General features: G+C 41.7%; 2 protein-coding genes and 1 long non-coding RNA gene across 4 annotated transcripts in view; 1 reads left to right on the plus strand and 2 right to left on the minus strand.

Moving 5' to 3' along the window:
* Nucleotides 1-29,003: 29,003 nt before the first annotated feature.
* Nucleotides 29,004-121,180, plus strand: SH2D4A (SH2 domain containing 4A). 2 transcript variants are annotated; one of them, XM_060181628.1, is made up of 10 exons: nucleotides 29,004-29,709; nucleotides 36,360-36,759; nucleotides 51,088-51,247; nucleotides 53,908-54,064; nucleotides 74,985-75,065; nucleotides 77,931-78,042; nucleotides 86,375-86,585; nucleotides 94,048-94,178; nucleotides 118,780-119,000; nucleotides 120,578-121,180. In XM_060181628.1, exons 2-10 carry the CDS (start codon nucleotides 36,579-36,581, stop codon nucleotides 120,668-120,670), a joined length of 1,347 nt encoding a protein of 448 aa, XP_060037611.1. In that variant the 5' UTR covers nucleotides 29,004-29,709; nucleotides 36,360-36,578; the 3' UTR covers nucleotides 120,671-121,180. The 2 variants fall into 2 exon arrangements, with proteins under 2 accessions (XP_060037611.1, XP_060037616.1); XM_060181633.1 differs by lacking the exon at nucleotides 29,004-29,709 and adding an exon at nucleotides 29,731-29,903.
* Nucleotides 79,701-79,997, minus strand: LOC132535553 (uncharacterized). Its single transcript, XR_009547335.1, has 2 exons — nucleotides 79,914-79,997; nucleotides 79,701-79,845 (listed from the first exon to the last, which is right to left on the minus strand). It is a non-coding gene; the product is annotated as an uncharacterized LOC132535553 (long non-coding RNA).
* A 5,112-nt stretch (nucleotides 121,181-126,292) lies between the features above and the next one.
* CSGALNACT1 (chondroitin sulfate N-acetylgalactosaminyltransferase 1) overlaps nucleotides 126,293-143,601 on the minus strand; it is a 108,582-nt gene continuing 91,273 nt past the window's right edge. The window contains exons 8-9 of the mRNA XM_060171495.1: nucleotides 134,218-134,299; nucleotides 126,293-128,238 (exon numbers count right to left, since the gene is read on the minus strand). Coding sequence (XP_060027478.1) covers nucleotides 127,949-128,238; nucleotides 134,218-134,299 — 372 coding nt within the window. The 3' untranslated portion in view covers nucleotides 126,293-127,948. The remainder of the gene's footprint in view (nucleotides 128,239-134,217; nucleotides 134,300-143,601) is intronic.

Consider the following 143,601-nt stretch of genomic DNA (forward strand, 5'->3'; position numbering starts at 1 on the left):
TATTGTTATCATCACATTATTTGATAATTGGGTTAACTTTGAAAAGTCCCTTTGTTAGACATACAATCAATTTTCCCCCTCTCATATTAGTGATTTATATGACTACAATTTAATAGGTGTGTACATAAACACCATTCCCATCACCAAAAGATTGTGTCCCATCCCACCCACCCACCCCCATCTCCACCCCCAACCCCACCCCCATCCCCACCTCCAACCCCCTGCCGGCCCAGGCATATCCACTCCTCCTCACCACAGGTTTTTACTTTGGTGCCCTACTTTCAATTTAGTCAGATCCTGCTTTTAGTTTCCCTTTCTGATATAGAGACAAAGAGGCCAAAGATTCATTCGGTGCATTGAGGCATGCCATAGGAACACCTTGCTTTTTGGGAAGGCAATCCCTCTTCTACCAAGTGCACAGTTTCGGGAGGGACGCACTTGCAGTGGTGAGGGAGGAAGGGGACACCCGCCTACACAGCCAGATCAGCTGAATCAACCCTGGCGATCAATGGGGTGACATGTTGCAGCCAGATCACTCTCATATCCAAACCTTTCATTTTAAAATGTCTAAAGGAAATATATTCTGCACTCTGTATTATCTACTCTATACTCCCTTCCCAATGACTCACCTATCTTTTAATTTAGCATCTGATCTTTTAAGCTCTCACTGGCTCTATTTTCAGCTTAATGATTGCAACATTGGATATTTGGCATTCCCCTGACAGTTTTCTTCCTTATTCTGCATTCCAACCTTGGACATGTGCTGATTATCTGTGAGTCTATGGGCCAGTTTTATAGCTGCTGCTGCTTCTTCTTTTATTATTATTTTTTAATTTTTTACGGTTTTTATTCTTTTAAATTTAATTTAATTTATACATATATTTTTTACATTTTTTATTGGGGGATTAATGTGTTTTTTAAGATTTTATTTATTTATTAATGAGAAAGAGAAGGAAAGAAAGAACCTGACATCTCTCTGGTACATGTGTTGCGGGGGATTGAACTCAGGATCTCATACTTGACAGTCTAGTGCCTTAGCCACAGCGCCAATTCCTGGACCACAGGGATTAATGTTTTGCATTCGACAGTAAATACAATAATTTGTATATGCATAACATTTCTCAGTTTTCAACATAACAATACAACCCCCACTAGGTCCTCTGCCATCCTTTTTGGACCTGTACTCTACCCCCCCAACCCACCCACTCCAGAGTCTTTTACTTTGATGCAATAGAGCAATCCAGTTCAGGTTCGACTTATGTTTTCTCTTCTGATCTTGTTTTTCAACTTCTGCTGAGAGTGAGATCATCCCATATTCATCCCTCTGTTTCTGACTTACTTCACTTAACATGATTTCTTCAAGCTCCATCCAACTTGGCCTGAAAACAGTGAAGTCAACATTTTTAATAGCTGGGTAGTATTCCATTGTGTATATAGACCACAACTTGCTCAGCCACTCATCTGTTCTTGGGACACCTGGGTTGCTTCCAGGTTTTGGCTATTACAAATTGTGCTGCTAAGAACATATGTGTACACAAATCTTTTTGGATGGGTGTGTTGGCTTCCTTAGGATATATCCCCAGGAGAGGAATTGCAGGATCATAGCATAGATCTATTTCTAGGCTTCTGAGTTCTCCAGACTGCTATCCACAGAGATTGGACCAACTTACATTCCCACCAGCAGTGCAGGAGGGTTCTTTTGACCCCACAACCTCTCCAGCATTTGTTGCTGCTACCCTTTCTGATCTATGACATTCACACAGGAGTGAAGTGATATCTCATTGTTTGCATTTCTCAAACAATCAAAGACTTGGAGCATTTTTTCATGTGTTTCTTGTTTCATGTGTTTCTCATTTCTTGGCCTTTGGTATCTCTCCTGTAGTGAGTATTCTGTCCATGCCCTCACCACATTTTTGGATGGAGTTATTTGTTTTCTTGCTGTTGAGTTTGGCAAGCTCTTTATATATTTTGGTTATTTAACTCTTGTCTGATGTATGGCATGTAAAAATCTTCTCCCATTCTGTGAAGGGTCTATTTGATTGGGTATTGGTTTATTCTGCAATATAGAAGCTTTTTAATTTGATGTAGCCCCATAGATTTATACTTGTCTTAGTCTTCTTTGTAATTGGATTCATTTCATTGAAGATGTCTTTAAAATGTACGCGGAAAAGAGTTCTGCCAATATTTTTCTCTAAGTATCTGATAGTTTCTGGTCTAACTTTCAAGTCCTTGATCTACTTGGAATTTACATTTGTGTTTGGTGAAATATAGTGGCTCAGTTTCATTCTTCTGCATGTTTCAACCCATTTTTTCCAACACCATTTGTTGAAGAGACTATGCTTTCCCTATTTAATAGTCTGGGCACGTCTGTCAACGATTAGATGTCCATAGGTGTGGGGGCTTACTTCTGGGCTCTCAATTCTATTCCACTGGTCAGTGTGTCTATTCATGTTCCAGTACCAAGCGGTTTTGATGATAATGGCCCTATAATGTAATTTGAGATCTGGGAGTGTGATGCCTCCAGTTCTGTTCTTTCTTCTCAATATTGTTTTGGCAATTCTAGGTCTTTTCTGGTTCCAGATAAACATTTGTAGAATTTGTTCTATTCTCCTAAAAAATGTGATTGGGATCTTGATGGGAATAGCATTAAATTTGTAGATGGCTCTGGTTAGTATATTCATTTTGATGATGTTAACTCTTCTAGCCCATGAACATGGAATATCTTTCCACTTCTTTGTGTCTTTTTCAATTTCCTTGAGTAGTGACTCATAATTTCCAATATACCAGTCTTTCACTTCTTTGGTTAGGTTTATTCCTAGATATTTTATTGTTTTTGTTGCTGTAGTAAAAGGAATTGATTTCTGGATTTCAACTTCTTCTAACTTAATGTTTGCATAGAGGAATGCCACTGACTTTTGAATGTTAATTTTGTAGCCTGACACCTTACTGTATTGGCTGTAGATTTCCAAAAGATTCTTGCTGGATTCCTTAGGTTTTTCTATGTTTACTATCATGTCATCTGCAAATAGGGAGAGTTTGACTGCTTCTTTTCCAATCTGTATCCCTTTAATTCCTTGCTCCTGCCTGATTGCTATGGCAAGAACTTCCAACACTATGTTGAATAGTAATGGTGATAGTGGGCAGCCCTGTCTAGTACCTGATCTGAGGGGAAATGCTTCCAGTTTTTCACCATTGAGTATGATGTTGCCTGTAGGTTTGCTATATATAGACTCCACTATCTTGAGGAATTTTCCATCTATTCCCATTTTTTGTAGTGTTTTGATCATAAAGGGATGTTGTATTTTGTCAAAGACTTTCTCTGCATCTATTGAGATGACCATGTGGTTTTTGGTCTTGCTTTTATTGATATGGTGGATCCCGTTGATTCATTTACGTATATTAAACCAACCTTGCATGCCTGTGATAAACCCCACTTGGTCATGATGAGCAATCTTTTTAATATACTGCTATATCTGGTTGGATAGAGTTTTATTCCATATTTTAGCATCTATGTTCATCAGAGATATTGGTGTGTAGTTTTTTTTTGGTTGTATCCCTGTCTGCTTTTGGTATCAGAGTGAGCTTGGCTTCATAGAAGCTGGAAGGAGTATTCCAGTGTCTTCAATCTTCTGAAAGATTTTTGAAAGCAGAGGTATTAACTCTTCCATGACAGTTTTGTAAAACTCATTTGTGAAACCATCTAGTCCAGGAATTTTATTCTTGGGAAAATTTTTAATAACTGTTTCAATTTCATTAGCTGGGATGGGTCTGTTCGTATTATCTAGTTCTTCTTCATTTAATTTTGAAAGTTCTTAGGTACCTAAGAAATCATCCATTTCTTCTAGGTTCTTTAGCTTGGAGGCATATAGTTGTTATATATAGGTACCTCACATGATATATTGAATTTCTGCAGCGTCTGTTGTGACATCTCCTCTTTCGTTTACAATCCGATTTATTTGGATCTTCTCCCTTTTTTGTTTTTTGAGTCTGGCTAAAGGTTTGTAGATTTTGTTCACTCTTTCAAAGAGCCAACATTTACTTTCGTTGATCTTTTGTATGGTTTTCTTATTTTCAATGTTACTTATTTCTGCCCTAACTTTATTTATTTATGTCCTTCTGGCTGATATAGGGTTCCTTTGTTCTTCTTCTAGGTCTTTAAGATGTGCAATCAGGTTGTTTATTTGTGATATTTCTTGTTTCCTAGTGTGTGCCTGGATGGCTATGAACTTCCCTCTCACTACTGCCTTAGCTGTGTCCCAGCTGTGTCCCAGCTGTGTCTTCATTTTCATTGAACTCTTGAAATATTTTGATATTGCTTCCTTTATTTCCATTTGACCCAGTAGTTGTTAAGTAGTGTACTGTTGAGCTTCCACATTTGGGACTATTACTAATCTTATGTTTATTGTTAAATGTTAGTTTAATTCCACTGTGGTCTGAGAAGATGCTTGGGTTGATTTCAATGCTCTTGAATTTGCTAATGATGTCTTTGTGGCCTAACATATGATTTATCCTTGATAATGACCCATGTGGACTTGAGTAAAATGTGTATTCCAGTTTCTTGGGTGAATGACTCTGAATATGTCTAATAGTTTTAGTTTATCTATCTCCTCATTTAGCTCCTTCATGCCTTTATTGATTTTCTGCCTGGATGATCTGTCAAGTTGAGAGAGTGGGGTGTTGAAGTCTCCTACTATTACTATGTTGCAGTTAATATACTGTTGTAGCTCTTTCAGTAGATGTTTAATGTATTTATATGGCTTCTCATTGGGTACATAGATGTTAATAATTGTGAAGTCCTCTTGATTGGCCGATCCTCTAGGTATTAAGCAATGTTCATCCCTATCTTTTAAAATTTTATTTATTTTAAAGTCTATCGTGTCAGGTATGAGAATAGCTCTTCTTGCCCCTTTGTGTGCGCCATTGGCTTATATGATAGTTTTCCATCCTTTCACTTTGAGTCTGTGTTTGTCTTGTTGAGGTAGATGGGTTTCCTGTAGACAGCATATTGTTGGGTTGTGCTTTCTGATCCGTATTAAGAACAACTTCAGTGGAGGGCAGGGTTGGGGACATTGAAGAGAGGATCTGAATCTGATAGCAATAGGCTGAGGGGCAAATAATTGAGAAGTAAAAAAAAAAGATAGATAAATTATCATTTAAAATGGTTAGCCGGAGAAGCAAAAGAAAGTGAACTGGGGGAGACAAAGAAGGAAATTTTAAGATGAGACAGAGGATAGTTATCAAAATAGAAAAAAAAAACTCATACTATTCAAAGGAGATGATATAGTAAAGAGAGGACATAGAAGAGAAGGAAATGGAATTAAGTCTAGTAATAGAGTATGATTTTCAGTACTAGAAAGTTCTGTGACTGAAAGAAAATATGAATAGTTATAGACATGGATATTTAGGTAGAGGGGTGAGAAGACAAAATAGATTATAAGGAATATTTATGGTGTCTGTAGTTGTCAAGTATTTATTTTTTAAATTTTATTAGTGATTTAATAATGGTTTACAATAATGTAAAATTACAGGGGGTATAGTTACACACCATAGCCACCACCAAAATTCCCTGCCAATCCCCCACTCTTCAATGACAACTACCATAGTTCTCAGAAAGTCTTAGAAACACTTTGGCTACTTTTGTTGTTTTTTGTTGTTTTGTTGTTGTTGGTGGTGGTGGTGGTAGCAGTTGGGGGTGCAAGTCCAGGAGTTTCTGTTTTCTATGATCCACAAATATCTTTTGAACATGACTTGCTCAATGTTTGGAGAATTTCTCACACAGTGCATCCTGACTCAGTAAGAGAGAAACCAGAATTCATTCTCCTGGTGTGACTGCTAGTAAGGTATAGGTATGTGATCCAGCATCCACCAGTCAGAGAAATGCTTCTGCATAAGTAGCTGACTTGGAAGGGAGCAATACAAGGAGGTAGCTACATGGAGTTTGTCAATATAGAGTTTGTCATTATAGAGTTTGACAAAATGAAATAGATAAGTGTTTTCCTTTTCAAATCGAATATAAATGCAACTTCTGACTTCTACTTCTGAGCATCATTGGTGCAAAGTAAGGTTTGGCTTCCAGCAGTCTTGTTTACTGCAACAGTCCCCACTACATCAGCCATGGCCATGTAGTTTCTGAAGAGGTTCCCTGGCCCTCCTCGAAACCTTCTCAACTATAAAATCAGCTTTAGCGATCAACCAGGTTAGATGGTTGTCTGTAACAAAGAAACTTGATGTTTAAAAACACTAGCTTTCTCAAGAGAGGAGGCAAGGTCAACTTCTGAAATTGAGAGACAGTTGGCTTGAAGAATGTAATAATGCTTTATGATAGTTTATATGAATACTCAAAGAAAATGAGCTATTACAAACAGAAGAATTGATTAGCAGCCTAAGGGTCCAGCTGAGGTTGGGGTCATGCCTTGGAGTAGCCCTTATTTTTCTGATTGTGTGATATTGTTTCTCCAGAAGAACAGGGTAGAAAATAAAGTAGTTGAAAGTGGTAAGTAATCAAACAAGGAAGACTGTGTTGGAGAGAGAAGAAGGAAAGGGCAGTAAGTGACAAGACAATATTAGGGGGTTGACAGAATAAAGAATCAAAAAATACTTTAAGTTAAAAGAATGAGAGTGTGAAACCACTATTAAAGCTCCAGTTAAAATAAATTAAGATGGGGACAGAGCCAAGATGGCAGACTGAGAAGTAGCTTCTGGTCTAAGTTCAGACAACTGCTGGAAACGGTAGGATTTTTTGCCTTCAGCAGGACAGTGAATTCGGGGTCCTAACTGTGACACGAAGTGGGTGAATATAGCCCAGTTTGGGTTAGAATATAGAGGAAAAAAGAAAGGAAAAAAAATTTTTTATTATTCCTGAAGCGCACCCCTGCCCCCCCATAACCAGACCCTGGTGCCAGAGATCTGCCCCAGCAGGCTTCCCTGCTGAGCTTATTTCTTTACCAAGATTCCTGGCTCAACAGGGGTTCCATTCCAAGTCTATTCCTTTCTGAAACCCTTGGCCCTCTTTCTTTCTAAATGGCCAGTTGGATTTACAAAAGGGAAAGACTGCCCTGAGGTGGTTTTTTTTGTTTGTTTGTTTGTTTGTTTGTTTTACTTTCTTAACAATCAGCTGCCTCTGCTCAGGAGGCTTGAGGCAATCTTGGACAGGGCTTTTTTTACCCTGCTATATTTTATTATTAATATTATATAAAGGTGTATCTCTTTCCCCCCTCCTTTAGGTTGACCATAATTAACTCTTAGTGTATTTTCCATTGCTAGAGGACCAGGCGTCTTATCCATTGTGAGAGGAAATTGTTTCACTACTCCTACCTCATCTACCCACTCTCCCCTTCTCCCTACTCCTAGCTAATTAAAAAATAAAATAAAATTAATTAATTAATTAATTTAAAAAACTTTTCCTTTCACTGCTCCTATATTACAGTTCTTTTTCTTATCTTTTTTTTTCTTTTCTTTCTCTTGTTTTTCTTCCTTTTTTTTCCTTGTCTTCCTTTCTTCCTTCCTCCTTCTTTGGCTTTCTGAATTTACTGGTACTCATTTGTGAATTATTTGGGGGAAGAAATCTGACTCAGAGTGGACTCTCTGTGTGTATCTCTACTCTACTTCCCTTTCTCCTCTTGCTACTCCTAGAATATACAATATAGTAGATTTGCATAATTGTCTATTCTTGGTATCCCTTTTTCCTGTCTCTTTCTTCTTCACTTGGACTTGGTTGCTATTTTTTCATAGACTAGAGACATTATTTGGCTAACTGGTAGTGGTTAAACTGCTTCAATCATTGCTTCAGTTGCTATTGTAATTTCAGGGGTTGGTGATTGCATTTGTCATAAAAGTATTTAGTACAGTGTTGCTTGTACTCAAAACACAACAACTGAGGAACAACAGAACATAAAAATAAGGAACACATTAATAAAAAAAAATGGGTAGATCAGGAGCAAATAAAACTGCTACTACAATGAATGAAGACAAGAGCCCAGAAGAAACTACAAATCAGCCAGAAGTAACCATAGATAAGAAAAGTATGCAAGCAAAAATAAACTTATTAATGACAGAAATGAAAACAACTTTGGAGGAAAGGAGTGGAAGTATTAGGGAAACAACAGTTGAGACTGCCCAAGGAAAATACTGATTATCTTGAGGCAATTAGAGAACTGAAAGCTGAAATAGCTTAACTGAGGAAAGAAGCTGAGGGAAGGGAAAGCAGACTAACAGAAGCAGAAAACAAAATTAGTCAGACAGAGGATGAGTTAGAGAAAACTAAGAAAGAGGTGAAAGAGCTCAAAAAGAGATTGAGAGACACTGAAAACAACAATAAAGACATATGGGATGATCTCAAAAGAAGTAACATTCATATAATTGGCCTGAAAGAGGAAGAAAGAGAGGAAGGGGAAGGAAAAATTCTAGAGAAAATTATAGAAGAAAACTTCTCAAACCTGGATAACAGAAAGGACATTAAGATTCAAGAGGCCCAAAGAGTTCCAAACAGAATCAACCCAGACCTGAAGACACCAAGACACATAATAGTCACAATGAGAAGAAGTAAGGATAAAGAAAGGATCCTAAAGGCTGCAAGAGAAAAACAAAAAAGTCACATACAGGGGAAAACCCATAAGACTATCAGCAGACTTCTCCACTCAAACTCTAAAAGCCACAAGAGAATGGCAAGATACCTATTGAACCCTGAATGAAAAAGAGTTTCAACCAAGGATAATATATCCTGCTAGACTTTCATTCAAACTAGATGGAGGGATCAAAACCTTCTTAGACAAACAACAGTTAAAGGAAGCAACCATCACCAAACCAGCCCTGAAAGAGGTTCTATAAGACCTCTTATAAACAAGAACTTCACTATAATACTTGCCATATATCAGAGAATGTTGTATGCTTTACATTGGTTTGTTCTAGCTCTCCCCCACCAAGAGAATTGGATCAGTTCTGTTAGTTTCGCAGGCCTGCTTGGCCCCGCCCCTAGGAACCCCGACAGAGTTCCAGAGTTCGAGAGTAAGAGAGAGTGCTTGCGCCGCCACAGAGACAGCAGAGTTCTGTTTGGTGATTAGTTTGGTTTAGTTTATGAATCGTTGTTCCTGAATAAAGAAATACAGCTTCCCTGCCCAGCCGTTGTCTCCGTGTCTCTGTTATCCGCCCGTGAAGCTAGCCTGGCCAGCTAGAGCCGACGAATTTTAACAAGAAGAGAAAATAAAAACTCGTTGAACAATGGCACTATAATACATTAAATCCATAATATCAATAAATGTCAATGGCTTAAACTCACCCATCAAAAGGCACAGAGTGGGGGATGGATCAGAAAACATAACCCAACCATATGCTGCTTACAAGAATCCCATCTGACACAAGATAAACACAGACTTAAAGTGAAAGGATGAAAAACTATCATACAGGCTAATGGATCACAAAAAAAAAGCTGGAACAGCCATTCTCATCTCTAACACAATAGATTTTAAATTAAATAAAGTACTAAAAGATAGGCAAGGATATTACATAATGATTAGAGGATCAGTCAGCCAAGAAGACAACAATTATTAACATCTATGCACCCAATAAGGGACCATCTAAATACATCAAGCACCTACTGAAAGAACTTCAAAAATACATCAATAGTAATACAATAATAGTGGGAGATTTTAACACCCCACTCTCACACATAGACAGACCAACAAAGCAGAGAATCACCAAAGAAACAAGAGAATTAAATGAAGAACCAACTAGACCTCCTGGACATCTTCAGAGCCCTTCACCCCGCAAAACTGGAATACACATTCTTCTCAAATCCACACAACACATACTCAAGAATAGACCACATGTTAGGCCACAAAGACAGCATCAATAAATTCAAGAGCACTGAAATCATCCCAAGTATCTTCTCAGACCACAGTGAAGTAAAACTAACATTTAACAACAAACAGAAAATTATTGAAAGACACAGAATTTGGAAACTAAACAACATACTCCTTAAGAACCACTGGGTCAGAGAGTCACTCAAGCAAGAAATTCAAATGTTCCTGGAAACAAATAAAAATGAAGACACAACCTATCAAAATATTTGGGACACAGCTAAACAGTATTGAGAGGTAAACTCATAGCCATACAATCACATATTAAACAACAAGAAAAAGCTCAAATAAACGACCTTACTGCACACCTCAAGGACTTAGAGGAAGAGGAACAAAGGAACCCTAAAGCAACCAGAAGGACAGAAATCACTAAAATTAGAGCAGAAATAAACAACATCAAAAATAAGAGAACCATACAGAAGATCAATGAAGCCAAATGTTGGTTCTTTGAAAGATTAAACAAAATTGACAAACACCTAGCCAGACTCACTAAACAAAAAAGGGAGAAGACTAAAATTCATAGAATTGTAAACGATAGAGGAAATATCACAACTGACACTACAGAAATCCAGAAAATCATGTGAAACTTCTATAAAGAATTATACACCACCAAGCTAGAAAATCTGGAAGAAATGGAAGAATTCCTAGAAGCATATGCCCTTCCAAAACTGAACCATGAAGAACTACAAAACCTAAATGTACCAATAACAGACAAAGAAATCAAAACTGTTATTAAGAATCTCCCCAACAACAAAAGTCCTGGACCAGATGGCTTCACAAATGAATTCTACAAAACCTTCAGGAAACGGTTAGTACCTATACTTCTAAATCTTTTCCATAAGATTGAAGAAACAGGAACACTCCCTTCCACCTTCTATGAAGCCAACATCACCCTGATACCAAAAGCAGATAGGGACACAACAAAAAAGGAAAACTACAGACCAATATCTCTGATGAACATAGATGCCAAAATATTAAACAAGATCTTGGCCAACTGGATACAACAGCATATCAAAAAGATTGTTCATCACGACCAAGCGGGATTTATCCCAGGAATGCAAGATTGGTTCAACATACATAAGTCAATCAATGTCATTCACCACATCAATAAAAGCAAAGCCAAAAACCAGATGATTATCTCAATAGATGCAGAGAAAACCTTTGCCAAAATCCAACACCCATTCATGCTCAAATCCCTACAAAAAAATGGGAATAGATGGGAAATTCCTCAAGATAGTGGAATCCATATATAGCAAAGCTACAGCCAACATCATACTCAATGGACAGAAGTGAAAGCATGCCCCCTCAGATCGGGGACTAGACAGGGCTGTCCACTGTCACCATTACTCTTCAACATAGTATTGGAAGTTCTTGCCATAGAAATCAGGCAAAAGAAAGGAATCAAAGGAATACAGATTGGAAGGGAAGAAGTCAAGCTCTCACTATTTGCAGATGATATGATAGTATACATAGAAAAACCTAAAAAATCCAGCAGAAAACTACTGAAAGTTATTAGGCAACATAGCAAGGTATCAGGCTACAAAATCAATGTACAAAAATCAGTAGCATTTCTTTATGCAAACACTAAATCTGAAGAAGAAGACATCCAGAAATCACTCCCATTCATTGTTGCAGCAAAATCAATACCTAGGAGTAAAGCTGACCAAAAGAAGTAAAAGATTTGTATACTGAAAACCATGAGTCACTATTCAAGGAAATAGAAAATGATACCAAGAAATGGAAAGACATCCCATGCTCATGGATTGGAAGAATAAATATCATCAAAATGAATATTCTCCCAGAGCAATATACAAATTTAATGCGATACCCATCAAAGTTCCACCAAACTTAAATAAGAGAATAGAACAAAAACTACAATCAACCAGAAAACACCTAGAATTGCCAAAACCATCTTGAGGAAAAGAAACAGAAATGGAGGCATCACACTCCCAGACCTCAAACTTTATTATAAAGCCATCATAATCAAAATAGCATGGTACTAGAACAAAAATCGGCATACAGACCAGTGGAACAGAATTGAAAGCCCAGAAATAAATCCCCACACCTATGGACATCTAATCTTTGATAAGGGGGCCCAAAATATTAAATGGAAGAAGGAGGCTCTCTTCAATAAATGGTGCTGGGTTGTAACATGCAGAAGAATGAAACTGAACCACTTTATCTCACCAGAAACAAAAATCAACTCCAAATGGATTAAAGACCTGGATGTTAGACCAGAAACAATCCAATAGTTAGAGGAAAACATTGGTAAAACACTTTCCCACCTAAACCTCAGGGACATCTTTGATGAAACAAACCCAATTGCAAGGAAGAATACAGCAGAAACAAACAAATGGGACTATATCAAATTGAAAAGCTTCTGCACAGCCAAAAAAACTATCACACAAACAAAGAGACCCCTCACTGAATGGGAAAAGATCTTCACATGCCATACATCAGACAAGAGACTAATCACCAAAATATACAAAGAGCTCAGCAAACTTAGCACCAAAAAAGCAAATGACCCCATCCATAAGTAGGCAGAGGATATGAACAGAACATTCACTCCAGAGGACATCCAAAAGGCTATCAAACATATGAAAAACTGCTCCAGGTCGCTGATTGTCAGAGAAATGTAAATAAAGACAACATTGAGATACCACCTCACCCCTGTGAGAATGGCATACATCAAAAAGGACAGCAGCAACAAATGCTGGAGAAGCTGTGGGGACAGAGGATTCCTTTTGCACTGCTGGTGGGAATGTAAATTGGTTCATCCTCTGTGGAGAGCTGTCTGGAGAACTCTCACAAAGCTAGACATGGACCTTCCATATGACCCAGTAATTCCTCTCCTGGAGATATACCCCAAGGACTCCATAACACCCAACCAAAAAGATGTGTGTACTCCTATGTTCATAGCAGCACAATTCATAACCTGGAAGCAACCCAGGTGCCCAACCTGATGATGAGTGGCTGAGAAAGCTGTGGTATATATACACAATGGAATACTATACAGCTACTAAGAATAATGAACTCAACTTCTCTGACCTATCTTGGTCAGAGCTAGAAGGAATTATGTTAAGTGAGCTAAGTCAGAAAGATAAAGATAAGTATGGGATGATCCCACTCATCAACAGAAGTTGAGAAAGAAGATCAGAAAGGGAAACTAAAAGCAGGATCTGACTAAATTGAAAGTAGGGCACCAAAGTAAAAACCCTGTGGTGAGGGGGAGTGGACATGCGGCTTCCTGGGCCAGCAGGGGGGTGGGGGTGGGGGTGGGTGGGTGGTATGGGACATAATCTTTTGGTGATGGAAATGGTGTTTATGTACACACCTATTAAACTGTAATCATATAAATCACTAATTAATATGAGAGGGGGGAAAACTGATTGTATGTCTAACAAAGGGACTTTTCAAAGTTAACCCAATTACCAAATAATGTGATGATAACAGTAACTATCCATTGTCATCTCGAACCCTAAGACAGCAGGACCCTCACATTTCCACTATAGAGCCTAAACTTCCCCCAGTCCTGGGACCCTAGGGTAGGGCCCACTTTCCCTTATGCTTCTCCCAATTCTTATCAAATAATATTGCATCCGCTGATTGCAACCTAATCAACACAACAAGTGCCACCCCAGCATGCTTCACTTCACACTGTGTCCAGAGACTTCAGGTGTGGAACAACAACCCTTCAGCTTCATCACTCGGGTGAGACCTTTCCTTTCATAGTATTCTCTAATTCCATTCCAGGTGGTTCACTTCCTAACAAAGTCCCAAAAACTAGATATAGACCAGGTTCCAGCATATGTTCACACGTATCCATAAACTAGGGCAAATATATACCTGAAAGCAGTAGTACACTAGAGTTTGCAGTGAGTACCCACCAACACTTCATCTCCACTATTCCAACCTTTGGGTCCATGATTCTTCAACAATTTGTTTGGCTTTGTATGTTAACTCTCTTTTCAGCCACCAGGTTCCAGATGCCATCAGGATGCCGGCCAGGCTTCCCTGAACTGAAGACCCCACTAATGCGTCCTGAAGCTCTGCTTCCCCAGAGACTCACCCTACTAGGGAAAGAGAGAGGCAGACTGGGAGTATGGATTGGCCAGTCAAAGCCCATGTTCAGCGGGGAAGCAATTATAGAAGCCAGACCTCCCACCTTCTGCAACCCACAAGGACCCTGGGTCCATGCTCCCAGAGGGATAGAGAATGGGAAATCTATTGGGGAGGGGATGGGATATGGAGATTGGGTGGTGGAATTATATGGAGTTGTACCCTCCATCCTATGATTTTGCTAATGTCCTTTCTTAAATAAATTTTTAAAAATAAAATAAAATAATTAAGGTTTATTTAAGACAATAAAATGGGATAGCAAAAAAAAAAAAGCAGGTAAAGAGCAAAAGAATTCATGAGAAAGATGAGAGAATAGTAGGTTATGATCAGAAATTTCAATGTTCAAATATGAGATTTTAGTGGCAGAAAGGTATAGATCATGGACATAGCCAATGAAATAAAGAATATGTCTGCAATTAAAGAACCCCCGGAATATGTGAGCTATTCTGTAGACTGGTCCATCCAGCTATATCGATGATGAAATTTCCTAGGAGGATGTCAGCAACTGGAGTGGTGAGGAAGACTTTGTTTTTGAGTTTTTGGACATGAAAGTCTATGAAAGTAGGGTAGTACTTGGTAACTGAGTAGGTCACAGTGGTGAAAATGGTGAAAGACTATGTAGACTAGTACAATAATCTGAAACCATGGAATGAGCTTTAATATAATAAAAGTAATAGATTAGAAATAGCAGTGGTAGGAGAAAATTCTTGTGAAGAAGATACAGTCAGAATTAAGGGTTATGAAACCCAGTGAAACAGACAATAAGGAAATAGACTGGGAGAGAGTGGAGGTGATAGATAGTAAGGTTCTGGTAGTCCCTGATTTGGGATATAGTGATTACTAGGGAAAGAAACAAGATGTCCACAAAGCAGTAAATGTTGATAATCACAGACAACCCATGTCTTAATTCTGTCCAAATTATTTCTAGTACCAGAACTAAGCAGCACCTGAGACAGTGAGACCCCTTCAAATGTCTGATGCACCTGAGTCTTCTATTGTTCAAGATAATCATTCCTAGTTTCTTTAACTATAACTATCCTTCAGTTTACTTATTTATTCTTTTCTTCAGAAAAAAGGAAAAAAAGAAAAGAGAAGTGGAGGAGGGAAGGTTGGAAGGAAAGTTCCTATAGGAATCTATAAACCTAGGTGGTGTAATTTGTGTGTTGTCTCGCTATTCTATATCGGATGTCTACAGAAACAAGCTATTCCAGGATATTCAGAAATAATTCCTACCCAAGCTTGAACATGCTGTTTATTTTCTCAAGAGTTCTGTACTGTAAAGTGTGAAGGGTTATTATAGTAATGGTTCTCAGTAAGACACACCTCCAAGTGTCTGTGTCATTGTATAATCCCTCATGTCTTGACTCTATCAGTATATGTGTTACAACATGCTGGGACTTGTCACCTTGGAATGCTATCGCAGCCGTGGTAACCAGCCTGGAATTTTTGAGAAAGACTACCTGCGTGAAGAGTTCCAGCCACCCAAACTACCCCAGGTTCAAGCTGACTCACAAAAAAGTCTGAGCAAAACCAGTAGAATCTTCACCCAGTTAATCCACAGGCCCAAGAGAAATAGTACAGTACTATTATTTAAAGTCATGAGTTGTTTTTCTTATTTTGGGAGGGGGGATGCTTATTATGAAGCAAAAGATACTCAGGACCAGAGCGATAGCTCACCAAGTAGGGCACGTGTGTTAGGACATGACCCAGGTACAAGTTACAGCACTTGCTGGAGATGACGTGGCATCAGGGAGAGCGCTGGTCTCTCCTCTCTCATTCTCTCTTTTCCTTTCCTTGCTCCTACCTGGATGAAAAAAAAAATTTAGAAGTGAAAGTGTACATGACTGAATCCCTGGCTCCATAAGAAAAGAAAAAAAATCTATAAACAAAAAACATCAATCCTATACAAGCTGAAAAGATCAGACCAGAGTACTGCAGTGGGTTAAGCACACATGGAGCAAAGCGTAGGGACTGGTATAAGGATCCTGGTTTGAGCCCCCAGTTCCCCACATGCGGGACTGGGGGGGTTGCAGGTGTCTTTAAAAATAGAAACAGAGAGAGATACCATAGCACTGAAGCTTCACCGTTGTGAAATCTGGTCTCAAACCCGGTTGTGCGCATGGCAAAGTAGTGCACTATCCCAGTGAGCTACTTCATTGGCCCTCTGATAGGTTTTGAACAGGAATAAAAGGAAACCAAAAAGTGAAATTTTTTAATTTTAGTTCAAACGTCCTAGTAGTGGCTACCTCTATTTTGTATATTTGTTTGCCCTACCAACAAAACATTTCATTATAAAAATAGATGCTGCCTAAGGAATACTATGCAAAAATGAATAAAACAAAATTCCACACCAACTACAATACTCATTTGCGAACAAGGTGAAAATTTAAAAAATAAATGCTCTGTCATGAGCATTTTCAGATAGTGCTAAGAACTGCATCAAGATAGTGCTATTTTGCTTTGATTTGTGTACTCAGAAACTCCTCTTTGCACAGTCAGATTTTCATTAGGCACGATGGAGCTATCAAATAAATTACACAAGAACTAATATATGAACAAATAACCTATGCGGAGAACCAAGAGTAACAAGACTGTTAACTAGTAATCCCAGGTGGTATATTACTCGGGTTGCAAGACCAATTGTGCCAATAATTGTCCTGAGCCAGAGTTCTAGGGCTGCTATGCCTAAAAACAATAGCTACTCAAATGCATGGGCATGCACATCTTAGGGATAAATGACTTACTTCAGTGCATGTAATGAATAATAATTTGTCAAATAATAAAATTTCAAAGGAAAATAAAAATGGGACACAGAAAAATAGCATGGTTTTCGTGAGATATCCTCTCATTTCAAGTGGAAGAGCTTCTAATTACAGAACATTCAAGTTACAGGAATCAATCTTGAGGTTCAGATGACTCCACAAAATACACTCATAGTTTCCTAGGCTACAAAGCTACTTAAAGTTAATATCCAAAATTGAACAGAATTGACTGAGTGGCAGAGGCAGTGGAGTGCAAAGAGAGTTTGACTGAATGTTAGAAGTGCTGAGTTCTAGTCAGGGTCCTACTGCTACCAAGTGCCACACTTACTATTCAAACTACCATATCAACTAGGCATGCCACTGGATTGTCCTGTGGGATATGTCACAATATCTTGTCAATTAAGATCGAAAGTGTTATTTCACCAAACCTGTCAGGGCTGGATGAAATCATAGCTTCAAAGTATTCTGCATAGCTGATCTTCATAAACTCATGATGCTAATTTATTGCATCCTTAGAGGCCTAGAAACTATTCTCTTCTGACCACTGTCATCTTTTTTAGTGACATATGTTACTTCTTTGGAGTCTAACTAGAAAATTATATATATAAACTAGGAGTGCATTCTTTCATTCTCTGGAACTTAATTGGATGTTTTATCCAACTACTTTCAGAGGTTTGCTCACCAGGTAGCAAAACTAATATTAAAATTCATGTTCTAAAGCTCACTAGTGACAGGAAATACCTTTTCTTTAATTTTCAGGCTCTGAAAGTTATTTCTGGGTTCTCTTCCAATTCTAAACACACACACACACACATTCTCATTCTTTCTCTCCCCCCCCCTCTCTCTCTCACACACACACACACACACACACACACACACCTCTTGTGTAAGCCATTCCATACAAGTAAGGAGTTGGGATGTGAGGTTATGTGGAAAAGTACTAGTGGAAAAATCAAGTTCATTTTTTAAAAGTCAGTTGAGCAAAAAAAAAAAAAAAAAAAAAAAGGATTCTTTTTTCAAATTGTATATATTCTTATTATTTTTCAGGTGTTGGCTCCCCTGTTCTTTCTCTTTTCCCTGTTTTTCTCTTTATGCATTCTTCTTTGGTCAGAATTTGTCCTAAGGAAACATTCAAAACTGGTTGCAACCTCAGTTTTGTTTCTCAGAGACAGACAGGAAGGTCGGTGTGTGGCCTGCATCTTTGACAATATTTCTAGTTCTGCTGTGAGTCCAGCACCATGAGTAAACTTGAGCAGAGCCCTGCACATCCCACAGCTGATACTGAAGTAGTAGTAGCTCCCAAAGCAGCTCCTGTCCGCCTATTCATCTTCTGATAGAGGCGCTCTTTGTTAGGAGAGAAACACGGGCAAGTAGTGGCACTAATCCTGCTTTCTCCTAAATTTAGTACAGTAAATGAGCTAGCTAATTTAATGGAGCATAATCGTTCTGTCAAGATTGTGTGGATATGCCACTATATAGTTCTGTGATAAGTAGTTTTCCTTTCTCCCACTTTTTTTTTTCTTCAGATGCAAAACGAAGTACAGATAATTTAATCTAACTTCCTTCTAGCCCTTAACATGGTCTGACTTAATATTTACTTTTTAATATTACTTTTTAAAGGACTTACTTTTATTAATTTTATATAAAATAGAGAGATTTTCACAAAGGAGATAGAAAGAGAATTCAGAGCACTATTTACCATGCTATGAATCGACCTAGGAGCCTGTAATCTATCAACTGAGCTATTTCCTACTGTAATGATGTAGTGTTCAGAAGTGTATCCATTTGAGCACAAGTTGACCCTATACAAGAACCCAGGTTTAAGCCCCTGCTTACCATCTACAGGAGAGAATTTTCGTGAGTAGTGAAGCAGGTCTGCAGGTGGTTATATTTCTCTCTTATCTACCTCCCTCTCCCCTCTCAACTTCTCTCTGATCTATCAAAATAAAATAGAAGTAAAGGAAGAGAGAGAGAGAGATGTCTGCCAGGAACAGTTCTGGCATCAAGCCCCAGCAATAACCCTGGGGGTGGGGGAAGATGTGCTGTTCAGCTTGGACTGGGCATGGTGTATTGAAGGAAAGAAAAAGGACCTGGGGAAGAAGGAAGTAGAAGGTGCTGAAGACAACATTGGGGTCCTGGTGCATGATGATGACCTAAGCAGTGGGTGAGAGTGGTTCTGTAGAGAACTTTCACGGGGTGATGAGAAATTGTACCCATGTGTCAATGACTGCACATCATCCCCCCCACCAATAAAAATGATAAAAAGTTGTATTTATCAGTATTAATAGGTTATGCAAACGTGGCTTCATATATTCTATATAGATGCAGAGTCCTTCTTACAAAGGGAATGAATACACCTTCCTTTATTCCTTCCTTCCTCTCTTTGGATAGCATGATCTATCATTTATGGTCCATAACCTCCTACTATACTTAATGCTGTCTAAACTTTCTTGTCATTAAAATACTTACAAACCAATACTCTTGTCTCAAACTTGTAACAGTGGTACTTACTGGTGAGACTGTAAGCTGGCTCTTATTCACACAGACACTTACAGGAAGAGGCAAAGTGTTTTACTTTACCCAAGGGTACAGTGAACTTCAATTTGCAATTGGAGAAGTTTTCAACAAACAGTATACACCTAAGAGAAATGGTTGGGAGAGGAGGGCAGGAGTTCTAGAAGGCAGGACTACACTTACTCCTAGAAAAGACAAGGAAATCACCATAACATCTGGAGCCCTGGAATGTGGGTGGGGAAGACCTGGGGACAGAGAGGGAAGTGCTTTCCTCAACTAGGCCAAAGTTGAACATCAGAGTTTCATAACCAGGAAATAGTGGCGGGGGGTGGGGGGGGGGGGAAGAAAAGCAGAAGTTTAGATATATTGAACAGCCAGAATGAACCATGCCTTTCATTAAATTCTCACTTATTAAATAACAAACTGGACAAGGTTGTGGGTGGGCTAGGCAAAATACCTCACTTACTGTGGTGCTAAGTGAGCAACACAAGTTTGAAACCATCACCACCACCACCACCCCACCACCGTACTGAAGGACAGCACTGAGGTCTCTTTCACTCTCGCTCTGCCTTCTCAGTCTCTATAAAAACTGAACAACAACGAAAAATAATGTAAGAAAAGAAAAAGGACACACTTGTGGGCCTTTCCTTAAAGCCCAGAAGAAAAAAAAAAAATGAACATCTAGCTTCATGTTTGTTTTTGTAAAGCTGAGAGGCTGCCTTTGCCTCTCTTTCAAAACATCTTGTGACAAATTAACTTTTCGTGGTTTTGTTTTTGTTTTTACTAAAGAACTGCTCAGCTGTGGTTTATGATAATGTTGGAGACTGAGACTGGGATATCACATCCAAAAGTCTTCTTATATAACCATTATGCTATCTCCTCCATTCCCTTAGTCATGTATTATAATGTCCTGAGGTATCTGAAGAAAAAAAAAATGGTAATATCTGTGTTTGATCTCATTCCAGTCAAATAAGAACTCCTTTGGGGAGGACACAAAGAACAAATATGAAATCTCCAGAGGTCATTTTGTTTTTTGTTAATTTATGCAGCACTTGGGTTTAGCACATGCATAATTTCACAGCTCCCAGGTTGCCTTTCTTGTTTTTTTCTAATTTGGGAAGAGACAACATAGCCCCAGAATTTCCACCCAGTATCATGACCCTCTAATGTGCTGCGAAGGTTCAAAGCCAGTCCATGAGCAATGAATGACAAGACATATACTCTACCAAGTGAGCTATCTTCCAGTCCCGCCTTTGTTAATTTTAATATGTGTTTGAGCACTATTTCTATATTCACTGGAGCCTTTGTGAAACTGAAGTGAATTTGAGCACTTTCCATAGATAACCCATAAGAGAGAAATTAGGAACCTGATTCTGAATCTAGTCCAAGGAACAGATTAGCATCAGGAGACTTACCCAAAAATGCCAAGGATGATCCAGGAGATGTCAGAGCACTAACAAGATCTTGTTCCTCTCAATTTTTGACCTGTACAAGCTCTTCACAGGTGTCCCATGACCCTTAGGATATAAAGTATTGAATTCTACCCACTAGTCAGCATTACAGTAACAGAAAACATAATTTTTTTTTTGAGGGAGTAATTCTATATCTGACATTCAGAGGAGAAACATGAAAAAATATATATAGGCTGCTACCCCAATAGGGAAAGACAGAAGCAGGCTGGGGATATGGATCGACCTGCCAATGTCCATGTTCAGCAGAGAAGCAATTACAGAAGCCCAAACTCCCACCTTCTGCGCCCCTGAAATAGCGTTGACCCATTTTCCTAGTGGGGGAGAAGAGATAGGCAGCTCTGAAGTCCAACTCCATAAGGAACCAGAGAGAGTAGAGGGACATTTAAATGTAGCAATAGGTATATGTGTGACTTGGAAAGGAAGAGAAGATGGGGCCTATAATAAAAGGCCAAATATATACAAATTTAGACCGACAGCTGTAGAAATAATAGTTGACCCATATTTGCAACCTTGGGAGAACTGCTGTACTTTACAATGGAGGGACCAGGGATCCAGAATTCTGGTGGTGGGTACCTGTTATTTTGAAATTTTGTAAACCAATATTAAATAACTAATAAAAAAATCTAAAAAAAAAGATTATGGGACATATACTCAATAAAGTATTATATAGCAATAAGAAGGGATGATGTTATGTCCTTTGGGATAAAGTATATGGAATTGAAGAATATTATGCCCAGTGAAGCATTAAAGAGATGAAAGACAACTACAGAATGACTTCACTCAGATGTCAAATACAGACAATCAAATATACAAATGTGAAAAAAAAAATGTCAACCTATTTTGAAAACTGTGGAAGAACTATAGTGGTTATCTGTGGGGGTGGGGGTGAAGACACAGACCTTTGGTAACAGGAGTGGTGAAAAAACATATTATAATAATAAGTTATAGTCTCTGATGCACACATAACACCATGCACAAAGACCCAGGTTCAAGCCCCTGAGCTCCACTTGCATGAGGAAAGGCTTCTTCATGATTGGTGGAACAGTGCTACAGGTCTATCTCTGTCTCCCCTTCCTTCTTAATTTTCACTGTTTCTATCCAAAGTAAAAAATAAATAAATAGAATAAAAGCAATAAAAGGAATAAAAAGAAAATTCAAAAATATACGTATATATAGAATGTTCTAAAATGAATGGAAAGACCAATAATTTATCTTAATATTTATGAAGATAACAAATAAAAGCTCAGCAAAGGAGGTGGTAGACTTCAGGACTTGTATGCCTGAGGTCTAGGATTTAGTCCCCAGTACTGCATCTTCCAGATCCACACCTGAACTCTCCTCTCTCTGCCTCCTCCACTCCCTTTCCTTTCATGAAACACATACAGTTTTATTTAAAGTAAAAAGTATTTTAAAAGTACTTTATTTAAAAGTAAAACCCATAGTCATAAAAAGAATGAAAATATTTGAAAATCAAATGTAACTGCTGTCAGAAAGCAAACACTTAAAATTTAAATCAGTGCATTCTGTGTGACTGATGAGTTGATGGAAAGTTATGTGAAGATTTGATCACACTTTATTATAGTTTAAATATTCTTGTCATTTTTTCTTTCACAGTTCCTTCTTTTTTTTTTCCTCCAGGGTTATTGCTGGGCTCGGTGCCTGCACCATGAATCCACCGCTCCTGGAGGCCATTTTTCCCCCTTTTTGTTGCCCTAGTTGTTGCAGCCTCGTTGCGGTTATTATTGCATTGTTGACGTTGCTTTGTTGTTGGATAGGACAGAGAGAAATGGAGAGAGAAGGGGAAGACAGAGAGAGAGGGGAGAGAAAGATAGACACCTGCAGATCTGCTTCACCGCCCGTGAAGCGACTCCCCTGCAGGTGGGGAGCCGGGGGCTCGAACCAGGATCCTTACACCGGTCCCTGGGCTTTGTGCCATGTGCGCCACTGCCCGACTCCCTTTCACAGTTACTTCTTCATTCACTTTGAGGTAAAAGTCTAATTTCTTTAAGAGTTTAAAATAAAACAGGGGTTCTGATGCTACCAGTAAACTATGACAGGAAAATATTATCGGCTCATATTTCATTTCCTTTTACAAAGGAAAAAATTAAAGGTAATTTTCATTTTTTGGTAGAACTTAAACAAATTGACCTATATTGTGGCCCAGAGTGTACAGCACAAGAGCAATGTGTAAGGTCCCAAATTTGAGCTCCAGCACCACATATAATGGAGTGAGGCTCTGGTTCTCTCCTGTAAACAAACAAACAGAAGTTTAAAGTAGCTCTCTCATTTTCTGGCAGCAATAGGGCTTCAAGCTGCATCATTCAGGGAACATTTCCACTTTGTAATCTCTGTTTCCCTCTCTCTCTCTCTTCTCTCTCTCTCTCTTCTCCCCCACAGTTGAAAGTACAGAGTTGCCATTTACTACCACAAGGGGCCAAAGAGGCAGAAATGACAACCCCCAAACAACAGGACTTCCTTGCCCACCCCCGCCCTCTCCCCTCCCCTCTCCTCCTTATTGCCCCCCCTGCCCTCTCCCCTCCTTCTCTCTCTCTCTCTCTCTCTCTCTCTCTCATTGCTAAGGGTTCAGAATTCCTAGGGAACATTTCCAGATAGAAAGTGGTAGGTACAGGGAAAGACACCACAGAACCGAAGCTTCTTCCAGTGATGGTGTACTGGAGTGTACTACTCTAGTGGTGTACCAGGAGCTCAAACCTGAGTAGCACACATGACAAAGCAGGCATCCTCCCCACCACCCCCCCCCCCCCCCGTAAGCTATCTTACCAGCCCCAGTAGCAGAGTTCTTATGGTCATAAAAGGCATGCTAGAAAACACTTCCATTAAAATAGAGGCAATTTGGGTGGAGGGAACAGGAGATAGCTCAAATGGTAGAGGGTACACTTCACCATGCGAAAGACCCAGGTTCAAGCCCCAGAGCACCACATGGAAGCACCTTGCAAAAGAAAATTTTATAAGTGACAGTTTTCTCTCTTCACCCTTTAACCCTCTCTATCTCTAATCTTCTAAAACACAAAACATTTACCAGAACCCTGTAGGCACAAAACCCCAGCAAAAACCCTGGCACTGGAAAAAAAATGTAGGCAATTTGTTTCATGATGTTTAATACAAATAAAAGACAAATACATTTTAAAAGAGTAAATAGTAAAAAGATACCCAACTTTTCTCTTGGAACATTGGCTTTGAATAGGCAGGACTCCCGCTGAATTAGTCCTGGTGCCACACACCATACAAGATGCTGGCTCACCTGTGAACAGCCAACAGCAGATGCTCATGCCTGCCCCCGCTGACATCACTTTCTATCAGCATGGGTCGACAGCCAACCTCCTCTACTGCTTTCTAGATCATAGGGTGAAGAAAGACTTTCTACAGAAAGCACTGGACCAATGAAAGAGAAAAGTAATAGAGGGCCTTATGAGAAAGTATCAGGGCCACTTGATTCTTTGAAGTTGCAAAAATATTCTCATTGTCTACTTTTGAAATTAAAAGGGAAATGTATGTATAGAAATGCATTTTGGGGCCAGGCAGTGGTGCATCTGGTTGAGTGCACACATTACAATGCACAAAAACCAGGGTTCAAGGCCCCGGTTCCCACTCACAGGGGGAAAGTTTCACAAGTGGTGAAGCAGCACTGCAGGTGTCTGTCTGTCTCTCCCTTTCTACCTGCACTTCCCCTCTCAGTTTCACTCTGTCCTACTTAAAAAAAAAATAAAAAGATTATGAAAATACATATTTATCCACTGCACCATTTCTTAGGCCTATGATCTGGTTCTGGATTCTACATGTTAAAAGAAATATTAGAAGATCAGAGGGATACAACAAAAGGGAGAGGGGAGGAGAGGAAACAAAGTGAAAAGGGTGGAAAATAAAAAGAGCAGCATTTTTTTTTTTTTTAGTGATTTAATAATGACCAACAAGATTGTGAGATAAGAAAGATACAATTCAGGGGAGCTGGGCGGTGGCACAGTGGGTTAAGCGCACACGGTGCAAAGCACAAGGACCAGCATAAGGAACCCAGTGTAAGCCCCCATCTCCCCACCTGCAGGGGGTTCGCTTCACAGGCAGTGAAAGCAGGTCTGCAGGTGTCTTATCTTTCTCTTCCCCTCTGTCTTCCCCTCCTCTCTCCATTTCTCTCTGTCTTATCCAACAACAACAGCAACAACAACAATAATAACGTCGAAAATAAACAAGGGCAACAAAAGGAAAAGATAAAAGATACAATTCCATGTATTTCCCACCAGTAGAGTTTCATATACCTCCTCTCCATTGGAAAGTTCCCTATTCTTTATCCCTCTGGGAGTATGGACCAAAGATTTCTATGGGGAGCAAAAGGTGGGATGACCCCATCCAAAACTGGAGAGAGGATATGAGCAGAATGTTCACTACAGAAGACATACAAAAGGCCAACAGACATATGGAAAATTGCTCCAAGTCACTGGTTGTCAGAGAAATGCAAATAAAGACAACAGTGAGACACCACCTCACCCCTGTGAGAATGTCATACATCAAAAAGAACAGCAGTAACAAATGCTGGAGAGGCTGTAGAATTCAAGGAACCCTCCTGCACTGCTGGTGGGAATGTAAATTGGTCCAACCTCTGTGAAGAGCAGTCTAGAGAACCCTCACAAGGCTATAAATGAACCTTCCTTATGGCCCAGTAATTCCTCTCCTAGGGATATAACTTAAGGAGTGAAGCACAGCATCCAAAAAGATATATGTACACCTATTTTAACAGCAGCTCAATTTGTAACAGCCAAAACCTGGGAATAACTCAGGTGTCCAACAATAGATGAGTGGCTGAGGAAGTTGTAGTATATATACACAATGGAATACTACTCAGCCAATAAGAATAATGAACCCACCTTCTCCAACCCATCTTGGATGGAGCTAGAAGGAATTATGCTCAGTGAGATAAAGATAAGTCAGAAAGAGAAAGACGAGTATGGGAGGATCCCACTCATAAACAGAAGTTGAGAAAGACAGAAAGGGAAACGCAAGGCAGAATTTGACTTAGTTTGGAGTAGTGCACCAAAGTAAAAAACGAAACAAAACAACAACAACAACAACAAAAACCCTTGGGGAAAGGGGAGAAGGGTTAGGGATGAGGGTAGGCTTTCAGCTCCATTGTAGGGTGGTGGGGTTAGAGACACAGACCTTTGGTGATGGGAATGGTGTTAATAAACACTCCTATTAGCTTATAGTCTTATAAATTGCTATTTAATTACATGAGAGGAGGAATAGATTAAATGTCTTGAGCTTTCTAATGCATAGGCTTCCTGAGAAGGGAGATTTTAAAAATAAAAAAAGAAGCACATGACGATGAGGACAGAACCATGCTAAGTGAATGATTAGACTGGTGAACTGTCTGTGCTCATTTGGACTGCTAATAGCCATTTAACTAGCATGCACTACATACCTACTGTATGCCTGGATGTTGGGTAAGATTCAAACTTGTGAGGCCAGGTTGTGGCGTACCTGGCTGAGTGCATTTGAGTCCCCAGTCCCCACCTGCAGGGGAAAAGCTTCACAAGTGTTGAAGCAGGGTTGCAGGTGTCTCTCAGTCTCTCTTCCACTCTATCCTCCCCTTCCCTCTTGATTTCTGGCTGTCTCTATCCAATAAATACATAAAGATAATTTAAAATTTTTTAAAAAGATTCAAACTTGCACAAGATTTGTCAGATTTTGCTATCAAGACATTTACAAGTTGAGAAAACATATACATCGTACTCAGCAGCACTGCTTTTCAAAAAGATGCACCGAGCTGGTTACCTGTTCTCTGCTATCCCTGACATCACCACTGGGCCTGGCACTTTGCCAGTGTTCTTTCAATGATTCCAAGATGTATTAAAAGATTAGCATGTGGTACAGATGCTATAAATCTAGAAAAAGAAGAGAATATTCCCACGTGGGGTGAAGACTGAAAGAAAAAGTTCCCTTAAGCTCTATTGACAGGAGGGGCTGGGTAGTGGCGTACCTGGTTGAGCGCACATTTGCAAGGACCTGGGTCTGCATGGGGCAAAGATTTGTGAGTAGTGAAGCAGTGTCACAGGTGTCTCTCTGTCTCTCTCCCTATCACCTCCTTGCCTCTCAATTTCTGGATGTTTTTATCCGATAAACAAACAAAAATAGTAAAAAATAGTAAAAAAGTTTAAAGAGCTATTAATAGGCAAGGATGTGGGATTACTTATTTATTTATAAAAGACAGACAGAGCTGAGCTCCAGTATATAGCAGTGCCAAGGATTGAACCTGAAGTCTCTGGAGCCTCAGGCAGACAAGGCTGGGGCTCTAACACTGAGAGATCTCTCCTGCTTGAGGTAGAATTTTTTAAGTCAAGCTTTGGGGCAGGACATTTTAGACAAAGACTTCAGTGTGAGCTACAGGGCCTGTGTAGATTAAGGGCCTAGCTCATGCCAGGTTTTCTGAATGCAGGGTTTGTATTAGGAAGATGATAAGGCTGAAGGAGATTAGCATGAGATTGTCCCTAGTCTTTGGAAGTTGGCAAGAGGTTTAGTCTTACTTTGGACAAGGAGGAGGAGGGATGGGCCTCAAAGAGAATTGAGCAATCAAATAAAAGGCCTGAGTTAATGTTTGCAAAGATGAATCTGATACATGCATTCGGAAGTCTGACCAGAAGGGTCTATTTAAATAAGCTATCCTGTACCTGGAACTCTTTGGTACATGAAAGCCAGCAAGGAAGCAGAACCAGTGAGGAGGTGCAATATTGCTCTGTAACAAATTTAAAAGGTTTACTACAATACAAATGTACTATCTCCAAACTCTAGGTGATGAGTTCCAGCGTGGCTTAAAGGAATGAATGCATGTGTTTGCACTGAATCTGTAGACAGCGTGTGTTGCTAACATCTGAAGGCTTGAACGGGGATAAAATATTTGTCTCCATACTCATTCCAGAGCTACTGGCTGGAGTCTTCAGCTCCTTACCACCCAGACCTCTCCTAACATAGCAGTTGACTTCCCTCAGAGTAAATAATTCAATAGATAAAGAACACAGGGGAGGAGTGGGGTTGTGGAGGAAAGGGTTGAAACAAACTAAAAGTGCTATGCCAAGCTGATCTCGGAATGGACGATACACTAAGAAATGGGTTAACTTGAAGTGTAGGTACTGCAGAAGGCAAGTAAAGTGATAACTTGAAAGGGCTGTGAGGTGGTGCACCTAGCTGAGCAAATGTTAGCAAGCTCAAGGAGATGGGGTCACACTCCTAGTTCCTACCTGCAGAAGGTACATTTCAGGACTGGTGAAGCAGTGCTGCTGGTGTCTCTCCCTCTCTATCTTCCCCTTCCATCTCAGTTTCTCTGTCTCTTCCTAATAGATGAATAAATAAAATAGTTTAAAAAGTAATAACTTGAAATGATAGCATTTGCCCTGAAGCAAGTGAGATTATGTATTTAAACACTTAGCACAAGGAGCTGTTCTAAACATTCCCTTATTTAACACTCACAACTTATGAGGTAGGCTCTGCTGCTAACTTCCCAGGGGAAAAGGAAAATACAATTAATTTTCAGCAAAGTGGAAGCTCTGTTTTAAGAAGGACTTGTGGAGGCCAGGTGTTGGTGCATAAGGTAGAGAACATATATTGTAATGAACAAGAACCCTGCTCCCCATTTTCCCCATTTGCAGAGGGGAAGTTTCATGAGTTGTGAAACAGTGCTGCAGGTGTCTCTTATTGTCCCTCTCCCCTCTCAATTTCTGTCTCCAATATATATTCTATCTTGTCAGGACATGGAAGGAGAGGTTGAGTGTGGATAAAAGTAGCTAGCTGAGTGTTAAATCAGTGTCCTAGGGAGCTTTACGCTGGCTGATAAACCCTCTTTTCATAGCTGAACTACCCAATCCAAGAAGTGTTAGGATTCATTTTGAGTAGTCTACAGGAGCCACTGGTGGTGAGATGACACTCCTATCTCAAGCAGGCCAGTCATTTAATAAGCATTGTGAAGCAAACTTGAACCAAAGAATTCTACCATGATGTCTAAAATGCCTCCTAAATACACAGCTCAGTCTCCAGAAAAATTCTGCCACAAGATTCTAAGTTGGAATCTCTTCTGCTTCTTTGGCCCCTACAATGTGGGTCTCACCCAAGCAGGCCGTTTTCCTCCCCAACACATACATTCTGAAGGCTCCTTTACAATGGAAAATGCCCTCCTACCTTACACTCTGCTTCTGAACTTTCCTCTGAGATTTCTGGTTCCTGTCCTCAACTAGCTCCTCCCTGCTACTCCAACCCAACCTGTTCTTGCTGCAATCCAATTACCTTTACCTTCTTGCCTTTCCTCCAGATGTCTTTCACTTTCTCTGTGCCTTTTAGTTTTCCATCTTTCCAGTCTTTCTCTTTAGCCTGCCCTTCAAAGCACATCTATACAGACAAGAGTTTGATGACCACCTTGAGGTCCACAGAAGTTTTTTTTTTTTTTTTGTAAGATCAGAAAACGCAGCAGCAGAAGGCTCCAGAGGTGAGCAGACTTGACCTGCAGGACCCAGTCAGTGTAACCGAGAAGGGCCTGGCCGCCGCAGCAGACTCCACCTTGCAAGAAACCCAGAGCTGGGGAGTTGGAGAGGGAACCGACATGCGAATATTAATAAGATGCAAGGGAGATGGCGGGACAAGCCTCACCCACCACGGTTGTAAGGCGAAGGCCCAGAGCAGCTGGGGCGGGCGGTGAGCATGGGGCCAGCAACTGGCCGATTCCCGGGCCGGGAGCCTGAGCTGGGGCGTCTCCAGACTCCCGGGCGGGGCGCGCCCCGTCAGTCACCCGGCATGTGGGCCGCGGGTGGGGCGGCGAGGGCGGTCGGGCGGGCCGGGCAAGGGGGGCTGTGTGCCAACAGCTCGGCCGGAGTGTTTGTCCAGCCAGCCAGCCGGTGCCGCTCACGGGTGCCTCTGCCTGTGCTTCCCTGACTCCTTCCTTCTCTCCCCCGACAGCTCCTGGCGGCCCCAGGGACTTGGTGGTCGGCGGGCCAGGTGAGCCCCGGGCAGCGCGCAGGCCAGCGCGGCGATGGGGACGAGGCGGGCTGGAGGGCGGAAGCGGGGGGCGGGGGCCGGGTCCTCCTGGGCGCGTCCTGCCCGCGGCCCCTCGGCGCCCTCGAGAGGCTCAGGTGCGCGCCCGGCAGGCCGGTGTCCGGTGTCCGGTGTCCGGTGTCTGGAGTCGCCGGCGGGTAAGTAGAGGCGTCCGGGAGCTGGGCGGGGGGTTACAATCGTGTTTTGGGGGTTCCCCGACCTGGAGGCCACGAGGCGGTTCCCGGGGGTGCGCGCGCGAAAGGCACGCAGGCTGCGCCGGGGCGCGGGGTAGGGTGCGAGACAGGGAACGGGTTTCCAGCGTCTGAGCCCTATAAAGGCCCCTCCACTTCTGGGGGTGGGGGGCGGGGGGAATAGAGCTCTCACCGCCTCTGAAACTGGCTCCCCTTGCATGCACGCACGTGGGCCAGGGTTTAGGGGACCCCCCCCAGTCGGCCCAGATCTTCTCGGAGAGTCCGGAAAATGGGTTCAGCTCGCAGCTGTTTACCCGCGCGCCCGCACCCGCGCGACATCAGGCTGCTGCCCCGAAGCTGCCCACCTGGTCTGGCCTCTGCTCAGCCCTGGGGCGAAAGCTTTTTTTTTTTTTTAACTTAGTGGACACTCCAGTCGCTCCTACCCTTGGGGTTCCTGCCGGAAAGGGGTGGGAGGAAGATACAATAAGAAATCATAACTTCTTACACCAAAGTAAAGGACTGAGGAAGAAGGAAAAGGAGTAGGCTGGAGGGGCGCCGGGACCCTGGTGCAAAGTGATGGAAGAGGACCTAGGTCTGGGGAAAGAGAGCCTTGCAGAAACTTGTCATGGGGAGGTGAGAGGTTGTACTTATGTGTCAACAGCTGTACTGTAACCTATTAGCATCCTCCACATAGAGACACAGAAAAAATGGGAAAAAATTAATGTTGAAAATGATAAGTAAAAGTGTAGTTTTCAAAAAAAGAAAGAACAAGAAGGCACAACTTGTGGAATTTCTGGGATTTTTCTTTCCCTCCACAAAGGTCGCTGTGAAGAAGCAAACAGGCTTTTATTTTAAATGCTTCTTTAATGGAAATGATGTGGGTGCAGTTACTTTTTATGTAAATAAGTAAATGGGAGACACATGTGAGAGGGGATTTTTAGGTAAATACTGTGTGCAATGGTTGCACATTTCTGAAGAATGCTATGTAAGTCATCAAGATAGCATGGCATTGTCATCTCTGATAATTCATTTTATACTTATGCATACCCCCTTCTGCAGATAGATTAATAAGGTAAAGTTAAATAAGTGAAAATCTGAGAATAGAAATGTTTTAAAAGAATCAGAAGTCAAACTACATTCTTGACATAAAATTCACTATATATGATTTAGTCTGCGTGCCAGGTTCTCTATGACTTTTTTGTTTGTCTTGTTTTCAGTAATGTTTTACAAAGCTGTTTATATCCAGCTTTTTGGGGAAGGAAGGCGGGTAGGATTCAGAGTCACCAAAAATAGAATTACTGTTTTGTAGAACAGGTGGAAGAAGTGAGTGTCAGGTCAGATCTCTTGAGTACTTTACAAAATGTCTGATTCTCTGGCCCATTTGAAATTTATTTTTGGAATAAATAGCAATGTAAGTTTGTTGCTTGTCATTTCTCTCTTTTAAAAAAGTTGTTCAAGAAGAAAACTGGACTAGCTGTGATTTTTTTTCTTATTTCAAACATTAATTTTCCGTTGATGTTTGCTGAACTCAGTGTTTCACAGGACAAAAATATTCCCACCTGAATTGGTATCAGCACTGACCAGTTAGGGAGTCAAAGCGGGAAAAAACCTGGTGCGTTAGTTTCCTCATTTCTCTTTCTTCTACCTTGGCTCCACATGTCTCTGTAAGTTCCCACTGCATAACATGGCATGCTCCTCAAATTACAAACATTCTCAACTCAGACCCGCATTTCACACATGGGAAACTTGAGTGCAGAGAGGTGAAGTGACAGCCCCAGTCACATAGCTCTGGAAAGGTAGAGCTGGGAAACCAGGATGGGGTTCCTACTGTGTTTTGAGTTTTCTGTCTGAAAGCATGGGGGAGGACAGAGTTAATTCCACACATGTGGAAATAGCCTTAGAAGAGCACGCAGACTATCCAACCACATAAGACCACATAAGACAGTTGGCAATTGTCTCCCCCTGTGTTGCATGAGCTCACAGGGAAGTCAATGCCTTTCCCTCAAGACCACTAGTTAGTTTTAATGCTGGAAAGCCACATTTGGTACAAAACAGAATAAAATTAAAACCATAAATGAGTTTTAGTGTCTCATAACAGAAGAGCTATGGAAGTCTTTACAGCAGCTGTGCCATTCATATGCCTCTTGAGGGCTTGTGTGAAACAGGGCAGGAGTTGCCCTGTGAGTAAAGTGGGCAAACAACATCCCTATCTGAGCTAGCATGACTGCTATCTCCTTGCTTCCTTCCCTTTTTTCTTTCTATCTATTTAATTATTACTATTTTTTAAAAATTTTGTCACCAGGGTTATCATTGGGGCTTGGTTCCTGCATGACAAATTCATGGCTGTTGGTGGCTATCCTCCCCCCTCTCAATTTGATAGGACAGTGAGAAGTTGAGAGGGAGGAGGAGATACTGAGGAAGAGAGAGAAAGAGCCACCTGCAACCCTGTTGCATTACTTGTAAAGCTTTCCCAATTCAGGTGGGGAGCAGAGATTTGAACCCAGGTCCTTGTGCATGGTAACATGCGCTCAATGCGCAATTGGGTGCACCACCATCTGACCCCAAGAGTGAGGTCTTTTCAGTGTCTGCCTCCCTTCTGTCTATGGACAGTCTATAGAATCTACTGGAGTAAAGCTTCTGCCCCCCAAGAGACTGGCACCCTGAGTTTAACTTTTCTATTGCTGCAAGAATTTGCTGGTCTCCACTGACATTTCATATGGAATACCACATTCTGATGATTCTGGACTCACAAAGAAGCTCTGTTGTTAGGAGCTAACCTGCCCAGCCCTCACACTTTCCATCTTCATCTGTGAACTGGGGTCCTGACACAATGAACTGTTAAGTTGTTTTGGATCTTGAATGTGTTACTGCATGTCAAAAGACTGGAGGCTGTGACTCTCAGAGTGAGTGTGAGATTTTGGGGGAAGGAATGTGGATTTTGGCACCCACATTGTTGCTATTGATGCGTGAAATAGTAAGGTCAGGATTTTTGTTTTTTCTCTTTCTAAAAATATGTTTTTTAAATTTATTTATTAGTTTCAGATAGAGACAGATGCATTGAAAGGGAAGGGAGAGATAGAGAAACACTGGCAGCACAGTTTCACCACTCTTGAGGCTTCCTTACTGCAGGTGGAGACTGAGGTTTTGAACCTATGCACTTGCACACTGTAATGAGTGTATTCAGCCAGATGTACCACCACCTGGCCCCATGTTCTCTTAATTAAGATAGAGATCAAGAGGTGGTGGGGGACAGAGTGTGGGATGGAGGAAGAGAGAGAGAGAAACCACAGTACTAAAGCACCCTTCAGTGTTATGAGGCCCAGATTCAAATCTGAGAGACTTATAAAGCAAAGTAGTACCCTGTTTAAAGAAACTGTTTTGCTGACCCATGCAGAAAATTTCCTACTATGTTTTATTCCCATGAATTCCACCACAGATTCACAGAATGTACCAACAGAAGGAAATTTCTGGGGATGCCAGAGGTCGGTCTCTCACTGTGACTTCTCCCCACTTCATCTCACTGTAGTCATGTGTATTAAAGAAATCAAATGCTTTTGTCTGCTTCTGTCATCTACACATAAGATTCAGCTTCTAAGCCTCTTCTATGTAGATTTCATTGACCCAAACACTCAAGAATCTGTTAAAATCCAAAAGTCAAGGAAACCTTTTAGGTTATTAATCCTGTGGTTATTAGAATCTGTGAGGGTTGTTTCAAACCCAAACTCATAGCTACAAAGAGAGGATGAGTGGGGTATGAGCTCATATCAGCCAGACACTGCTCTGTGCACTTTTACAATTTTCTGTTAATATTGTGTTCTCTTTGAGTCCCAGTATTTGAATGCTGCAGATTATAGGGTGTAGTTAGAAAGAGGAGCTATGTTCTCAATACAGGTCCCGCTACACAGTGAATGGTGAGTGAATCTAACTATGTGCTATGCCTGCCAATCACTCCCAGGTAACATGGTTATTAACCCTGTTTATCTCAAAAGACTGCTGTAAAGGGACAATCAGCTTGTAAAAAGGGAAGCTAAAGGAGACTGGGGAGCAGGAGGGACATCATCTAGCTGTAAGAAAGGCGAGAAAAAAGAACTAAAAAGAGCCAGAGTATGGTCAAGTGAGGAATCTGAAGTTTAAGAGCATTTGAGCTTGCAAGATATTTGAGCAGTCACAACCAGTTTATTGAGACATTGTGAGCACCAAATTTTTACTCGACTTCTTAGAACATAGGTAATCCTGAAAAAAATCATAGTAAGTAAATTATTTTTTTTGTATTCTGTTACTTTGACTTCTGGACAACACTGGTTTAGAGCATGCTGGTCTATTCATATGTGCCCTTTTTTATTTCAGTAAATGTAGTGAAAAAAATTGGAGGTTATCTATGCATGCATCATTATATCTATAAATAATTTTTTTCACCTTCTTTTTTCATTCTTATTGTCTAGAATAAGCAGTACATATAACACTAAGAATGTCTTTTATAGCCTATCAGATAATATTAATGTGGGTACCAACAAGTGATTCATTTTGTGAACAGATGATATAAATTTATAATATTAAATAAGTACAGTACAGTAAGGTAAACGCATTTCTTTCCTCTTACCATTTCATTTCATTTGCCGAGACCAGGCTTTGCACATGTGCAGTTTCACTTCTCCAGGCTGATTTTTCACTCAGATAGAGACAGAAGGAGAGGACAACGCCTTCCCTGTGGTGCTAGGCCAACACATAGTGATCATCTTAGTTGGTTAGCTATCTCTCCAGCCCTTCTCATCTAATTGTCTTCTTGTTGTTGCTGAGGCTTCACTGCCATGGGCATAAATTTCAGATATAGTGAGGCAAAGAGAGACAGAGGGAGAAAAGGAACAATACCACTGAAGTTTGCTGAAACACCATGGGTACTGGACTCTCAAACACGGGTTATGTACATGGCAAAGCAGGCACCCTCCCAGGTGAACTGTCTGGCCAGCCTTCCTCTTGTAGCATTTTCTTTTCTCTATGAATATAGTATACAATACATAGGACATACTAAATGTGTGATAATTAACTTTGTTACTCAGAAGTCTTATCACGAAGACTTTCACTAACAGCTATTAGTAGTTCCTCAACCCCTTAGCCCTTGAGCTGTTCAAGAGTTCAATGTATATTGATGATTTATTTATTTATTGCCACCAGGGTTATCGCTGGGGCTCGGTGCCAGCACTACAAATCCACCACTTCTGGCACCATTTTTTCCTTTTCTCTTTCTTTCTTTCTTTCTTTTTTAAATGGGACAGAGAGAAATTGACAGTAGGAGAGAAGATAGACACCTGCAGACCTGCTTCCCTGCTTGTGAAGCAGGGGCTTGAACTTGAGTCTTTGATCAAAGTCTTTTGATAACGTATGAGTTCAACCAGGTGCACCACTGCCCAGCCACTGAAAGAAAAAAAAAAGTAATGATTTTTATTATTTTTTGGAAAAACTTTTTTTCTAGAATGGAAATGTATGCATAATTTCTTTCTGATTACAAACATATGAAGGCTTGTAATAAAAAGCATCCAAGTAGGAATAAGAGATATGGAATGAACTGTCAGTGGAGTTTCCTCCCTAGTCTTCCCCCACCCCCACCGTCCCAGATAGAATCACATGAAATCTCTTGAATATTTGGGAATTCTGGCTGCTTTTTAAAAGAAGTCCTCCAACTAACTCTTTAATGAAGCAAGGATCCTTTGTAGTGAGCTACCTCTTCATTCCCTCAAGTTTGTCTAGTCTGTAAATTTAGATTTTATTAAGTTATCTGGAAGAGGTACACCTCACACCTGATGACCTTCCAGAATGTATGTGCACCTGCACTATTTGCTTGTTCTAATAGGCTGCCTGGAAATTGCACTGTCCTTTTATGAAGATGAAAGTACGTAACTGTGTGTTTATTTAGTGCTACTTTTAAGGGGAAATAAGGAAATGCATTGTGGTCTAGTTTGTATTTCTTCCTTGAGCATGACTCTCTAGTTCAGGGCTGGTAGCTGCACACTCTCAAAAATATTTTTTCTTTTGAAATAAGTAGCTTGGAAAGAGCCTTTTAATTTCTTCCCCCCCCCTTTTTTTTTTTTGTAATTCTTTCTCAACCGTGATTTGTTAGGCTCTGCGGTAATAATAGGTTTGTTTAGTTGGGAGGAGACCAAACCTCTGTTAAATTTTTTTGATTCCCTGAGAGTGACCTGTAAAATGTTAGAGTTTGCTTTGTCTTTTTGATAAAGTATCTTTGGAAATTGCAGGATAGAGGTTACACAAATTCTTAATAAAGCGTGTGTCGGCTTTTCTTCTTTCCCCCTGCAATGAAAACTGATACTGGATTTCCTTGAAGCTTTCTTCCTAAGTCTGTCCTTACCTGACATCCACACATTTTAATATTACCTGCTTTCTGACTGCTTTTTTTTTTTTTTGCAGGTTCACGAGCAACAGCATTTTGCATAGGTCTTTCCAAATTGGAAACCAACAGCCAGTTTGCTGAATTCTTGGTCCAGTTGTCCTGGATTGCTGCAAGTCTCTAGGAAGACCCGTGGGTGCATCCCATTGCCAGCCTGGTGGAGGGGGGGGGGCACACCTGGAAGCCATTTTCAAGAACTTTTGCAACAGGTGTAAAAGACTCCAGCCAGCCCTGTGAAGATGCTGAAACAGATACTGTCGGACATGTACATAGATCCTGATCTGCTGGCAGAGCTCAGTGAAGAGCAGAAACAGATCCTGTTCCTCAAGATGAGGGAGGAGCAGATCCGCCGATGGAAAGAAAGAGAAGCAGCAATGGAAAAAAAGGAGTCTCTGCCAATGAAACCCAGACCAAAGAAAGGTACACTTAACCTCTTCGGTTTTTTTTTTTTTTTTTTAACATTTTGCGATTGTCAGAAGCAGGTCAGGTGTGAATGAGAGTGTGATAGATAAATTCAGGTTTATTGAGAGTCTCATGTATACACACACACACACACACACACACACACACGTACTCACAGTAATTTCAGTGGAGTTGTGTAGCCATAAGTAGATCTCTTGCTTGTAACCAGACTAAACGTAAGCTGAAGTAAAAAGTCACCTGTGGAGATTGACTTTGATTTGAGGGTATTGTTACAGATGCCTAATATTTTGCTATTAGCATACAAAGTACCTGTATCAGTATCTTTATAATCACTATGTTTGCATTTCCTAAACTTTAGGAGAATTTTTTTAAGGAAACTCCCTCTTAAAATGCAAAACTTCCTGTTAGGAAGTAAAGGTCATAATGCTAGGGTTATTTCCTTGCCAGTTAATGTTTCTTCATCCACTTACTCCTGACCCAAGGAATCCTTGTAGTCTGAGAGGGCCATTTGAGATAATGGGGGTGGTAGGGGTGAGGAATTATGTGTACATACAACTCTAAGCATATACACAGAGACATATAGACACAGAAAAGCTCATTTTAACCACCTCCACTCTCCTTTCCCCACAAAATTCAGTCATGGATGAACACAGTTAAACACAGTTGTCAAGGTCACTTACTGAGGCATTAAAGCCCAGTTTCTCCTTGTTTTTTATAAGCCAGGAAAACTGATACTTGATAACACCGTTCACAGTTTTCAAAATTAAGGAACTGAATGTTCACAGGATGAAAACAATGTTCACAGGACCAAAAACCAAGTCAGTTTGGTGGCTTTTACCTTATAGTACCTTTTAGTAAAGTATTTTTTTCATTTACATTTATATAACATGAAAATAAATATGCGTATCTCATTGTTATTACCAATAACTGCTATTTATTTAATGCCTGCTTATTTGTTTTGTTTTGTTTTATTGCCAAGGTTAGGTGTCCCAGGATCATGCTGGTACTATGAATTCACCACTCCTGGTGGCCTTTTTTTTTCTAATTTTTTTTTATTAGGTAGAACAGAGAGAAATTGAGAGAGGACAAAGAGATAGAAAGGGAGAGAGAGATCAAGGAGAGAGAGAGAGGGGAAAAAGACAGACACCTGCAGATCTGATTCACTGCTCATGAAGTGGACCCTCTACAGGTGAGGGGAGTGGGGGCTGGGATCTGGATCCCTTGCACTTGGTAATATATGCACTTAACCAGGTGCACCACCTGGCCCCTTTAATATCTGTTTTGTAAAACACTCTGCAAAACACTTTTATGTATACGTCATCTTCACAAAACTTCTGCAATAATAGTATTCGCTTGTCTTGTTAGACAGATGGAGAGGTAGAACCAGAGGAGTTAGGTAGTACATACAAGACCATACCACCAGTAGATGCCCAGGATGTTTGTATTTCACAGTCCTCCCCACTACCCAAAAACAGAACATTTACTTGTACGACTAACAGGTTCAAACTGAAGCATGATCATTTTATCATTTTTATCCTTACATTCTTCAGTTAAAGTTTAACAGATATAACTGGACCTCCCTTGGTACCATGTCAATTGTAAGCATAACAAATTGATGTTGTTGCTGACTGGTGAAGCTAAAAACTTTTTTCTTTTGTTTGTTTGTTTGTTGCCATCAGTGTTGTCACTGGGCCTCAATGCCTGCACCATGCCACTATTCCTGGTGGCCATTTCTTCTCTTCCTTATTTTTGATAGAGCATGAGAGACAGAGAGGGAGAGAGAGACAGAGAGAAGGGAAGGCACTTGCAGCATTATTCACCACTCATGAAGTTTCCCTCCTGTAGGTGGGGATCAAGGGCTTGAATCCAGGCTTTGCCCAAGATAGTGTGCACATTCTAGTGGATCCACCACGGCCCAACCCCAAGCTGAAGCGTTCTTGATTCAACATCAATGGCCCAGACTTTTTTGCAGCACTTTGGGCTGCTTATATTTGATCTCCTTGCGATGATTTGACAGTAATTTAAGTTTCTTTGCTTAAGCTCTTCCTTTGCAATGTTTTTAATCTTAACTCTCAAGAAGCCTATATTCCTTTTTGTTTCTCTCTCTCTTTCTGTCTTTCTTTCTTTTTTCAAAACGATCGTGAAAGGAGCCCTCAGAGATACAGCTCACCCAGTAGTAGCATGTCCTTTGCCATGTCCACAACCCAGGCTTACCCTGGCAGCACATGGGAGGGCCTATAGCATCATATGAAGCTGCAGTTCCATGGCACCTCTCCCTCAGCCCCTCTGTCTCTGTATCTCTTTCTGTCTCTATTTAAATGGAAAAGTGGCCCGAGGTGAAATCACACCTGTGAGAAACCTTGGCATCACAAAAAAAGTAACTAAAAGAAAATGAGCCTAAAAAGATTGTTAAGGGAGCAGGGCATGCCCAGTTATGCACACATAGCATCATGTTCAAGGACCAGGGTTGAAGCTCCTGCTCCCCCTGCTCCCCGCCTACAGCAGGGATGCCTCATGAGAAGTGGGCAAGTAGGCCTCCCTACCTCCCCCTCTCCTCTTAGTTTCTCTCTATCCTATCAAATAAAATAGGAAGAAGGAAAAAAAAAAAAAAAAGGAAAGGAAAAGATGGCCTCCAGGAGCAGTGGATTTGTGTGAGGCGAACATGATAACCACTCCACTATGGAAACTAGGAGGGAGCAGTGGATTTGTAGATCAGGCACTGAGTCCCATCAGTTAGCCTGGAGGGAAAAAAAAAAAGGTTATAGGATAGTAGAAGTCCTGTCAGTTGATCATTCCATTACTATTTTTGAACCAATTCAGTTGTGCTGACTATAAAAGAGAAAAGGTTTGGCATTCTTCTACTTCCCCTAAGAAGACCACAAGTTTCTCTGTCTTTCACAGTGTGAGGCCTTGGAAGATGAAACCACCAGTAATAGAATGAAGTGCTGTGGAGCTTGGTGCTCCTTTAAGTCCTGTCTGTTCTATAGACTAAGTCCTTCACCAATGTCGACACCTTACCGTGTGGTTGTTCTGTGACTGTTTCTTTTTCATGTCTACCTGACCCTGAATATCTGTGTTTCCCAAAGGTACTGGATTATAACCTTGAAGTGGAAAAGAGGGGTTCATAAACTACTTTGAAAACTTACTGACGAGGCCAGGAGGTGTTGCACCTGGTTTAGTGCATGCATTACCAGGTGCAAGGATCTAGGTTCGAGCCTCTGCTCCCCACCTGCAGAGGGAGGGGATGCTTAATGAGCAGTGAAGCAGATCTGCAGGTGCCTGTCTTCTATCTATCTATCTATCTATCTATCTATCTATCTATCTGTCTGTCTATCTGTCTATCTCTCTTTTTCTCTCTCTCTTCCTTAAATTTCTCTGTCCTATCAGATAATATATATTAAAAAAAGAAAGTTTACAGAACGCTTGCTTGGCTCTATGAAAATCCACACAGACAATATTTTGTGTAGAGTTCCACATCGTTCACAGACTTCCTAAGGCCATTCCCAGGCCACTGGGTTTTTTTTTTTTTTTTTTATCTTAGATTAGGGCTAAGGACTCTGTATTATCTGTCTGGAGCATCTGTTATATGCCTTTTAGGTTTAAATGCCACCGTGATAACCAGTAACTCTCAAGTCAAAATTTTCAAGCCAGACTTCTAGGCTGCACTTCTTCCTCATCTAGCTAGTTAATATCTCCACTCCAGAAGAGTCATAAGCCTTGAGAGCTAGATACAAAACCCCATCTCTTTCACCACCCCCTAGGCTTGACCCTCTCATTACAAGTAACACTGTTTCTCCATGGGCACCAAGGTCAGAAACCTGGGAGCTGCCCTAGCTATTCCCTGGCCTCAGCATGCACCTGGATAATGAACCCTGCAAAACTCACTTCATCTGTCCCATTCCTTTGTTTTTTTTTTTTTCTTTTTAAGGTATATTTATTTATTTATTTATTTATTTGATAGGACAGAGAGAAATTGAGAGGGGAGTGGGATATAGAGAAAGGGTGAAACAGAGACACCTGCAACCCTGCTTCAACGCTCGTGAAGCAAGTGGGAACCAGGGTCTTGACCCTGGGTCCTTGCATACTTTAACGTGAGCACTTAACCAGGTGTGCCACCACCTCGCCACATCTGCTCCATTCCTAAGAACTCCCCCCCCAACAATGTACTACTCTGTGAAACTATGTTAGGCATGAGTATTGTGTTTATGTTATTTTATTAAATCACACAAGGATTTGACAAGGCAAATTTGCCCCCTTTATTGTTACAAATGAGGAAACTCACTGAGAAGATAATTTATGTGGATGAGTAGTGGAGTCAGAATTTGAACTCAGGTCCAAACTGATTCTAGGTCTGTTCTAAACCACTGGTCCTGTCTCCTGCCTTAGTATAGGTGTTGGCTCATTTAACCAGCCTGCCTTCCTCCATAAATAACACCTATATTCCCTTCTGCCTTTCTAAGCTGTGGATAAGCTAGCCTTCTCTCCTGATTCAAATACTCGTTCCCTGTCTAAATCAGCAGTCACTAATCCCTCCTGTCCTTTTCATGTCTAAAATAGACATTGAAAGTTATTAAACATTTTTTACTTTTTTATTGGTTAGTGGTTGACAGTTAAGCAGTTGTTTACACATGGATACAATATCTCATCTCCCCATGGTAGGTGTCTGAAGAACAGTCTCACCTACAACTTGGGTCCTTTTCCATCAACATGTGGCAGGACCCCAAGGTTCTCTTCACCTCCTCCCTCCCCTTCCTTTCCCAGAGTCCTTTGTTTTGGTGCAGTGTTATTAAAGTTTTAGAAGACAGACTTTGTATTTCATTGATGTCTGAAGCTTATCTTCTCCCAGTCTATTCTTCTTTGTAGGGGAGGAACGGATATGATGATGACAGGGACCCCATGCCCCAATTGACCCAGCAGAGTCTCTTATTTGTTGGTTGACATGGAATCCCTATTGCAGGCTTCTCTTTTCATTCTCAGATGTGTTTATTTCTTTCTTTTAAGCAAGTAGTTCCTTTTCATATTTAAAATATTTTATTTATTTCTTTATTTTAATGAGAGAGACTGAGAGTAAAAGAGACATACACAGAGAGAAAGACCAGAGCACTGCTCAGCTCTGGCTTACAGTGGGACTAGGGATTGAACCTGGGACCTCAGAGCTTCAGGTATGAAAGTCTTTTGAATAACCATTGTGTTGTCTCCCCAGCTTCTCAGAGGTGTTTCTGTTTGGATGATTATAAGGCTGCCGTAAACACAGGCTTTGCAGTTTTGAATTCTAGTTCCTGTTTCAGAAGTTCTGTGATCTTGGGCCAGTTACCCTCCTAGAGCTTCAATTTCCTCATCGTAATGTGGGTTAACCATAACATTGGGTGACATTCTACATATTTAGTGACATATATGGACATCAGTCAACAAGGATGTGATCGTAGTACCACCTTTGACTTCTGGATTAGTGATTGAAGTTTCCGAGAGAAAAGGTTAGTTGCAGGAGATGCTTTGAACAACTGAAATTCTAGGAAGTCTGGTATAATGGTAATTTAGCAAATCACATTGGTAGGTATTCTGTTCCTCATTACATTTATTTATTTATTTATTTATTTATTTATTTATTTATTTATTTATTTATTTATTTTACCGACAGAGTTATCACTGGGGCTTGGTGCCCACATGTCTCCGCCATTTCCAGTGACCATTTTTTTTAGATTTCTTTTTAATTTTTTTATTAGAGATTTAATGTTGGTTTACAGAATTGTAAAGTAATAGAGATATAATTCCACACAGTTCCCACCACCAGAGTTCTTGTCCCATCCCCTCCATTGGAAATTGTGGTGGTTCTACCAAAGTCACCATTATGGACTGATTATATGTATATATATTATATATATATTTCCCCCATGTACTCAATGGCCCTGCCTTCACTTCCTTTCTAATTCACCCCTACATCTATAACTACTTTAAAGTGTCCTCCTTTTTTTCCTGTTCTCTCTCAAATAACCCAAGCATTGCCAGGCTTCCTCTGGTGTTCTCCAGATTCACTTTCCATTCATTGATGCTATAAAAACAAAATTCCTGGTGACCAACACTTTGGGTCCTGGTGGAATGGGGGTACAGAGCCCTCTGGTTTATTTCCCTTATCATTTGTCCCTCTGGGAGTAGGGAGCCAAAATTTTTTAATTAATTTTTATTTATAAAATGAAAATATTGAAAGGACTATAGGATAAGAGGAGAACATTTCCACACAGTGCCCACCTCCAGAGCTCCATATCCAATCCCCTCCCTTGATAGATTCCCTATTCTTTATCCCTCTGGGAGTATGGACCCAGAATTATTGTGGGGTGCTGAAGGTGGTCTGGCTACTGTAATTGCTTCTCTGCTGAACATGGCTCATTTGTAGCACAGTAGTTGGGATACTGGTTTCTGTAATTGCTTCTCTGCTGGACATGGGTGATGGCAGGTTGATCCATACTCCCATCCTGTTTCTATCTTTCCCTAGTGGGGTAGGGCTCTGGAGAGGTCAGGTTCCAGGAGGCACTGGTGAGGTCATCTGCCCAGGGAAGTCAGGATGAAATCATAGTAGCATCTACAACTTGGTGGCTGGAATGCAGTAAGATGGAAACCAGGACAAAATATTTAATAAACAGGAACCATAATGTAGGAATAGAGCAGATGAAAGTAGGGAACTTAAGGTGGAAAGAATCTAGGAAGTCTATTTTAGGTATGTTCCCAGGAGCCTATGTCTCAGTAATCTTTGCTTAAGCTTACTTAAGAAATACTGGATGGACTAGAAATATTGTCTGGGAAGGTGGTGTCAAAGTTGAGAGTAGAACTAGGCAGCAGGATTAAGGCAGAGAGTTGCTTGCAAACTTGAAGAAAATATATGCATTCAATTAACCATTTACCACAACCATCTAACCCAAGGCCCATATCAATTCATATTTATCACTGGAGCCTGTACAACCTCCAAGTTCCTGTCAGACTGAGCTCACAGTCCATAGTCACTAGCTGGGAATATTCTAGGCTGCACTCACTTCAAAAACAGTCTTCCTTTGGTGGCAGAGTAGCATGACCCAGCCTCTCTTTGGAGAGTTGGGCAGTCTTGGGGACCCAGGTTATGGCAGACCTAGTTAGGTGCACACATAACAGTATGCAAAGATGCAGGTTCAAGCCCCTGGTCCCCACTTGCAGGGGAAAAGCTTCACAAGTGGTGAAGCAAGGATGCAGGCGATTCTCTGTCTCTTTCCCTATCTCCCCCTTCTTTCTCAAATTCTCTTTGTTTCTATCCAATAATAAATAAATAAATAAATAAATAGAAATATTTTTTAAAAAGAGAATAGGGCAGTTTCTACCATTGTTAATTCATATTAAGGGTATGTAGCCATTTTTTTCCTTTTTTTTTTTTTTTGATAACTGGTGAGAGGCAAAGAGAGGTAGAAAGGGAGAAAAAGAAAGAGATACAGTGCACTGCTCCACCATTCATAAAACATCCCCTTCCTGTAGACGATGACCAGGGGCATGAACCCCAACCTTGCACATGGTAATGCTGCGCTCTACTGGATATACATGCATATATATGCGTATATATGCGTTATAATCTGACCTTAGTAGGAGACCCTGTGTGTTGATCCTCTTTAGGCTTTTCTTTGCTCTGTTTTGGTCTTTTCTTTGTGGAAATAAAATATATAATCCTCTTCCTCTCCTCTCCCTCCTCTGGCCTTTCTCACACACATCTGTTACTATAGCTATGCTTCCAAGTTGGGTCAGTTGGCAGCACAGACTCAGCCCCCGGAGGGCCTTGCAAGTTTCGTGACCTGCCTTCATTCCTTTCTTTTTGCACTCCTGTGGGGCCTGCCTAATTGGGAAAGAATCAGACACCAAGATATAAGCAGTATCACATCACACTCTCTTACAAGAGGAGAATAAACCTGGTCATTTCCTTGCCAAGGACATACTCCACCTCATTTTTATGTGTTCTTTTACAACTCTGCTTAGGTAGTGGTTTTATATGGGGAATGAGGTGAGTATGAGTCCCTGTACGGCAGTTCTTTGTATAGTGCTGAACAGAAATGGTCCATATTCTAGAAGATGTGATTATAGAAGATCTTTTCAAAAATCCCTAAGATAGAAAACACAAATGAACCCTGCATGATTCAGGGACTGGGGGAAACTTGTAATTTAAAAGTGCTATAAAAAGGTCCCTCTCTCACTGTCCTCTTATTAAAGAGTGTGTATAATTTCAAGGTGAAGTAGACAGAAAATCCAGAGTGTCTGAATAGCATTAAATTACAAGATGCTGGCCTGCCCCATTAGGATTCTGTGAGTTTGCCTCTTGCCTTAATGAGATATGAAGGGGTCAGATATGTGGCTCTGTGCACATCAGTTTTCAATTCTCAAACAGACTGTAGGTCTTCTTGTCAACGGTGCCTGCTATTTCCATATATCCCTCTTGCATCATTCCTCTGACCTAGTTACTGAAATTCTTTCAACAGTCCAAGCGTAAAAACTGTCCACCTTTCCCCTGTGTAAAAGTCCCTTTCAACCCTCTCTGCTCCAAGCTGCCCTTTCTGCTCTAGTCTGTGGAACAGCACCTGCAACATAGCAGATGTGCAGCAGTGCTTTGTGACAAAATGACTGGATCCTCATTAGCTTTTCGTTAATGAGTTTTTCAGAACATCTTCTAACAGTCTCTACCCATCCATATTTTTTTTAAAACCAGACCACAGCTCACCTCTCACTTTCTCTGGTGCCAGAGACTGAACCTGGCACGTCAGAGCCTCAGGCATGAAAATGTTTCATATAGCCATTATGCTATCTCCCTTGCCTTCTACCAGTTCTTACCCATTATATCTTCCCTGCTTTTGTAACCTCCCCCACCCCTAGCCCCCATTCTCTCTAAAATTCTGTCTGAAATGAGAAGCTGCCATGATCTCACCTTCCTCATCCCCTTCCTGTTTGAGTAACCTGACCACTGGTCTCCCATTTTCTCACTCCAGTCTCTGTCTACTTGATTCAGCTGTTTAGGGGTCAGAATTCTTTTGTTTTCTATACCTTTGAGATAAGGATACTGTTTTTTACTCCCTTCTGCCTGCTGAATGATGCACCTGTGGCCCCAAGTTTATCTTCTTGCCTCATTCCACCTGAGCTCTATACCAGAAAATTCAGTGATGAAGGTAGTAATCCCTAAATCTACATGGTCATTCTTGACCTCACATCTGAAATCCAGGTCCATATTTCAGAGATCTACTGAACTTCTCCATGCAGATTTCTAGTAACATTAAAAATCACATATTTAGAACATCTTATTGTCTTACTCTTCAGACACAGCTTCTTGTCATCACTCTGCTTACCTCACTTTCCCCACCTTTTTTTCCTTTTTGTTGCCCTTGTTGTTTTTTATTATTGTTGTTGTTGTTGATGATGATGATGTTGTTAGATAGGACAGAGAGAAATGGAGAGAGGAGGAGACAAAGACACCTGCAGACCTGCTTCACCACCTGTGAAGCAATGCCCTACAGGTGGGGAGCCGGGGGCTTGAACTGGGATCCTTATGCTGGTCCTTGCGCTTTGCGCCACGTGCGCTTAACCCGCTGCACGACTGCCCAACTCCTTCATTGTGTCCTCTCAAACTTTACCCAGTCAGACCTGATGACCCTATGACTGCACTTCTTCCTTTTGCTTGCTCCATTCTCTCTCTTCTTCCTCAGTGAACACCGACCGCTTCCTACCATAGTATCCGTCTAGAAGCATCCCCCAGTCACTCCTGTGCTGGCAGCTTCTGAGCAAAGATGGTTATGAATGTTTTTGCTGGTCACACCATCAAGAACATAAAGCTAATGTGCTTTGAGCATTTGTGGTATAACAGGCCTGTGAAGTTTGACTTACTCTCTCTGTTTATCAGTAAAGAAACTTGGGCTCGAAAGGTGTAGAGATGTATGTATGATCATATATAGAGCTGGTACAAATAACACTTTCTGACTAACACTAGCTGAATTTTATTACAACAGAATCAAGGATTTTGAGGGGAGAGGTAGGAGTTGAGAGGGAGTTGTCTATCCAGTGCATTGTGCAGGAGGAATACATCCATTGGGGATAGGCGTGGTGTGCAGGCACCTACCATGGGGAAAAGGCAAACTATATAGATAGGGTAACAAACCTCTGGCTTTATTCAGTATAGAAGCTGAATTTTAAAACTTTATCCAGGTGTCTGGGACCTGTACATTGCAGCTGTCCACTGTCTTATGCTCAGCAACTTTTGTTTTTCACATTGTGTAGGCTTTCTTAATTTTGTTTTTTGCCTCCAAGGTTATTATTGCTGGGGCTCGGTGCCTGCACCAGGAACCCACTGCTCCTGGAAGCTACTTTCCCCCTTGTTGCCCTTGTTCTTGTGGTTATTATTGTTGTTGTTATTGATGTTGTTGTTGGATAGGACAGAGAGAAATGGAGACAGGAGGGGAAGACAGAGACGGGGAGAGAAAGACAGACACCTGCAGACCTGCTTCACCGCTTGTGAAGCGATTCTCCTGCAGGTGGGGAGACGGGGGCTTGATCAGGGATCCTTATGCCGGTCCTTGCATTTTGTGCCACGTGCGCTTAACCCGCTACGCCACCGTCCGCCTCCCCCCCCCCCCACAGCAACTTTTAAAGATCTTTTCTGGCTCTGACTGAGACTCTGATGTCTTGATTCATATAGACTTTCCTTAATGACCTTCTCTCATCTTTGATCCTGTTTTGTGTCTAGCACAGAATCCATCTCTGTTTTCTTTCTAGCTTTCATACCCATCCTTCTAAACCCATTACTGAGAACCCCCTTTTTCTCTGTCCTTCCAAGGCAACTTCTCCATCTTGTGAATCCTCACAGTGATTAAAAGCAGTTGTGGTTATGTTTGTCCCTCTGGCCTTCCAAACTGGGATGGTTCCTTCTTTTAAGCACTCCCATAGCACTTTTCTAAAATCCTCCTCCCACCCTACCAAGTTGTATTGCATTTATAATTAACTGTTCATTGACTGTCTCTTTCAACCAGAAGGTAAATTTCCTGCTGACAGGACTTTCGTGTCATGTTTACAAGTGCCTCTGTGTGTCTACCTCAGTTCTGGCCATGTCATGGATATACAATAAATATTTATTAAATAACTCACTTCCTGTCTTGCTATTTCTTTCAGATTCTAAGTGACTTACAGGGGGAATGACCACCTCTGTTTCATCCTGAACCCTCTGCAGTAGCTAACTGTACATTGTGCTCAAGAGTTAGAAAGTCAGGAAGTTTTTCTTTACAAATCACTTTATTGGGATGATAATGGTTTTATAAATAGTTTACATATAAACCCATAAATTTCTACCTGGACAAAGATAGGTCTTGCCACTTAGTTGTAATGCTTGGCTTTGCAATTCTTCAAATATCATAAAATGCAAGAGGTGGTACAGTGGATAACATGTTGCATGTATGAGAACTTGAGCTCTGTCCTTGGCATCGTATATGCTCTGGCTCTCTCATAAATAAATACATAAATAAATCTTCTAATATCATATATGTAAAACAAAAATGAAAGTTGTGTATTAATAAACTGTACTGGAGTGCTTCACACTTCACCTGGTGTGAAGCTAAGGGCTTGGAGCTACCACTCATTTCACTGGACTGACTTTGCCACCTGCTTGCTAATTTAGGGACTTTTGCAGAACTCTCTGAAGTTCCTCCAGTCTCTCTATTCCCAAGTCCACTTTAAGAGTTCTCTTTTGAGGTGAGGAGTGGTTTGTTACAGAGATGACTTTCAGTGCTACTCAGTAGGTTTTTTGTTGTTGTTGTTGATATTGCTTGTTTCTTTTTGTGTTTGTTTGTTTGGTATTTGACATTATGTATCTGAATCTCTTTTCTTCTTGCCCCAAAGTTACTATTTCTGATTTTCCTCCATGCCTTTCCCAGTTTCCAAATTCAGTTCCTCTCCATTGTGTCTCTTTTCTGCCTTTAGATTCTAAACACTCACCTCTATTTACAGATGATTCTGGGGTTTCTCTCATACCCCCTACTCCACCCCCCATAACAACACTTTCTTCCACTGAGCCATCACCACCTGAAGCCCATGGTACTATCTGGACACAGTTTCAGGGGACGTGTGTCATTCTGTAATGGCTTAGAGCTGCTGACTGTCCTCTTTGTCTCTCTGAGCACTCTGCCACCACCCTCCCAGTTGTCTTCCCTTGCTGTCAAATATATATATATATATACACACACATACACACTGGTAAAGAGTTATTACTTAGGTGAAGGCTGAGACATAGACATAGTGAAAAAATGTTACTGCTCACTCCAAGAATGTAATAAAGAGTGTAAATGAAGTATGACAACTTTCTAAAGTCAAGGAAACATTTGCATTTTATTGGACATAGGTGGGGCTAGCTGTACCCATCCTCAACAGGGATAATGAGTTGCTTTTCCCTTCTTACCTGGGGGCAATTCCTACTGCATTTCCACCTGTGAAAACACAGTGAGGCCAGCTTCTTTCCAAATAGTGTGGCTGACTCTTTCATTACAGAGTTTTTCTATCTAGAAATATTGTTTATTATAGAATATTATACATAGCACAGAAAGTCACCATGGCACTGAGAAGAATAGAGTCTGTCGAAGAGCAAATCTTACTCTGAGCAGCCTGCTTTTAGAATGTGTTTTGAGGCAACTGTAGGAAGTAGGTCAACAATGCACTGGGCAGAAAACACTGTACTTGGAAACCTTGTACTGAGTGTGTGAAAACAAAACAGTTCTGTGTGGCTTTCTAATCTCAAAGAGCAGCCTCGTCTGTGTTTCAGTCAGGTGCCCTATCCATACACTCAACACTGCTGGATAATTTGGGGTTCTCAGAACCCAGGGATTATGGCCAGAACCAATCATGGACTACAGTGGCTCTGGGGAGGTCAGCTTTAGAACCTTTCATTTTAGAGATTATAATTCTTGGCCTCTCCTAGGAATGTTCTACCTTCCCCAGGTTTCAGAGAACATGGCCTGTGTAACTGACCATATCTCAGGAGTATGGGAACTAAAATGTAATACAACCCTCAGACCAATTGTAAACAAAGGTCATTTAAGTCACTCATCAGATATCACACTACCAGAAGTATTTTCTTCTCACAAGCTGGTGTGAAGCTTGGAGCAGCCATATAAGTAAATAGGAGAGTGATGACAGCAGTTAACCTCTCTTAACTCCTGTTGTGTGGCAGGCACTGGGGGAGGTACCTGGCATGCCTTACTTGTCTATTCCCCTTCAGAATCCTGGTTAGTAGATATTAGTATTCCCATTTCATAGATGAACTGATTGAGGCTTACAGAGATTAGACAACTTTCTCAAGTCATACAGTTAATAAGTGGCAGGGCTAGGATTAGAACTCAGATCAGTATAACTGTTGGTAAATTGTGCAGATGTAACCACACTGAACACTGGCAGGGCCCACAAACCACCATATTTCCGTGCAAGTATTATTATTTACATACCAATCTTCTGCTTTGTCTTAGAAATGACTAAAGGTCTCCCCACCACATTATCCCCTCAGGGTATTGTTAATTAATCCCACCTGTTAAAACCATCACAACAGTTGCTAAGGATGCTTCCACCTTCCCAGCATGCCTTTTGCCTCTCTCCACCCCCTTTCCTAGCCATCTCCATTCCCAACTTGCCACTTCCAGTTTTACCCTGTAAAGCCACTTCTGTTTCTGGTTTCTCTCTCTTCCTCTTCTCTTTTCTCTCCCACGTCCTAACTTGGAGAAGGGCTGGCGTGCAGAGTGGGAGACAGCCATTGCAGTTTGGCATCACGTGGCCTAACCCGCTGTGCTCACGCCCGACTCTGGAGCCCCTCATTAATAAAGAATTGTATTACCACGCTGCCACGAGTTCCTGGTCTCCAGCCTGTGAAGCTAGCCCAGCATCTAACTCTAAAATTCATGCTCTTTACCCAGCAATGAAACCTAAAGATATAGTAAAAACAGGCACTGCTGGAGTAGCTGTCTAACTCTAAAGGCTCTTAAGATTTCAGCCATCCTGGTGTCTGATATTAATTCTGTTACCCTGAAGGATAATACCAAACAATGCATGTTTTCTTAACACCTAGACTTCTTCATTTGTGAAACAAGTGCACAAAAGTCTCCTTACCATATTAAAGAAAAATGGCTGCAGCCTCTATGTACAGCTACCCCTTCCTTTGCTGCCTGGTACATTGCTGTTCATCAGCCATTTGGAAACACATTATTTCATATGATATTTTCCCATAAGAGTCTAAATACATGAATGGCAGAGAAACATAATAACCCATGACCAAAGATATTTGTTCAAGTTTCCTTTTACTTGCAGAGAATGGAAAATCTGTTCACTGGAAATTGGGAGCTGATAAAGAAGTCTGGGTCTGGGTGATGGGTGAACACCACCTAGATAAGCCCTATGATGTGCTCTGTAACGAAATCCTTGCTGAGAGGGCTCAACTGACAACAGAAAAGGATGCAGAAGAGCTCAGGTATGGGATCTGCAAATCTCTGAGAGGCTGGCTGGACTTTACAAAACAATAAAAAGATACTTGTTGCTTTATAAAACAGTGGGAGGACACCTCTTACCCTCAGGATCAACTGGGATTTGAGGGTCACAAAAGTAATTCTAGGTCACTCGGGAAAGTTTATTAAGATTTTCGGGGATTATTTTCATTCCCATCATATTGTCAGATCATCTACCCCAGTTTCCCCCTATAATTACAATTTGGATGGGGTTTCCCCAGTGATCACTTGTTTTGCTGGAATTCTGCTAGGGCAGTACAGACCAACAGAGTTGAGCATCAGGAATATAAATGATGTGGGGTAGATAACATAATGGTTATGAAACAGACTCTGATGCCTGAGAGTCTAAGGACTTAGAGTCCTAAGTCCATGGTTCAATTCCCTGTACTACTATAAACTAGAGCTGAGCAGTGCTCTGGAAAAAAAAAACAAAAACAGAGGGGGATGAATGGGGGTAGGTAGCATAATGGTTATGCAAAAAGACTTTCATGCCTGAGTTTCCAAAGTCCCAAATTCAATCCCCCACACCACCATAAGCCAAACCTGAGTAGTGCTTTGGTAAAAAAAAGAGAGGTGGGGGGGGAGAAAAAGAAAAGGGAAAAAAAGGTAATATAAATGATAAATGCAGCAACTGGTCAAGCTCCAGAAAATTATTTAGGGTCAGGCAGCAGAGTATGCAGACCCTACTGTACCCACACTATGTGGGATGCTAGGAATTTAAATATGAGTATAAGATATCCAGCCTAAGGTCTGGAGTATGTGTCAACCTGCTAATGCCCATGTTCAGTGGAGAAACAATTACAGAAGCCAGACCTTCCACCTTCTGCATCCCATAATGACCCTGGATCCATACTCCCAGAGGGATAAAGAATAGGAAAGCTATCAGGGGAGAGGATTGGATACTGAGTTCCAGTTGTGGGAATTGTGTGGAAATGTCTTGCCAGTATTTACATTTTATAAGTAAAAAAATTTTTAAAAATGTAAATCAATATTAAATCACGAGTAAAATTTTAAAAAATTTTAAAAAAAGAATATCCAGACTAGGATAGCTCCCTGCACTAGAACTAGTTGGAATATATGCTATAATTAAGTTATGAGCAGATATTATCCTTTCCTTTCATTATGATCCATAGAAGTGAAATCTTGGATGAACCTTCAAAGATAGTTTTCTAACTGCAAGAGATTGAGAAGGAAATTGCAGGCAGAGGGCACCATCAGGACCCTTAGAGTTGAATATGTATGAGTCTTTGGGTAATTATGCATTCTTTTTAGTATTTGGGATATATATGGATATGGATAGAAGCTTAGCTGCCATCCTTCAGAACATCTCAAAGGATAGATTTCAGAATTTGGACTTTATTTTGGGGTTTTATTATTATTATTATTTATTTAAGAAAGGAGACATTAACAAAATCATAGGATGGGGGGTTACAACTCCACACAATTCCCGCCACCCAATCTCCATATCCCATCCCCTCCCCAATAGCTTTCCCATTATCTATCCCTCTGGGAGCATGGACACAGGGTCCTTGTGGGTTGCAGAAAGTGGGAGGTCTGGCTTCTATAATTGCTTTCCCGCTAAACATGGGCTTTGACTGGCCGATCCATACTCCCAGTCTGCCTCTCTCTTTCCCTAGTAGGGTGGGTCTCTGGGGAAGCGGAGCTCCAGGATGCATTGGTGGGGTCTTCAGTCCAGGGAAGCCTGGCCAGCATCCTGATGGCATCTGGAACCTGGTGATTGAAAAGAGAGTTAACATCCGAAGCCAAACAAATTGTTGAGCAATCATGGACCCAAAGCTTGGAATAGTGGAGATGAAGTATTGGGGGGTACTCACTGCAAACTCTAGTGTACTACTGTTTTCAGGTATTTATTTGCCCTGGTTTATGGATATGTGTGAACATATACTCTATCTCCTGGAACCTGGTCTATATCTAGGTTTTGGGACTTTGTTAGGAAGTGAACCACCTGGCATGGAATTAGAGAATACTATGAAAGGAAAGGTCTCACAGAATTTGGACTTTATTCTATGGACAGTGAGGAGATATCTGAATAAAGAAGTAGCACAATCAACTGGAGATTAAGAAAGGAAATTTGGGTGGCAGTAGTGAGGCATATGATGACTGCTCTCTGCTGGGTGTCCTCAGAAAAGCCTGTCATCCCTTAGACATTGACAGTTTTTGTAGAAATAGAGACATGTGAACCTGTATTCAGTCCCCATGGGTTGGCGATTCTGCCTATCAGTGCTTCTCATGTTAAAATTATAATGGTCATGTGAAAATTAAGGAATTACATATTACAGATTATAAGAAAACAATCAGCAGTTTAGCTTTTGCACTGAGTGGTGGGCAGATTTGGGTTGGAATCCAAGGCTGTGCCTTGGAGACATCATATAATTCTTTTGAGCCATTTTTAACAAAGCAAGGATAATAATGCCTTCTGCACAGAGTTGTTAGAGAACTAAGTTAATGTCTATAAAATACCTAGCAGAGGGCTTGGCATATTGTAAGTTCTCAGTAGTTCTCAATCTACTGCTGTTTTCCATATAATTTTAATGTAGACATCTACTTTAGAAAAGCTGTCCATGTTGGAGAATTTTTTTTTCCTTAATTCCTCATTTGTTTTCAGAAAAGCTCAGTCCAAAGAGTTCACCAACAGCTTGAAAGCATCACACTACTGTGATCCGCAGGCACCAGTTAACAGGGAGACCCAGGACATCTGTAAGAAAGCAGTGACTGAGGAAGAAGTGAGGCAGCCCTCCAGACCAGCACCTGCCCTGGATGAAGTGAGTTTTTCATACTTGTAAACATGTAGTATTTTATAACCGGGGTGAAGGGAGTGGTTGGTTACTCAGGCCACTGAGATGAATGGATCTTCAATTGTCTTTATTTTTTTAATTTTATTTATTTATTTATTTATCATTGGATAGAGACAGAGATAAATTAAGATGGGAAGATAGAAAAAAAGAGACAGAGAGACACCTGCAGCCCTGCCTCACCCTTCATGAAGCTTTTCTCCCTGCAGGTGGGGATCAGGGGCTTGAACCAGGGTCCTTGTGCACTGTGATGTGTCCACTTAACCAGGTATACTACCACCTGGTCCCTCTTCAATTTTTTTTCCTAGAAAAGATCATTCCTAACTTGAAGGCCCCACTGCTCATTTTATTTGAGGGTATTGGTCTTCCTGATACTTCACAAAAAATTGAAACATGACCTTTTTCATGGCGATGAACATGTGAGGAAAGAACTCTAGAGATAAAATTCTTCATTTGATGTACTTTCAGGGTCTATATTTTCTTAGTATAGGCATTCTATAACAGAGAGTGACAAAGTTTACCTGTGAGGAACCAGATAGTTAACACTTGATTCTTTGTGGACCATCCTATCACTCACTATATAAAAATGAATGGTTATGACCGCACTCAAATCAACTCTACTTAACAAGATAGGAAGAAGGCCATAGTTGGCCTATGGGTTTCAATTTTCCTAACCCAGACCATGATGTTGGCACATTTGTATCTTGGTTCTATTCTGTTGAGTCTGCCTGTTTTTGTTTGTTTGTTTTTGTTGTTGTTGTTGTTTCGTTTTTTGCTTCCAGGGTTATTGCTGGGGGCTCAGTGCCTGCACAATGAATACACTGCTCCTGGAGGCCATTTTTGCCATTTTTGTTGCCCTTGTTGTTGTTACTGTTTTTGTTGCTATTGTTACTGTGTTTGTTGTTGTTGGATAGGACAGAGAGAAATCAAGAGGAAAAGACAGACAGAGAGGGAGGAGAGATAGACAGACACCTGCAGACCTGCTGCACTGCTTGTGAAGCGACCACCCTGCAGGTGGGGAGCCTGGGGTTCAAACCATGAACCTTACAGCAGTCCTTTGCACTTAGTGCCATGTGCACTTAACCCACTGTGCTGTTGCCCAGCCCCTGTTTTTGTTTTCAGTAGCAGTGTCTCTTTGGCTTCATAAATTCTACCTACAATTATGGAATAGTTATTGCCCCAAAACAATAGAATGTTATATTGATTTTGAGTATAAAACTTTCTTATGCTTTAAGTGGCTTAAGAATCTCAAACACAATTTGTTGCTTGGTTTCTAGTTTGAAAGAACAATAAGATGTGTTATAAAGTATCTCCTTCTGCCAAGAATTCAATTACATTTAGAGTGAACTGGGGATGTGCAATGGTTTGACTTCTATTCAAGTCCCTAGCTCCTTGACATGGGTTTTGTGTGTTTTTTAATCTCTTTGAGACCCTCAACTGGAGATACAGGTATGTGTTCTGTCATATTTTATAGGCATAGTAGTACTCTGATAATTGACAGGGACTGAGGGGCTGTTGCATAGCAAAGTACACTGCTGAGTATCTCATCTAGTCCTCACAATAGTATTGTGAACTAGGGCTGTTGGTCTTAATCCATTTTATAGGTGAGGAAATGAAGGCTAGCTATGGTTATTCAACCTGCCCAAGGTCTATTAGTAGATGAAAGACTGACTCAGATGCAAACCTAGCACTGTGTTGGATCCTTTGATCACTTCTCAAGTATTGTATACAATTGCATTATTCATGAGGACTGTGAAGAAGTGCTATAAAGGTCTATGAATATGAGTCTTACAACATCAAATACAAAATTCCAGAAATTTGATTATGGTCTAGGTCAGCGCTGCCCTCTTCCCTCATGTCTGCACTGTATTACCTAGACATTCCAAGTCTGGCACTCAGCAAATTAATTAATACAAAACTTTCTCCAGATACATAGTTCCTTTTCTAATAATCTCAAAATGAAGAACAGCAACAATAAGTATAACCTTCAAGACCATCAAATATGCATGCTTGTCTTTGTACTTAAACTTTCTTAGAAGAATTTCTTTTTTTTTTTTTTCCTCCTCCAGGGTTATTGCTGGGCTCGGTGCCTGCACCATGGATCCACCGCTCCTGGAGGCCATTTTTTCCCCCTTTTGTTGCCCTTGTTGTAGCTTCGTTGTGGTTATTATTATTGCCCTTGTTGACGCAATTCGTTGTTGGATAGGACAGAGAGAAATGGAGAGAGGAGGGGAAGACAGAGAAGGGGAGAGAAAGATAGACACCTGCAGACCTGCTTCACCGCCTATGAAGCGACTTCCCTGCAGGTGGGGAGCCGGGGGCTCGAACCGGGATCCTTACGCCAGTCCCTGCGCTTTGTGCCACATGCGCTTAACCCACTGCGCCACCGCCCGACCCCCTATCTTAGAAGAATTTCAAAAGTAGAACCAAAATTTAAAATAGAAATTAAAGTAGGTATCATGATTATTATTACTTCACTATATTACAAATATTATAGTGAGAATGGCATATTCTGTTCCTTAGATGTCTGCTAAACTGTCAAATAGAGAGAGATTGGGGCCAGGGATTAAAGAAGCATAAAGTTACAAGGAGTGTGGCCACAATCAGTGAAATGTTTTGACATTTCTGTTTTTTATCTTTTCTTGCATCAGAGAAAATGCATCCAGAATCTTAAAAAATGTGGGGGGGGGAGGGAGAAGAGAGGAGCAGACCTCAAATTGAGTGATTTGCTCATTCATTTAAAAAGTGTTCACTATGTGCTAGGCATTGAGACTGTAATGTTGGAATGGAAGCGTAAGTCCCATTGCCATGAACTTATACTTGAGGAAGCAGAGAGAGACTTCACGTATCTTTCAGACTAAGTGCTATTGTGACTGTGCTTCCAACAGAGGTGGTGTATTGAAAGAATAGGGTGATTAGAAACTGTGTGGCTGCAGTGAATACAGGGGCCACAGAGAGCATATGAATGAGTGAAGTGGGGGCAAGTCCAGACAGCACAGGCTCTTGGGGTCAATATAAATGTTTTGATCGTGTCTTTCCAGAACCAACTGGAACCTTGTCAGTGATTTTTGAGCAGAAGGTTAACCTGATCATATTTATATCTTGAAAGGAACTGATCATTCTTGGATCCAAATTGGTGAAGAAGTGAGGTCTCTAGCACAACCCCAGTTTCTAAGCTTGGCTACTGTGAGAATGGTAGTGCCGTCAGCATCAACATGAGTGTCTGGAGACCGAGATGCTTTTAAAGGAGAACATGAGTTTAGTTTGAAAACGTCAAGGATTTCGAATGCTGTTTGATTTTATACATATAATAACAAAGCACATGCAATTTGACTTGGACCTCAAAAATCTTTTCATATGATTATTTCATGTCATGACCCTGCTGTGAAGTAAACATTTCAAGTATTACTTATTTTGTACAGATGAAAAAACAAAAAGAACTAATGTTCACAGAGCTTGAATGATTTGTTCCCAAATCAGTTAGTTGTTTGTGAATTTATCACCATCATCATCATCATCATCACCACCATTATTTTAGTTATTACCAAGGCTTCACCACTCCAGAGAAGCTTTCTCAGAGGCAGAGAAAAAGAGAAAGAGAAAGTGTGGAAGAGATGACAGCAAGGAAACTTTCTTTACTGCAGTGACTGCAGGCTTGGCATAAACCCAAGTTTTGCAAACAGAAAAGCAACTCACTGTCCAAGTGAGGTCTTTAACATCCTTGCTCCCAAATCAAAATGTTTTTGTTTTAAATTCTAACTCTCATAACTTTAATGTGTCAGAACCCATCACCCTCCCCAGACCTGCTTCTTTGGATGAGAACTCTGGTGAGAAACACATGTTAGAGATTTGGGGGTTCTCCAATATATGCTTCCAAAATGCAATTAAGGTTTGCACAGTGAAAGGTTTCCTTGTGTTGACTGTAAGTCATTTTAACTATGATATCTGAAAATCTGTTATCATACCTTTAAAATTTTATTATCTACAAAAGGTCTAAAATGTAATGTAAAATAATAGTCAGGCAGTTGTTTTTGAACTTAGTGATCATGATGATGAATAACCATAGAAGGACTTAAAATGTAATTGACCTTCTAGAACTATAAACAACATTCAAGAAAAAAAATCAACTGTAGACTTACTAAAGTAAAATGGCCATGTCAGATTTGTAAATTTTCATGTGAGAAAACCTACAGACCATCATCACTGTAAAGTATGCCCTATGTTCTACTATGTTTGTCCTGGCTTGAACCTGAAAGCACTCCTTAGTGGCCTGATTTAAAATCTCTCAAGGATGAGGGACACTAGATGAACGTTAGATTCAGTCCAATTTACTGGAGCATATTCAGCACTGTAGAAACTCACCAGTAGGAGTCAGTGCTACCATTTAAAAAATGACCTGTGATTATTTGTGCTGAGAATAGAATAGTCTGGCTGACTAGATTTCTGCAATTGTGTCAGCCAGTGTTTTGCTTGTATGCTTGTTTAAGTTTTGACCCTGTTCCAATGATCTTATGAAAGGATTGAAACATGTAGTCAGGGATCTCCTTACATCTCTATAGGGTTTGGGGTAAATACTGCAATTTCAATATCTTCTTCCTCAACTCAGTATATCTCAAATAAGAAGGAATCATTTGAAAAGAATGGTAAGGGTAGCTTCAAGGAAAAAAAATAGTTTACCTTAACAACACCAATAGTGGGGCCGGGTGATGGTGCAGCTGGTTACACATGTGGTACACACGTTACAGTATGCAAGGACCTGGGTTTAAGCTCCCAGTGCCCACCTGAAGGGTGGAAGCTTTGCAAGCCATGAAACAATGCTTCAGGTATCTTTCTTTTTCCCTCTACTCTCCCTTCCCTCTAAATTTCTCTCAGCCTCTCTCAAAAAGAAAGGAAGGCAAGAAGGAGAAATGGAAGGATAAGAGAGAGGAAGGAAGGAAGGAAGGAAGGAAGGAAGGAAGGAAGGAAGGAAGGAAGGAAGGAAGGAAGGAAGGAAGGAAATATATATAAGTAGGATATTCTTTAGTGAGACAGGTGGGTTAGCCTTGGTGCTGGTGATTAGATAATAGTTGTCAGAGTGAGGGATCTGACATTTTACATTATGTGCATTTCTGTAATTCACTAGTTTACCCTCCAAACCACCATAGGTGGTATGAAGTTGCCCAGTGGAAAAACCAAGGCCAGTGACTTGTGCAAAACTAATGAAGAGGTGGAGATGGTTCATTAGGAGACCCAGAATCCCCTAATTTAGGGCCAGCCATTGTCATTTCATCACTTTTTCCAGAGAAGGTTTTCACATGTGTCTTAATAGTCACACTGTTGGTCTATATCTTAAAAACTGGAAATTAGTGAGTCAGGCTGTAGTGCAGTGGGTTAAGCACACGGGGCATGAAGCACAAGGACAGGCGAAAGGATTGGGTTCGAGCCCCCGACTCCCTACCTACAGGGGAGTCGATTCACAAGTGGTGAAGCAGGTCTGTAGGTGTCTGTCTTTCCCTCCTCTCTTCATTTCTCTCTGTTCTATCTAACAATGATGACGACAACAACAATGAAGGGCAACAAAAGGGAAAATAAAAAAAAAAACAAAGAAACAACAACAAAAAAACCTGGGAATTAAAAACAGCTACTTTGGGATCAGGCAACAACTTACCCAGCAGAGCATGTGTGTTTGAGACCCTAGGTTTAAGCCCAGGACTTCACATGGAAGCACCATGTGCTTCACAAGGGGAATCTCCTGAGAGTCCGGCGGTAGCACAGCGGGTTAAATGCACGTGGTGCAAAGCGCAGGGACCAGTTAGGATCCCAGTTCAAGCCCCCAGCTCCCCACCTGTAGGGGCATCGCTTCACAGGTGGTGAAGCAGGTCTGCAGGTGTCTCTGTCTCTCTTCCTCTCCATCTCCCCTTCTCTCTCAATTTCTCTCTGTCTCTATCCAATAACAAATAAAAAAAAGGAGGGGGGACTCCATAATGGTAGGGTGGTGCTGTGGTGTCTCCCCCCCATCTCCTTTGTGTCTCTACTTTTTAAAAAAATTTAAAGAATAAAAAGATTGTCTTGGGGGGATTATGTAGCAACGGTATTCCACATGCATGAAGGCCTCAGTTTATTCCCCTGTACTGCAAAAAACTAAAGCTGCCTTATTAATCTCTTGGGTTTTTTTCTGTAAAAATTAGATGAGAGACTATATCCATTGTAGTCATGCTTGGAAAACTTCAAATCCCAGTACAAACCCAAGGGGTTGTCTTAACTAGAAACACTCACAGCTTGTCTCTTCTGCGTCCTGCACACATGGGTGACTTTACACTGCTGGGCACCTGTGCTGACTCAGTTCTTCCCTGAACAAAAATTTGCCAAGGGTTCAACTTATGGAAGCAGACTTTGTATGGAATCACAGAGGAAGAACATGGCAATGTCTGTGTCTCAGAAGTTTTAACACCACTGGAAAAAAGAGAAGCAACACTTAGAAAGCATTGAGTTAGATAGGACATAACCAAGTTCCAGGTGGGTTGTAGCTAATTGGTTTCCATGGTAACATGTGCACTTCATCTGATGAGTCCCCGCCCAGCCACCATATTTGAATTGTTTTATACCAAAAGAACAATATTTATTTTATAACTTCATCAATGGATGGTTTCATTCAAGGAGACCCTTTCTTGAACACTGACAATAGATATGTCCCAACTCTTCAACCTTAAAAGTCATATGAGGCAAGTCTGGGAATTTTGGCAAAAGTTGTTTAATCCCTGATTCAGTGTTTAGATAAAACACAAAATATTTTAATATGTTGATTTAAACTTTTCATTTTATCAAGTAGTAACACAAAGTAACCCTCCTGATCAAGTATTAGATGCCAGAAAACAGCAGTGCTGACAACTTTACAGTGGAATTCTAATGCTGGGAATGAAGTTTCTGTTCTAAAAGGCAACTCATGGATTTGGGGATGTCCCGTAAGAGAACAATCCTTTCTATATATGGTTTAAAATATTAATATTGTTTCTTTTCAAAAAAAGCTGAGAAAATGTGTAAATATGAACATACTTGACCAATATCATCTGATGGAAGCAGTGAAAAATGTTCCAAGAAATCTTTCAATTAGAAGATGCTATTTTTATCATGAGGGCCACCTTGGTTATTTTTATTTTTTCCAATGACAGTTGGAAACAAAAGGAGGAGGAGTGAACTGGAAAGCAGAAGAGAAGAATGAAACAATGCCTCCATTACATCTGAGAATATGGTTTCTGTTCTACAAAGCTATTGCCCTATATAAGATACTTGCCCTATTGTTATTTTTGGCAGTGATGATGGTGCCTAGGAAACTTTGAAATGATGCTCTGCTTAATATTTAGTGGGTGTTGTGGTTCACAGTGGACCACAGCTACACTCACTGTTACTGGTGTCTGTCACTGAATGGAAGGTGATGGTAAATATCAGGATTTAGCTGTCAACCAGCTAGGTTCTCAGATAGGAAGGTTGAGAAACAGACAGGCAAAGTCACATCTGATGGGGAATTCATGAAAGGTGTACTGTGTAGGCAGACTCTGTGTGAGCTATGTAAGCAACTTTCTCTAAAGAGTGAAGAACTGGGAAGAACTGGGAGTTCCCACAGCTGAGCAGGGACCCTTAGACGCCCCAAGTAGCCTTCCGACTCAGCCTGTTTATTCTTCTCCTTTAAGAGAATTAGGTGAGAAAAGAGCAGTTATAATGGGAGCGGGGTAGGGAGAATGGCAGGAGCACGACAATTTAAAGATCAGTTTCTTTATGTTTCTTTGCTTATGTGTAATCTTTAGGCTGGAAACTCATCAATTAGTTCAATGCCCTTGCCCTATGGGATACCTTGAAACAAACAAACAAACAACAATAACAAAAAGAATATCTACTCACTTTTAGATTTTTATCTCCAGAGAATTACTGGTTATTATTTTTTTTTACAGAAATGACCTTCAGATGGGATCACACTGCAAAACAGGAGATGAAAAGAATTAAAATACAAATATCGAGCATACCCACCCCCAAGACCTTAAGGCTAGCAGATTGAAATGCCTTGAGCAAGATTTTCCCCTTCTTGGCTTCTTTTCTCAAATGGAGTTAGAGATAAGATTGCTTGTCTCTCCACCTTTATTATGCTCCTGTGCCACCTGTGTGTATTACACACACACACACACACACACACACACTTCCCGCATGAGCCCAAGACTTTGATAACTGTCATTTGACTGTCATAAATGATGACAAAAATACATGCTAAAATGAATATTTTGCTAGTGGCATCAAAATTGCCATTCTAGCATTGAAAACAGGGAGAATCCAGGTAGATGTGTAAGTATTATTCTAAATGAGCGTTGTGTTCCCTTTGCTTTGTGTTCTCTCCATGGCAGAGAGCATTAGAGGAGCAACCTGTAAAGTGATTTCTGAGCATGGTGAATCACTTCCATTTAGATTTCCCTTCTCCCACAAATCCCTGCCAAGCCAACGGTAAGCTTGTTGTCTGCTCAGAAACATGCAGTCTCTGAAATGGGATTTGGGCTTGTTTGCTATGTAAAGCAGAGATTCAGAAACAAGATACTAGAGTAAGACCACCTCTTTGAAAGAATAGGCTGAATTTTTTGACATTGGCTCATCTTGAGGTGCTATTGTATAGCAACCAAAATTCAGGGTTTTTTTTTTTTTTTTGCTGCTTGGACTTTCCATAAAGGACAAAAAAAAAAAAAAAAAAAAAAAAAAAAAAACAGTATGAGAGAACAGCTCCTTAAAAGACTGAATTGCAGGTTAATACTAAAACTCAATGAGGAGGCTGAGTGGAAAGACCCACAGCCATTTCCCCACTCCAGAGTAGATGCCCTATGACTGATCTTGGCAGAACCATCTTGGTGTTGCCTGGATCTTGTCTACAAAGAGTCATATTCCCAACCCTTTCAAGAAAGTTGGTTTCACAGCTGCACTAAGGGGCACACTGTAAACACATTGGCAGTAATGTATTTTTGAAATGAAAGCTAGAATATTGTGGATTTAATTGGATGTGAATAAAAATGAAAAAGAAGAATCTCAAATCAGTACCTGCTTCTCTAGATGTATATTCTCTTCTGTTGCACATGAAGGAAACATTTCAAGATTGCTTATATCAATAGAATATTGGATATGCCAGGTAAAACAGAGCAATAATTATGCTCCATTTAATCATGGTAGAGTGTAGCCATAATAAGCAATATATGTATTTTCTTTTTTATATTTTTATATTACAGAATTACATGTCAACAGGGGTTTGAATCCACCCCATTCCTACCACCAGAGTTCTGAATGTTCCACCACAGTTCCCCGAAAGTTTTAGACATGAGCTAACCATCTTCTCTACAACTGTCTGTCCACATTTATACATAGTTGCTCCTTCTTTTTCTGATTCAATCCTCTCTTCCCCTATAAGCCACTCATGACATCATAACTACCTCCACATGTCCCTCTCCTTTTCCTTCTGTCTCTCTGGGTGCTGATGGATCTGGAGTCCAGAGTACTCTTATCTTCATCCTATCACTTCTCCCCCACTGGGAGAATGGAATAAGGTTGTTTATGGGGAGCAGAATTATCTATTTCTCATGCAATTAGTAGAATATCAAGGTAAATATAGAATAAAACTTATGTAACAATCACAGAATGTCAGAACTTTAAAAGCCATTTAAACAGCTCTGTTTTCAAAATCAATGTTAGACAGAGCTTAGTATAAAGTAAACAAGCAAAAGCACTCACATAAAAACAAAACAAAAACTACAAAAATAAACATATAAAACAAAAAGTTACAAGAACGCTCATAAAAGAAAATTACAATTCATATAAAAACTACAAGAAAAATTATATAAAACTATAAGAACATTCACATAAATGAAAGGAAAGTAAACTACTAAGGCAAAAGAAAATTCTAGTCTTGAGAGTTGTACATTGTGAAGTTAGTAACTTCTTTTTTTATTGCCACCACGGTTATTGCTGGGGCTCAGTGCCTACACAATGAATGCACTGCTCCCAACAGCCATTTTCTCCTTTTATTTTTATTTTTATTTTTTTGCCTCCAGGGTTATTGCTGGGGCTCCTGGGGCTCAGTGCCTGCACTATAAATCCACTGCTCCTGGCAGCCATCTTTTTTCCCATTGTTGCTGCTGCTCTTGTTGAATAGGACAAAGAGAAATTGAGAGAGGAGGAGAAGACAGGAGGGGGAAGAGAAGGATAAACACCTGAAGACCAGCTTCACTGCTTTATTAGATAGGACAGAGAGAAAGTGAGAGGGAAGGGGGAGATAGAGAGGGAGAGAGACAGACACCCCAGCCCCTACCTGAAGCTTCCTGCCTGCAGGTAGGGGCTGGGGACTCGAACCTGGGTCCTTGTGCATGGTAACATGTGCACTTAACAGGTCTGCCACCACCTAGTCCCAGTAACAATCTTATTTGTATAATCGTTAGTGATATTTGCAGTGATTCACATTAGCAATTCACTGGAACTAGTGTACAGGAGAGAAAAATGTGGCATCCTGTGTCAGGCGATAGGAAGTCTTTTGACCACTTAGAGTCAATCATTGAACCTCTCTGGGGCTCAGTTTCCTTATCTAAAAATAGGGATTATTTGTAAATTCCTAAGTGATGATACCTAGGAACATTTCACTATAAGGTGGCCCTGGGTGTTTTTCTTGGTTGTTTCTTTTTTTTTTTTTCCATTTTTAAAAATATTTCTTTTCTTATTTATTTATTTAAAAAAGGAGACATTAACAAAACTGTGAGATAGGAGGGGTACAACTCCACACAATTCCCACCACCAGATCTCTATATCCCATCCCCTCCCCTGATAGCTTTCCCATTCTCTATCCCTCTGGGAGCATGGACCCAGGGTCGTTGTGGGTTGCAGAAGGTAGAAGGTCTGGCTTCTGTAATTGCTTCCCCGCTGAACATGGGCATTGACTGGTCGGTCCATACTCCCAGTCTGATTGGGGATGGTCACCCACGAGACCTAACCAGTATTTAAAAACTTGGGTTTTTGCTCCTTACCTTACCCCCAAGTCTCTAGAAAGGGAAGAGGGACTGGATAACTGATTAATAACTGATCATATCTACATGAAGAAGCCTCCATAAGAATCTCAATAGGATGGATCAACTATACCAAGTAAAACAGAGCAATAATTGATAGAGTTTGGAGGGCTTCCTGCTTGGTAAATGCACCCTTGTCCTGGGAAGGCCCCAGTTCCACAGAGACAAAAGCTCTTGTTCTTGGGACTCTGCCAGATTTTACCTTGTGCCTCTCTTCATCTGGCTGTTCATCCACACCCTTTAGCATTTTTTCAAATCAACCAAATTTAAAGACATGTTTTGAATATTCTCTTAATATATTCTCATATCTTAGGTATCTGCTTGGTGAGTATGTAAGAGTGACCTTTCAAACTCTACACATGGGAAATGATTTGTTCTGACAACCTTGATTGGACTGCAAATATCTGTTTTCTGAGGATGGGGCTATATAGTTTAGCTTTTGGTACATGGCTTTGAGGCACTGTAGCGAGGAGATGTGTTAGATGTGGGCAAATGTTCATTCATTCTGACAAATGGATGTTCAAACTAGCTCAGATGTTAAAGATATGCCATAAAATTAAATATAATTAGAGTCTTCTGTACTTTAAGTTAGGATATCTAGTTGTCTCTATGCATAGATTTTGCTGGGAACAGTGTTTGAAAAAATGGAGAAAACATTCCCAGGGGTCTCCATTGCCTTAATTCATGTTTCAGTAAAGCCACTCTACGGGAAGCATGCACCATATTTTCAGCACTTAAAAGGATTGTTCCAATTTTTATCTTGTTAGTCTAGATTGCCTTGGGAAAAGATCTCTACTCTTTCCAGGCTATCATTCTTCATAACTTTATCAAGGTATGTCCCCATTATTCTGCTTCACTCATTATTTTAGAAACAAAACAACTGAATCCCATTGTGCTAAGTAGCTGATTATTTGAGTGACCTGGTTTTAAAAAGTGGGTGAGTTATAAACTACTGATATTCAGAGAATTTTAATTTAGTCTATATTAATCAATATTAAAACTAATCTTGTGACCTTTTAATGATTGGGAATGTGTTTTATGTATTTGCAGTGTCCTTATTGAGTCCCTACTAAGTGTCTGTCTCAATTATCTTTACTAAGGTTGCAGGTAGTATTTCTTTTTTTTTTTTTTTCCTCCTCCAGGGTTATTGCTGGGCTCAGTGCCTGCACCATGAATCCACCGCTCCTGGAGGCCATTTTTTCCCCCTTTTGTTGCCCTTGTTGGAGCTTCGTTGTGGTTATTATTATTGCCCTTGTTGACGCAATTCGTTGTTGGATAGGACAGAGAGAAATGGAGAGAGGAGGTGAAGACAGAGAAGGGGAAAGAAAGACAGACACCTGCAGACCTGCTTCACCGCCTGTGAAGCGACTCCCCTGCAGGTGGGGAGCCGGGGGCTTGAACCGGGATCCTTACGCTGGTCCCTGCGCTTTGTGCCACATGCGCTTAACCCACTGCGCCACCGCCCGACCCTCACAGGTAGTATTTCTTTCAGCTGATATGGTATTTGTCTTCATGGAGCTTGGGAACCTAAGGATGAATTATTGGGCATCTAGAGAAAAAAGTGTACAAATTACTAATTTCTTAATCTAATAGTTTGTTTTTGAAGCAAGCTCTTAATTTTAGCTCATAAATTTATTATACTCATCTTCCATATAAAAGTGGAGTGGTGATAATGTTCTTTTTTATTGGAACTCTTTGAGTAATTTGGAATTAAAGTCATCTGGCATATGTTTGATTGAATAGCTCTACTTTTAAAAATAGAATTATTTAAGTTTTTCTTTAAAAAAAATAAAAATTAAGAAAGATAGGGAACAAGAGAATGACTGTAGTATATGTGATCTGGAGATTGAACTTGGGACCTCATGTTTGCAAATCCAGCACTCTATCCACTGTACAACATACTAGACTGCTCAATTTCTGTTACTGAGTTCAAAGTCTTCTAACAGCTTTTCTTACAGCCATTCTCCTTTTTTTCCTTCATCATGACTATTATTCTTTATTTTTTTTCAATCCATATGAATAGCCTATTTCTAGATAATAAATATTGACTTCAGTTAGAGCCAGAATAAACTGCTTTGCAAACCAATCTTAAAAGTGAATATAACTATATTAGTCCTCATAGTCTCTAAGGAAGTAGCATTTATAACCCTGTGATATTGATGTTACTAGAAGCATTTTTTTTAGTCATCAAACTGCTTATTCAGTTTTGAATTACTATACTTTAAAATGTAATTTGTATTTACATAAAAACATTTAACATATACATATGTATTCCTTTTATCATGAGTTTCCCTCCACCATTGATCTCATCCCCCCGTACTCATAAGTCTGTACTGATTAGAGAAGACCATTCTGACTTGTTATCTATAGCAAGTTCACTAGTTTGTGATGGTATTTGTCTTCAGTTACTGTTGCTTTTCTAAGTCTTTAATGAATAATCCATGGTAGTGTTTTATTTTTTAAAAAAGCAAATATGAACAGCTGTAGAAGTTGCTGTAATGTTGTAAAGGGGAGGTGACTGCAGTATCTCCATTTATAACAGCAGCCCATGCTCTGCAGGGAATCCTGTGTAAGGAGTAAGCTATAGACATGGAAAGGACATTGGATTCAGTCCCTCTTATCTGCCCTTTTAACAGACAAAGGGATAATACTCTTACAGCTTTGCTTTGATACCCTTATGATGTTGATATGCAAGGCAAACAATGTTTTAGACATGGCAGGTTACCCTTGTTGTTGGATAGGACAGAGAGAAATCAAGAGAGAAGGGGAAGACAGAGAGGGGGAGAGAAAGATAGACACCTGCAGACCTGCTTCACCACCCGTGAAACATCCCCCGTGGAGGTGGGGAGCCGGGGGCTCAAACCGGAATCCTTGCACCAGGTTTTGCATGTGCACTTAACCCACTGTGCTCCCGCCCGGCCCCCTCTAACTATTCTTATAAAAGGAAATCTCTTTTGAATCAAACTATTCTCAGTCTATATACTGTGCTTGGTTTATTTTGTGGGTTTATATAACATTAAGTGTATCTGAGTAAATGTATTTCATGTAAGTACTTCATATTATTTTAACACTTTGGAATAAGCAAATCTTCACCTTGAAAACTAGAACTTTGATTATGTGATTCAGAATAGGTGTTGATAGTTTTCAAGTACACAGTCTACTTTAGACACATAGAAGTGTGTTAAAGAAAGTGTTGATATGTGGGGTGGTTGTTAAACTAATCAACTGTTTATGAAAAACCAATTTGTAAGCATTGATACATGAAAAAATCAAGCTCAATGCTTGAAAGGAAGGGTGTCAGTTCTGGCTGGGACCAGTAGATGGAGCTGGTGGTTATACTAGTCCCTCTGATCCCTGGCATTACTGTTACATGGTGCTGAGTTTTGAGTTATTTTCAGAATTACAGTAACCTTTACCACTAACTGATAAGTACACAAGCACTGAACATCTGGAAAATAGTAGTAAGAAAATAAATATGATGATGAAAAATATTAAGCTGATTGTTATGTAAAAGAAATGGGGAGAAAACAGTGATATAGCTCAGTTGAAGGTCTAACTGTAAGGGAAAATGAACTCAGATTTTGTGTTTAAAGTGGTATGCCTGTGTGGACGACAATAATTGTTAAGTGACAGAAGGAAAACTGTTTAACAAAGTAAACAACATTTTGAAATATAGGAAAGACCACTATCCTTTGAACTTTAGCTTGATACTAATTCAAGGAACAACCAAAAAATTTGCTCAAGAACTCAAGGCTGGGCATGGGGTACATAGCATAATGGTTATGTAAAGAGACTCTCATGCCTGAGGTTCAACCCCCTGCACCACCATAAACCAGAGCTGAGAAGTGCTTTGGGGAAAAAGAAAGAAAGGAAGAAAGAAGGGAGGGAGGGAGGGAGGAAGGAAGGAAGGAAGGTAGGAGAGAGAGAGAAAGAAAGAGAGAGTGACAGAAAGAGAGATAAAGAGAGAGGGAGGAAGGAAGGAAGGGAGAGAGAGAAGGAGAAAGGGAGGAAGAGAGAAGGAAAAGAAAAGAAAAAAAAACCACTCAAAGTCTGAGCATGTCAGAGGTTACTGATAAAACTTGGGTTCAAAGGGAATTGGGCGGTAGCGCAGCGGGTTAAGCACACGTGGCGCAAAGCGCAAGGACCGTATTAAGGATCCTGGTTCCCTGGTTCGGGCCCCCGGCTCCCCACCTGCAGGGGAGTCGCTTCACTGGCAGTGAAGCAGGTCTGCAGGTGTCTATCTTTCTCTGTCCCTCTCTGTCTTCCCCTCCTCTATCCATTTCTCTCTGTCCTATCTATCAACAACAATAATAACTACAACAACAATAAAAAGGGCAACAAAAGGGAAAATAAATATAAAAAGTTAAAGAAATGGGTGCAGAGTTCTGCTAGCTCATAGGTGCATGTCCTTCTGCAACACATGAATGGTGGGTGAGGTTGGGGTGCAGCTTATAAAGCTGCAGCATAATCTGTAATACCTGAGGAAGTGTCAGAGCAGGACATCCCTGTTTCCTAATTTTCAACATAGAAGAAGCTAATCCCGTTAGCAAAATGATGCTCCATAGCTCTCATATCACTGAAGGGAGAGTGTCAGGGTAGGGTAGAGGTGCACCTGGTTGAGTGCTCATGTTACAATGCATGAGGACCTGGGTTTGAGCCTCCAGTCCCCACCTTCAAGGGGAATATAAGTGGTGAAGCAGTGATGCAGGTGTCTCTCCGCTCTATTTCCCCCTTCCCTCTTGATTTCTAGCTGTCTCTATCCAATAAATGAAGATAATTATAAAAATTCATTAAAGGGTTAGGCAGTGGTGTACCTGGTTAAGCGCACACGCTGTAGTATGCAAGGACCCAGGTTCAAGCCCTGGTACCCACCTGCAAAGGGGAAGCTTTACGAGTGGTGAAGCAGGGCTGCAGGTGTCTCTCTGTCTCTTTCACTCTCTATCTCCCCTTTCCCTCCCAATTTCTCCTGTCTCTATCCAATAATAAATAAATAAACATTTTTAAGAGATTTGTTTTAAAAATCATTTTCTAAAAAGGGAAAGTGTGCCTATTATTACAGCTCACATTCCTAATTGTGGAAATGTATTCAAAGGGCAGAGGGTAGATAGCATAATGGTTATGCAAAGAAACTCTCGTGCCGGAGGCTTCAAAGTTCAGGTTCAGTCCCCTGTACTACCATCAGCCAGAGCTGAGCAGTGCTCTGTTTAGAAAGGAAGGAAGGAAGGAAGGAAGGTAGGAAGGAAGGAAGGATGGAGGGAGGGATGGAGGGAGGAAAAAAAAAGGAGAAATTTATTCAGAGACCAAAAGCCCAAGTCCTCCAAAGTCATGTTGCACGGCAGGCCAGCAAAATAACTTCAGTGTGTGGAATCTTTCTCTCTTTTTCTCCCTGTCTTAAAAAGTCAGCCCAGGGAGTCGGGTGATAGTGCAGGTGGTGCAAAGCGCAAGGACCCACGTAAAAATCATGATTCGAGTCCCCAGCTCCCCACCTCTAGGGGAGTCGCTTCACAGGCGGTGAAGCAGGTCTGCAGGTGTCTATCTTTCTCTCCCCCTCTGTCTTCCCCTCCTCTCGCCATTTCTCTCTGTCCTATCCAACAATGGCAACATCAATAACAATAACAGTAATATCTACAACAATAAAACAACAAGGGCAACAAAAGGAAATAAATAAGTAAATAAATCTTTTTTTTAAATCTTAAAAAAAAAAAAACTCAGCCGAAAGGAATGAATACCTGGAGACGACTGAAACAACAAACAGCAAAATAAACCAAAGTCATCTTGTACTTTTCAACAGACAGAATGACACAAAACCTTCTGGAACAGTTCTAACTTGTTTATAAAATGAAGGACTGGTTACTATACAGTTCTGCTTTCAATGTAAAGCAACTCTTTGTTCTTTTATAATATTAATCTAGGGGAAAAAATCATACAAAATATACTAATTAGAAACTTTGAGCCTCTTGGAATCATTACTTTGCTAATTATGGATCCATTACTTTGATAAATAATAAGCATAAACAACTTTTGGGGGACTGGGTGGTGGCTCTTCCAAGAGAGTGAACACATCCCCATGCACAAGCTCCTGGGTTCAAGTCCTTAGTCTCTACCTGCAGAGAAGAGCATTCATGAATGGTAGAGCAGTGCTACAAATGGCTCTCTTTCATTCTGTCCCTGTATTTCTCTCTATCTGTAACCTTTATCAAAAAGACAGAAAAGGGGATCAGGCCATGGCACATGGAGTTAAGTGCACATAATAGGAAGCTCAAGGACCCGCACAAGGATCCTGGTTAGAGCCCCAGGCTCCTGACCTGCAGGGAGGGGAGGGGTCGCTTCCTAAGTGGTGAAGCAAATCTACTGGTATCTATCTTTCCCTCTCTCTGTCTTCTTCTCCTCTCTCCATTTCTCTCTGTCCTATCCAATAAAAAATAAATTAATTAAAATCATAATAAAGGCCACCAGGAACAGTGCATTCGTAGTGCTGTCACGGATCCCCAGCTATAACCATGAGGCAAAAAAAAGACAGAAAAAGGAAAACAATGGCCATATGAAATCATATAGACATCAAGCTCCAGTGACAATCCTGGTGGAAAAAAAAAAAAGGAATAGTTTAACTTAAAATTAATGTTCTTTTTAAAAAAATTAATATTTATTTATTCCCTTTTGTTGCCCTTGTTTTTTTATTATTGTAGTTATTATTGATGTCATTATTGTTGGATAGGACAGAGAGAAATGGAGAGAGGAGGGGAAGACAGAGAGTGGGAGAGAAAGATAGACACTTGCAGATCTGCTTCACTGCAGGTGGGGAGCTGGGGGCTCTAACTGGGATCCTTATGCTGGTCCTTGCAAAAATTAATTTTCTTATCATTAAAATGTAGACAAAGTGAGAAAAGAATAAACTGGCACAAAGATATCTGTGTGATCTCTGTAATTGATGCAGTACTCCTTTGAGATTCAATTTCTTCATCTGAAAATTGGGCTTACTAGTGTCCATCTATCAGAGAGATTGTGAAGAATAAAAGGAATTTTTATTTTTTAATATCATCTTATTAGGGGTGGAATGGGTTACAGTACAGTTGTTGACACATGGGTATAATTTCTTATCTCCCCGTAATAGGTGTCTGCAAAATATTCTTACTCCCAACTTGGATCCTTTTCCACTGTCATGCATCAGGACTCCAAAGCCCCCCTCCTTCTCAAGTCCTGTGCTTTAGTACAACAGTAAAAGAATATTAACACAGTGTCTGGCCACAGTGAGCCTCAGCAACTAGTATCCACTAGCAGAGTGGTGAGGAAAGTCTCAACAGAGGGGTTAAAGTGTACCACCATGTGTCTTGGAGCTCAGCCTCCCCAAATCTCTGCCCCACTAGAAAAGAGAGAGACAAGCTGGGAGTATGGATAGACCTGCCAATGCCCATGTTCAGCAGGGAAGCAATTACAGAAGCCAGACCTTCCACCTTCTGCATCCCACAATGATCCTGGGCCCATACTCCCAGAGGGATAAAGAACAGGAAAGCTGTCAAGGGAGGGGAGTGGATATGAAGCTCTGGGGGTGGGCATTGTGTGGAGTTGTCCCTTCATAACCTATAGTTTTGTCAATATTTCCTTTTTATAAATAAAAACTTTAAGGGGCCAAGTAGTAGCACACCTGGTTGAGTGCATGTATTAAAATAAAAACTTTAAAAAAGTGTACCACCAAACATTGCTGTGGTCAGTTTTATCAACTTATACTGAAATTGTTATTTATTTTTACTTTCGATCAAGAGAGTCAGGGAGAGAATAAAAGAGACCAAAGCTTTGTTCTGTACTCAAACCTGGGTCACACGGATGCAAAGCAGCACATTATACTGAAATTCTGTCACAGACCTAAAAGGCAATGGTACAAAAGCAGTACAAGTTCACCTCCTGGGGGCTGGGTGGTGACACAGCCAGTTGAGTACACACAATACCATGCAGAGGGACCTGGGTTTAAGACCCAGATCTCCACCTGGAGTGTGTGTGTGTGGGGGGGGGGGGGGGGTAGTGCTTCTTGAGTGGTGAAACAAGTCTGCAAGCGTCTGTCTTTCTCTCTCTATCTCCCCCTCCCCTCTCAATTTTTCTCTGTCCTATCAAAAAATAAAGTAGGAAAAAAAAAGGCTACTAGGAGTGGTGGATTTGTAGTACTGGTACCCTGTTTCAGTGATAACCCTGGTGGCAATAAAAAGTTCACCTCTTTCCCTCTAACATCTAGGATAAGTATTCAGGTTCAAAAGGTCCCAAGCCACATATCAAAGCCTCAGGCTTTCGTAGTGTTTTCATGGTGCTGACTGCTAACACCATTCTAGTCTGAAGGAAGTGGGAAGTGAGCTGAAGGCAGGTATGCAGAGGGCCTTTGAGGTCTGAACTAATGTGGCAAATTCACTATCACATAACCTGTGTCAGAGATAACTTATATGCATGGGCACACAGAGACCACTGGGCAGATAGGAAATGCTATGCGGCTGGAAAACCACATGCTTACCTATTGTGAAAAAGGGGCCAAATCAGAGTAACTGTCCTGGTGTGTTACATGAATCGGTACTCTACCTGTCTCCACACTGAATCTTGATACCACCCAAGAGCTTTCTCAGTAAAAGCCCTTTGAATCTGTGTGGCTGTACAGGGCATCTGTCCTGGTCCCTGTTGGACTCAGGTAGGTAGGTACAAGGTGACTGGAGACTGTGTAACTGACCTCATTTTAAGAATCATCCAGGGTTGTCAAGCAGTAGCGCAGTGGGTTAAGTGCAAGGACCAGCGTAAGTGTCCTGGTTTGAGCCCCGGGCTCCCCCCCTGCAGGGGAGTCGCTTCACAAGCGGTAAAACAGGTCTGTTGGTGTCTATCTTTCTCTACTCCTCTGTCTTCCCCTCCTCTCTCAATTTCTCTCCGCCCTATTCAACAACAACAACAGCAATAACAACAACAGTGACAACAGCAACAACAACAACGATAAACAAGGGCAACAAAAGGGAAATATGGCCTCCAGGAGCAGTGGATTCTAGTGCAGGCACCGAGCCCCAGCAATAACCCTGGAGGCAAAAAAATTAATTAATTAAGTTTTTTAAAACATGAGAAATAAAAGCTGTTGGAAGCCATTATTAATAAAAAAAAAATCATCCAGTGGGGAGAGGCAGCTTGTTTACAGAGCAGTCCCAGAGGGGTTGGCACGTGTCAGGCAGAAATAAAGCAGGACTCAAACCAATGGACCTGGGAACTCCATTTCCTACCTGGGAAATTCATCTGGAGCATCAGAAGTCTAGATAGTGGGTTGGGTAAGATCAGGGAAAGGGGAGGGTGAGAGAAGTGTGGCCAGACTGGAAAGTGGGCAGTGTCCCAGACAGCAACCTGGCATTCCAGGTTTGCCTCCGTTCAAGAGGGGCTGGAAGGCTCTGACACCATTAAATGTCAGAGGTTAAAGTGTTTTTTTGGTCTCTCTAGTTGTCATGACCTAAAACAGGAAATAGGCTAGAGCAGGCTTTGAGAGGAAAAAGATTAAACTTGAGAGTAATAAGAGATGTCTAGAAGTCAGTTAAGGACTTCAGGCCAGCTAGGAGGAAGACACAGACCCACTTGGCAGGAGCAAACCACTAATTCTTGATTCCAGGGCAGGAATTCAATTCTAAGTCCTCCTGAGTGGGGAGAGTGAAGCTTCACATATCAGCTGCCTCAGTCAGAATTAGCTCAGGAATGAAGGTACTGGTGCTGGCAGGGCATGGAGTGAGCACAGCTGTGGGGAACACGGGGATGAGAAAAGCATGAACAGAGTTTGTTATGGAATTGCAGTACAGTTCTCAATGGTCTAAAATTGTGTCTCATTTAATTTTTAGTCACCTTCCAGTTCCTCAAGAAATATTCAACAAATGTTGGCAGATTCTATCAATCGCATGAAGGCATATGGATTCCACCAGGTAAAAGACTTACATTCCGTCTTCAGAGGACTAAATCTATAGCCATTTACACTAACATTTTACAAATTGGTCTGTCAGTCTCATGCATAAATGGAATTAAGCAGGAGGATGTAAAATTTGTTTTCAAAAGCTTGTGAACATAGCTATTCTTCTTGACCTATTTATCTGGAGCTGGAATAGTCTTGAGTATCATGGAAAGAATAGATACCAAGACACCTCTACTAAACACACCAAAGAGCCAAATCAGAGTCACTGTGCTCGACTGCTACAAACATGAAAGGAAGACTGATTACCAAGAATGATAGATGCACCATTGATCTTGCCAAGAATTGTGGGCTCAGATTAAGTTCCTGACATGTTCTTTATTTCGGTGAACCTGTCCTTTGTGCCACTGGTGTTTGTTCTGGCAGGAGTTCCTTTGGGCATTTAGATTTCTCACATCCATGTAGAGGTAAGATTCTCCCCCCACAGGTCAAGCCCACCTCTTCCATCCTTCTAGGTAGTTATCTTGTCCTACACAGCCCTCAATAAACGATGCTGGCACTTAGAAGCTGTAGTAGCATTTGACCCACACACAGCCAATGTAAAAAAAAAAAAAAAAAAAAAAAAGGTAGTAATAAGCTGTCAAAATGAGGTTGTGAAGGGAGGAATTCTTTTTTTATTATTGTTGTAGTTACTGTTGTTGTTGTTGATGTCTTCATTGTTGGATAGGACAGAGAGAAATGGAGAGAGGAGGGGGAGACAGAGAGAGGGAGAGAAAGATAGACACCTGCAGACCTGCTTCACCCCTTGTGAAGCGACTCCCCTGAAAGTGGGGAGCCGGAGCTTGAACTGGGATCCTTACCCCAGTTCTTGTGCTTTGCGCCACCTGGGCTTAAATGCTGCTCTGCTGCCTGACTCCCTAGGGAGGAATTCTTAAGGAAAGGCAGAACAAGATCTTAAGTTTCCCAGTTGCTTTCAGTAAAACACAGTGAACAAGATCCAATCATATCTGTTCTTATCCTCTAAAACTCATTTAATTATGTCTCCTTTCCCACTGTGTCCATATGTAATTACACTGCAGATCATAAAGAAATATGATTTACTAAATATAGCACACCCCAACATTTCAGGACCAACCAAGGACTATCTACAGTATCATTAATATTCCACTGTAAGTAGACTAACTTTATACACTTCCTGCTTATCCTAAGCAATGATGTCCATAAAAATAAGTACATATTATGTAGAAAATGAACAGACCCTAGTTTTAATGATAGCTTTTCTTCCCCTCCTTTTAGGACTTGTTTCCTTTCCATTAGGAATTAGAAAAGTTCCATTACAAATTGCTTGCGACACTTTTATGTATTTCAGGCTTGCAAATGGCTTCAGAAAAGAATGGAAAATTTATCGATCATTTCAAACACACACACAAAGCTGAGTTTTTGTTTTTATAATATTGGAAAACAATGGGAGATTAGCTTCAGGTAGGAAAATAATATAAGGAAAAAAAGAAAATAATAAATGGACAAAAATTTATTCACATCTGAAGGGGAGCAAACTAAAGAATGATCACTATAGTCTGCACAATTGTGATTTATGACTTCCCACAGTGAGTAACTGAAAGCAAGTTTACCAGCACCACGGTTTATATTTTATTTGTGGTAAAATAATTTAATAAGAGAGTCTTTATCTTTCTATAAGAAAACACAAAAAGAGAAAACCTGTTATTTTTCTGATAGAGAAGTCAAAGCACACTTTTCTGATCCTCATTTGTTTCATTACTTAGTAAACCACAGTTTTTATTTTGTCCTCCAAGCTATAAATTCAGTTTTCTTATATTACTCAGAAAGCTGTCCCAAATAATGTGCTTTCAGATCTTAGTCAACCCATATCTTTTCACTCATTAGTTAAAAACAAATTCACTTTAATATACTTAATGTCAAAGAAGTGAATGAACACTTTTAAATGTGTTAGATGGTAAATTTTATGTCATGTGAGTTTTGTCACATGAAAATTCTCTTTAAAAGGAAGGCTAGTGTCTCATACTTTTTCTTCTCAAAGACGATGCTTTAAATTTTTTGCTGCTATTTTTTCAAAACCAGAATAACTACTCCCTTGTGAACCACCTAAAATCATACCTAAGTGCCACATTTGCAAACAAGTGGTTGGAGGGCAAGTGGAGCTAGTGTTCAGATGCCCTAACTCTGTCCTGCTCTTTTGTGGAAACAGTGTTCACATTGTACTATAAAATAGTGTCGACATACTACTTTGGGGAATTCATTTTGTGGCAGATAAGTGCTGTCAGGAAAATGAGTACTTGAGCTCTTCTTGTATTTGAGTTTTTGAAAGTACACTTAAAATAATTGTTCAGCCCTCATTATAACCCTGTGAAATAGTTTTGGCTTTTGGATTTTCATATTGCTCAGGAAAACAGTCTGAGAGTTTCAGTAACAGACTGTCGAATTGTTCCTCTTGGTGGTGCTAAAGCCAGGGCAGGTATGTCAAAACCCAGGTAACACCTGCTTGCCTCTCCAGAGGCCAGAGGGATTTCAGTAGAAATCAGGTATACTTCCAGCAGTCCTTGAAGAAAACTGCAGAGCTGGAGAGAAAGAGAGACAGAGAGAGAGAGAGAGAGAGAGAGAGGTTTATCAGTACATTGCTCTGATTTATGGTGGTACTGGGGGATTGAACCTCAAACCTTGGAACCTAGGCACAAAAATCTTTTTGCATAACCATTATGCTATCTCCCCAGCCCTGCTTTAGTTTATTTTTATAAAGCTTCAACTAATGCAAGTGCAGGTACACAATATGTCAGTTCAGTAGCTATAGAATGTTTACCATACAAAGTCGATTTAGCATCTTGATTGTGTGTATTTTAAACAGAGGAAAGAATCAGTGAAGAAAACAGAAGATGAAGAATTAAAACAAGCAGATGAAGAGAGAACCAAGCAGATTTATAAGAGCTGGAAGGAAGATTCAGAGTGGCAGGCCTCCCGTGAGTACCATACCATTTTAGCACATTTTGCTCTTAGAGCAAGTTTTTCTTTATTATTATTAAATATTTTGTTTATTTATTTTCCTTTTTTGTTGCCCTTGTTTTTTATCATTGTTGTGGTTATTATTGTTGTCATTGATGTTTATGTTGCCAGACAGGACAGAGAAAAATGGAGAGAGGAGGGCAAGACAGAGAGGGGGAGAGATAGACACCTGCAGACCTGCTTCACCGCTTGTGGCATGACCCCTCTGCAGGTGGGAGCTGGGGGCTTGAACCAGGATCCTTACACCAGGATCCTTACACCGGTCCTTACATCACTTTTTAATTTAATTTAATTTAACTTAATTTAATTTAACTTTTGCCTGCAAGGTTATTGCTGGGGCTCAGTACCTGTACCATGAATCATTCCACTGCTCCTGGAGCCCATTTTTGATCCCCTTTGATTGCCCTTGTTGTTGTTGTAGCCTTGTTGTGGTTATTATTGTTGTTGTTGATGATGTCGTTAGTTGTTGGATAGGACAGAGAGAAATGGAGAGAGGAGGGGAAGGCAGAGAGGGGTAGAGAAGGATAGACACCTGCAGACCTGCTTCACCGCCTGTGAAGCGACTCCCCTGCAAGTTGGGAGCCGGGGGTTCGAACCGGGATCCTTCCACTAGTCCTTGGGCTTTGCTCCATGTGTTCTTAACCCGCTGCGCTACCGTCCGAGCCCCATCCTCAGATATTTCTATCACACTTACATTTGTCCTTTTGACAGAGTTTGCAGTTTCCCAGAGTTGCTGCTTTATTTCTAAACCTTTGCTATCCCTCATCTTTACATTGACATGAGGGTTAACCCTTCCTTCTAGACTAGAACTTTCGTTCTGCATGAATGTGTCCACCGCCTAAGCCTTCCACCTGAGCTTGGACTGCACTCAAAGTGTCTTTCAACCCTGTAGTTCTGAGGGAAGTTCTCTGTAGGGTCATGGTCCTTTCTTTATGCAGCGGGAATCACAAACTCCTGCTGTACTTTGATCTTTCTTCATTGATAGAAATTTCTCCCCATGTATGTACGTAAGTGACATTGTAATTACTGGCCTAATACCTTTCCATAGGCCGGAGATAGTTTATTATCAAGACAAGGGCAGTGACAAAAACACGAACCCCCTCAAAAAAAAAAAAATCAGTCCAGCCTAGGAGAGGAGTCCAGACACTTGTAACACTAGCCCACCACTCATGAAGCTTCCCCTTGGAGGTGGGCTCCGGGGGTGTGGTGAGCCCTGGTCCCGGCACGTGCTCATGTGTCTCTCTTCTGGGTTTGTTACCCCTGTACCCTACTAAGAGGTATTGAATATCCCAGAATTATGTAAACTCATGGAGGCCCACCCAGGCCATGGGAGACCTGAGAGTCAGGGTAGAAGTGCCCTGACTTTGGGGTAAGCTCAGCCTGGTACAAAGAAGAGGCCATGTCATCAGTGAGGGAGGCCAGTATGGCATGGCCACTGTGATGTGTGTGTGTGCAGTAGGCTCTGTGCCTCAAGACACTGTGAGCTCTGGCTGCCCCTCCCTTGAAAATGCAGGCTCGAGGTGGGGGCAGGAAGCCAGGTGGGCAGGGCTGGGCAGGGCCTGTGGCAGGGGTGACCCCCAGGGACGCAAATGAAAAGAAAGCACCAAAAGTAGACTAATGCATAATCACAATTTATTTCACATTCTGGGAGGCACCCTATGTGACAGCAGGGTCTTCAGCGGCAGACAGTTCAGAGGCAGCATTGTCCCTGGCCTCAGGAAGATGCAGGGAGCATCTATCTCTCAGCTCTCAGCCTCCACCTGCAGAGGAGAGAACAGGCCTGTGAGATCTGCATGTATGGCTGGCCTTCCCACCCCCACTAACTCACCAGGCCATCCGAGGGGCCCTGTTTCCTCTTGTCCTGAGCGGGTGGACACGTGTCCTGCAGCCCTTGTGGGGACCCAGACAGCAGCTGCAACAAAGCTGTTGGTATGCATGAGACCCCTTCTGTTTCATTTGGTTTAAATCCCCCCTGCTTAACACTATTCTATTTACATAACCACTGCATTCTATTTACATAACCACTGTTAACAAGCACCACCCTCCCTCCAGGGCATTGGTGGTTCAGTGATAGGATTCTCGCCTGCCCTGCCCCCTCCTTGTCACACCCTGATCCTCTCCTTGTCACACTCTGATTTTCACCAGTCACTTTTCTCTCCACCCTCTCTATGTCACATCCTGTTTCCACCCTACTTGGCAAGTATATATAAAGACAGCATTGTGAGTTTTACGGTACCTTGAGTTTAGCTTAGCTCGGCGTAGATTGCGCTGCATCCTGCATGAATAAAGAGATACTGCATACAACCCAGCCATGAGTCCCTGTTCATCTGTTTCCCCGCCCGTGAAGCCAGCCCGGTGAAAACAACATAACCTGTCGAAAACAACACAAAGCCGCAGGAGATGGTTCAGCAGCCTCCTGGCCGCCCCATGGTGGATGGGGATCCAGGTGGAGGAGGTGCTGCTGGCCTCTGAGCCCTGTCTGGAGGGGGGGGCAGCTCTCCTCCCTGGGTGCTGGGGCTGCTGCAGAGGAGGAGGAGGGGCCAGAGGCAGGGCAGCTGCTGTGTGGTGTGTTGGGAGGCACCGCTGGGGGGGGAGCAAGGCTGGGGGTGGACGCTGACGTAAAAACAGGGAGACTGGAGCACTTGGGGGGTTGGCCAGGCTCCCGGACCTTGTCTTGCTCCCAGGAGCCGGTGCCCAGGGCTGGTGGGGAAGACACACACTTCCTCATCTTCCTCCTGCTCCTGCTCGCCCTCTTCTTCATACTTGGCAGCTGGCTGGAAGGAATGGACTGGTCAGCTGGGGCTGGCTCATCGGAGGAGGTGGGTTCCCTGTAGGCTTCCATGGGTCCCATGCCCTGGGTCACCCATGGGTGGCTCAGGACCTGTGGCCACCCAATTCTCTCCTTGGGGTCAGAGTTCAGCATGCAGTGCAGAAGGTGTCGGAGCTCCTGCGAGAGCCGGGGCTTCCTTCTGAATAGAGTCCAGATGGGTCGTTCCTGTGGCAGGTGACCTGTCACCGTTTCATACAACACCACCCCCAGGCTCCAGATGTCCACCCCGGGGCCGTAGGTGCCCCCCATGCCTATCTCGGGCGCCATGTAGCCTAAGGTGCCCTGCAGGCTGTCCATGGACTGCTGGAGAAAATGGCCACTCAGGCCAAAGTCTGTGATCCTGACCCAGTCCAGGCTTTCCAGGAGAATATTCTCAGGTTTGAGGTCCCTGTGAGCGACTCTTTTGGTGTGGCAATATTCCATAGCCGAGGCCAACTGGCGGAACACCCTTCTGGCCTCCTCCTCCCTCATGGGGCCTTTCCGGAATAGATAGTCCCTCAGGTCTCCCCCCCTCACGTAGGGCATGACCAGCAGCAGTTGGAATGCCGTCTCTATGGTGCCGAGCAGGGGCATGACGTTGGGGTGGCTCAGACCTCGCATGACGTTGCACTCGTGATGCGCCATCTCCAGGCCTGTCTGCCCCAGCACCTTCGTCTTCTTGATCACAACTTTTTCTCCGCTGTGACGATGGCGGGCCAGCATGACGACAGAGAAGCTGCCGGCCCCAAGGGTGCTCAGGACACAGAAGTCATCCTTGGCCATTCCCTCTCCCAATGGAGAGGTCTTAGGCCGGGCCAGAAGACCTAGCTACACTCACTGTAGACTAACTAGGAACTCTAAACTAGGACTATCACTACCAGAAAACAACAACCAAGATCTTCTAACTTACCTTCTACTCTTACTGGCTCTACCAAAAACAGTGGTAGTCAAACTAGAATGCGCTAGGGCTATCTTATATAACTAAGGGGAGGGGGGCGAACAAGGGAAGGGGGAAATGGCAAAGAGCAGAGTAAAGGGCGCGGAGGTGGGGGGAGAAAGTAGAGTGTGGGGTAGGGGAGAGGAGTGGGGAAAGGGGTAGTGGGAGTGGGTATTAGGTAAAGTGCAGGGATGGAGAGAGGGGAATCAAAAGAGCGAACAGAGAGCGAGAGCGAGAACAAGTGTGTGCTGTGCGAGTGTGAGTGCAAGTGGTGGTGCGTAAGCTAGCTGGGGAGTCCGCCACAGGTCACTACCAAGAGCTTCCTGGGCATATGGACAGGAGACCCACCTCAGATGCGGCTTTTTATAGGTTTCTGGTTGGTCACAATGGCTCCCAAGAGGACACACCAGCAGGGCAGGGCAGTCATGGCCAGGAGGTCACAGCAGAAGGGTGGGTCAGTGATGGCCAGGGGTCACCGGAAGGTCAGCCACAGGTCTTTCCCTTCATGGTAGAAAACCTAATGCCTTTATTACCATAGGGGCCTGGGTGTGGTCCTTATATGACCCTAGGACCCAAAATCCTGTGTGTGTCTGGGCGTGACTAGAGATTATAGTAGTTACTGAATAAAATCTGTTGGACCTTTAGGACACTTTCCATATCCATTCGCACCATGTACGTTTAATCCACTGGGCTACTGCCTGACCCCTTAGAGCCAGTTTTTCATGTAATTTAAATGACTGGTATAGGAAACATTTAGTGTGGCTATTGAGAGATATCTTAAAACTAAATTATAACTCAGAGGCTTATGAGCCACTGTTGGACAGTGGACATTTTCTCAATTATTCTATGTCACCAAAATTAATATATATCTGTCTGATAAAATGGTACATGACTATGAAAAAATGATTTAGAAGAGTGTTTTATTCAGACACCAAGTTGCATATACTACTGTGATTTCATCCTGACTTCCCAAGTCAGAAGACTTCACCAGTGTGCCCATAAAAAGTGTCCAACCCCACAAGGGAAAGATAGAAATAGGCTAAGGGTATGGTTCAACCTGCCAATGACCATGTCCTGCGGAGAAGCAATTGCTGAATCCAGAACTACCACCTTCTGCACCCCTATAAAGAATTTTGGTCCATATTCCCAAAGGGGGACAAATGTTAGGAGAAGATCATCAGAGGTCTGAACTCTAATTTCATCGGCATCTGGAGAGAGAAAGACTTTAAAAAGAAGGACATTCAAGGAGTAGTAACTCTTTTTTAAATTTCTTTATTGGGGTATTACTGTTTTACATTCGACAGACAGTAAACACAATAGTTTGTACATGCATAACATTTCCCAGTTTTCCATATAACAATACAACCCCCACTAGGTCCTCTGCCATCCTTTTTGGATATATATTCTCCCCCTCACACCCCAGAGTCCTTTATATTGGTGCAATACTCCAATTCCAGTTCAGGTTCTACTTGTGTTTTCTCTTCTGATCTTATTTTTCGGCTTCTGCCTGAGAGTGATATCATCCCATATTCATCCTTCTGCTTCTGACTTATTTCACTTAACATGATTTCTTCAAGCTCCATCCAAGATCTGCTGAAAACAGCGAAGTCACCATTTTTTGTATCTGAGTAGTATTCCATTGTGTATATATACTACAACATGCTCAGTCACTCATCTGTTGTTGGACACCTGGGTTGCTTCCAGGTTTTGGCTATTACAAATTTTGCTGTTAAGAACATATGTGTACACAGATCTTTTTGGATGGTGTGTTGGGTTCCTTAGGATATATCCCCAGGAGAGGAATTGCATAGGATAGGTCCATTTGGATGGTGTGTTGGGTTCCTTAGGATATATCCCCAGGAGAGGATCATAGGATAGATCCATTTCTAGCAGAAGTAGTAACTCTTGTAAGTATGACTTAGAAAGAAAGAGAAGACAGGACTGTAGCAAAAAAACGGGAAAATATAAATAAATGTACTTACAGAAATAATAGTCAACCCATATCTGCGACCTTGGGAGAACTACTGATGCTTCCAATGGAGGGAGTGAAAATACAGAACTCTGGTGGGGGGGGAATGGTACAAAATTATACTCCTGTTATCTAGTAATTTTATAAATCAATATTAAATCACTAATAAAGAAAATTTTTTGTTATCTTAAAATATGTGTTCAGCTTGGAGAAAAACATACAAGAGTATGGAGATTCTGTTTTAAAATGTCTACATAAAAAAGTTAAAGAAAAAAAGAGAAGGTTATTAACATGTTAAGATTTTCTTGGGCAGGTGGAATGTAAGATTAATTATTTTAAATAACCTTCTTGTGGGGGTCAAGGTGGTAGCGCGCGCGTACACACACACACACATACACACACACACACACACACACACACACACACACACTACCATGCAGAATGACCTGGGTTTGAGCCCCTGCTTCCCATTTTCCTGGAGAATGCTCATGAGCAGTGAAGCAGGTCTACAGTTGTCTATTTTTACCTCTCTCTCTCTCTCTCTCTCTATATATATATATATATATATATATATGTATATATATATATATATATATATACATATATATATATATATATATATATATATCCAGAACTACCACCTTCTGCACCCCCATAAAGAATTTTGGTCCATATATATATATATCTTCCTGTCCCCTCTCAATTCCTCTCTGTCCTATCAAATAAATAGAAAAGAAAAGAAAGAAGGGAGTTGGGCAGTAGCGCAGCGGGTTAAGCGCAGGCAGCACAAAGCGCAAGGGCCGGCGTAAGGATCCAGGTTCAAGCCCCCCCAGCTCCCTGCCTGCAGGGCAGTAGCTTCACAGGTGGTGAAGCAGGTCTGCAGGTGTGTCTTTCTCCCCCTCTCTCTCTGTATTCCCCTTCTCTCTCTATTTGTCTCTGTCCTATCCAACAACGAAGACTTCAATAATAACAACAATAAAAAACAACAAGGGCAACAAAAGGGAAAATAAATAAATATAATAAAAAAAATTTTTAAAGAAAGGAAAAATAAATTCTGCCAGGAGAGGTAGATTTGTAGTGCAGGCACCAAGCCCTATAATCCCAGTGGCCAAAAAAGTCCTTGTCATTGCATTTCCTAAATTTTACCAGTGAACACATATTAACTTATCACAGGGATAATAAGTTTGATCTATGAGTCTGTCTCCCAGGCCTATCTATGGCCCAACCCTGACTCTTTTCTGTGGTAGTACCACCAGACATAACCGTCCTCACTCAAAAATAAGTGTGGGTGGAAGCAGAACCAAGAAAATTCAGGTTTGCAACAAGACTAGGATTTCCTTCCAACTTGGACAAAGAACTAACTACCACATAATTCCCTTGAAGCAGCTTAAGGATGAGAACAGGACAGGTAATGCTTGCAGACTGGTGAGAATTCTAACTTGAGTCTTAGGTCCATTACAGAGAGCACCATTAAAATGACAAATCTTGTAAGATGAAAATACTCAATCATTTATATGCAGTGAAATCCTAATGTAATGGACCATTTTGGGCATCTCTTTGAAGTTAAATACAACAGGATTTGACCAATAATGTCTGTAGATACACCCAGTAAGATTATTCTCACATCCTGTATCCGAGTCCTTTAATAGCATGTTGCTGAAACAAAAACAAACAGTACACTCTGTTTTGCAAAGCAATGTTAAAAGACAGCCTTGGGATATTTGAAGTGTTACAACTTGCCCTGTGGTTGTCTGTTATACCAGTGGCTTTGTTTTTTGGTCAGGCAAGTGGATTCTTAGCTCAGCTCAAATTGGGCTCTGGGTATGGAGACTGTTGAGCCTTGCTCCTCTTACACCCTGCCTACAGCTGCAAACACTGAGGAGTTTCTGACAGCCTGATTTTTTGCTTAATGGTTCAGAGTACATGACAGTCTGAACTGGAAAGTGTCAAGGGTGTGATATCCTTTCTTTTGTTGTTGTCTTGCAACCAATCACTTGTGTGATTTCACCATTCTGGGCCACTTTTCATTCAGATAGGTAGACAGAGATAGAAGGACACCCCAACACTGAAGCTTCCTCCATTACCATTGCAGCTTCCAAGTGGTACCAGGGTCAAACCTGGGTTGCATACATAACAATCCAGGTACCCTGCTCTGAGCATCAACCTGGCCTGTGATGTCACCTCTTATTACTCATCCCCTTCACACCCCCATTGGAGTCATCACTCAGACTCTGACTCACCACTCTCTATCGTCAGCTGCAGGAAATTCTCCAACATGTGCCTTTCCCTTTCTATCTTATCCCTTCTCCTCCATTTCCTTCTCTTTCCCTTTCAAGAAATCCCAAAGCTCTACCCTATAGAAAAAGGAACTTTGCCATAAATACCAACCAGTTTTGACTATACAGAGTCTTATTCTCTGAATAGATAGTAGACCTTGACAGTTATTTTAACTGTCAGCAGTGAGTCACAGAAGACAGACTGTGCAGTGAGTCTGCTCTGGTCACTATTTGCGGTGCTGATTCTTACCATCCCTTTGAACTGATGAGACCATTGTCAACCCCCTTACTTTCCTAGTGCGAAAATCCAAAGCAGCTGATGAGAAGAGACGGTCCTTGGCAAAACAAGCACGAGAAGACTATAAGAGGTTATCCCTAGCAGCCCAAAAAGGAAGAAGTGGTGAGGGACCACAGAGCCCCCCAAGTGTTCCACAGAAACCAAAAAGACCTCCACTTCCACCCAAGCCTCAGTTTCTGAACCCAACTGGATACCCTCAGCAACCTCTCAGGTAAGAAGCCATGCAGATGGAAGGCTGTAAGCATAAGCTTTGAAATTGGATGATTAAAGATGAATTGCTTGACTGACCACAGAAGAGGAGGCACAGCTGGAGTAAGTCAATTCAGCCTCACCTCTCAGCCTGCCTTCCCGGGGCATCTGGTCATCCTCTTCATAAACTGCACTTGTTAAAATTAATACGTATGGTCCTGACTTAAAGTAGCTCACTTTATGGTTTTCCAACCTTAGGATGGGGTAAGAACAATAAGCATCCTAGAAACTGTACTTTAAACTTCTCCTGAATGATGCTATGTCACACAAATTCTTTTGAGCTGCTGGACAGAAGCAACTGAAGCTTCCACACCCAGGAGGTTGGGAGAAGAAACAACTCTGAAAACTGTTTTTTACCTTAAGTACAATATACAATAAATGTTCATCTTCACTGTAAAAGTGGCTAAGTGTTAGATTATTTGGTCCAGCTGTACACTGATGTAAGCTGATGTTGTGGACAGCAGTGAGGGTAGCCCCAAATAAGAAGTAGAGTAGGCTAACCTGTGATGCTCAGTAGGGGAGGTGTATCAAATGCATTTTCAATTCGCAGTGAGTTTATTTACACTCAACCCCAAGGTAAGTCAAGGAAGTTCTGTATGCCAATTAGCTTAGAATATGTACATCATTTGATAACTTCCCATGTCATTTGCCCGTCCCTATCCCCAGTGGCAAAGGAGAAGAGGAAACAACTGGAGTTGCATCAATGCCCATATTGCTCTTGATTGTAAAAGAATATCCTGGTCCTGGAACAGTATGGCAGAGGACCGTGTATATGTGTGTGTGTGTGTGTGTGTGTGTGTGTGTGTGTGTGTGTGTGTGTGCGTAGGGGGAGTTTGTGTGTGGAAAACTCAGAAATACCATGCATGTACAAACTATTGTATTTACTATCGACTGTAAAACATTAATCCCCAATAAAGAAATAATAATAATAAGAGAACATCAAAGTGGGTACCTGAGGATTCCAGTAGAATGACATCTCCATTGCTCAGGATTAAGGATTTGATATAATTCTCTGTATGGAACATATAACCAACCTCACATTTGTTGGCTTTGAGTTGCTCCTTTTTCAAATGAGCACTTTATTTGATAATGATGACACTTCAGTCTTATATATTGGGGAGGAGTGGGGAGACTTAGAACAATTTGCTTTGGAAGATTCCTAGAGAAAAACACAATATCACAGGAGAAGTTCCATATCCTTTATGTAAACTGATTATTAAACTATTCTATAATGCTGTCACATGTATTATAAGATTATTTTCTCCTGGTTCTTGGGACTACATGTAGAAAAATATTTGGAGTAACCATGAGTCAAATACCTGTTTAATGAAACACAACTGTCTAAAGTTCTTGACTTCTGATACAAACACTAAAGATACTTTTATGTTTCAAACAGGGAGAAATAAGAAATTTTTAAAAATCTCTCCTTGCTTCAGATCAGTACCTATCATCAAGGTTTGTGGAAAACCTAGTAGAGATTATAACTCAGAGGTGAACCTCTTCCTTTTCTGTAATTATTTCTGCTTACTCGCTTGAGATTTTCCACTTGGGATCCAACACAAATGACTATGTTCTACAAAATAACAGGGAAATGTTTTGTTTTGTTTTTTCCTCATGGGTTACAAAACAAAAAATGGCTATCACGAAATGCATATCCCATGGATCACAGGTGTGAGCTTCTACAGGACCCTTGTGAGACCAGAACTTAACTGTATGCACTGGCCACAGCTCCTGGCTCCTGTGCTCCTGGTCTCCCTAAGGGGGCGATTAAACTTGTGACAGGTCTTTGCCCACAGAATTTTTAGAGTGGTGAACAGCAGTGAAGATGGCCTTTAATAAGAGCAAATCTTGTTGTTTATTTATTTGTTTTCATTGCCACCAGTGTTTATCCACTTCCAGCAGCCATTTTTTCCTTTTTATTTTTATGATAGGACAGAGAAATTGAGATGTGGGGAGATAGAAATGGAGAAAGAAAGACACCTGCAGGCCTGCTTCACCACTCGTGATGTGTCTCCACTTCAAGTGGCGAGTAGGAGCTTGAACCTTGCACTTGGTAACAAGCACTCAAGGGAGTGCGTAGCTGACCAGCCCCAAGAAAATCTTGTTTTTAAGTTGCTCAGTTAATTCATTTTTGGGTTCCTCCCTCCCCACTTAAAATACCTGCATGAAATGCTTCTTGTTTGGCAGCCAGACTAGATGGTTTCAGGGTTAGAAGTTGAAGCAATGATTGATCCAGCCCCAAAACAGACAGGCCTTTCCAGTGCTCTTGGCAGTTTTGCCTGATCTTCAAAGACTTTGCAAAGGAAAAAAAGCTAATTTGAAATCTAGTATGATAATTTGTCAGTTAATCTCATGAATGAGTATGCAATGTCTGTTCCTTCAGGGAAAATCAGATATTTGTATTCTCCAGAATGCTACCCATTATGTCTATAGGTACATCTGAAATATGTCACAAGTAACTCATGGTAGCATGTTTTACCGTAAAAAGCATCAAAAGCCATAAATTAATTGGCATGGCATGACCTTCTAGTAGCTTATCTAAGCTTGTTGATTTTACATTGAACCCTGCTTAAAATTAATGGACTGCTGCTTGGATCTAGAAAATGTGTTTTTCGTATTGCACTGTTACTTGTAATGGAAATTGACTGCCATCCCAGAATTAAAGTCTATTAACTGAATTTAATTCAAAACAATTTAACTGCCCATATCTTTTTACTAACTATCTTCAATCTTCTTTCTTTAGTTTCGTAGTTCTGAGGATGCCTGTGAGTAGCCACAAACCTCTTAAAAGTCTGGGAGAGAAGAAAACAAGTCAGGGAGGTTAACTGAAATGGAGGAAGAGAAAATTTGATGGTGGGGATGCTAGGAAATAAGTTTATTTTCTTTCCTTTAATTTGTTTTGTTTGCAAGTAAATAATCTCCAAAATCTCTGAAATGCTAGGGGGTGCTTTTCACTTTTTGCTGCTTATTTTCTCAATTTGTAATTGGGAGTTAATGAATCTTTTAATTAATATTTTAAAAAATTAAAATCTATGTGTTAACACAGCAGTACTCACATTCATGATTAGGCCTATAGGACAGGAAAGACCTTGACAGATTTGTGTTGCTTCCTGTTTTCTTTCTTTTGTCCTTTTATTTTTCTCTTTATTTTTTTGCCACTACAGTTATTTCTGGGGCTCAGTGGAAGCACTATGAATCAACAGCTCCTGGCAGCTGCGTTTTCTGTGTGTGTGTGTGTGTGTGTGTGTGTGTGTGTGTGTGTGTGTGTGTGTGTGTTTTCCTTGTTTATTATTTGACAGGTCAGAGAGAAATTGAGAGGGCAGGCAAGACAGAGGAAGAGAGAGATAGGTAGACATCTGCAGGTGGGGAGCAGGGGCTCAAACCCAGGTTCTTGTGTATGATAATATGTTCATCATTTCCTGAATCCCTTCTATTCTTGAATTGTATAAAGGCAGAATTTAGGGGTTTGTTCTCCCAATAGCTCATCCCAAGCAATTAGATATTCACCTATATATTGAGTTGTCAGAAAAGTCATAATGCATTTTTTTTTGCACAAAAACCCAGATACATCATGACTTTTCTGACAGCCCAGTATAATCCATCCCCTACAGACACATACATCCCATCTCTCAATATAGATGTTAGATTTTTCTTAAATTTCTTTATTGGTTGATATTTGATGCCTGATGTCTCTGGACACAGTCTGGAGTGAAGCATGCTGAGGTGGTACTCATTGTGTTGATTACGTTGGGATCAGCATATGTAATATCATTTGGTATGAACTGAGAGAAGCATGCAGGAAAGTGAGCCCCACCCTAGAGGTTCCAGGGCAGGGGGAAATATAGGCTCTATAGAGGAAGTGGGAGGTTCCTGTTTTCTTAGGGTTTAGAAGACAATAGGTAGTTATTGCTATAATCACATTATTTGGCAATTGGGTGAACTTTGAAAATTCCCTTTGTTAGGATTTGCTGTATCATATACAACATCATCATAATTTATGTCCTTTGACATTATTTGTATATAACTGTGTCACCGGTTGCTTCCATTCTCCCTGGTCTAGGCTTTTGAGAGAGTCAACATATCAAAGACTCAGTCTATGTATTAAGAAGACACTGTATGTGCTTTAAAAAGTTTGAGACATACAATCAATTTTTCCCCTCATATTAATTAATTAGTGATTTATATGACTACAGATTAATAGGAGTGTACATAAACACCATTCCCACCACCAAAAGAGTGTGTCCCATCTTATCCCCACCCCCCACTCTCCCGCCCTGGGAAGCCAAACATCCAGCCTCACCCTCACCCCAGGGTTTTTACTTTGGTGCCCTACTCCAGATTCAGTCAAATCCTGCTTTTAGTTTCCAATTCTGTTCTTCTTTCTGAACTTCTCTTTATGAATGGGATCATCCTATACTCATCTTTATCTTTCTGACTTAGCTCACTTAACATAATTCCTTCTAGCTCCATCCAAGATGGATCAGAGAAGGTGGGTTATTTGTTCTTAATAGCTGCATGGTATTCCATTGTGTATATATACCACAGCTTTCTCATCCACTCATCTGTTGTTGGGCACCTGGCTTGTTTCCAGGTTTTAGCTATTATGAATTGTGCTGCTATGAACATAGATGTAGACATATCTTTTTGGTTGGGTGTTATGGAGTCCTTAAGGTATATCCCCAGAAGAGGAATTACTGGGTCATATGGAAGCTCCATGTCTAGCCTTGTGAGAGTTCTCCAAACTGCACTCCACAGAGATTGGACCAGTTTACATTCCTACCAGCAGTGCAGAAAGGTTCCTCTGTCCCCACAGCTTCTCCAGCATTTGTTGCTGCTGTCCTTTTTGATGTATGCCATCCTCACAGGGGTGAGGTAGTATCTTAATGTTGCCTTTATTTGCGTTTCTCTCACAATCAGCGACCTGGAGCAGTTTTCCTTGTGTTTGTTAGCCTTTTGGATCTCTTCTGTAGTGAATGTTCTGTTCATATCCTCTGCCCATTTTTGGATGGGGTCATTTGCTTTTTTTGTTGCTAAGTTTGCTGAGCTCTTTGTATATTTTGGTGATTAGTCTCTTGTCTGATATATGGCATGTGAAGTTCTTTTCCCATTCTGTGAGAGGTCTCCTTGTTTGTGTTATAGTTTCCTTGGCTGTGCAGAAACTTTTCAATTTGATGTAGTCCCATTGGTTTGTTTCTGCTTTAGTCTTCCTTGAAATTGGATTTATATCATCAAAGATGTCCTTCAGGTTTAGATGGAAAAGTGTTCCACTAATGTCTACCTCTAAGTATTTGAAAGTTTCTCGTCTACATCCAGGTCCTTGGTGCATTTGGAGTTTATTTTGTTTCTGGTGAGATAAAGTTGTTTAGTTTCATTTTTCTGCATGTTTCGACCCAGTTTTCCTAGCACCACTTATTGAAGAGAGCTTCCACTTTCCATTTAAAACTTTGGGTCCCCTTATCAAGATTAGATGTACACAGATGTGGGGGTTTAGGTTTGGGCTTTCAATTCTGTTCCACTGGTCTGTGTGCTGACTTTTGTTCCAGTACCAGGCTGTTTTGATGATGTTGGCCTTATAATATAGTTTGAGATCTGGGAATGTGATACCTCCATTTATATTTCTTTTCCTCAAGATGTTTTTGGGAATTCTAGGTGTTTTCTAGTTCCAGATAAATGATTGTAGTTTTTGTTCTATTCTCTTAAAGAAGCTTGGTGGAACTTTGATGGGTATTGCATTAAATTTATATATGGCTTTGAGGAGAATATTCATTTTGATGATATTGATTCTTCCAATCCATGAGCATGGAATGTTTTCCCATTTCTTGGTATCATTTTCTTTTTCCTTGAATAGTGACTCATAGTTTTCAGTATACAAATCTTTCACTTCTTTGGTCAGGTTTATTCCTAGGTATTTCATTGATTTTGCTGCAACAGTGAATGGGAGTGATTTCTGGATGTCTTCTTCTTCTTCGGATTTAGTGTTTACATATTTTAATGCCATTATTGTATATTTTTAGAGTGTCTGATATATGGCAGGTTTGGTGGTCTGACTGTTTACCTTCAGAACTTCTTTCAGGACAGGCTTGGTGACAGTTTATTCTTTCAACTGTTGCTTGTCTGAGAAGGTTTTTATGCCTCCATCTAGTCTGAATGACAGTCTAGCAGGATGCAGCAGTCGTGGTTGAAAGCCTTTCTCATTGAGCACTCAATAGATATCTTGTCATTCTCTTCTGTCTTCTTGCCTGTATTGTTTGTGTGGAGAAGTCTGCTGCTAATTTTATGGGTTTTCCTCTGTAGGTGACTCTTTGTTTTTCTCTTGCAGCCTTTAGTATCCTTCCCATTCTAAATAGAATATGTCTCTTGGTGTCTTTAAATCTGGGTTAATTCTGTTTGGGACCCTCTGGGCTTCTTGAACCTTTATGTCTTTGATGTTGTCTAGACTAGAGAAGTTCTCAGCTATTATGTCCTAAAGAATACTTTCTTCTCTTCCCTCTCTTTCTTCCTCTGGTAAGCCAATAATGCATATATTATTTCTTTTGAAGTCATCCCTTAGGTCTCTGCTGTTGCTTTTAGTATCTCTTAATCTCTTTTTGAGATCTCTTACTTCATTTCTAGTTGTCTCTAATTCATCCTCAATCTTGCTAATTCTGTCTTCAGCCTTATTTAATCTATTCTCTCTCGCCTCTACTGTTTTCTGGAGTTCATCTATTTTGTTTCCGTGTTCTGATACTGTTTTAGCTTGTTCAGCTTGTTGTATTCTTAGCTCAGCTATTTCAGCTCTCTCTCTAATAACCTTGAGATAATGAGTGTTTTCTTCCAGAGTCTCATTTGTTGTTTCTACATTTCTGATGACAATTCTTTCAAACTCTTTACTCATTCCTGTGATTATTACCTTAACTAGTGTTTGGATGTTAACCTCATAATTTTGTGCTTCAACCTTTGGGGAGCTTTTAGCTGGACTCTTGTCCTGGTTCATTTTTCCAGTATTTCTTCTTGTTGGTGTAACCATTCTATATAGTATATTATGAGGTCCCTCTCTCAGTACTTTTCATATTGCTGTTCATTCTTGCCTGGATGACTTATATCTAAATAAGGTAATTAAAGGGTTCTCAGTTGTGGAAATAGACGGTTGTTTCAATATTATTTTAACCCCTGAGTTGGAGCACAGTGGCTTAAAAGCTTCTTTTGTTCTTTTTCTTCCCTATAAGCTATGGGAGCCTGAGGGCTTTTAAACTATAATGATGATATATGACAAGGGCAACAAATGGGAAAAAAATAACCTCCAGTAGCAGTGGATTTGTAGTGTATGTAACCCCAGCGATAACCTTGGAGGCAAAAATAAAATAAAATAAAATAAAGCATTACTTTCAAGTTAGTTAAATCTTTCTAAAACCTGCTTCTTTTGTTTTATTTTTTTAACATAACAGAAAGCAGGGCATGACAAGAACAGCATCCAGCTCTGTCCAGGATGAGATCATCCGCTGGTTTAGGGAAGAACAGCTGCCCCTGCGAGCTGGCTACCAGAAAAACTCAGACACCATTGCCCCCTGGTTCCACGGTGAGTACAGGACCTGCTCCATGATACCTCAAGTGACAGTTGGTGAAACTGTGCCAACCCATTAGGAAGGCAGAAAGAGTAAATGTTTCCTTTTATTTGTGCTCCCCAAGAAGAGTCTTTGAAATTGTTCCCGAAAGGCAACTTTTCCCCCAAGGGTCCTCACTGAACTGTATTCTTACAACATGCTTGGAAAACATCCAGCCTTTTGGCATTGATGCACTATGAGTGAATTTTCATCACCACAAATAAAAACCACTGGGTGGGTGGGAATGCATTGTACTTCCTTTCTATATATACTAGTGCACTTGTTAGGGCCTCGCATCAGATAATGATTTCTCTCTACCATCCAGCAAGAAGAGGTGACCAGTGGGCGAGGTGGGCAGGGACATAGTGATTAGCAGTCACAAAGTCAATCCTAGAGAAACTGACCGAGTGACTTTGAGAAAATTATCTTGCTCTGCAGCAAATCAATTCATATTAGCCTCAATCAACTCATCTATTAAATGTAGGAGTTGCACTATATGATCTACAGTGTAAAAGTACATAGTTTAGAGGGCTTGGGCAGTGGCACGCCCAGTTGAACACACATATTACCATGCTCAGCGACCCAGATTCAAGTCCCCAGACCCCACATGCAGGGGAGAGTTTCACAAGCTATGAGGCAGGGCTACAGGTGTCTTTTCTTTCTTTTTTTTTTTTTAATTTAAGAAAGGATTAATTAACAAAATCATAGGGTAGGAGGGGTACAATTCCACACAATTCCCACCACCCAATCTCCATATCCCACCCCCTCCCTGATAGCTTTCCCATTCTCTATCCCTCTGGGAGCATGGACCCAGGGTCATTGTGGGTTGCAGAAGGTAGAAGGTCTGGCTTCTGTAATTGCTTCCCCGCTGAACATGGGCGTTGACTGGTCAGTCCATACTCCCAGTCTGCCTCTCTCTTTCCCTAGTAGGATGGGTCTCTGGGGAAGCGGAGCTCCAGGACACATGGGTGGGGTCTTTTTATCTTTCCATCTCCACTACTCCTTCTCCTCTTAATTTCTCTCTGTCCTATCAAATGAAAAGAAAGGAAAACATGGCCACTGGGAGTGATGGATTCATTATACATGCATCAAGCCACAGTAATAACTCTGGTGGCAAAAATAAAAATAAATATTTTAATCTGGTGTGAGTTAAGGCTTTTTGGAGCTTGAGTTAACATTCGTTGACTGAAATTATGTTGAACGTAGAATTTTGATTAGTTTATTCCTGTATCTTCCATCTTTTACTTTGACTGGCCTCTCAGCTCCTTGAACTTGGGGAAATCTAAGTGGAGTTCAAGCCTGGCCCCCACTGTTCTGGAGGAAGCTTCAGTGATGTGGTGTCTTTGCCTCACTCTGTGCCTGTATCTCTCTAACTGAAAAAAATCAATCCAGGACAAAGAAGCCACAGCATGGACAAAAAAAAAAAAAAAATGAAAGAAATGGAAGTAGCATCTCACCTTGGTTGACTCCCAGGCGGTCTCTGGTTGAAGTGACCTTGTACAACAAAAGTGCTTTGAAACAAAAAAATAAAATCCTCTCACAGAGCACACTTGTCCTAAAGGGTATTTTGGTTTGAATTGTTTATGGCTTCTCTTTTTTAAGAAACAACGCTCACACATAAATAGATCCATAAAAATAAGCTCCCACACATATAGCATGGCAAACTCTTCTAAAAGAAGTAAAGTTATTCATGGTGGATTTTTTTTTCTTTGTTGGCTAGAGGACTGCTTTTGCAGTCAGACCATCACACAGAACTATCGAGCTTCTTTTGAAAATACATGTTCCTTGAGTATTCAAACTTTGGAAATTGTCCATTCTCAGGCAACTCCTCTCCCTCCAAGGACAAGTCAGAAGCCTCCTTCCTCTCTGTCCATTGCACTCGGAAGACATTGGGAGGAAGAGTGACAACAGTGTCAAAAGACTAATAGAAAGAACATGGGAAAATTACACATCCATCATGACTTACTTTGCTATCTCATAATGCCTTTTTGTTTGCTTTTTAAGATAAGCACAGAGGAAAAGCAGCCACTCTGTAGTTTCTGTGTCACTGGCAAAAGCTACTGTCATTCGTGATTATAAGAGTAGTAGTTTTTTTTGTTTGTTTGATATTTTTTGTTGCTTTTTTTTAACAGCAGGGAGTTAAAAAATTGAAAGTGTTGGTTGATGTTCTTAAAGAAAAAAAAAAGCCCTTGGTACTTTGACAGGCAGTTTTTTTTTAAAAAACCATTTGCAAAAAATGCTAGGAAAAACACAGTTGGACAACATCAATTGGAGCTTGGTTAAAGAAAATAAGTTTCAGGTTGGGGAGATAGAGATAGCAGAATGGTTATGCAAAGTATTTTCCACCCTGAGGCTCTGAGTTCCCAGCACCACCAAAAGCCAAAGTTGAGCAGTGTTCTGATAAAAATAAAAATAAAAGTAAGACCCTTGAATTTTATATACAGTAACCTACTAGCTGACATTGTAACTGATCTAGCTTCATACAATAGCTATCATAGTGGTAAGTGAAACAATACAGTACAATAATTGATACACTCATACATAATCATGTGATCAAGGTAAATCGTTCAATTTTAGGAAGGCAAAAATGTACCTTTCTATGATAAAGAGAACATGGAGGCCGGGTGAAATAGCTCACTTAGATAGTGTGTTGCTTTGCAATATGTGCAACCCAGGTTCAAGCCTGGCCTCCACAAAATTGAAGGAAACTTCAGTGTTGTGATCTCTTTCACTCTGTCTGCTTCTCTGTCTCTATAAAGAAAATAAAGAGAGGATAGATTACATCATTTTTTATTTTAATTACGTTAAATTTTTTTCAGATAGGAGCTAACCAGTGGTGTACCCAGTAGAGCACACACATTACTGTGTATAAGGATTTGGGTTCAGGCCCCTGATCCCCACCTGCATGAAGCTTCATGAATGGAAGCTTCATACAGTGCTGCATGCTTCTCTCTTTCTTTTTTCTCCCTCTTTATTTCTCCCTTTCCTCTCAATTTCTCTCTGTCTTAACAAATAAAGGAAGAGGAAAAGAGAAGGAAGGAGAGGAGAGGAGAGGAGAGGGGAGGGGAGGGGAGGGCAGGAGAGGGGAAGAGAGGAAAAGGGAAAGGGAAAGGGAAAGGGAAAGGGAAAGGGAAAGGGAAAGGGAAAGGAGAGGAAAGGATGGAAATGACAACTTGGAGAAGTAAAATTGTGACATGTATGCTCAACCAGGTGCACCACCACCCGGCCCCAGAAGTAAATTGTTATACGGGCACCAAACCCCAGCAATAACATCTGTGGGGGGAAAAATTTTTTTTTCAGATAGAGAGGAAGAGAAAGAAGGAAAAACATCATACAACTGGAGTTCTCCTAAAGCAGAAACACTTCCATGTGATACTGGGACTTGAATCCAGGCCACATGCTTAACAGGGCCTGTGCCCTACTAGGTAGACTCTCTCGTATTTCTTAGAAAGGAAGGAAGAGAGCAAAAGACAGTCTAGCACTGCCATACTGGAATTCTCCCAGTACTGTCCATGGTACCCCTGTGTGTTGCAAGGAGTCAAACCCAGGTCCTTGTGCGTGGTCAGGTGAGTGATCACCTTGCAGAAATTTGTTCATCAGGACTCCTATTTTGAAATATTGGGAAGGAGTTTTTCTTTATTGGTTTGCTGTGTTACTTTCTTTGTAACACATCTTATAAGTTAGCCTTCTGACGTAATTTCAGGCACCTTATTTTTCACCTGACTGAAGTTCATGCTTTTACTTTGCTCTCTTAACTTGCCTTAGATAAGGGTGATCCTAGAAGACAGGAAAAGAAGACTGCTGTATCTTAGGGACTGGATAGATGGTGCGGTGCTATCAATAGAGCAGAGGCATGAAGGAGATTGAGAAGATGATGGGAATGGAAGAGAAAAGATAATGAGCTCACTCGGGGTGTGATAATTTTAAAATGTCTTTGAGGCAGTCATGTGAAAATAACTATTTGTCAGTTTGATAGATGTATCAGTGATAGCAATAATAAACTAGAGTCATCAGCGCATAATTAAAAGCTTGGGAGGAAATGAGATGTTTCCAGGAGTGAGCTGCAAAGAATGATGGAGAAGAAGACTAAGGACAAAATCATAGGGAACACTGACATTAAACACAATGACAGGAAAGAGCTTCTGAAGCTTCTGAAGCCAAGTGACAGAGAGTCCAGATCCTTATTTCCATTCTCCATTACCACCAAGGTGAATAATAAGGCGGAATGAGCTGTCTTCAAAAGTTCAGCCTTGACTACATGCTCTGTGTTTGCCAATCCTATAGTGGTGAATACCTCTGAACTCCTAGGTACAGGACATTGATAAACTATTCCAAGGGCAAGAAAGACTCTTAGTTGAAGTGCTGAGCTCTCCCTTTCTGTGTATCTTGCAATGATCTCAAGCAAATCTAAATATGCAAAAATCTACCCACAAGTGCATCTCTCTCCCCAAGAATATAAAACTTTTTTTTTTTCCCACAGAAGCCATGGGTCTTAAATTACACTGGGTTTTGGAACCAGTGTTTATGTATGATTTGTGGAAGAAGCCCTTAAGGAGATTCTTAACTTCGTTTTTAACTGCTGATTACTTTTCTTCAAAAGCAAAGTGCTCTTCTAAATTATACATGGATCAATTGGGTATTACGACTCATACAGCATGATAATAGAAATTGTAGACTATTTGATAATAGAAATGGCTGTTCCCTATATTCCTAGTGGTTTGGAGGCCAGGGACCTGATTCCAGGTCATGTGCAACTGCTTTCTTTCCAGGATACTTTTCTTCCCAGCTCTCTGGGGGAGACCTCCCTACTGATTCCTAGCTTAGATTATACACTGTGCGCTATGCAACCACAGAATCCTGATTGAATACATGGAAAGTCTGGTAGTTTGGGCTAAGAACCTTATGGAGGAAAGTTGCACTTGGAATTTTTCTGACCTTTTAATATTCTTCAAATATAAGTGTTAGTTGACTTGCAAATTTTGTTCCCCCAGTCATATAGGATTATTAAATTCAGTCTGTGTATGTCTGAAAGCATCTTGCTTTGTTGAGAGTCTTCTTTGGGAAAAATGCTGGGCTTTATCATAATGTGAATAGCCAGGATCATCTCTGTCACTTGTTTCTCAGCTCAGACTCCTCCCTGTTCTCCGTGTTTCCAGTGCCTGTCCATCTTGCTCAACATAGTCAAACTGTAATGAGAGTTACTCAAACTCTTTATTGATCACAAGAGCCCAACCCTAAAGTGCCCACATAGACAATATTAATTCTTCTCATTTATGAAATGAACTATTTTTCCATTTCTTTGTGCCTTCTTCAGTTTCTTACAACAGTCTTATTATAAATTTCAGTGTTACTTCTCTTTCTTGATTTAAATTACGTATCAGTATTTTTTTTCTTTTCAATGCATTTATAAAGAGGATTATCTTCTAAATTTCTTTTTCTTCTGGATTATTATTTGCACATTAGAACACAATATGTTCTTGTATATTACTTGTGGAGCCTTTCCCCTTTTATACTTGCTTTACTCAGCATTGCCAACTTTTTCTTTTCCATTAATCTTTTTAAAAAAATTTATTAGTGATTTAATATTGATTTACAAAATTCCATGTCAGGGGTATAAATCCACTCCATTCCCACTACCAGGGTTCTGAATCTTTTGTCGCCCCCACTGCAAGCGACCACGTTCCCCTAAGGTTGTAGACACGGGCCAACCGTTATCTCTACATCTGTCTGTCTACATTTATACATAATTGCCCCATTTTTTTCCTGATCCAATCCTCTCTTCCCCTCCAAGCCACTCATGACAACATTACTACTTCCATATGTCTTTTTCCTTCTCCTCCTCTCTCCTTGGGTGCTAGAGCTGGAGTTCAGAGCCCTTTTATCTTCTTCCTCCTATCATTTCTCCTCTGCTGGGAGTATGGATGAAGGTTTTTTTTTTTGGGGGGGGGGTGCAGAAGGTAGGAATTCTGGCTTCTGTAATTGCTTCTCCACTGGACATGGGTGTTGGCAGGTCGATCCATACCCCCAGCCTGGTTCTTTCCCAGTGGGCCAGGGCTCTGGAGAGGCAAGGTTCCAGTACATACCTGTCAGGTCATCTGCCCAGAGAAGTCAAGATGGAATCATGGCAGCATCCGCAACTTGGTGTCTGGAAGGTGGCAGGATATAAACTGAGATAAAATAGTTAAGGAACTGGAACCAAAAAGTAGGAACAGAACAGATGAGATTAAGGCTCTTAGGGTAGAAAAAGCTAGAAAGTCCATCTTAGGCATGTTCCTGGGGGCACACAATTAGGATAGGTTTGCTCGAGTTTCATAGCTAGCTTGAAGCTGGATAAAAATATTGTCTGAGAAAATGGTGTCAGAGCAGACAAAAGGGCTAGAAAGTTGGATTAGGGAGGTGAGTAACTCCCATTCTTGAAAAAAATTCTGTGGATATATATCACCAGAGTCTATATAACCTCTATGTCCCTATTGGTCTGAGCTCCCAGCTCATGGTCACAGCTGGGAACAGAAGGCTGCACCCATTTCAGGACCAATCCTCCTTGAGTGGCAGGGCAGGATACCCCAATCTCCCTTTAGAGAGTGGGGCAGTCGCTAACATCCCTGCTTTATGGTGAGGGCAAGGTCCTGGGAGAGCCCACTAGAGGACATCTTTTTCATTAATCTTATGCACCCACAGTAGGATCACTTTATTTTAATTTGCATTGACTTGCAGTTGAGTCTTTCGGAGGCCGTCTATTTCTATACATCTTTTTTTTTTCAATTCTTTTTATTAGTGATCCAATGTTAATTTACAAAGTTACATGTGAATAGAGGTATGATTTCATACCACTACCAGAGTTCTGAGTCCTTAGTCCCTCCATTGCAAACCACTATGGTTCCCTCCCAAGGTTGCAGACATGAGTTAACTGTCATCTCTACAACTATCTGTCTACATTTTTACATCAGTGCCATTTTCTTCCTGATCCAATCCTCTTTTCCCCCTCCAAGCCACTCATGACAACATTACTGCCTCCATATGCCCCCTCTCCTTTTCCTCTTCTCCCTCTGAGTGCTGATGGAGCTGGAATTCAGAGCCCTCTTATCCTCTTCTTCCTATTACTTCTGCCCCACTGGGAGTATGGATCAAACTTGTTTGGGGTGCGGGGTATAGAAGGTAGGAGTTCTGGCTTCTGTAATTGCTTCTCTCCTGGGTTTGGACATTGGCAGCCTGATCCATACCCTCAGCCTGGCTCTATCTTTTCTTAGTGGCCTAGGGCAGGCTCTGAGATTCCAGGATCCATTGGTGAGGTTGTCTACCCAGAGAAATCAGGGTGGAATCATGGTAACATCTGCAACTTGGTGTCTGGAAAATGGCAGGACATAAAGTGAGACAAAATGATTAATGAACAGGAACCAAAAAGTAGGAACAGAGCAGATGAGATTAGAGATCTTAGCTGAAAGAAAGCTCTCAGAAGTCCATTTCAGGTAAGTTTCTAAGGGCCCATGGCTATGGTAGTTTTTGCATAAGTTTGCTAGCTAGCGTGAGGTTGAATAAAAATGTTGTCTGAGGAAATGATGTCAGAGTAGAGAAAAAGGCTAGAGAAATGGATTAGGGCAGAGAGTAACTCCCATTCTTGAAAAAAGTCTGTGGATAGAATTAACTATTTACCTCCATCCCACCCAATCCAGGGCCCATAAATATATTTATATTTAGCACCAGACCCTGTGTAACCTCTGAGTCCCTATTGGTCTGAGCTTGCAGCTCATGGTCACAGCTGGGAACAGGGCTTTACTCATTTCAGGACCAATCTTCCTCAAGTGGCAGGGTTTCTACACATCTCTGACTATTTTTCTATGGAACTGAGTTTTTGTTTGAGGGCAGGTATTGAACTTAGGACACCACACATGTGAAGATGTGCTCTCCCACTGAGCTACCTCACACACTTGAGTTTCTTATATTGATTTTCAGGATTTAATATATTCTGAGCATCAATCTTTTGCCAGTCATATGGATTGCATATGTCTTCTGGTCTGTGATTTGCTTTTGAACTTCAGGACACATTTTGAGACATAAAAGTTATTCATTTCTGTGAGGCTGTGTTGCTTTTTTTTCTTTATGGCTTTTGCAAGTTGTACATGTACTGACAACCTATAATTTGGTTTATATATGATTTCAAGTATAGAGACCTAATGGATAGTTTTTCATATGAATGGCCCTTTGTCTCAACTTCATTCATTACATATTCTTTCCTCAGTGATCTTTAATGCTACTTCGGTTGCAAGCAAAGATCCTGTATATAGGATTTACTCTGTGTGTGTGTGTGTGTGTGTGTGTGTGTGTGTGTGTGTGTGTGTGTGTGTGTGTGTGTTAGGTGATTTATTTTTCAATATTCTAAGTTTCAGAACAGTTTTAAGACACACTACTGCATGCCTAGAAAATTAGGAAGTATGTTAATACCACAACATAGACATTGCTTTCTCTATGTGTTTATAAGACTGAAGTTAAATAAATTACTTTGTATTGTTTGTACTGGAGAAAGACATTAAAGACAGCGAGACACCCACAATACTGCTTCACCACTTGCAAAGCTTTCCGAAACCCTGCAGGTGGGGACTGGGGGCTTGAACCTGGGGACTAGGGGCTTGAATCTGGGTTCTTGTGCATTGTAACATGTGCACTCAACCAGGTGTGCTACCACCCGGCCCCTATTTTTTATGTTTTATTCTCACTAAGTAAATGTATCTAAATGGAATAATATTGTTTGCGATTTCTCTCTATATATATATTTTCCATTCATTCATCCTAGGAACTCTTAGATCCATACAAGTTGTTGCACATATTAACAGATTCTTTTGATCACTGAATCACATTAAATGATAAGGATTTATTATAGTATGTTTAACAATTCAGTCATATCAGTTTTGTTTCTTGTTTTGGACTATTGTGGAAAAAAGCTGCTATGAATAGTTTTATGTACAGGTTATTGATAAGATTTTATTTCTCTGGAATATATGTCCATAGTACAATTTTTCATTCTCTCCCTTTCTGTCTAAAAAGAAAAAAAAAAAAAAGAGGAGAGGATCTTTGTTGTTGTGGTGGTCTGGTGTCGGGCTGCACCGCGGAGAAGAGAGCGGACGTCCAGAGCAAAGGGGTACACAAATCTTTATTATAGAATGGGGGGGTTTGGTTCAGACCACGTGGAGCCAGCCGGCAATGGCCATCCCCACGGCAATGGCCATCCCCACTACCTGACCACGGGGGGGGGGGGGTGGGGCGGGGGGGGGGGGGGGAGCCTGGAGCGAGACCTCAGAGAGGGAGAGCTGAGAGCCCAGAGAGAGAGGGGGTGGGGGTGAGGGGGCTTTTTATTGGGCGACAACCAGGGGTGACGTGTAGGGCCAGGATTGGTTGAAGGGGGCAATGCTAGGATTTCGCGGGGCGTAGTAAAACCTGGGGACGGAGACTGCATCAGTAACTCCTCAGCAACAGATCTTATAGTTGCAGAGCTCCCCTGAGGTCAAAAAATGGAAGTACCAATCCTTTAATGTACTCTATCTTTATTGTAAAGTTCCATATTTTGTAGGGAAAGTTCTCTCTCTCTCTTCCTACTTCTTTGAACTTGTACTACTCTTCTTGCTCCCTTTATATGCTCAGAAGGTTTTCAGAAGCAACTTGTCAAGATTTAAAACCATGGAAGAAGACCGAATTGCCTTAGTACTTTGTCACTATAGAAAAGATATTCAAAATTGGTGTCACATAAAGTCAAATAATACACAGTCAAAAGATAAGAAAAAAGATTGCAAAGGTGTGTGGGTTGTTAGTGAACCTGTTTTTCTCTTGAATTTTGCTATGTGTATCATATATTTTAGCTTTGTAAACCTAGTAATTTTTGTGATTTTTTTTCTCATTCCAACTAAATGTTTACTTCTACACTTGAAAGGAAAATCAAAACTTTGTTGGAATATTTCACTGGAATTCTTTTGAATTAATCTATAGACAAATTAGGAGAGATAATTGCTATTTTTATGCTATTGGTCTTTCTATCCATGAACCAGGTAGACAACTCTATATATTTCTTTTTAAACAGCTAAATGATGTTCCCATATGGAACCACTATCTTTAGAAAATTATTTAGTCTTACGTATTTACAATTTTTTGTTTCTGTCTTGAAGATAGTTTTTTTTAAGTTGCATGATTGTTTATAGGTGGTGTGAAAAAAATTACGACTTCAATATATTAATTCTGAATCTAGTAACACTGTTGAACTCTCAAAATTTTGAATTTATGAAATTGTTTCATTAGGAAAATAATGATTTAGAGGACTGTTGTTGCAGGGGTGCAGTTTCTCATCTTTCATGGTAGGTGCTTGCACGCCACTTCTACCACCACTTAGGTCCTCCTCCACTCTAGTGCACTGGGTCCCCAATGTCTGCGCAACCCCTTCCCCTCACCCCCTCCCTCAAGGCCTTGCCCATGCTGAAACAGACCTTGCCTAGTCCAATTTTCACCATGTAGCTCCCCTGTTTCTTAAGATCAGCCCCAAAGTGAGATCAGAGACTGTTGTAGCTGTAATTTTTGAGTCTAATATGTACCAAGTAGTATAATGACTATTTTAACTTTTACTACCTCTTTATAGAATAAGAAACAAGAAACTAAGATAGCTGGTACTTTCGCAGGCTGCTTCTAGAGGTAGCCGAGTCCGTATAGAGAGCCGGATCTACTGCACTTCAAAGCCCCAGCATGTCAAACCATTAGCACAAGTGGGCATACTCTTATCATGATTTTAACCTATCCAGTAGACATTAAATCCGTAAATAATAAAATCACAGTGATTTGCTTCTTCTCCTCCTCCTTTTTGAAATTGCCGCCAGAGTATTGCTGGGGCTCAGTGCTGGCACTACGAATACACAGCATTTGGCAGCTACTTTTTCCTTTCTATTTTTTCCTTCCTATTTTACTTTTACTTGACAAGACAGAGAGAAACTGAGAAGGAAGGGGGATGTAAAGAGGGTCAGAGAAAGACAGACCTTGCAGACCTGCTTCACTGCTCATGAAGCATCCTCCCTATAGGTGGGGAGCAGAGGCTCAAACCCAGATCCTTGTGCTGCCACTGCCTGGCCCCTAAAATTTGCTTCTCTAATAAATGAGTTCAGTAAATCTCACAGTCATTGGTGAAGTAGAAGTGTTCAGAAGACTTTAATCAGCATAAGTTTTGCTTTATTCCACCTAGAAAAAGAAAGAAAAAGCTATTTTACCTGGAGACAGTTTGACTCAGTCCTGGCCTGGATAGAATTCTGAGAAGCAGATATCTGACTTTCAAGTCTGTAAGAAAATGGCCCAAGCCCACATAGGTTTGGGGATAATAAAATGAAATTTCTATGTAGTAGAGGTTATACAACTATGCACATTGTCATAACCAATCAAATTGCACACTTAATGTTGGCATATTTTACTGTATGGTAATTGCATCTAAAACTAATTTTTATAAAGCAGTTTCATGCCCCAAGGTGGTAGATAGAGTTTGCTTCGCTTCTAACTTGGAAAGGCAGGATAGCATAGGTTCAGGGCAAGACTCTAAGACCAAATCATCCAGTTTTGAGTAGTGTTTTACCTATATAAAATGTGGATAAAAATTATATCTACACTGTAGGGTAAATTTTTTTGTTGTCTTAAAGTAAATCATCTACTCTATGTAAATCTCCCGGACAATGATTAGAACATGTTGCTTCTAATCTGACAGATTACCAGGGCAGAGTATACTTACCTTCTTATACTCTCTACCTTTACATTATGATCTTAACCTTACCACAAAAACATTATCTTAAGTAATCTAGTCATATTAAGGGATAAATAATATAGATCTTATTCTAAAAGCTGTTTTATACTGCTTCCACAATTATTTATGTAGAAGCATATCCTTAAAAATCCTGGAAACCAGGAAGTCAATCCAGAAGGAAGTAATAATTTTTAAAGAAGGGCACAATAATTTCCACATCAGGGAATAAAGTTGTTGGAAAAAGTTTGACAGAACATTGCAGGTTAAGGTTGTGAGGAGTTAGAAGGAGTAGTTCAGAGTTGGGAGTGAGTCCTTGAGTTCCTAAAATGATAGCTTCTATTTTCTACATCTGTAATCTTCTGAAAATTGCAATTGATTCAGCCTACTTAGTTATTTTTTTCCCTTTCCTTAAGAGAGATGGTTTTCTCTTCTTTTTCCCTTTGTTTCCTGTTTCCATGTTATCCTGATTTGATTTTTTTTTTTCTTTTAGTTTAGGACTATCTCAATGCTCCAAAAAAAAATCCCTTCTTAAAATTCATTTTAGTTTTGCATCTAGCCCTCATGTCGCACCAGTCTTTAGGAAATGTCTTATGGTCTAGAATGTTTGTAAAACAGGTGCTAAGTGTCAAGAGTCCTAGTTAAAACTGACATCCTGGGCTGGGGAGATAGATTAATGGTTATGCAAAAGACTTTTTGCCTGAGACTCTGAGGTCCCAGGTCCAATCCCAGCACCACCATGAGCCACAGCTGAGCAGTGCTCTGGTCTTTGTCAGTGTGTATCATTTATATATGCATGCTACCATCCTGCTTATTAAGCAAAGTCATTTTATTTATTCTAGCTTCTGATTATGAGTCTTCAAAGTGTGTAAATGTGTAACTATCCTCACTATAGTGCCTAGATGCTTCCTGGAGAAACGACCTAGAAATCAATAAAATTAGAATTTGAAGGTATGTTCCCAGACCTACAGTTTCATTTCTTCATTTTGTCAACATTTTCTTGTTCCTCTTAAAAAATACTGCAGTGTGTGTTATAGCCTCCACGTTGGCAGCAACTGCAAGTGGGGAAAAGATAGCAACAAGTATTAAACTTAGGGATGTCCTAATTGTTTCTGTTGTTAGAGAATTCACATATTTGCTTTATGTATCAATAGCTGAACATTATTCATCTGAAGTATAATTAGCACTTCCTTATTCAAATATGGATATAATTGGGCTGTTGATGAAATATTTTCATCTTGTTTTGTTTCCTGTGGATGTCTTTTGCTGTCATGGTATTTAATTGAACCTGTCCTCCAAGTACTATAGTTCCCATGCTTTATCATTTAGACTGCTTGAAAAGCAAATCCTTGAACATCTGTGGGATACCAACATAGTACCTGCTTTAGCTGCTTTGACGGTTTCCATTTATTTTTGTCAACACTGGGGTTTCATCACTCTGGGCATACTTTTTCAGATACAGAGAGTGCTAGAAACACAGAGAGAAGGAAAGATACCACAGCATTGAAGTTTCCTCTATTGTAGACAGGGCAGGGTTCAAACCTGGGCCTCATGCATGGCAAAGAAGGCACACTATCCAAATAAGCTTTTATACCAACCCAATTGTTTCCATTTTTAAAGAATCCCTCTAAATTGTTGCTATCTTGGGGGTGGCATGAGGGTACACTTCACCCATTTCTGTGAAGGCAGTTACCCTCTGGAACTTGAGTTCTTCAGAAGTTATTAGACAGGTGGAATCTTGTATCCCTCTTCTGTCTAAGCATATTGTCTTTCAAGTATATCTCTTTCAAGATTGAGTGTATATGGGGCTGGGTGGTGGCACACTCAGTTAAGGGCAAAGACCCACTCAAGGTTCTGGGTTTGAGTCCCCGGCTCACCACCTACAGGGGAGACGCTTCACAAGTGATAAAGCAGGTTTGCAGATGTGTCTATCTTTTTCCCTCTCTGTCTCCCCCTCCTCTCTCAATTTCTCTCTGTTTTATAAAATAAAATGGAAAAAAATGGCTGCCAGGAGCAGTGGATTTGTGGTTCTGGCACCGAGCCCCAGTGGCTGGAGGCAAAAAAAAAAAGACTGAGAATACACACAACTGGATAAATTATACTCAGAAAGTATCTTAGATCCCTCTCAAGGTTTCTTTCAGGGTAGACCTTTAATGAACCTGCAAATCAACAGTACTAAGTTATAATCTGACTTTCAACTATTTTGCTGAGAAGTAAAGATTTCTTCCTTGTGGGGGGTCATCAGAATTCTGCCCACCTCTCATAAAGGACTGTTCAAATTTGTCTTTACTAAGCATAAATTACTGGTCAGTGTGGCTGGAAGTCTGTTCTCTGGCAGTCAGTGATTTGCCCTTGAAAGAGACCATTGGGACTTTTAACATGAAGCCCAGGGAATTTACCCACAGTTTAGCAGGAAGGCTTCATCTGCCATAATGGCATCAAAGGACAGTCTTAGATGGTTTCGGTATTTCACCTATGGGACTATTAAATATTATAGTATTAGTTTCAATTTCTTTTTCTTTTCTTTTCTTTTTTTTTTTTTTTTGCCTCCAGGCTTATTGCCAGGGCTTGGTGCCTGCACCACGAATCCACTGCTCAGGAGGCCATTTTTTTCCCTTTTGTTACCCTGGTTGTTTTATCATTGTTGTGGTTATTATTATCATTGTTATTGATGTCGTTGTTGCTGGATAGGACAGAGAGAAATTGAGAGGGGGAGGAAGACAGAGAGGGGGAGAGAAAGATAGATACCTGCAGACCTGCTTCACCACCTGTGAAGCGACTCCCCTGCAGGTGGGGAGCCGGGGGCTCGAACCAGATCCGTCCTCCAGTCCTTTTGCTTTGTGCCACTTAACCCACTGCACTACTGCCTGATCCCCTATTTCCATTTCTGAGGTAACACAAGAGGAAGCACAATAAGGCTGCAAGTTTTATTCAGGTTCCACATTTATTCAGGTTGGAGAAGAGGTTGCATTTCTGAAACAAATAGTTAGCATTGCATTTTTCTTAGTAGTTTATTTTTATTTATTTATTTTGGTGTTGCTGGGGCTTTGCACATATATGATTTCATCACTACAGGATTTTCCAGAAAAGAAAAAGTGGGACTGGTGAGATAGCTCACTTGGTAGGATCTGTGCTCTGACAAGTGTGCAGCCCAGGTCCCTGCCCCACATGGGGAGTGCCGTAGGATGGCTCTGGTGTGTTTCAAATGATGCTCTCAGGCCCTCACTCAGATACTGTCAGCCGAATGGTGTCACAGTTTATCTCATCAGAGATCCAGGCTTCTCCTTACAACTGCCCTGGACCTCACTCTGGGATTTCTCTGCTGTAGTTTTTGAGGCAGCTTTCAAGTGACCTTAAAGGCAAAGGAAAGGTAGAAGGGTAGCAGAGGGACAAAGGAAAGATACTCTTTTGTGGGTTCTACTTTGAACTTTAGAAAGAGGGCTTCTACCAGAACTCCCACCTTCTGTACCCCAAAAAGAATTTTGGTCCATACCCCCAGTGGTGGAGAAGTGATAGGGGGGAGATGACCAGAGGGTTCTGAACTCCAGCTCCATCAGAACCCAGAGAGAGAAAAGGAAAAAGGGAGGGACATTTAGTACATCCATTTGGTACGTGTAATAGTTGTATGTGTGACTTGGAAAGGAAGAGACAATGGGACCGTAGGGGGGGGAGGGGGGCAAATATATGCAAATAGTTAAGCCATATCTGCAACCTTGGGAGATTTTCTGTAACTTACAGTGAAGGGAATGAAGATATAGAACTCTGGTGGTAGGAACGGTGCAGAGATGTCTCCCTGTTATCTTGTAATTTTGTAAATCAATATTAAATCACTAATAAAGTTTTAAAAATAAAATAAAGAGGGCTTCTACTGCTTAGAGAAGTATTTTGAGGTCAAGAGTGTAGTGTTAAAAGCACATTTCTGGTGCCACATTGCTGGGTCTCCCGCGGTGACTCTCAGCAGCAAAGGTAAGATAACTGGTTCTCCCTTGCTTGTTCAAGAGACGCAGCGATATAGGCAAGAGACACCGGGGAGAATTGGAACACTCTCAATTTATTCAGGGGTGGGCTTGGATATATATAGAGAGAAAGTTAAACAAAGAACATTTTTCAAATACATCAGAAATTACAGGTTTCTTAAAGGTCAGCTTGCCCCTATGGTAGGGGGCTGGTATGATAAGAATTGATGGAAATACATAAAGGTCAAGATAATTAGTCTCCTGATGCAGGCATTTAATTACCCAAAGGCTTTGAGAGGAGAATAGGCGTTGAACCAGTTAAGTCAAGATAGAGAGAAGATAGGCAAGGTTTGATGCAAATTAAGGACATCAAAGGGCACTGCTAGGAGTGTGTGATAAGGTGTGTTCTCCTTCGTGATCAGAAGGTGAGGTGAACTTTGAGTAAATGAACCTTAAAGCAGGCAGTCATGCGACCTGCAGTTAGCAAGGAGAAACTGTGAGATCTCTGTGGGCTTGAGAGACTAACAAGGCAAGCTTAGTCTGGGAGACTTTTTCCCTCTTGGCTCATATCTATGATGAGAGAGACTAACAAGTGGGTTGTCTTTCCAGACCTCCATCCAAGGATGGGAGAGCTCCCCTAAGCTCCACCTAGCTTTCACATAGTCCCACACCACATTAACATCTCACACCAGCCAGCTATGTGGTTTCATGCAAACCACTTGACTTCTGTGTTTCTTTTCTCTTTCTTTCTCTTTCTTTCTTTCTTTATCTTTTTCTTTCTTTTAGTACTGAGGATTCACTGTTCTGGGCCAACTTTTCCAGATAGAAAATGAGAAAGAGGCAGGAAAGAGGAAATCACCACCACAGCACAGAAGCTTCCTCTAATGGGGTGTGGGCCAGCTTCAAACCTGGTTTGAACATATGGCAAGGCAGATACACGATCCAAGTAACCTATTTTGCCAGCCCCTGAATCCACTGTTTCTAGCTCTCATCTGTGCATTGCAAGTAATGGTGTTACCTGAACAGAGGGCTGTTCTGAAGATTTACTGAGTTAATATATGTAAAGCACTTAGAACTTACTATGGCTCATAGTAAGCTCTAGTTAATAAGCATTAGCCATTAGAGTAATGGAGTGAGACCACAGGATATCATTTGAACACTTTCATTATTAATGAAATATCATGACTAATATTTTAAGAGCTCTGATGATTTTTTCTAATATTAAAGTGCCTGAGATCTTCAGGTAAAGCTCAGCATCGTAATGAAACCCCTTCAATATAGAAGTCCTGGGGATCAGGTGGTAGTGCAGTGGGTTAAGCGCACATGGTGAGAAGCACAGGACCAGCGTAAGGATCCCGGTTCAAGCCCCCTGGCTCCCTACCTGCAGGGGAGTCGCTTCACAAGCAGTGAAGCAGGTCTGCAGGTGTCTATCTTTCTCTCCCCCTCTCTGTCTTCCCCTCCCCTCTCCATTTCTCTCTGTCCTATCCAATAGCAGTAGCAACAATAACAACAACAACAAGGGCAATAAAAATGGGGGAAAATGCCCTCCAGGAGCAGTGGATTCATGGTGCAGGCACCAAAGCAATACCCCTGGAGGCAAAAAAGAAGTCCTAGTGCAGTTCTAGGACAACTCAGAAATTACTGTCAGGACAAGGGAGATAGTGTAGTGATTGAGAAAATACTTTTATGCCTGAGGTTCCATAATCTCAGGTACAAATATATTATCCTCTTCTAAATATAAAGATGAAAAAGAAAGTATCCGAGAGTCTATGAGGTGGCTCAGCAGGCAAAATACATAAAGTGCATAGAGTGCATGTAACCCCCTGGGTCTGATTCCTATCACCACTTGAGAGCCACAAAGAAAGTGAAATTTCAGGGTGTTAAGAGTGGTACTTATGTATCCCTTTCCTTCTCATTGGACCCCTTTAAAGTAAAGAATAAAGTTGAGTCAGAGAGGCAGCTCAGCAGTGTTGTGTATATGCCCAGTCCCGGGTTAATTCCTTAGCACCATTTTAAAAGAAAGAGATTGGGAGGGTTGGCGAGGGGATAGCATAATAGTTATGCAAAAAAGACTTTCTTGCCTGAGGCACCAGAAGTCTCAGGTTCAATTAGTAACAGAAGCCAGATATGAGCAATGCTCTGGGAAAGAAAAAAAGAAAGAAAGAAAGAAAGAAAGAGAGGGAGGGAGGGAGGGGAAAGAAAGGGAGAGAGAAAGAGAAAAGGAGAGAGAAAAAGAGAAAGAAAGAAAGAAAGAAAGAAAGAAAGAAAGAAAGAAAGGGAGGGAGGGGAAAGAAAGGGAGAGAGAAAGAAAAGGAGAGAGAAAGAAAGAAAGAAAGAAAGAGAAAGGAAGGAAGGGAGAGAAAGGGAGAGGAAGAAAGAGTAGGAAGAGGGGGGAAGAAGGGAGAGAGAGATATATATAATAGGAGGGAACTGTAGTGGAAAAATATGGCACTACTTTCCAAGTTTAGGATTCCCAGTGGATAGCATGGCCGTTTAGAGTCTAGTAGGGTTGTCACTTGAAAATAAAAGCCTTTTCTTTTACTCACCGCCCTTCTTTTTTCCTTACTAGGGGATTAATGTTTTACAGTTGACAATAAATAAAATGGTTTCTACATGCATAACATTTCCCAGTTTTCCACATAACAATACAACCCCCACTAGGTTCTCTGCCATCATGTTCCAGGACCTGAGCCCTCCCCCACCACCCACCCCAGAGTCTTTTACTTGAGTACAATACACGGACTTCATTCCCAGTTCTGCTTAGTGTTTTCTCTTCTCATCTTGTTTCTCAACTTATTCACCCCCTTCTACGGGCAGATTTCAGTGTGGGATTTTGAGGCCAATTAACAGCAAAGCTGTGCTTCTTCTGGAAGGTGCTCCCTCAGTGCCATCTCCTCCATCCAGCACCTTATTTTAGGCAGCCCCAAAGGCAGAGAATAGGAGACAGATGACAGAAGAGGGAGTGAGAGCTTCTGGTGGAGCTGATGAGAGGCTATGTGTGAGTATTTCTCCACAGACTTTGCTCATGGGAAAGCTTGAAGCAGCTGGAGCTTGTCACTCTTTGGTGACAGGGACTTGTGCTTAGTCAGGCAACAAAGCCATTTACACATTTGCTCCACAGCCAGGAGACTCCACTTACTAAACAATCACTGAAAGACACACGTTCTTTAACTTGCCCAGGTGAGAAATGGACATCTTTCTCTCTTTTTTTTTGTTTTGTTTTTAATATTTACTCCTGAAATTTTATTAAAATAGTCAGAGATGCAAAAGGATAACATCAGTCCTACAGATGATGCTCAAGTTTTACCACATGGAAGTCACTCTACTACAATTCCACCAGCGTTCAGGAATGACACCATACAAGTCACCCTTTCAAAGGAGTGGCTATATATATTACACAAACTTTACAAATTTATAATGTGAGAAAACATTATATAGAAATAGGGAGCCGGGCAAGTGGCAAAGCAGGTTAAGCGCACATGGTACAAAGCGCAAGGGCCAGAGTAAAGATCCTGGTTCTAGCCCCACCCCCTCACCCCCCCCACCTCCGGTCCCCACCTGCAGGGAGTTAGCTTGACAGGCGGTCTGTAGGTATCTTTCTCTCCCCCTGTCTGTCTTCCCCTCCTCTCTCCATTTCTCTCTATCCTATCCAACAACAATGACAGCAGTAACAATAATAACTACAACAACAATGATAAACAGCAAGGGCAACAAAAGGGGAAAAAAAAATTTTTTTTAAAAGAAAGAAATATGTTCCAAAAAGTGCATGATAAATTCTAAGTGCGATTAAATAATATCAACACCAATGTCTTATTTGTGATAGTATACTATAAATGATGCAAGATCGTTTTATTTTTTTTATTTATAAAAAGGAAACATTGACTAAACCATAGGATAAGAGGGGTACAACTCCACACAATTCCCACCACCAGACCTCCATATCCCATCCCCTCTCCTGATAGCTTTCCCATTCTCTATCTTTCTGGGAGTATGGACCCAGAGTCATTGTGAGTTACAGAAAGTAGAAGGTCTGGCTTCTGTAATTGCTTCCCCGATGAACATGGGCATTGAATGGTCAATCCATACTCCCAGCCTGCCTCTCTCTTTCCCTAGTGGGGAAGGGCTCTGGGGAAGCAGAGCTCCAGGACACATTGGTAGGGTTGTCTGTCCAGGGAAGTCTGGTCGGCATCATGCTAGCATCTGGAACCTGGTGGTTGAAAACAGAGTTAACATATAAAGCCAAACAAATTGTTGACCAATCATGAACCTAAAGGCTGGAATAGTGCAGATGAAGAGTTGGGGGGGGTCCTCAATTTTGTAGATAGCTAGTAGGCATATTTTAGTTATATTCCAAAAGGCCTGTAGCTATACTATTCTTTTTTTTTCTTTTTACCCCTGAGCCTGAAATCTGATATGCAGGTGGATCCAAGTTACTGTCTGGGGAGATGATGTCATGGCTGGAAAAGGACCAGAAAGCTGGATCAGGGAAGAAAGTAGCTCTCTAATATGGGAAAGGTATATAAATATTGTTGACTGTAACCCCATTGATTTGATGTGATCTGGGGCCCATATTCAGCTTATGAGCCTATGTGCATCCCTGTAGATCTGAGCTCAAATTCTGTGGTCATGAGCAGGAACATTCCAAGCTGCCCAATATTGACCCATCTTCCTCAGGTGTAGCATGAAGTATGTTGTCCATCCTCCCTTCGGAGGATGGAACATTCTCTATCATTGTTGATCCAAGTTGAGGGCAAGGTCCTATGGGGATCACAAAGGGGTCTGTTTTGTTGTTCCTGATAGAGATGACTGGTAACAGTGGAGAGAGGGATTTATTCAAGGTCGAGGTCAAGATGGACATCTTTCTATGGAATACGTGCTCTTATTTTATTTGCGCCAGTGCCAGGAAAAATGCATGGGCCTAATTAAAAGCTCATGCCTGTAGCTCTCAGGTTCCTGGTTCCAATCCCCAACACAACCATAAGCCAGAGCTGGCCTTGCCTTTCCTTTCTTGCCCTGCCCTGCCCTGCCCTGCCCTGCCCTGCCCTGCCCTGCCCTTCACCTGCCCTTCACCTGCCCTGCCCTGCCCTGCCCTGCCCTTCACCTGCCCTGCCCTGCCCTGCCCTGCCCTGCCCTGCCCTGCCCTTCACCTGCCCTTCACCTGCCCTGCCCTGCCCTGCCCTGCCCTGCCCTGCCCTTCACCTGCCCTGCCCTGCCCTGCCCTGCCCTGCCCTGCCCTGCCCTTCACCTACCTTCTTTCCTTCCTTCCTTTTCTCTCTTTCTCTCTCTCTTTCTTTCTTTCTTTCTTTCTTCTTGCCTTTCTCCCTTTCCTTTTTTCTTTCTGTAAATCTTTCACATTAAAATAAATAAAATATTCTTTTAAAATAAACCAATAAACACTAGAGTGGGAGACATGAGACTTAGAACTTACTGGAACTTATAACCTGGGGGCATATAGAGATGATCATAATGTCAGCACTGCTCCTTTCAGAGCTGAGGATGGAATAATGGAATCCTATTGAGCAGTAGTCAGTACAGGCAAGGAGTAGTGTCTGAATGGTGAGAACCTGGGTTTCTTGGCTTCTGTCTGACCTTTTGGCATATATGACTTTGCTAAATGGTGCACTCTCTGTGATACAGGCTTCCTCATCTATTATTTGAGGGCAGTGATATGACACTTAAACTTTGTCAGAATGCTGTATGGATTCAATGAAGTAGAGTCAGGGAGAAGAAAAGAACTTTAAATGTTGTCATCCATTTAGTTAGCTTTTATTTGACTTTAAAACACACATTTTCTAACTTTCCCTTAGTGGAGTAGGGCTCTGGTGAGGTAGGGTTCCAGGACACATTGGTGAGGTCATCTGCCCAGGGAAGTCAGGTTGGCATCATCTGCAACTTGGTGGCTGAAAAAGCATTAAGATATAAAGCAGAACAATTTTTTAAATTTTAATTTAAATTTTTCAGGAACCTAAAGGTAAGAATATAGCAGATGTGATTTGTGGTTTCCTTTTTGGAAAAAGCTAGGAAGTTTATTTTAGGTTTATTCCAAGAGGCCTATGACTTTACTGATTTTTGCCAGAGCCCCACAGATAACTTGTGCAGGTGGGCTAAAAGTATTGGCTGGGTGGCTGGGTGGTGGCGCTTCAGGTTAAGCATACACAGTAAAAAGTGCAAGGACCTGCACAAGGATCCCAGTTCGAGCCCCTGGCTCCCAACCTGGGGGGGGAGGGGGGAGCATTTCATAAGCAGTAAAGCAGGTCTGCAGGTATCTTTCTCTCTCTCTATCTATCTTTCCCTCCCATCTCAATTTCTCTCTGTCCTATTACAAAATAAAATAAAATAAAATAAAATGGCCACAGGAGCAGTGGATTCGTAGTGCAGGCAGTGAGCCCTAGCGATAACTCTGGAGGCAAAACCAAAAAACAAACAAACAAAAAGTATTGTCTGCAAAGACAGTGTCAGAGTTGTTCCAGAATAGGACTAGAAACTTGGGTCAGGACAGAGAGTAGCTCCCAAATATGGGAAAAGTATATAAATACCATTAGCTGTAAACCCCATCAATCTGATCTAGGAGCCTGTGTAAACCTCTGCATCCCTGTTGGTCTGAACTCACTTTCCATGGTTATAGCTAAGAACATTCTAGGCTGCACGTATTTCAGGAAAAGTCCTCGAGTGGCAGAATATGTTAACACAGCCTCCCTTCAGAGAGCAGGGCAGTTTCTATCATTGTTGTTCCACATTGAGGGTAAGGTCCTGTAGAAGATTTATGATGTTGTTCCTGGTGGAGATGACCAATGGTGGTGGAGAGAGGGATCTGTTAGAGATATAGGCCCATCATATTTATGTGGGAATTCCAGGATTCCCTGACTTCATGTCCAGCAGTGAAGCAATTACAAAAGCCAGACCTCCTACCTTCTGCACCCCATAAAAATCTTTGTTCCATACTCCCAAAGGAATAAATAAGGAACCTTCCAATAGAGGTGAGAGTATATGGCACTCTGGTGGTAGGAATTGTATCCCTCTTATCCTATGATCTTGTCAATCATTATTAAATCACTAATAAAATAAAGTAAAAACATATTTTCCAGATGCTGGAATTAGGTCATATAGTTATACATCAACAAAGTTGGGCCTGGTGGTGTTTCTGAGAACCATGAAGTGTATCCCTAGCCCCTGTGGTAACAAAGTTCAGACTAGAACTGTAAGAAATATCTAACTTGATTGTTAGACAAAGCATTCATTAGACCTTTGCAGGGCATTGTCTATCAGATTCTGAGGGTTTTGCTTTGCATTCAGAAACAGGGATCACAGCCATGCCTCCCAGCACATACCCACTGCCCTTGATGGAATCATGAAACACTGTACAATGACCTGCATAATCAGAAGTACCAAGAGAGTAAGCCTTTCAGAAATAATAGTCCTGTTGTTAAAGTGAAGTGAACAAAGATTAGTCTGTAAAACACTTACCTTCTAGACCTGCTGTCAGTGCCACTATTTTCAAAGAGCCTCCATTATGACCTGTGATTTACCATAAAATCAATTCATTGTGTTCCGGTTTCCCTGGAGATTAGAAAGTGCCAAGATCTGTGTGTAATCAGTAATAATTACCAAATGAGAGGCTCTCAGACAATTTGCTTTATAGCTACTCTATGACCTAATTTTTAAAAGGAATTTGCCCTAAACTCTTAATTTGGTTATACCTCTCCAGAGTGGCTTTCACTTTAGGAATCCAAATACTTCTGCATAAAATCCAGATGTTATAGCATTATAAATTATAACAGCTGCACAGTCCATTAAAGAAACGTGGAATTTCAGTATTAGCTTCTCAGTATATCTGGGAGAAGAAAGCAATCTTTTTTTTTTTCTTTTGAGAATGTTGCCCTTTTTCCCTCCTGGTTTATCAGATCCTTGGTTCTGAGTTTTAAGTATCAATGAAAAAATATAAAATTCAGTGCTCACTTCGGCAGCACATATACTAAAATTGGAAAAAATATAAAATTCGGTCTTCAAAATACAATCATGTATACACTCAATAGGGTACACTACTCAGCAATTAAAAAAAAAAGATATCGTGTCCTTCAGGACAAAATGAATGGAACTGAAGGTGATTATGCTTAGTGAAATAAGGAAGGAAGTGAAGAACAACTACCAGATGGTTACACTTATGTGTGAAATATAGAGATTTGAAACTCATGGACTCAGTGGGGTGGGGAAATAATCAGTCCATCTCTAAGACCTTAGGAAAGCTATGGTGGTTATTGCTGAGGAGGAAGCACAGAGAAGTGGTGAGAGTGATGTGGGACTGTACCCCTACTATGTTTTTTTCATTTGAATAGACAGGCAAAAAAGTAGAGAGGGAGGGAGAAAGGGAGAAATAAGTCAAAGCACCACTCTGGTACCTGCAGTGGTGAGGCAGGTCTACAGGTATCTCTCTTTTTCTCTCCCTGTCTCCCCCTTCTCTCTCAATTTCTTTGTCTCTATCCAATACATTAAAAAAATATTTTAAAATAAATGTTTTTATGTTTTATTCCTGATAATTATCATGAGTTTTCAACTTTACAGAGAAAACTGCAGGGCTGTGTTCATCTGCTACCTTCTTACCAAAAGACTTTTTTTTCTGGTAAGAAATTGAGCATAGGAGCCAGGTGGTATCACACCTGGTTGACTGCACATGTTACATTGTGCAAGGACCCAGGTTTGAGCCCTCAGTCCCCACCTTCAGGAGGAAAGCTTTGTGAGTGGTTCATGAAACAGTGCTGCAGGTGTCTCTCTGTCTCTATCCATTTCCCCAACCAACACACTCCTGATGTATTTGAAAGGTAAAAGTTTTGGAAATGATTTGGCTGAAATACCTTCTTTGTTTTCTCACAGGAATTCTCACAGTAAAGAGAGCAAATGAACTTCTGAGCAGATGTGCACCTGGCAGCTTTCTGATCCGTGTCAGTGAAAGGATCAAGGGCTATGCCCTATCCTATCTGTCTGAGGAGGGGTGTAAACACTTTCTCATAGACGCCTCCAAGGACTCCTACAGCTTCCTGGGTGTGGACCAGCTGCAGCACTCCACTTTGGCGGACTTGGTGGACTATCACAAGGTGAAACCGTGTACAAACTTAATTTTGCTCTATGAATTGTTGTCTTGCAGCAGCTCTAACAATGAGAGGCAATTACAAGAAAAAGGATTTGAGACCAGCAATTGGAGGAGATAAGTCTTTGATAATTCTTCTTGATAACTAGGATGTTTAATTGAATTTCCTTTATCACTGAGCTCTGTTCCTCCTCAGATACTCAGGGAGACCCACAGAAGCAGAAAATGCAGTAGATGTTAGAAAGGAGGGGAAAAAAAAGTCTGTGTGCACTCTGGCCACAGCTGAGATTCTGAAATTAGAACTTGGGCCTGGGGGAAGAGAAAGTGTGTGGCAGTTTGTGGAACCTGATGCAGCCAAGAAGGGAGTTGTCAAAGTCGAAAAAAGCAAGAAAAAGTAAGAAGATGAGGAAGAAGAAGATGATGAATAAGCTGGTTCTAGTACATTTTTTTCTTTTCCATAAAGCACTTAACCCCCCTGTACACAATTCACTTCTTTTAAAGAAAAAAAAATTGAAATGTAAGGCTTTATAAGATTTGTTTTTGAACTGTACGGTGTCCTTTTTTGTACATTAAACACACTACCGAATGTGTTTTTAGATAGTCCTGTCCTGGCGTCTGGGCTATAGTGCACTAGATTAAATGCACATAGTGTGCAGTGCAGGAACCAAGCAAGGATCTTGGTTTGAGACCCTGGCTCCCCCTGCAGGGGGTCACTTCACAAGCAGTAATGCAGGTCTGTAGGTATCTTTCTTTCCCCTTTGTCTTCCCCTTTCCCCCTCAATTTCTCTCTATCCTATCCAATAACAACAGTAGTAGCAACAACAACAATAACAGTTACAACAACAATGAAACAAATGATGTCTGCCAGGAGGCACTGAGCCCCAACGATAACCCTAGAGACAAAAAGAAAAAAAAAAAGCCCTGTCGTGGTGGTATTTTCAATAAACACTAACCTGGCCTGGTATAGTGTGGGGGTTGTAAACTAGCACAGAAATTTAAAGCAGGTTCTTGTTGGTACACAGCACAAATTAGTTATATATGGGGATGGTAGTTTTTTTTGTTTTTCATCTTTAGCTGTCTATGATACAGCTTATATGAAATACTTGTTCTGTTCAACTGAAAAAGCACTCTTCAGTTGCAAAAAGAAAGTTGCAGCTGTTTTGTCGACATTCTGAATGCTTCTAAGTAAATACATTTTTTGTAAAAAAAAAAAAAAAAAAAAAGGAAAAAAAGAAAGAAAGAAAAAGAAAAAAAAGTCAGGGAGATAGCATAATATTTATGCAAAAAAAAAAAGGCTTTCATGCCTCAGGCTCTGAGGTTCTAGATTTAGTCCCACAAATGACCATAAGCCAATAGCTGAGCAGTGCTCTGGTGGCAAAATTATAAATAAGGAAAACAAATAAATGTAAATAATATAAAGAGAAAAAAAGTCTTTAAGATCATCATAGACTACTAAAGATTTATGTGAATCAAGGGTAGGCAGGATGTTACCTACTCTGAGGAGGTAGGAAAGGCTTGACTTTATACTATTTTAAGGTTCTGTCTGCCCTTAGCCCAACTTGACCTGTGCCTTCTGGTTTGCAGGAGGAACCCATCACTTCCCTGGGGAAGGAGCTCCTTCTTCACCCCTGTGGTCAGCAGTCCCAGCTGCCCGACTACCTGGAGCTCTTTGAGTGATACAGCTGGATATGTCATCCTGCACCTTCCATGTGGCTTTCCTCTGGACAGACCCCACTGAGGGGAACATGTATGTATGAAGCCAAACATCACCCTTCAGCAAAGGCAATGTTGATCAGTTAACTGCAAGTATCCTTGGAGTCTCTGGGGGTTTCTCTTCTTCACAAAGGCTGAAGTTCAAAGTTAAGTGCATCATATGCACTCCACAAGTAATGGGAGAAGAGTCCCACTGTCGTCAGCAAACACAAGGGATATAACTTGAGTATTCTATGTAAGATAAAAACAAAGAACTAGAAAACTTTTCAGGAACTCAGCTGTACTTCAAAAAAAACAACAAACATTACAGTACCTCTTGTGAACTATAATATTTCATGACCCCCTATACTCCATCTCTGCATTGTCTTAAAAGGTCTCAAGGATCAGTCTATATGACGCTCCATGTTAGCTGTGGAAAGTTGACAAACCAAAAGCGAAAACCTTTGCTGGTGGCTGAGATAACCCTGCTATCACATTTCACCTACTGTGCCTGGGCATATAAACTGAATGAGGAATTTTGAAATGCAGATGAGTGAATTAACGTGTACAAAAGTTCTGCTGGCTGAAAGAACATTGACAGACTTCTGTGAAGTGTCCTCTTATCCTGGAAACCTGGGACAACTCCCTCCTTTAACTCTACCAGAGAGAAAGCACCAGGAGGGATGGAGCCCACACAGCAAGGGACTGGTTATTAGTGCCGACAGACAAGTACAGAAGAACCTACTGCTTGGATACTTCCTAATGCTGTGAGTTGAAAAGTGCCTCCTGTAGTGTGAAGCTCAAGGACTTGCACAAAGATCCTGGTTGAAGCTCCTGGTTCCCCACCTGCAGGGAGGTTGCTTCATAAGCAGTGAAGCAGTTCTGCAGGTGTCTATCCTACTCTCTCCCTCTCTATCCCCCCTCCCTTCTCAAGTTCTCTTTATCCTATCCAGCAACAACAAAAACAGCAGAAATAATGACCACTAGGAACAATGGATTCGTAGTGCAGGCACTGAGCCTTAGAGATAACCCTGGAGGCAATATTAACTAAAAAAATTTATAAACCACCCCTCACCCCAAGATATTTTGAAGTCCTAAGATCCTATCATTGTCACTGTGGCTTACTGGGAATAGTGGGACTACAGTCTTTACAGCTGTAATCAAGTTAAGATGAGGTCAGACTGAACTGAAGTGGGGAACTGACACACATGTAGAGAGAAGAAGGCTGCAAGAAAGAGAGGTTGGGGGATGGAATTGCCAAGGATGGCGGGTCACCAGCAGAAGTTGAGAGAGCGAACAGTGTGGAGCCCATCCTCCCCAGTCTTAAATGGGAGTGTGGCAGGCACTAAATTTCAAGTTCCTTACTTCCCACATAAGGCACAGTTGATTTTTATTATCTTCCGTCACCCAAGATCATGGTGATTTGTTACAGCAACCATAGGAAATTAATTCAGAAGTTTGTGTAGCCATCGAACCTGGGGTGTGTTAGGTAACCCCCTGTTGCTGTACAGTTCACCCAGCTCGTTATGAAGTAAAAATGGGAGATGATGATGATAACCTTCCAACTGGCTTCCTCTTCCCTCACCCCAGTTCTGGGATGCATGTTTGCTCAGTCAGGAATCGTATGCCATACTGTACCTTCATCCCCTGCTTCAGTGACTCCTCAGTCAGCCCCAGTAAGGGAGACAGTCTCTGGGCAACAACTGAGAAGGCTTGGAGCTAGTGAGAGCATTCTTCAGGGAAGAGGGAGACTTACTTGTACCTTTAGGCTTCACTGTGAGTCAGCCTTTCCTGAGAGGAGAAAGGTGTCGCAGTTTGTACTTTCAGTTTGTTGGTTTTATAAAACACTCCTTGATCATGTAACCATAGTGACCCACCTCCCAGCCTCCAATTGTTAAGATGTTTTTTTAAATTGCCACCAAGTTTATCTCTGGGGCTCTGTGCCTGCACAACAAACCCATAGCTTCTGGCAGATACTCACCACCACCGCCCCCTTTTTTTTTTAGAGACAGAGAGAAATTGAGAGGGGAGAGGTATCTAGAAAGAAACCTGCAACACTACTCCACTACTCATGAAGCTTTCCCCTGTAGGTGAAGACCTGTGTCCTTATGCATAGTAATGTGTGTGCTCTGTTGGGTATGCCACTGCCCGATCCCTAATTGATAGAATTTCTATGTGATTCCATTTGAGGCTAGTAACTAGAAGAATACGTACAGTATTTAAATATATTTCCCTCCCTGCTTTTTTTTTTTTTAACTAGAGGGTTTTACTGATTAAATTTTATTTATTCACTTAAGTGTCTACATTTTACATTTACTTTTCAAACTAATTTTAAGGTCTTAGCAGGCCAGGTGATGTTAATTGTTGTGTTCTTTAAATACCAGAGTAGAATGGGCTAGTGTGGGGTCAGAAGCTGCAGAAGCAATAATTACCGAGATAAAGAGAATCGCCTGAGGTACTGTGGTCACTTGGCTTCAAGTTAAAGTGTCTGTGACTCTCAGGTTGATGAGTAGAAGTTCCAGTTCTCAAGTTTTCCATTTGGGCACTGTCTTTTGGCAGGATGGCCATCTACATAATGAGTTACCAGGTTCTAGATTCAGTCAGTTATGAACAAAGGCCCCTAAAGATAGACTGATCCTCCTCAAACTTCTGGGTAACTTTGGAGATAGAGATCTCTTGTGCGGGGAGCCCTTTCTTCCTGGGGAGCCACCTGTACCCTACCCCCCAAGTTAAAAAAGAACAGACACAGCCCAGGGCAGTAGGATTGACCACCCCAAGTGTGCATTCAAAGGCTTAATAATGGGAAGACAGTTTGAAAGGCACCTCTGCTGATTGAAAGAGCATATTATATTCTCTGTGTTGAAAAAAGCCACCACTCAACCCCCAACCAACTGGCACTATCCCAGTAGCTCTTGGCAGCAACAGCAAAGCACTGTGTGTTGCCAGGAGAAACAGCTTTGAGTTAAAATATAAAGCTAATCAGAATATGGATCACACCAAGTTGCCAGTTTCCCTACCTACCCCCACCCTTTATGGGTGTCAGGAGAAAAACACACCCACCCTGCTAAGGGACTACCCAAGGGCATTATTTCCAATCAGCAAGTGTCAGGATCAATGTCGTTTTCAAAAAGCAAGCTTCCCACCTGTTCTACAACCTGCTCTAGGTAGGCTTTAAGCCTAACACTTTTGGGGCCTGAGGAAGCGCTTCCTTTTGAGGCTTCAGTGGCAGTCTTGAAGCCCCAGCCCATTGGAAATTTGCACAGCAGCTGGAGAGAGGAAGGCTTTGATATTTCTAGATCTCCCTGCAAGCATTTACTCACTATCAGAGTTCTCAAGTGAGGCTGGAGAGCAGTTGGGAGGCACAGACACTGAACTGTCTCCAGGTTCAGCTTTACTCCCCACCCCCACCCCAGTCTGTCAAGTTTCTGTTGCTTGCCTTGGGAATGGGATTAGGACTCTGATCCTGAAGCCAGTCACTTTCTGGCCAAGACTATGGATAAACTCATGACCATTGCCAAGCCTCAGGTTACTGCACCTGGAAAGTGGAAGTCAAGGCATAACCTACCTTATATAGTTGGCATTGTGTACAGAAGGAATATGTCTCTGGTCCTCACTTCAAAAACCTCTAATGCTCCTCTATTGGAAAAGTGGTTAACAACTGCAAATTCTTGAGTTAATTAACTCAACATAGAAATTATACATTCTAGTAGCCCAGGAGGTAATCCAGCAGACAAAGTATCCAATATCCAAGTATGAGCTCCTGAGTTTGATCCCTGGCATCACATATGCCAGTCATAGTCTAGTTCTCTTTCATTAATAAATTCTTTTTTTTAAAAGAACCTCTTGGAGGCTAGGCAGTGGCTCACCTGGTTAACTGCACATAGTATGGAGTGCAAGGACTCACTTAAGGCTCCAGGTTTGAGCCCCTATTCCCCCACCTGCGGGGGGGGGGGACACTTCACAAGTGGTGAAGCTGCTCTGCAAGTGTGTATCTTTCTCTGTCCCTCTCTATGTCCACCTCCTCTCTTAATTTCTCTCTGTCCTATCCAATAAAATGGAAAAAATGGCCACCAGGCACAATGGATTCATAGTGCTGGCACCAAGCCCCAGACATAGCCCTGGACGCAAAAAAGAAAATAGAAATAAAGAAAGAGAGAGAGAAAGAGAGAGAGAGAGAGAGAGAGAGAGAGAGAGAGAAGGAAAAAAGTGGTCCAGGACATGGTGCAGTGAGTAAAGCACTGGACGCTCAAGCATGAGGTCCCAAGTTCAATCCCTGGCAGCACATGTACCAGAGTGATGTCTGGCTTTCTCCTTCTTTCTAATTAATAAATAAATAAAATCTTTAATAGAAAAGAAAAAACTTGTTGGAGATTGGGTGCACCTGGTTGAGTACACACTTTACTATGCACAAGGACTCAAATTCCTGCTCCCCACCCACAGGGGAGAAGCTTCACATACAGGGAAGGTAGTCTACAGTATCTTTCTCCCTTTCTATCTGCCCCACCCCTCTCAATTTCTTTCTGTCCCTAATTAAAAAAAAAAAGAGTGGCAGGGAAAGGAAAAAATGGCCACCAGGAATGGTGGATTCATAGTGTAGGCACTGAGCCCCAGCAATAACCCTAATGGCAATAAAAATAAAAAATAAAATAAACAGGACTTGTCCATTCTAGTTCATACCCCTAAGTGGCCCTTCTGACACACTGAAATTGTTTTCACAGGATGAGTTCATGGCCTTAAATATTTGGCCCATAGCTGTACCCAAGTAGTATAGGTATTTGAGAGGTGCCACAGATAGTGCCAGCTATATGTCCTAACTCAGGAATTGGTGTAATGAACTAGTCCACTTATAGAGTTCTGAGAATTGAAAGAATCATGTTATGTGAGATAAGCCAAAACAAGAGAAAGATGAGGTGGCTGAGCAGTAGTACACCAGGTTAAGCGCACATAGTGCAAAGCACAAGGATCCGAGCAAGGATCCTGGTTCAAGCCCCCAGCTCCCCACCTGCAGGGAGGTCGCTTTATAAGCAGTGAAGCAGGTCTGCAGGTGTCTATCTTTCTTTCCCCCTCTTTGTCTTCCCCTCCTCTCTCAATTTCTCTTTCTCTCCTATCCAACAATAAGAGTAGCAACAACAACAATGGAAAAAAAAATGGCCACCAGGATATAACTCTGGAGGCAAAGAGAAAGAGAGATGAATATAGGATGATTCCACTCATAGGCAGAACTTAAAAAATAAGAAAAGAAAAAAAAAGGGGGGGTTAGGAGGGGGACATGAAGTAAAATTTGGACTGGATTGGATGCACCAAAGCAAAGGACTCTGGGGAAGGAGGGGGAGAGGGATGGGCAGATGAGGGCATTGGGGTCTTGGTGCATGATGGTAGAAAAAGACCTAAGTTGAGGGTGAGGGTGTTTTGCAAACACCTATCATGGTGGGATGAGAAATTGTACCCATGTGTCAAAAACTGTACTGTAATCATTAACCTCCCAATAAAAGGAAGAAAGAATGCTATCCAAAATGTTTGGAGTGCCAAGACTGAGAAAAACCTGGTTTGTACACAAAATACTACTTTGTAGAAATAAAGATTAGAGATGCCTACTCCAAGAAGAAATCATATCCACAAATCAGATTTTATTAGCTGTCCGATGTCCCTTTCCAGTCATGTCCTGTGTTTTAGATTTTATGAACTACCCATATAATTTTTTTTTTAAATACACCAACAGCTTGAGTGTTCTTGAAGCTTTTAAACAATGGGTTGTGGGCAAACAGAATGCAAGAAATCAGAGAGAGATAATGAGCTGCTTGTGCATCTGGTGCTGGCTAATAAATAAATACTTTTCACATGAATGCAGAAGCCAGTTCGTGGTAGCTGGATTTTTTTTTTTTCCTAATAGTTGGAAATTTCAGTAAAATGCCATTTGCAGAAGCATCTTGGTGACTGAGTGAAACTTCTTTAAAAATAGTGATGCTATTTCTCCCTAGTTTGGGATGAGTAGACACATAGCAAAATCTTTTATCCCACTGGACTCTGGCAGGTGGAATGGTTCCTCACAAAATATAGTTTTCTACACTTCATGGGAGCCAGAAACCAGGACGAGCACCTGCTTTGAAAAAAGAGACTGGTTTACACAGTTGACTTTGGTTTATTTGAATCGATATGAAAGTGGTCCTCCATCCTCCTGGGGGGAGAAAATGTGTTTTCTGACTTTTGTATAAATACAGACATCCCCAGTCTGAACGAGTCTCCTTTTCTATTAAGGTAAGAAAGTCTGTATAGTTCCCTTCCAGTGTTTCCTCTTTGGAAATCCTCTTCAGGTAAAATATCTGTGTCTTGATCTGTCAGTAGCCCCACATGAGGGTCTGACAAGATGTCCCTGAAGCTGGTCCTGCACATGACATGTCCTGGGATAGAGGTCTCCATCTGACCTGTTATGTTCTCATAATGCATCTAAAAGCATTTTCTTTAAAAACATTAAAATAATCTGCTAGCTTGTGCTCTCTTAGTAAGGCTTACAAATTGGTATGAATGAACAGGGTATAACTCAAAAGCATAAAGAAAGTGCACTTCAAAATAAAATTAACAAAAGGAAATAGTTAAATCTAAAACAAAAGATGAGCAGATTATGTCTGGCTAATTACGGGGGAAATAATATAATGAAAGGGCTTCTTTAGCATTTTAATCCATTTGGCTTTGCTTAATAAACTCATAAAAGGATGGCAATGCAGGTATGTTCTCATTTCACCCACTCTCCTCATCTACCTTCTGGGTTTTCAGCATTCCTAGACTCTAAAGCCCTACTGACAGAATCATTCATCTGGGGAGAGATGTGCTTGCTTTTCATCTTAATGAACTTTTTGCAAAGCTGGTCTTAATTCATGAATATTTCAATGAGCATAGAAAGCAACAGATCTCACTGTGTCGTAAACACCATCAAACCTCCATCTCCTGAGGTTTATAACTTCGGACTCAGGATTCTGCTATTGTCAGACAGCACACGGGGTACATTTGGCTCCTTGTTGCAGGCAAAGTGAGAGATTTTTTTCCCCCTCTAAACTCCTGTTGCAGAAAGCCAAAGATGCAGAGTAAAGTGGGACGTTCTCTCTCTCCTCTCATCTCCATTACTAAGCAATCAAATTCTTTTTTTTTTTTTTTGTAAATTTTGCCCTTGATAGACAACTTTTCCTTGTTGCAGCTGTTCATACAGTCTTTGCAAAAGGAAAAAGAATAACAAGAAGAAAACATCTCCCCAAATTGGCCCCTGGGAGTTCATGTCTTCTTGCTATTTGTCTTCTGTTTCTGTTTGCGAAGGTGGGCCTCTATCTCGTGCCGAAAGACCAACATGCCCAGCTGCCCGTGGGAGGCCTCGTTCATGGCCTTGGACTGCATGCACATCCTGTACTGCTCGGGCGTCAGCTCATCCACACAGCGCTTCTCATGCCATAGGTGGAAGAGGCCCCGCACCGGGGTCCGCACCACTATGAGGTTGCTGTGCAGGTATTTGCGGTAGAGGTGCACGTCCTCGCCTCCCCAGCCTTTGATGTCTAGGTCAAATCCACCTGTCAGGAGAGAAGACATACTGAATCATGCTGTCTGGGCAGCTCCAGCTATATCTCTGCTGTCCTGATCTACACGGAACAGAAACTGGCAAGAGAAGAGGCATTAAGGCTAGCTGTGCTATGTTATGGCCTCTAGAATTATGAGTGTCCATCTGAATCAGAGGCCTGGAAAATCCTAATAGAAAAGACAGCGAGACTGCTGGCCAGATTCCAGCAATGACCTGCTTGATCTGTGCCTCTCCCCAGCCAGAAAGAGAGGTGGGGGGAGGGGGAGAGATTGACCATTACAACAAGCTTCCTTCAATGCGGTGAGGACCAGGTTGGAACCTGATCATGCATATGGCAAAGCAGCACACTATCCAAGTGAGCTATTTTGTCAGTCCTAGCTGGCTACTTCCTTCCTTTCCTTTCCTCTTCTCTCCTCTCCTCTCCTCTCCTCTCCTCTCCTCTCCTCTCCTCTCCTCTCCTCTCCTCTCCTCTCCCCTCCCCTCTCCTCTCCTCTCCTCCCCTCCCTTCTCCTCTCCTCTCCTCTCCTCCCCTCCCTTCTCCTCTCCTCTCCCCTCCCCTCCCCTCCCCTCTCCTCCCCTCCCTTCTCCTCTCCTCTCCTCTCCTCCCCTCCCTTCTCCTCTCCTCTCCCCTCCCCTCCCCTCTCCTCTCCTCCCCTCCCTTCTCCTCTCCTCTCCTCTCCTCTCCTCTCCCCTCCCCTCCCCTCTCCTCTCCTCCCCTCCCTTCTCCTCTCCTCTCCTCTCCTCTCCTCTCCCCTCTCCTCTTCTCCCTTCCCTTCTCCTCTCCTCTCCTCTCCCCTCCTCTCCCCTCCCCTCCCCTCTTCTCTCCTCCCTTCCCTTCTCCTCTCCCCTCCTCTCCCCTCCCCTCCCCTCTCCTCCCCTCCCTTCTCCTCTCCTCTCCTCTCCTCTCCTCTCCTCTCCTCTCCTCTCCTCTGTCCTCCTCTCCTCTCCTCTCCTCTCCTCTCCTCTCCTCTCCTCTCCTCTCCTCTCCTCTTTTCTTTGCTTCCAGAGTTATCGCTGGCGCTCACTGCTTGCACTATGAATCCACTGCTCCTGGAGGCCTTTTTTCCCCCCATTTTATTGGTAGGACAGAGAGAAATTGAGAGAGGAGGGGGGAGAGAGAAAGGTAGACACCTGCAGACATGCTCTGACATTTGTGGAGCTTTCCTCCTGCAGGTGGGGAGCGAGGGCTCAGTCCCAGATCCTTGAGCAGGTTCTTGCTCCCTCTTTTCTCTTCTTTCCTTTTCCCTTTCCCTTCTCTTGTTATTTTCTTTTCATGGCCCCTAGGGCTATCGCTGAGGTTCAGTGGGAATACTCTGAATTGACTGCTCCTATTGGCCATCCCCCCCTTTTATTTTTGTTTACATTTTAATTTACAGGACAAATTGAGACGGGCAGAGGAGATTGAGGCTTGCAGACCTGCCTCATCACTCATTAAGTACCTACCCTGCAGCTGGGGATCAGGGGTTCGAACTCAGATCCTTGTGCATGGCAATGTGTATGCTCAACTGGGTGTGTCACTGCCTGGCTCCCTTGCTGGCTACTTCTAAGAAATCACCAATGTTTAGGATTAGCCTCCAGCCTCCTACTAACAGCCGCCGCTGCAGAGCATCACAGCCTTTCAACTTAAAGCCATCTAATGAAAACCTTTCTGTCTTTGCTTGGAGGTGGCACTGTTACCACTGCAGAGACAAAAACAGGGCTTGCAGCAGTGTGGACAACTGAAAACAGGACACGGTGTGTGTGGGGGGCGGGGGGGGAACAAGTTCTACAAAAGTATTCTTCCTTTCATGGGGTAAAGTCATCCCGCAGATATGCGTCTGCCTGGGCTGGTGGAATCAGTTCACTGGCAGAGCACCTGTCCTGCCATGCACAGGACCTGGGTTCAAGACTTTGGCACCATTTTGGGAGGTGCCATAGTCCTGGGGGAAGTTGAGTGTTGGGGTTTCTTTCCTCCTCTGACTCTCTTTCTCTCTTCCCCACCCCTCTTGCTATCTGAAAGTGAAATCATACCTGTGTGATGCCCCAGCCCTAGTGAGAGACAGAGACAAAGAGAGGGCAAACTATTAAATGGGGAAAGCAGAGACTCTTCAACAAATGGTGTTGGAAAAAATGGATTGAAATATGCATAAGAATGAAACTAAACCACTATATTTCGCAAAACACAAAAGTAAATGACAAGTAGATCAAGGACTTGGACCACACCACAGCACTGAGGCTTCCTCCAATCCAGTGGTGACTAAGCTTGAGCCTGGTTCTCTCATGGCAATGAAGGCACACTTCAGGGAATCTTGTTGCCCCCCTTTCCCTTGAAGCTCCTGAGTTGCAAACAGAACTAAAGAAACATTGGCCTCTTTTTTTGTCATTGTTTCTTTTTCACCATAGATACTTACTTGTCCAACCCTTATAAGAAAGTGATTCTCAGCATTGTTTCCTAGAGCTAGTATGGCATCCCTACCCACTGAAGTTCGAACCAAGTCAATTTCTAGAACTGGAAGTGGGGCACCTACATGGGAACCCACAACTCATCCACCCTGGCTATGCAGACGAGTGATCTGTCACCCTCAGTAGTGAGCAGCAAAGAAAGGTATCAAATGATGAGTCGGGAGCCTGGAATTCAAGTCTCAATTCTTCCATAAGCCATGTGTGGCCTCAGGTTTTTTTTTATCCTGAAATGAAATGTGCGCCATAATCAGATGAGTTAGTAATATAAGGGGTTAGTGCTGGGCTTGCTGTGACTGATTTATTTATTTATTTTCTTCGCCTCCAGGGTTATCACTTGGGGCTTGGTGCCAGCACTATGAATCCACTGTAGCCAATTTTTTTTTTCCATTTTATTGGATAGAACAGAGAGAAATTGAGAGGCGTGGGAGAGAGAGAAAGGGAGAGAGACAGAAAGACACCTACAGACATACTTTGCTGCTTGTGAAGTGTCCCCCTTGCAGGTGGGAAACAGGGGCTCAAACCCGAATTTTTGAGTGGGTCCTTGCACTTCATACTATGTGCACCACTGCCTGGCCCCCTGATTTATTATCACCATCAGTATTATTATAGCTCATTACATAACAGCTGAGCTGGAGAGAGAGTTCATCAAGCAAGATGCCTACATTACAACAGTGAGACCCAAGTTCTAGCCCTAGGAGGTGTTATTGTCTGTCTGTCTATCTATCTATCTAATCACCTCTCTATATGAAAACAGTATCCCTGAGGATAAAACGGTGCAGGTACAAAGTCTTGGTTCCAGAAAAAAAAAAGTAAATAAATAAATTAGAAGCTGTGCAAATAAGATGCTTGCAAATACTTAGTTACAAATAACAACTGGGGTTCCAAAGTGACACAAAGATTCTGAGATGCACTCTTGCCTGCCTCCCAGTCTTATATTTTTCTAGTCCCCTGCCCCCAGATTGTTTGATTTTTCGAATTTGTCTTCTATTGAGATAGTATTGGTTTCCAAATACAGCCATAGCCTATCTTCAGTCAGCTCTAATATACTATAAATTCAAATCTGACAAACATAAAACAACAAAAATCATCTTTCCTTGTACATAGCAAGGAAGTAGAACTTCTCAAAAGGGAAATCTCTGGCAGAAGAAACTTTTTAAATATGTCACTTAAAAATACAATAGGGAGGGGGGTCGGGCGGTGGCGCAGTGGGTTAAGCGCATGTGGCGCAAAGCGCAGGGACCGGTGTAAGGATCCCGGTTCGAGCCCCCGGCTCCCCACCTGCAGGGGAGTCGCTTCACAGGCGGTGAAGCAGGTCTGCAGGTGTCTTATCTTTCTCTCCCCTTCTCTGTCTTCCCCTCCTCTCTCCATTTCTCTCTGTCCTATCCAAAAAAAAAAAAAATACAATAGGGAGAGTCAGGTGGTGACATCTGGTTAAGTGACCCAGGTTCAAACCCTCGGTCCCTACCTGCAGGAAGGAAACTTTATGGACCATGAAATAGTACTGCAGGTGACTTTCTCTCTCCCCTTTCCCTCTCAATTTCATTGTCTCTCTACAAAATTAAAAGATAATAAAAAATTAATAGTAAAAATATTATAGGCCTGCCACCATCTAGGAATATTTCTTCTAGAAATCAGAGGATATCTGTGCTATCACAGAGCCCTTACCACAAGGAGACTGTCACCTGGGTACTTTGCTGAGGCTGGCAGGCTCTGATTTGAAGTTGGTTTTTATCCCTTTTTAAATCCATGATTTTCCACAAGTTTTCTAGCATTCCTGTAGTCCATCTCAGCTCTGAACCAAAATCTGGGGCAACTTACATCCCACGGGATGATTTTGGACCTGCAGTCCTTGGCCCAAAGAAGGACAGACCAGGAGTGAGTGGGGGTAGACCAGGAGAGATCAGCATAAGGGCTCCCAGCAAGGGGGGGTGTTAGGTGAGCGTCTCTACATCTTGCCTAATGCCTGGACTGCTGGACGCCATCCCTGAGCCCAAGACCAAGGTTTCTGGTCTCTTGGTTCACATCCAAGTCTAACTCATTCAGGAAGGAGCACATAGGGGAGTGGGTGTGACATTGTCACAGGGCACAGGAGACCCTCAGTTAATACCCTGAATATGCCACTGCTCACTTGTGGAGAGGTCCCTGTGCTTATAGAGAGCCTTGATCTCCTCACCTGTAACCTAAGTGTAGTGCCAGCATCAAGCACCAGCTATAGCCCAGGTGGCAATAAAAATAAATAAGTAAAAATAAACAGAAGCTAGGTTGAGAATTCAGTGTCTTGTGGTGTAGGAAGATGACAAGCTTGTTGAGTCATGTAGTGTGCAGATACTTGGCATAAGGAAATAAGAAACCGCACACCTGTGACAATAATAGTCTTATAAATTATTTCCCCCAATACAGTGGCTCAAAATTAAAGATGTCTCATGAAGGTTCAATATACTCCCTATATCATACTTAGAGTAATAACAAACATAGTGACATCTAGATTTTCACTTTTCTTCCAACTGCCCCCCGCCCGCCCCCCCCCCCCCGTGTTGTCCTTACTTTCTCACCAGTTATTTAGAGTACTAGTATGTTTTAAGGGAGAGGAAACGGGAACCAGACCAGGTGAAAAGATGTCAATGGGGGAATTGCTTCAAAGATGTCTTTATGGAACTGGGGAGACAGCACATTGGTTCTGCTAAAGACTTTCATGTCTGAGACTCTGTGGCCCCAGGTTCAATCCCCAGCACCACCATAAACCAGAGCTGAACAGTGCTCTGATCTCCTCTTCATCCTTCTTTTTCTCCTCCTCCTCTTTCTTCTTCTTGTCTTCTTCTTCTTTTTCTCCGTTTCCTCCTCCTCCTTCTCCTTCTTCTTCTCCTCCTCTCTTTCTCCCCCCCTGTATCTTTCTGATTAAAATAAAGTTTTAAAAAGCTGCCTTTATGCAGCAAACTGCCTCTTTTCTTCAAGCCATGCGCCATACTTGGGGTGACTGAGAAGTGCTGGTGGAAATTTTAGGACTCAGGTGAGCACTTCCTGAGTCCATAACAGGAGAGACAGCCAGCCTGCCTTCCTCCCTTCCTTTCTTCCTTCCTTCCTCCCTTCCCTTCATTTTCATTGGGGCTCTGCAGCTGCAGCTATACCGTTCCACCACTACTAGAGAAGGAAGAGGAAGAGATGAAGAAAAGGAGGAGAAGGGTGACGGTGATGATAATGATGATTTTTTATAATGATGATTTTTATACAGAGGGTGAGAGAAAGAGCTAGAGACAGAAAAGGAGAGATCACAGCTCCGTTCTACAGTTCCTGCGGCTATATGCTCAAGAAACTGGACATGCTGCTCCTATGTGGTGTCCTGGGACTTAAACACAGGTCCTTGTGCATAAGGAACTGTGCATTCCACTGGTTGAACTATCTCCCAGCCCCTAGAGGAACAGACTTTCTTAGGAAATCGTACAACCTTTGCCACCAGACTCCTTAGAACCTGCAGGGACTCACAGCCACACAGGCCTTTGGCCTCTAGGTGGCAGCAGAGATACAGACTTACCTATATTAATGAAGTCTGAGCGATACTGACAAGTCATTCCAAATCCAAAGTCTCTCCAGAACCCAGTCTCCTTCTTTATGACCTGCAGGGAAAGCAACGTCACGTGAGGCGCGTGTGTGTGTGTATGTGGGGACACACAGGGTGACTGCAAATAGGACTGTATTCATAGACTTGCCTAAGCAACATCACAGAGAGCCAATCCCACTAAGGATGAAACAGTCACAACCCTGTGTGGGAAATGAAGGTGGACTGAGTCCTTTTAGGCAGTTAGGAAAATGGAAAACTAACCAGTCTTGAAAAGGGGCCTTGTGAGTTTTGGCATCTCTGGATGGAATGTTTCTAGGGTGTAGGCATGAAAACATACACACATATCTCAATCCCCCTCAGTCCCACCCCCACCCCCATGGCTCTTTAACCCTCTTTCCCTGCCTGTGTCACTCAAAAACAAACCAGCAGAGAACTTTTAGAACAGCACTGGAAAAGCCACCTACGTGCCTGGCCCAACACCAGTGCCAGCAAGAATTTCAGGCCTTGGCCCCTCACACACGGTAGGGCAGGGAGCCAGCAAAGGGCTCAGGAAGTTGAGAAAAGGGACAGAGAACAACTCAGAATTCAGTGGCCCTGGCACAGAGCACGAACAGGACTCCCTCGGGGAAGGAAAATGAAAACTCAGGACTTGAGTGTGTCACCATGACCTGCTAACTCCGGCTTCCTCAGGAAAAGGGCGCTAAGAGTCCAGGTTCTGAAGAAAGACTTCTCTGCCCATTCATTTTGTTGTAAAAACTAAACTGTTCCCGCAGAAACCTCTGCAGCAGTGCCAGCTGCAAGGCTGCTGAGAGGCCATCCAAGCAAGGCTGTTCTTTAAAAAGCCAGCCTGGCCCCGCTTAGTCTCTCTCTCTCTGCAAGTAAATTTCCAATGTGTCCACTAAAACAGCAAAGGTTTAAAAAGAAAACAAAAACTGTTTATATCTTTTTTTTTTTTCTTGCTGAGGCAATTCTGGAGATGGTTCTTGGACCTTCATTGTTATCTGTCATGATTCATTCCTATTGTTCACAAAGGTGCTGAGACCATAGGAAGCCCTCTCTCTGGGGAAGGGAAAGGGAGCTGCAGCAGATCCCCTTTCTGGTTTGGCATTTTCTACTGGGAACTTTGGCTCTGGCCATTGCAAGCTAGAAACAGTATGTGTGTAGGAGGGGAGACCTCTATCTTGTCCCAACTCGACCCCTGGCAGCTTTTACTGGAGATGGACCCACACTTATTCCTTAAATGAGAAGGATGATTTCAGATACCCACAGGTCTCATGCAGCTTGAACATCCAAACATATATCCTTTTGCTGCCATTCCACTTTCTAGAAGCTTCACTCTCTCCACCACAGGGAAAATTAGATTTGGTGAAGGCCCACAAAGTGTGGTGGATTTTATTTATTTGTTTTTATATATGGCTGAGGAGAGAGCATATTTATCTGTCTACTTATTTATTGTTATTGCCACCAGGGTTAGCTGGGGCTCAGTACTTACATAATGAACCCACTGCTCCTAATCATCATTTTTTTCCTGCCTTCCTTCCTTCATCTCTCTCTCTCTCTCTCTCTCTCTCTCATTCATTTAATAGGGCAAAGAGAAATTGAGAGGGGAAGAGGATATGGAGAAAGAGAAAGAAAGAGAGACATCTGCAGGTGGGACTCGGGGCACGAACCTGGGTCCTTGTGCTTGGTAACGTGTGTACTCAACTAGGTGCATTATCACCCAGCCCCTACATGGGTACATTTTAAAAATGCCTGTCCTCTGTAACCTGTGAAGCCATTTTCTTTTTTTTTTTCAATATACTTTATTTAAAAATTTTCCTATATTTGATAGGACAGAGAGAAATTGGGAGGAGAAAAAGACAGACAGATACCTACAACAATACTTCATCCCTTATGAAGCTTCCTCCTGCAGGTGAGGACTGGGGGGGCTTGAACCTAGGTCCTTGTGAGCTGTGATATGTATACTCAACTGAAAATGCACTACCCAGCCTGCCACCTTATTTCCATTGCAAGCTGCCTTCATTTGCAACATGCATGGGGATCACTTGGAAAATCAAGACCCATTGGGCTGCTGGCAGGTAGCAGTCCCCTGCAGATGCACTGCTGCAATTCTGCTTCAGAACAAAGGCTGGTTATACAATATCTCCCAAGTGACAGGGCAATTTCATTAGTATTATCCACCAGCAAGATTGTGCAGGGTAAGAAACTCTAGGGGGAAAAAAATCTCCACTGAGTCATTTCTTTAACGATGGTTTCTGTCCCGTGCCAGTCATAGCAGGTACACAGTTTCTACTGAAGTTAGTGAGTTAACAGCCCTCCTGCCAGCTAGGACACAGACAAATCCTCTAAGGTTCTGGGGGAAAAAATGGAGTCAAAGAGAAATACCAATCAATAGTCAGACTTCAAATATCGGACTGTGTTCTATATGGATTCTAAAAGAGAAAGCTTCAGGGCCTCACTCGATAAAGCATACATTACCATGTTCAAGGTCCCAGGTTCAAGACCCCCAACCCCCACCTGCAGTGGGGGGGACACTTCATATGTGGTGGGGTAGTGCTGTGGGTGTTACTATAGCTCTCCATCTCTCTCCCTAACTCTCACCCCCTATCAAAAAAAAAAAAAAAAGAAAGAAAGAAATGGGAAAATCCACCACTAAAAACAGTGGAGTCATGCACTGAGCCCCAGCAATAACTCTGGTTATAAATAAATAAATAAATAAATAAATAAATAAAATGAGAAAGCTTAAAACAGGAAAGCCAGTAGACAAAGAGGAGTTGAAGAGATAGCCATCCTGAGTCTAGGGTTAAACAGTGTCTAGTTAAACTGAACAAATGGGGAGTCAGGCGGTAGTGCAGAGGGTTAAGCACACGTGGCGTGAAGCGTAAGGACCGGCGTAAGGACCCCGGTTTGAGCCCCCGGCTCCCCACCAGCAGAGGAGTCACTTCACAGGTAGTGAAGCAGATCTGCAGGTGTCTATCTTTCTCTCCCCCTCTCTGTCTTCCCCTCCTCTCTCCATTTCTCTCTGTCCTATCCAATGACAGCAACAACAACAATAATAATAATTAATAACAACAAGGACAACAAAAGGGGAAAAAATGGTCTCCAGGAGCAGTGGATTTCTGGTGCAGGCACCAAGCCCCGGCAAAAATCCTGGAGGCAAAAAAAAAAAAAAAAAAAAACTGAACAAATGGAGGAGTGACCCTCCTCTGGGGTCAGTGTGAGCTGGAATGCACTATTTCAGTGCAAACTATAATGCTGGCTTTCAGCTGGCAAACCCTGCAGAGCATCTGCGCAAAGAGCTCACTGGCATTGAAGCATTGTTAGGAGCTGACCTGGTTGTGGCACAGCATGGAGTGTCAGGGCTAGGCGGAGTACACTCATCAGAGGTTCCTCCCCACAACTTAGCCTGGTTGACTGGAGTGGTGCCCTGGGCGGGTAGCACCCCTACCCCCACCCCAGGATTGGGCACTCTCCAGCACACACCATATTACTGCATGCTCCCATTTAAAACTCTGCAGGGGTTTTAACTGTATCATCTTTGGGCAATGAGATGAAATGAATCAGGAAACATCTGGTCTGCAAAGTCCCAATGCCTCAGCCACCTCATGTCCTCCTCTTAGGCAACCAGTCCCCCTTAGAGTTTGCTCCTAAAACAACTCACAAATCTCTCTCAGGCTGGACATTGCTGTCCTCCCGTCTGGTGGTCCATGCCCTCTTGCCATAGAACTCTGCTCTTCCAGCTTGTTCAGAGCCATCATCCTGATCCTCCCAGCAGTGTCAGCCTCCCCCCACCTAGGTCACTGTTATAGCTGGCTTATTTTCTCTCTAACACTGTGCCTCTTTGAAATTAACCTATTGATGCACTCGTCTGTTTACTACTGGGAGAACCCAAGCTCATTCAGAGTTACATTTCCAGCATCCCAAACAATGTCAAGCACTCAACAAACACTTCTTCAAAGAATGTTGAGGCGCACGCCAGTGGAAACAGACACTGTGAGTGTTCAGTAAAGGTCCCAAAGGTGGAAATGTCCAGAATTGTATGGCTCTAAAATGATGCTAAAATGTTTCCACTTTCTTAGGGTCTAAGCAGAAGGCTTAACTCATCAAAACCTTTGATTCATGTCTGAGGAGTTCCACTGCTCTCTGCCTTAGTTTTATAAAGATGGTGTCAGGCAGTGGTATATCCAGTTGAAAGCCCACATCACTATGCACAAGGGCCCTAGTTGGAAGCCCTGATCCCCACCTACAGGGGAGAGGGGAGCTTCAAAAAGGGTGAAGCAGTGCTGCAGGTGTCTCTCTTTCCTCCCCTCTCTCCTTCCTTCTCTCTTTTAAAAAATATTTTTATTTATTATCGGATAGAGATAGAGAGAAATTGAAAGGTGGGATACAGAGAGGAAAAGAGACAGACACCTGTGGCTCTGTTTCACCACTCATGAAGCTTTCCCCCTGCAGGTGGAGACCGGGGACTTGAACCAGGGTCCCTGTGCACTGTAATGTGTGCACTTAACCAGATGAGCCACCACCTGACCTCCCTTTTTAGATTTCTTTTATAATCTTTATTTATTGGATAGAGACAGCCAGAAATCAAGAGGGGAAAAAGAAAGACACCTGTAGCATTGCTTCAGCACTCACAGAGCTTCCCCCATGCAGGTGGGGACCTGACGCTTGAACCAGGTCCTTGTGCATTCTAACGTGTGTGTTCCACCAGGTATGCCACCACCTGGCTTCCTCCTCCTTCTTCCTCAATTTTTCTCTGTCCTATCAATAATCATAGTAATAATAATAATAATAATAATAATAATTTTTAAAGATACACAAGAGAAGTCTACACAGAGGAATAAGAGACCCTACATTGTTTATTATTTTAAAGGGGAAACAGGTCCCCTGGCCCATGCTGCACTGGAGGAAACTTTAGTACTGTCAGCCTGGAGCAATGAACAACAAGGACAAAATAACATAAAAGAAAAAAGGAGGGGGCCGGGCAGTGGTCACCCAACTAAGCACACACAGTATGCGCAAGGACCTGAGCATGGACCCAGGTTTCTAAGCAGTGAAGCAGGTCTGCAAATGTCTTTCTTTCTCCATCTCCCCCTCCTCTTTCAATTTCTCTCTGTCCTATCCAATAAAATGGGGAGGAGGAGGTGGGGGGGAAATGGCTGCCAGGAGCAGCACCAGGCCCCAGAGACTGGAGGGGAAAAAAAAATAAAAAAGGAGAACAGTAGCTGGAATAATAGCTTGACTGGTAGAGTATCAGGCTTTTTATGCCTGAGGTTCTCAGTTCAATCCCTTGTACCACATGTACCAGTGTGGTGCTCTGGTTTGTCTCTCCTTCTCTCTGCTTCATGTAAAACTTCCTCATATGTAATTAAAAAATAAATCTTAACCAAGAAAAAAAAAAAAAAAGAAAGAAAGAAAATCTCTTTCTATGGCCGGCATTTCTCTAGCCTACTGTCAAATTCTATCCACATTTTCACTGTTTCTCAGGGGCTGACTTCCTCTGATTATCCACAGCAGCCTACTCCCCACCTCTTAGAGCCCAGCAGGTACCACAGGCTATGGGCACAGCACCCAGGATAGTTGTCAAGTCTGCCCTCGCTCAGGAAGTTACTATACTCCCAGCCTGCTTGGTGGATGGTATGGATAATTATTTTCTATCAAGCTTCTAACACAAGGATCAGTGTCTTTTCCCCAAGATGTACGAAGGCTCCAAGAGTTAGTCAGTGTCCCTCTGGTTTAATGGTGCCAACACAGACAACCTGAAGCAATTTGACTATGAAATAAAATGACAATTTCTCAGGCAGAGCACTTTTCTGAAATCAGGGATAATCTCTTTAGCGTGGAGGATGCCTGTGACTAATGCAAAAACACCAGTAAAGACTACAGGCCCCATGCTTAGAATTCTAAGGCCTCTTGCCCATTTTAATGGTCTGCCATTGCCTTCTTGATAGTCTTAATTTTGAAACAATGGCTCTGTGTTTTCATTGTGCACTGGGCTATGCCAACTATGTAGCCATGAGCAGCAGATTCCCTCAGCTTCAGGAGCAGCCATAGCTGGGTTGGGTACCCCTAACATTAACATTCCACTCCTTGTCGTCTGGATCCAGAGGGCTTGGGGATCACGAAAACGGGGGGAAAGGGGGCAAGGAGACGGCATGTGCCAGGCACATGACTTATGATAGAAAGGCTAAATCAACCTGTCAACACCCATGTTCAGCGGGGAAGCAATTACAGAAGCCAGACCTTCCACCTTCTGCATCCCACAATGACCCTGGGTCCATACTCCCAGAGGGATAGATAATAGGAAAGCTATCAGGGGAGGGGATAGGATACGGAGTTCTGGAGGTGGGAACTGTGTGGAGTTGTACCCCTCTTATCCTATGGTCTTGGCAGTGTTTCCAATTAAAAAATTAAAATTAATAATAAAAAATTAAATTAATAAAAAAAAATTTTAAGAAAGGCTAAAAGATTTGCTCATGATCACTTGGCTAATTGTAGCCAAGCCCCAACCAGCACCTGGATTGCTATGATGGCTTCCATTTTGTAAGAAATACGGTACTTCATAGTCAATAGCTTTCAAACGTTTCATCTAAGAATGAATTCACACACCACCTCCTGGCTGATTTTTACTAATTTCACAGTTTTTCTTTAAAAAAAAAATCTCCTATTAGTATCTGCATGGGGAAAAAAAGGCAGTGTCTTCTGAAAGCATCAGGCTGTATAAGGGATTCCTTCTGCTCTAGGGTTGTGATGTGAAGCTAGACCCCACCCCTTCCTTGACACACCTGGGAATGTGGCCGGGCCAGTCGGCACTCACAGCCCATGTTCTGGCACGTGGGGTCTGGGGGCACTTGTGTTCCTGCTTCTGCCAATTAGCTGCTGTGGGAGCTGGAGGGAGTAACTACTGACTGTGAACTTCCAGTTTCTCATCTGTGAAATGAGCATGATTATGCTTTTCACCTTTTTGAGAACTACAGGAGAAAAAACAGCACAAAGCTAGCTTGTTGGAGGCTACATAGGCAGCTGCAGCTGTTAACTTTATCTTTGATACTCAGTGAGAGTTTGTGTTCTGAAAAAATGAAAAAAAGGCAACAACAACCAAAAAAGGGGGGCCTGGCAGTGGTACACCTGGTTACGTGCACACATTACAGGGCAGAAGGACCCAGGTTCTATCAGGGGGAAAGCTTCAGGAAGTGAAGCAAGGCTGCAGGTGTCTCTCTGTCTCCTTCCCTCTCTATTTCCCCACCCCTCTCAATTTCTTTCTGTCTCTATCCAATAATAAATAAATAAAAATATTAAGAAAAAATGGCAATATAAGATTATGGACTGTTGGCATGTATTTTATGAGTTAAGATTTAAAAATAGAACACAGCTCAGTGGTCAAAATCATTCTGGAGGGATGAATAAAGGGGAACGTATATCCAAGAAATGGAAAGGAAAGGCCCGGAGGCCAGGAGATGGCTACTTAGTAGCACACTCACCACAGACCTACTTGTAGCTCTCTGTTAGTTCTTGTAGAGGCCAACCTCTCTTCACTTCTGTTTCAGCTATCTTCCCTCCCCTGTTCTCCAGTCTTTCCTTCACTCTCTGCCTGAGATGTATTTCCAAAACACTGGTTAATTCCATTAGAAAACCCCTTCATGGCATAAAGCCAGTGGTGTGCTAGTAAGTATTTGACAACACACTCTCTGAAAGAGACGGCCTTGAGTTACAGTGTTAGCTATTTCCTGTGGTGTCAATACTCCCATTGTGGCCTATTTCAGGCTGTTAGTGTGAAGTTGCTGCTCTCAGGGTTGGAAAGACTTGCAAAACCAGGTGAGCCTGGAGCCAGGGACTCCAGCACCACAAGTGAGTTCTTACGGAGATCAATGCCTCCATAGACTGGTACTCACACTGATTACAGAGAAACGCAGCACCTGGCACATGGTACCAGAATCAGAGATGCCCACCCCAGTCAGGTGAGAACACCTGCCTGTCACCCTGTCTTCTCAGGACTCTCTTTTCACCTTTCACAGTGCACAGGGCACCCAGCAGCTCAGTCTGCCATGCATCCCGCCTGTCACTTAAACCTGACGTCCTTGTGCCACTCTTATTTTTAAACAGTCTTACTGTCACCTGGGTTATTGTTGGGGCTAGTGCCAGCACTACAACTCCACTGTTCCCAGTGACTTCTGTTTTTTATTTGATAGAGAGAAGTTGGAGAGGGAGGGTGGAGAGAGAAAGATAGAAACCTGTAGACCTGCTTCATTGCTCACAGAGTTTCCCCTCTGCAGGTGGGGAGCTGAGACTAAAACCCAGGTCCGTGTGCAAGGTAACATCTGTGCTCAACTGAGTGTGTCATCGCCTCTAATGCCACTCTGTTCTGGGCGGATGGTCCACTGGCACCTCATTTCTCCCATTCTATTATTTTTATTTTTATTTATTTTTGCCACCAGCGTTTCACTGAGTGATTTTTGCATCTGAGTGATTCCAGTGGTTCTGGTGGACTCCTTTTCATTTCTTTTTTTCTAGTCGGAGAGTGAGAGATAGTAGAGAGGAGAGACACTACCTCACTGTTCCACCAATCATGAAGCTTGCCACCCGGGGGGGGTGGGGGGGGAGGGAATCAGGGGCTTGAACACAGGTCCTTGAGCATGGCCTATACTGAATCATCCATGGTTTTTCTCTTCAGGCTTAAATTCAAGAAAGAGTTTTGCTGGTGATACACTCAGCCAAGTGCACATTTTACCATTTGTGAGGACTTGGGTTCAAGTCTCTGGCCCCCATCTGCAGGGGGAAAAGCTTCCCAGTGGTGGAACAATGCTGCAGGAGTTTATATTTCTCACCCCTTCCCATCCCACTGCCTCGCTTTATAAAAAAGAGAAAGAAGGGCAACAAAAGGAAAAATAAATAAATAATTTTTTTTTAAAAAAAAAGAGAAAGAATAAAGTAAAAGAAAGAGAAGAGAAAAAGAAAGAAGGCCATTAGGAGTAATGGAGCCATGTAGGCAGTTAGCCCCTGTGATAACCCTGGTGGCAAAAAAAAAAAAAAAAAAGCCTCAAGAAATTTAATATTAGTAAAAATTCCATGATCCCACTTATTACTTATGTCTAATGGTCTGTATGTTGAAGAGACAAGTAGTCTAAACTTTTCTGAAGTCATGAATTTGGTTGCTTGCCTTTATCTGCAAGCAAAATATTACCTAATGACAGAGGCAACAGCCAGGAGAAGTAGTAATTGGCACAGCGACTAATGACTTCATATTTGCAGGGCTGCCAGAGCAGACTGTGCTCTCTTTGTAACTTTTGTTAACAGCTATATTGTAGCACTTCCTGCACATCTGATACTGCTAGAGGGTGGAAGATATAGGGAAGGCAAGAA

The sequence above is a fragment of the Erinaceus europaeus genome, chromosome 2 (genome assembly GCF_950295315.1).
Source record: "Erinaceus europaeus chromosome 2, mEriEur2.1, whole genome shotgun sequence".
Lineage (NCBI taxonomy): Eukaryota > Metazoa > Chordata > Mammalia > Eulipotyphla > Erinaceidae > Erinaceus > Erinaceus europaeus.

Coding starts and splice junctions, on each gene's coding strand:
- SH2D4A (XM_060181628.1), top strand. CDS start 36,579: ATGCTGAAACAGATACTGTCGGACATGTACATAGATCCTGATCTGCTG. Junction 36,760..51,087: donor GAAACCCAGACCAAAGAAAG/GTACACTTAACC, acceptor TTTTACTTGCAG/AGAATGGAAAATCTGTTCAC. Junction 86,586..94,047: donor TACCCTCAGCAACCTCTCAG/GTAAGAAGCCAT, acceptor TTAACATAACAG/AAAGCAGGGCATGACAAGAA.